General features: G+C 42.6%; 2 protein-coding genes across 2 annotated transcripts; one reads left to right on the forward strand and one right to left on the reverse strand.

Moving 5' to 3' along the window:
- Positions 1 to 49,579: 49,579 nt before the first annotated feature.
- MREG (melanoregulin) lies at positions 49,580 to 120,467 on the reverse strand. Its single transcript, XM_057551280.1, has 5 exons — positions 120,043 to 120,467; positions 92,162 to 92,321; positions 53,521 to 53,611; positions 52,153 to 52,316; positions 49,580 to 51,590 (listed from the first exon to the last, which is right to left on the reverse strand). Exons 1-5 carry the CDS (start codon positions 120,138 to 120,140, stop codon positions 51,456 to 51,458), a joined length of 648 nt encoding a protein of 215 aa, XP_057407263.1. The 5' UTR covers positions 120,141 to 120,467; the 3' UTR covers positions 49,580 to 51,455.
- LOC130708690 (BTB/POZ domain-containing protein KCTD20-like) lies at positions 106,172 to 111,010 on the forward strand. Its single transcript, XM_057551279.1, has one exon. The coding sequence runs from the start codon at positions 106,424 to 106,426 to the stop codon at positions 107,681 to 107,683; it is 1,260 nt and encodes a 419-aa protein (XP_057407262.1). The 5' UTR covers positions 106,172 to 106,423; the 3' UTR covers positions 107,684 to 111,010.
- Positions 120,468 to 121,896: the final 1,429 nt, after the last annotated feature.

Here is a 121,896-nt window from a genome sequence, read left to right on the forward strand (position 1 = left end):
ATCTTGGGAAAGAAAAGAAAAGAAAAGAAAAAGAAAGAAAGAAAGAGGAAAGAGAGAAGGAGAAAGAAAGAATGAAAGAAAGAAAGAGAAAGAAAGAGAGAGAGAAAGAAAGAAAGAAAGAGAGAGAAAGAAAAAGAGAAAGAGAAAGAAAGAAAGAAAGAGAAAGAGAGAGGAAGGAAGGAAGGAAAAGAGAGAGAGAGAGAGAAAGAAAGAAAAAGAAAGAAAGGAAGGAAGAAGGGAAGGAAGGAAGAAAGAAAGGGAGGGAGGAAGAGGGAGGGAGGGAAGAGAGGTTGATTTCTTATTTCAGTGGTATAAGAAAAAGCACTAAGTATTTTAAAGGTTACCCATAATGCTCCAAAGAGTCACATATGAAATTATTTCGGATACAGGAGGAAATTGTGATGATAAGTATTCAATTTACCTTTCTGACAGAGCAACAAAATTCCCTCCTACACTCCCTGTGCTCACTCTCTTACTCAGATCTAAGAGGAAAAAGGGCAGTTTTGATTTCTTGCTCCAAGAGGTATGGAAGAGAAACGTTACATGATTAGATAAAATTTTCCTTCACTGGGGAGTAAGACTCCTATGTCACTATAAAAATCAGAATGCCCTCTGTTAGCAGACTGTGTACTTAATTAGGGTCTGAACTGTCGCTGTTCAATATGCTAATTATATGCTTAAGAACACCCATTATAATTTTTAATCTATCACTCTGCTAGATATGGTACCTTCTGGATATATAATTACATAACCAAGGAATCTTAAAATACTCTCAGGTTACCTTTCCCCAGTCAAGTCACATCATTCATGTAGTGAACATAATTTGGGGTTGTATAACCACAAAAACATATTGGGACTTCTTCCCCATCTATGCCAGAAATTTTTAGACACATCCCTAATTCTTCATCTGAAATATTCATCTCTCTCTCTTTTTCTTTTTTTCTTTCATCTAAGGAATTCTTCTTTTCCATCAGGCAGAATAATGTCCCCAGAGACCTCAGAACTGTAAAAAGAGTCCCTCCCCTGATGGGGGGCGGGTGGAAGAGAAGAAGACTGGCCGGAGGGACTAGAGCATCTTATCTCTAGTCTAGACTGTGACTTCTGGAAATTGTAGGATGCCTGCTCTCACAGTCCCTGGGATTTAAAAACAAGTATAAATGTAAAAATGACACTTAGCAGTCTCCACACCTCCCCCTGCTCCCGGTAATATAAGACAAGCCAGGATCCCTGTATTCATATTAACCATTTCCTATCACCCTGCTTGTGGGGACCATCAATACAGCTTTCCACTGGACAGCAGACAATTCCCCAGCCCAAATCCACAGCACTGTGTGTCTGGGGCGAGAACAGAGTGTAGCGTGAACTGATAGTATAACATCATCCCCTCTGTCACTCCTGGAGCCTTCTAGCCCTGGGTGAACATTCTTCTGACTCAAAAAGTCACCGAGGGAAACCAGGCAGGAATCTGCACCTCAGCTGGCGGGGGCAGGGAGAGCAACAGAGCTCACCTCAGGCCTCCCTCATCCCTCCTCCCCACGGATGTGATGGCGGCCAACATCCAGGGGGGTTCAGACTGAAGCTTCAGAGGAAGAGGGAGTTAGTCAATCACCAGCTGCCTCACAGGCCACACAGCCAAAGGGAGCAAGGATTCAAGGACCCGGCTATGACCCTCCCCCCCCCCAACCCTGGAACTCCCAGAAATGCTTGGAGAAGAGAAGCCTATGAACAGGGAAGAGAGAAGAGCCCTTTGGATGGGGCACTGGTTGCATTTTTCCTCAGAGTGCTGAAGCCTGGAACACCTGGGCTCCAACAATGTGGAACTACAAAACAGTTTCGGGGCTGTAATTGGGATATGGCCCCCACAAACAAGCAATAGAATAAATAAATGAGGTGAGGAAAACAGGGGTTTGGGGACTCAGGGAAGAGGTGGTAAGGCTTCAACTAAGGCAAGAAAGGTAAGTAAGAGTAGCTCACCGGGCCGACTAGGGCAAGGGGATTCCAGGGAGAGAAAGCAGCTTCTGCAAAGGCCCAGAGGAACGCAACCACGGGTGAGTTTGGAGAATGGAAGGTGGGTCAGCATAGCTGGAGCAGTGATGGCAGAACGGCTGGGGAAGCCCGGAAAGCCATTTCATAAAAGGTGAGCTTTTCTGTAAAACTCAGGGAGGCACCATGAGGTTTAAGTAGCGACTCAGCCTCTCGAGATGTGCATTTGGGAAAGATTGCAACGGCAACTTTGTGGAGGAAGATGAGGCTAGAGTCTGTTCAACCAGCCAGGGCAGCGGGGAAAGTGGTCTTTGTCAAGGCAGAGACCGCAGGGTTGAGAAGAGAGGCTGTCGAAAACTTCCTCCAAGCAGAAGGAACCAGAACAGTATCTTACCTTGGTGTAGTCCTCGATGGTTTCTGAACTCACACCCAGCTCATTTATCCTCACACAAACTCAGCCAGGCAAGGATCGCCAATAGAGTTTTACTTCTCTAAAAAGAAATGGGCTCCAGGTGGTGAACTCAGGTAGGAAGTTGCCTCCCAGGGAGATGCCACATAATCAGGCCAGGCCTCTCTCCTCTGTACTCTAATGCCTGCAACCAGTGAGCTTATGTCTTCAAAGCGGCTAACTGAACTCCGAGAAAACACATGTGATTTGAGAGAAATCCCACTGGCAAGGAGACCAAGTTAAGGAAGAGAAATTCTCAGGGAAAAAAAAAGCAGTTCTTTCTGTTGTTCAGAAAACACTACCGCTCTGAGAGCCATTTTTAGAGCAGTTAAATGACCAAAGAATTACATGAGACATTTTTGCTTTGAGGGTTTTTCAATTTTTTAAATATTACATTATCTTATATTTTTTCTTTTCTATATTTCAATAGCTAGGCCCTATTTTTACCCAAGATGTGATTTGGAGAATTATATGTATATCGTACTGCCCCAAGAATATCTAGTAGATACATAAAAGGTGAATTACCCTCTCAAATTCTGAAGGGGAAAACTCCATAACTATATCTCTTTAGAACAAGCAATATTAAAATAGCTAAATAAATAAGTGGTACATCTACCTTAAACGTGCATGCACTGTAATGAAATAGTTCTCTGTTTCACCAGTTAACTGAGTGTTTTACTCAGAAAACATCCAGAGACAGCGTGCCAAAGAGGAGTAAACAGTAAAGATTTTATCTCAAACACATGACCTTTAAGAACAAAATCCCCTACTCCCTTGGCTGTGACCAAAAAGGAAAAGTGTAGGGGTATTTTCTTCAAAGGAGACCTTCAGGTGACTGCTCAAATATGGTTAGCACGGCTCATTTAATCCTACAGGGTTGTCCAGCTAGAGCTTTCCTTATCTGCAGTTTGAGATCCTCAAACATACGCTCATTAGCAGAAGAAAAGCATGGGAAGGTACCTAGATAATGGTTGATAAATGGTATCTGTAAGCAGCTGGTTGCTGGCAAAGCTAGAAATGGATATAAGACAAGTTATTTCCCAAGGAATGGCCATGTTCTTTTATCTTGCCCAAGCACTATGCAATTAAAGATCATAATATATAAAACTGAATTCTTAATACCCCAGCCAAATCTGTTCTTCCTCTAGTCTTTCCCGCCTTCATAAATGTCGCTTTGAGCGCCCTGCTGCGCATTTCTGCAAGCATTCCTTCATCTTCGCATTCAGTCCGTTACCAGGTCTCCAATCCTCAAATAATCTCTCTCGGAATCGCAAACCACTTGAATCACCCTAGTTCACTACACCATGTCATCATACCAACTGCAGAGCTGCAAGAGTCTCCCTGCTAGTACCCTGATCTCTACTCTTACCTTCTCTATCTTTCTCCAACATAGCAGCTAGAATGATCTTTCAATGCAAATCAGAAATTACAAGTCCCTTTGAGCTTTCCCTTTGCTCCTAAAATGAAACCCATACCTTGTAACATGTCCTAGGCTAAGTCACACATGTGATCTGGCCCCAGCCCCTTCTCCAGTTTCACCCCACACCTTTCTCCACTGCATGATTTACTCTCCAGAGACATTATCTTTGATTCCATCAATATACCAATCAATTTCCCACCTCAAGGTTTTAGCACATGTTGTTCCCTTTGCCTGAAATGCTCTGGTACCTGGTCTTCATCTGGCTAATTCCTACCTCTTTCAGGTCTCAAGTAAAATGTACAGTTTTTCCTGACCCATCAACCTAAATTATTTTAAATTATGGTATTCTTTCTCAAGGCATGTACATATTTCTTAGCACTCATGGCAGTTTGAATCTACCATATTCATTGTGTGTTTACCTTCTTAATGGCAATGTCTTCCATTATACTGTAATCTCCGTGACAGCAGGAAGCTGGTGTGTCACTCTGGTTCACCTCTGCTTCCCCAGCACTGACCCTTATACATAACAGGTGCTCAAGAGCTATTTGTTCAATGTGTAGATGAATAAATGAGCAGAAACCAAGTTTTAGTGATATTTTTGCTATTCAGAGAGTTTTCATTTAAAAGGTCCTAGTATTTATTTCCTTTATTAAGTTTTTAAAATTTTGATTTTATTGGAGTATAGTTGATTTACAGTGTTGTGTTAGTTTCAGGTGTACAGCAAAGTGATTCAGTTAAACATGTACATATATTCATTCTTTTTTAGATTTTTTTTGAAGATTAGCAGAATATAGAGAAATATACAGTGGAGTTAAACAGGCCTTGTCTTCAAATACTGCTCATTCCACTTAATAGCATATATAACTTGGGGGAGTTTCTTCCCTCTCTGCATCTTGGGTTTTTAAACTGTATAATTGGGATAATATATTCTGTTTCATAGTAGGTTGAAGGTGCTTTGTATTTTTTCTTACAATTTTATTGTACGTTTCAATTTTTTTAATCAGAGAAGAACAGTAAGTATTATTTTAGAAAATGACTATTTTGCAAAGATACTGTGAAAACTATTGTTTTCCACTAACTTATGATTCAGATCGTATATTAATTATCTAGTGCTGAGTAACAAACTACCTCCCAAAACTTAGTGACGTAAAACAGCAGCAGTATTGCTGATCTCTTTGTGGTTCTGGGATTCAGGAGGGGAACAGCTGGGCAGTTCTGACTCAGGTCTCTCACGGGGTTGCAGTCAAATACAGCCAGGACTGCATCATCTTCAGTCATCCGACTGGGGCTGGAGGATGCACTTCCACGGTGGCTCACTCACATGGCCGGCAAATGGATGTTGGCTATTGGTCATTTCCTCCTCTTCTGGATCTTTCCACAGAACTACTTGACTGTACTCCCAGGCTGGCTTCCCCCAAGGCAAGGAATCTAAGAGAACAAAACAGAAGTTGCAGTGCCTTTTATGATCCAGCCTCGGAAGTCACACACTGTCACGCCCACCATATTCAATTGGTCGCATGGAGTCAGCCCTGATTCAGTGTGAGAGGAGACCACACTGGGGCCAGAGTACTGAGAAGCATGGACCATTTGGGGCATTGAAGAAACTCTGGAACTTTAATTTTTCTCCCTACAAGATGCCCGTGAATTCTCACAACTATGTGTACTGTGTAATATTGGCAGTTGCTAATTGTGATATGACTGGATTTTTGCTTTTTAGTGTTACGCTCTTGTTACACTGCCTCTGGTAAAGCAAAATGTGTGTCTTTCGTATATTTTCAAAGATGTGTCTGGATCAATTTCATTTAGTTTAGAAAATGGCTAATTCTCGGCATGCCATCATCTCTGTCCATATTAGAACATAATAATTAGAGAAAATTCATCATTTGATAATGATGAGAGTGGTTACTCCTCTCAGTTCATTACTCCTTATTCCAATCCAGAGAAAGGTAATTTAATAAATTTGTAACTCTGCTATTTTGATGTGGAAGTTGGAAAGAGGAATGCAAATGCACATAATAGAAAAGCCAACTGCAATTGGAAACCTAATGCTTAGTCCCGTATCCAATGACATGTCATTGGCTGAAATTGATTGAAATATTTGAGCTCTCTCCTTCTTATTTATCCCCCTTACTAAATAAAATTGATAATAGCAGTCCTCATCTTGCAAGCACAAATAGGAGTATCTATAAGCTAAACACATATGAAACACCAGGTTGCCTCTAGAAATGGGAAATAGCCATCTGGGGGAAAGAAGTGAAAAGGTTATTTTCACTGCATACTCTTTTGTACCATCCAAATTTTAAATTATTGAATGTACTATCTAGCCCACATCAAAAGAAATTAAATTTTTTAAAATTATTGAAAGGAAGGAACTCAACTATTCATCAATAGGAAACTGATTAAATAAACCATGGTCCATTCAGAAAAGATGTCCTATTCAGCTGGAAAAGGAACAAGGTGTATCTCTACACACTGCTATGAAATGACCTCCAGGATATTTTGTGAAGTGAAAAACAGCAAGGTGTAGAAAACTGTGCTTAGATAAAAGTATCTAAGAAGGGGAATATGTGTGTGTGTGTGTGTGTGTGTGTGTGTGTGTGTATTATATATATATAATATATATATAAATAAATATACACATATGCATATTATTATATATAATATGCATGTATACATATACATATATGTATATATGTATTATATATAATTATATTTAAATATATATTAAGAAAGTGAATATATATTTATATATATAAACATATATAATAATACTTTAAAATAATTGGTTATCTATAGGGGAGGGAAGACATAGGGTGAAGGTGAGAGGAATGGAAGTTAGATTTGTTTGAATGTTTGTAGATTTGACTTTGAAACCATAAATATTTTGCATAATTATAAAACAAAATTTAAATTTAAAATGCAATTCCTAAAACCTTAACATGAAATGGGACAAATGAGCCTGTGTCCATTTGGTGGCACAACCATACAGTGAGGAGCCTTTCTGAGTGACTTCAAAGCAGAGGAATCCCCCGAGGGTGAGTGGGAGCCAGCCAGCACTGGTTCTCACAAGCTGTGTGCAGCTCTCCCCAGATCTGCATTCAGTGGCATCAAAGCAGCCACAGTGGATATATTTGCACCATGGAAATCAGCAAATGTTACGAATCAGGCTTTTGCTTATTCTGGCTTTGTTGTTGTTTCTTCTTTGTTTTCAGAATATGACTATTGAACATTTACCAGCATACCACTGAATTTAATGGTACCTACTTAGAGACAAAAATAATTCAAAACAAAATCATCACAAAATAGTTTCAGTAATCATGGTGTTTGTAATAGTGTTGGTATTGTTATTCTGAGATTGTCTTGTGTGTTGTACAGGATAAACAAATGAGTAATTCTGTTGCTACTGTTAAGAACTGGGATTTTGGAGAGTGAGAGAAAGAAGACACAAATATAAGAAGAGATTAAGTTAAAAACCCTTAGTACTAAATTTCAATTGGAAATATCTATGTGAACACATAATTTCATTTTTATCTAACATAATCATGGGAGTGGAATCAGCAAAATCCAAACTGTGGAAACTCTAGGGCAAACCACAATTTCTTCAACAAAAATAATAACAACAAAATCACAAGACCAATAAAAAGAAATGGAAGAGGGTATCTATTGATTAAAAGAGACGTAAAAGATATTTAACTAATCTCACTGTATGAACCTTTTTAGATTCTGATTCATACCAAAAAACAAAAAAAATGGAAAGAAAGAGAAGAGAATGCATTCCTAGGACAATTAAGGAAACAGATACTGACTGAATGTCAGATGTTATTAAGGAATTTCTATTCTGTGATTATTGTGTATTATTTTGTGTATTGTGATTATGTTTTAATAGTGTAGTCCTTGTCTTTTAGAAATACATTCTAAAATATTTACATATGAAATTATATTACTGATATGCCTAGGATTTGCTTCAAAATAATCAGGGGTAGGAGTAATAGGAGGAGCTATGGAAAAATAAGATTGATCATAAACTGACACTTGTTGAAGTTTAGTGATAGATACACAGGAGGTTAACATATTAATTGTCTACTTTTGTGTTTGTTAGAAATTTTTCTTCAAATGCTTTTTTAAAGATTAAGATTCCTACACTCCTATGTCTCCTAGATTTTGCCTTTCCCAAGTTTCTTTAAAAATATAAACATACTTTTATTGAGATAAGTTTCTGTGGGTGTGTTTTTACTGTTATCATTTACTAAAAAATTCTTTACTAAGTGCCTCATGTGTGGGTCTCAATTTAACAAAATTCACTTATCACCAAACACAGACGTAAAACCATACTGAATTAGTTAGGACAAACACTTCAACTCAATAGAGTCAATTTATAGACCAAAAGACCTTGGCAGCTATTAATGAAATGCTTAATTAAGAACCACAAACACTTTCCAAACAATCAGCAATCAAAACTTCTTACAAAGTCACATGCCTTTAATAGGGTGATTGCTGCTATATAACACTACATAGGCCCACACAGAAAGATTCTTAAAAACATCTGGGATCCAAGAACATCTGCTACAGGTGAGCAAACAGAGCCTCCATAAAGCCACAGAATAGACAAAACAAGGTGACTGACCTGAGGGGCACTTTTATGAATAGCCCTTTAGGAAGAGGCATAGACAACACTTCTACCCACTGTGCATTTCTCAAGAAAGTGAAATCACATAGAAGTACAAAGAGGCATCAGCCAAAACCATCCCCATTTGCTTTTGGTGTGAAATATCCTTTCCCAATTCAGACAGACAGCAAATATTTAACAAGGAAAGAAGAGAAGCAGGTGCAGAATTTGGGCCATCGGTAAGGACTTCTTGCACCATTTTGAGTCATCGGTGGGACATTTAGGTCAATGACCTTCAGACACAGGTAGTGCTTTTGATGATTATAAAAAGTAGAAGGCATTTTAAGAGGAGATCCAACCCTGGCCCTGGCCCCAGAGTTAAAACCAAATACAAAATCCACACACCACAGTAAGTTGGTGGTGAGAAACCTTGGCCACAGCCAAGGTAAAGTAACTCAAGTAAACCCTCAAAATGTCCTGAAGACAGACTTCCGGTGAGAATCCACAAGGTGTTGACTTTTGGAGTTCCTAGTCGGTATTTTGAAAGCCTCAAGTCATGCAAGGAGAACAGTTTTCTGAGTGACTCCAAACCAATGTCCCTGCATATATGTCTACTGGGCCACCTGCATCAAAACCACTTTGAGGTGATGTTAAATACAGACCGTCTAAATCAGAATGGCAAGCATGACTAAGGAAGCTGTACTTTTAATGAGCCCCGTGAGTGACTTTTCATGACCATTAAAATTTGAGAACCATTATATTAGACCAGGCTTGAACAGTAAGTGTTGTTACAGGTAGCAAAATGCACGACAGCAGAAGCAAAGGCTTATCATTTTTCCTTTATGTACAGTATGTGTAAAATCATTTTTAATCACATATCTCAGAGCTATAAAATTTGGTGGGAGGATGGGAGTTAGGTTTGGGGGTTATTTGGGGTCAGAGACTCTCCCAACTCCCTGTCTTCTAGATAGATTTCCTGTCATTCTACTCTTTGAGTCATCCAGGTTAAGAGTTCGTGTTCATAGAAGGACATTCTGACGCATCATTTTTATTGATTATCTATGGTATAGAGTATATTCAAACCAATATTTAAATATTCAAGAGTGCATTCTTGTTGCCTGCTATGGAGAGACTCAAACCCTCACCCAGATCAGTGAGGGCTAGCAAGAATCTAGAGCAGGACTCAAGTGCCACTCCTCAGCTCTATGGCTTTAGATGGGTCACCTCAACTTTCTGAGCATGTTCTCCATGTTTAAATTGGGAACAATGAAAATATCTACCAGGATGTTGTGAGGAGTAAGTGAAGCACTATATGAAAAAGACTTTTGAAATCTGCTGAATACCAATTGAGCATAAACTGTTATAATTATTCATTCATCCGATAGCATTCAGTCATGTTAACTAATACCAAGCATCTACTGCATGCAGATCCTGTGCTGGTAGGCACTGGGCTATTGCCATTCAAATAAATCAAATGTATACTTACATGACTATGACAGACATGGAGGGGTCCTCCATCCAGAAGGGGTTTTTGAAAAGAACAATAGAGAGAATTGTTGAGCTGGGAGAGGGGCACAATGAATGTTATGTTTGCTCTGTCCATCCCATGGGGAGGACAGTCAATACAACATAATCAGTCCCCCAAAATCATTTATCCTTAAGACGCAGAATCCTATGGCAGATTCTGGGTCAAGATCTCTACTTGTGGAAACTTGTAGGGATCCAGCTTTTAAATCAGCAAGTGACTAGAAGAGAGGATACTTCTTTCCCTGGTCTAGGGATTTAAAAGAAGGCACTCTCTCCTAATCAGTTCTCAATGGGCAGGTTTTCTTGACTTTTCAAAAACTGTCTTGTACAATTGACCCTTAAACAACACAGGGGTTGGGGTGCTACTCCTTTGCACCCCAAAAATTCAGAGTCAAAAATCTGAACTTATAGTCAGCCCTCCCTACACTTGGTTCCTCCGTATCCTTGGTTCTGCATCAGTGGATTCAAACAAGCCAAGGATTGTGTAGTACTACGGTACATATTTATTGAAAAAAGTCCATGTATAAGTGAACCCATGAAATTCAAACCCTTGCTCTTCAAAGGTCAACTGCATTTCTATTTATCAGGAGCCAGTCTGTGTTGGTGATGGGACTTTCCTCTTCTTCTCCATTGGAAAGTGGATATAACCGAGCAAGGTGGACTCAGAGAGGTCTGCTTGGTTTGCTGCAGTGCCCAGACCTCCCCTTTCCATATGCTTTGCCACCCCTCCTTCTCCCTATTCTCAAAGCCCTGTATCCTGAATCTGTCCTAGCAGAGGGAGAAAACTGATAAATCACTAACATGATTTTGATTTAGTTTACTGTGTTACCCCTCATAGTGCTGTGTGTGATTTAAAAGAGGAAACCAAAAGAATGTACAGGTCTTCCGCGACTTACGATAAACCCATCATAAATTGAAAAAATTGTAAATTGAAAGTGCTTTCAATACACCTAACCTACCATACATCATAGCCTAGCCTAGCTTAAACATGCTCAGAACACTTACATAAACCTACAGTTGGACAGAATCATCTAACACAAAGCCTATTTTATAATAAAGTGTTGAATATCTCATGTAATTTATTGAATACTGTACAGTACTTAAAGTGGAAAACAGTATGGTTGTACAGGTACAGAATGGTTGTAAGTGTATTGCTTGTTTACCCTGCTGATCACGTGGCTGACTGAGAGCTGTGACAGCTGCCCTGCCCAGCATCACGAGATGGTACCACATATGGCTAACCCTGGAAAAGATCAAAATTCAAAATTTGAAGTATGGTCTCTACTGAATGAGTTGTGCTTTCACACCACCATAAAATAGAAAAAGTCGAACCATCCTAAGTCAGAGACCATCTGTATTCCTCACAATGGAATTTCAGGAGGGAATTTCTGGGGTGGCGGTGGGGGAGAGATGATCCCCAATGGCAACAGTAAGTCACTATGCTCACACCCCCGGAACTCAGAGCCAAGCTGCTCGAGTCTCACGCCCTGGCCATGCTTGGTACTTAGTCTCCCTGAGGTGCTACGTAGCCAGGCATGACTATCATTGTTGACCCTCGGTCATTTCTTCCTTCAGGAAGAGTCAAAACTTGTCCTCTTCCCTGGAGCCCTCCCACCTCTGCCTGATGAAGAACTACTTTTGGCTTCCTAAAATCATTAAGAATGACATAAACACATTGGGCCTGGCACGGGAAAGGGAAACACTGAGAACATAAGCTGTTACCCAGGGACAATGGTGAAACTTTCTTACCCCACTGGGAATTTCCCTAATTCCCACACCTCTTTCAAGACTTGGCTCAAATCTCATCTTCTCATGGGGTCTGCCCAGAGCAATCCTATTGAAAACCACACCTGTTCCTCACCCCTTGCCCAAGCTCCCAATTTTTTTTTCTTTCTGCCATAACATTTATCAACATTCAAGATACAGTAAAATCTATGTGCTTATATTGTCTATTGTTTACGTCTTTCTTCTTCCGTGGGTTGTAAGCTTCATGAGGGCAGGAATATTTATTTTGTTCATCAATGTATGTCAAGTGTGCCTGACACATAGTAGGTGCTCAATAAATAGTTGCTATTAATACTAATCATATAATAGATATAATATAATTACATTAATAAGCAGATTGAATTACAGTTGACCCTAAAATAACACAGGTTTGTACTGTGTGGGTCTATGTATACACAGATTTTCTTCCATAGTGAATACTATAGTACTACACCACCCATGGTTGGATGAATCCATGGGTGTGGAGCCTTGGATATGGAGGGGTGACTATAAATTACACACGGATTTTTGACTGCGTGGAGGGACGGTGGCCCAACCACCACATTGTTCAAGGGTCAATTGTAATGATATAATTTAAATTCTTATAATAATAATAATAATGGTTGTGTGTTATTGATGGCTAATAAGTATATTTTAAAAGCACAGCTGTTAACTGGAGAGGTGAAGGGGCAGGGGGGACCCACCCTGTGCTGGGCACTGCACAGGCATCCACGTTTCTTAATATAGAGCTCCTCATCCCCACCGAATTTCTAGAACAAAGACCTTTAACTGACAAGACCCAACCTAACAGTCAGTCCTAAAGCTTGGCCTGGGTGGCAGCAAACAGAAGAGCTAAAACGTATTGATACCTCCTCCCTAAGCCTCCTGGAAGTTCCTACAGGGATAAAGAAATGCTGCCCCATTGGACTTACACCCTATGTGCCCCCCTCCACCATTCCATCCTTGGTTCATTAGAAAACCTTCAAGGCGTTCAGAAACTCCAAGTAGCTCTTGATCGGAAAGCCCTAGGGAGTTGTCGTCTGCTCACCAAGGGCCCTGCAGCAGGCCTGGATGCAGCTCATGAGTCCATCACCACCTGCCATAAAGTAGATAAATCCAACATGGTCTGGGCCATTAAAACTGCATTAAAAACAATATACATGAGCAAATGGAGCCCATGAGACAAAAGCAGGGTTGCTGGAAAAATCATCTGCTCAGAACAAGGGACTGGGTTGGGCCCCTGCGTCTCACCAGGCCTCAGTCGGCCCCAATCACTCAAATCCTACTTGTCTCCTAAAATCTAAAACAGTAGCCTCGGCACTTAGGATCCCCCCGCCTTCTGAGATGGAAGGCGGTCTCTCCTGAAAAAAGTCCAGAAGGGGACACACTCAGTCGTTAACAACGGTCACCTCTGAGACAAGAGCTCTAGGAGAAGCGGAGGGGCTGCTTTTAAACTCATGCACTCCTGAATTTTATAAATGTGTCAAAACAAGCATGTATTAGGGTGGAGGTGGTGAGGATGACGATAAATGGGCCAAGTTTGTATTACTTTTGTAGCTAAAAAAAAATCAATCGTGAGTCTCTTGTTTTAGGCGTTCTGTATTGGAGGATGAAAGTAGACAGACGTGCCGTGACGTATGTAAATTCTCAGGGAGAGACAGCTCCAGCCTGCTCCGGTGGGAAGCATGGAAAACACATACCTTATCCGCTCGGGACCCCCGAGCCGCGTCATCCCGGAAACCAGCGTCTCACCTCTCAGATGGGGTTCCACACCTGGGATTCTCCTGTGTGTCTTTAGCCTCTACGAGCCACGTTCATATTCGCTTTTCAAACAGTTCTACCCCAGAAGGCAGCCTGCTGTGTCCTCTGCAAGTCAGCCTGCCCGGGACCAGGGCTACTCCCAGTCGATCTCAAATGGTCCTTTGTTTGCAGGACACCCAGAGTTCTGCTGAACAGACTGGTTTAAACCCTCAAGCCTTGTTCCAACGGGATATAGCAAAGATATTTATGAGAAGTAGCGTCTGGAGGCAAGAGGAAAATGTGGGTAATAGGAGCAGCCTCCTCCAGAGGCTGCCTGTGGTGTGGAGCTAGACGTCTGCCGCAGGACCAGGCGGGGAGCTGCGCCGTGCTACCTGGGCTCCCCGGAGGCACGGTGGCCCCCACTCAAAAAGCCGCACCCCGTGGCCCAGAGGCTCCGTGCTGAGGGCACCTTTTCCAAAATGTGGCAACTCAGACGTGTAACCAGAAAGAGTCTGCATTTCCCTGTGGTCAGTGTCTGTGCCTGAGAAGGAGGCGAGACTGGCATTGCACAATGCCTTCCAGAGTTGGAAGTGACTATGGGGTGGATTCAAAGGGCGATTTAAAACTGGGCTTCCCAGAGTCCCAGAAGTCAGGGCCGGCATCTCAGGGGACAAGCGTGAGGCCAAGGGGGTATCTGAGCTGCCCGTTTCTGCCTTCTTCGAGTGGTTCAGTATTTACCTGTTTTCTATCTGACTTCTTCCCTGTGAATGCCAGACAGCCTTGTGGTCCACCCTCAGCATGGAGTCGCGTTCAAAGAAACAGCTGTCCATCAAAAATATATAATCCAAAGCAATACAAATCTCTACTCAGCCTCTAAAAAAAAGCCAAAGGGGTAAAATGCATTCTTAATGAGCACCAAGATATCTTTAAAATCCATTACTCCCCATCTCTGCTATTCTCAATATCCTCTACACAGATGGCAGCTGCTTCCTGAAATCTTACTCTCCTTCCTACTCCCAAAGCCAGACCGAAAACTTCCCATGACATGAAGCCTGTATGGGTCACCCACCCTCCCCCTCCCTTGTCTTCTCCATTCTGTATCTCAGCTTAGTCCCTCTGGCTCCACTGCCTGGGGTTTGGGGGTTTTCCCCCCTTGCCCCATACAGGAAAGCCCAGACATTAGTGCAGTGAGTATGAATCCTTCTTCCTTACAAGGCAGGGAAAATGGAGACAGACTATGAATTCTAATAGAGTGGGGTTTTTTTTTTTCTTTCTCGTTTCAAGATCCCGCAGAAAACTTCATTTTTAAAAGGATGCCACTGACCCAGTCCATTCTCAACGGAGCCTCTGTGAAAACTCTAACCGGTAATCATCCTGCCTCTGTACATTCAGCAGCAAGTTTCTTACTTCACAAAGCACTATGCATAATTTGGGGCCACTTTTTCTTTATGAAAGGTCTTCCTTAGCCAGATTTTTGGCGGGGTTTGTGGTCTGGCCGAAGGTCCTTCTGCTTGAAAATATTTCTCTCCATCAACCAGCAGAAATGTCTCAAGTCTAAAGTTCCCACACTGACTTCCCAAAGACTGGTTACATATAAATATATCCCCTAAAACAGGTAAACACTTCAGTCACTGACGCCAAACTCATTCTTTGAACTCAATTCTCAAATTCGCCAGTCAGGCAAGCAGCCATACCTTGAGGCGTTCTATGAGGCATGAAGAAGGAAAAGATTCCAAAGCGTGAGGTGACCAAGAGGCAAGGCCCGGAGAGAACACACAGCAAGGTGGAGGAGGAACTGAAGCAGCGAGAAGGGACAGATCCAGAGACGGGCCTGAGCCCCAGCCCCCCGAGTAACAGGCCCTGACCCACCAGACACGGTGTAATTTTTGTTTTAGTTTTTGTTTTAATTTTTAAATTTTTTATACAATTTTAAAGGTTACTTTCTATTTACAGTTATTATAAACTATTGTCTATATTCCTCATGTTGTCCGATACATCCTTGAGCCTATTTTACACTCAGTAGTTTGCCCCTCCTACGCCCCCTCTCCCCCACCACTGGTAACCACCAGTTTGTTCTCTCTATATCTGTGAGTCTGCTTCTTTTTTGTTATATTCACGTTTGTTGTATTTTTTTAGACTCCATATATAAGTGGTATCGTACAGTATTTGTCTTTGTCTGACTAATTTCACTTAGCATAATGCCCTCCAAGTCCATCCATGTTGCTGCAAATGGCAATATTTCATTCTTTTTTACGGCTGAGTAATATTCCATTGTGTATATATACCACATCTTCTTTATCCATTCATCTGTTGATGGACACTTAGGTTGCTTCCATGTCTTGGTAAATGTAAATCATGCTGCTATGAACATTGGGGTGCATGTATCTTTTTTAATTAATCTTTTTGTTTTCTTCAGGTATATATCCAAGAGTGGAATTGCTGAGTCATATGGTAGTTCTTTTTGTAGATTTTTGAGAAACCCCCATCCTGTTTCGCACAGTGGCTGCACCAGGTGTACTTTTGGAGCGAAGACACGTCCTCAGCAAACGCTTCAGCTAACTCACTAACTCTCCTCTCTTCTCTAACAACCCCACCTGCCAGCTTCCTCACCTGGTTCCAAACTCCACCCCCATCCTGTTATCCCTGCTCTGTCTCTGTTCCCACCTGCTGCACCTCTCATCTCCTGGTGGGCTCCAGGGCCTTGCCCTGACCCAGCCCAGACTGTGCCCAGAACCCAATAAGCTCTGGCTCTCCAGAGCCTCTCCCGTCCACCAGCCCTAGTCCTCTCCCACGTGTCTCTAATTGCTCCTCATCGCTAGACCTCATGTCCCCTGACTCTGATGAACTTTAGTTACTGAACAGTTTACCCAGGGATGCTTTCCCTGCCTAGCATCACAAAACCCCACTGCTGAATCCTTTCATTCCCAGGGCTCTCTAAATGTGTTCAGTACGTGAGTAAGTAAATGAATTCTGAGTAAATGAGAAAAAATAATGAGAATAAATGAGTGAATGAATAAATGAATGAATCGTTGAATGCTTTATAAGATCTGGCAGGGGATGTTGTGAAAACTACCAGATAGAGGTTCCCTTGAGTGACACAAGTGTTCAACAGTAACAACAATAGAAGCTATCTTATGAAGTTAATGCCCTTTATGTAGCTGTCCTTGGAGCCCTATCTGACTCCAGGATCTACGGACATTCATTGTTTTTGTCCAATCGGCATCCATTCCCTTTCTTCTGATTTTCCTTGGGGATGGGATATCAAGGCACCGTGACAAAGAGATGAGCTGATGGTCTGATGAGGCTGTGCAAGCCTCTCCCCTCCAGGGATTTGCCTCTTGCATTGAATGACCCAAGAATTGAAATAATTGGAGCAAATTCCTCCAGAAGGCTAAGTCTTGCAGAGACCGGCCAATGGTTTAAGAGGCAGGGTGGCAGCATGTGCCCTGGATCAAACAGGGATCTACCATTTATTATCCATGTGTCTTTGGATTAGAGTTACTTAACTCCTCACTGCCTCAGTTTCCTTTTCTGTGTAAAAACAATATGCAATGCCCATAGTGGTCTTCTTAGGTTCAGATAAAGATTCAGACTCACAAGACAGCAATAGGCTCTGCACTTAGCATCAGTCTCTTCAGAAGCATATCAGATGTTCTTCTTCAGCCCAAGAGCCCTTGCAATAGTCTACACAGTACATTTCAAGTACAAGGAGCCAGGATCCACACCAAACAGGAACAACTTTGGCTTAAGAAAAGTACAACCTCCCCTCCAGGAGCTAGTAGTTCCTGTAACAATTCCTTAGGCATAGCTTGCAAGTGTCTACATAAAAACATGCCAGTTGCAAGAGACATAGAAACCCAAAACGGTATGTATAGTTCTCCCTGTGTCGGAGTCAGTTACCAGTCAGGGGTCATTTTTACCATAATGAATGTTGCCTGGCATTAGGGTCGACACAAATCATTATATCTTGTCTCCAGAGTAGCAGTTAAGCAGTTAACCTAAGGTCAGATTTTCATGCTGCAGGAGCATTGAGTTTTGTGAACCCTTTTACCCACAGGATAATAATGGTACCCACCTCATAGCATTGTTGTGAGGGTCAGATGAATTATCACCTGTCCAGGGCTTAGAACAAGGGCTGGGGCATAGTAAGCCCTCCATAAGTGCTACTGTTACTGTAGATTTCAAGAGCTGCCTGGGTCTCTCCCCTTTCTAAAACATGATTCCAGTTTTTTTTTTTTTTTCTTCTCTTAGCCATCAGTAATCCTTCCAGTAAGCTGAACTTTTGCTTCAGTTAATCAGAGTACCTTTCTACTGTGAGTGATCAACTCTGGTTACCCCATAGTAACCAGACAAAAGGGAGCCTGTCTGACTCAGGTGGTCTAACACGACCTGCCTCTCACACCCTCTCCTAAGTGCCAGATTTCTAAAATGACCACATGAGAGCCTGAAACATCCAATGTCCTTCTGGCCCAGAGTGACCAGAGCCTAAGGTGCTTTTGTCGTCAAGGATGAAAAAGGAAGAAGTGTGTTAGTGGGCTCCCCTCCCTCTGAGATTTCAGGTCACCGTGTTTACTAGTGGCTTGAAGGCAGAATGTTGTCAGAGAGCACAGGTCTCAGGAGAGAGCTGCTCAGGAAGGGTGAGTTGTTGGAGCAGCTCATTAGGGAGCAGGAAGTGAAAACTCAGGTAAACAAGACCAGGATGCTTCCCCTGGTTGACCCTCGGCCAAGCACAGACCTCAGTCCAGGGAGAAGTCAGTTACAATAAATCCGTCCATAGAGGAGACGCACCACAAATGCCATGTTCGTTTCTTTCTCCTGCCATTCAGTGCACAGGAATGAAGGCATCAGCAGATCTGTGTCCCTCCATTTCACTGAGGTAACTGTCTAGTGCAGAAGCAGGGTGACTCACTTGAAGGCACTTCTCCTCCCGTCTCCTTTTCATCGTCATGGTGTCTGGGTTTTGAATTGATAATTCCTCCCCTGGTCCCAGTTTCCCCAAGTCCCTTACCTCCAACATCCTGTGTCAGGTCTGGCTTCCATCTTCCTGCTTCTGACACTCCAACTCAAACAAGCAGAGCGAGAAACCAATGCGGCTTTCCTGTCCTGGGTCTGGTTGGGTGACAGTAACTGTATTTCTTATTAAAGCAAGTTTTTATGCCTGCTCTCTGGGTCTAAGGAACATTGCCTGAGAAGATGACTTATTTAGAAAAGGTGAGAGGAGAAAAGGATACAGAAAACTAGCACGTGTCTTGATACAAGCTGAGACTCCACTGCCATCTTTACCTTCCGAAAGAAGTCAACCAGGTGAAGCCCACCTGTGCAGCCCACCCATTGGGCTCAAATTTCTTTGTGCCACTGTCCTTCCTGGTATAGATGAGTGCTTCACAAGTGCCAATCATTTTCTTTGTACAGTTGTCCTTCAGTATCCCCGGGGGATTGGCTCCGGGACCCCCAGGCAGGTACCAAAATCCATGGATGTTCAAGTCTTTTATGTAAAATGGCATAGTATTTGCATATAACCTATGCACATCCTCCTCTATACTTTAAATCATCTCTGGATTACTTATACTACCTAATACATTATAAATGTTATTTAGGGCTTCCCTGGTGGCGCAGTGGTTGAGAATCTGCCTGCCGATGCAGGGGACATGGGTTCGAGCCCTGGTCCGGGAAGATCCCATATGCCGCGGAGCAACTGGGCCCGTGAGCCACAACTACTGAGCCTGCGCGTCTGGACCCTGTGCTCTGCAACAAGAGAGGCCACGACAGTGAGAGGCCCGCGCACTGAGATGAAGAGTGGCCCCCGCTTGCCGCAACTGGAGAAAGCCCTCGCACAGAAACGAAGACCCAACACAGCCAAAAATTAAAAATAAACAAATAAATAAATAATAATTTTAAAAAAATAATAATGTTATTTAAATAGTTGTAAGTACAACCTAAATGCTATGTAAATAGTTGCAAGTGCATAGCAAATTCAAGTTTTACTTTTGGGAAATTTCTGGAATTTTTTTCCCGGATATTTTTGATCTGAGGTTGGTTGAATCTGTGGGTACAGAACCCCCGGATACAGACAGCTACCTGTTCTGTTAGTTATCTATTTTATTTCAACATTATTTCAAACATAAATTCCTACTTACCCTCTCCAAACTCAAAAGAGTCATGCAATCACAAGTTTAATGTGCTATTTGTATTATTTCCTTAACAAACACTTAGAGAATTCTTACAGTACCTCAGCTCCCACTCTAAGTGCTTTATAAATATCAGCCCATTGAATCCTCACAAAAACCCTACGAGGTAAGGGCTGCTATTATTCCCATTTTACAGATGAGGAAATTGAGGCTTAGATTGATGAGGAGGGAATCACACAGTAATTAGTAGAACTGGGATTGTTCACCAGATAGGAGGGCTCTAGAACTTGAGTTTCACCTGAGTTAAACTAAGTTAACCTCTATGCTATTTGGCTCTATCTATTTTTAAAACTATTAAAAAGTTTTCATTTTGATTCATATACTGCCTAAAATCATCTCATGGACCACCCAGTGTTATATACCACACTTGGAGAAGCATCAGCTGAGTGGAAAAGAACGCTGGACTCAGAGAAGAAGACTTAACTTCAATTCCTTCTTCACTACTTACTTGCTGTGTGGCCTTGAGCAAATTTTCTGACCAGTGTAAGCCTCAGTTTCCCCACATGGTGACTATAGACAGGAATCCCTACTTCTCTCACCAGTGGTTGTAGAGACTAAAGAAATCATACCATTGCAAGTGCTTTAGGAAACATTATGGCCACAAGTCAACGTCATCCCCTCTGATGATGAAGAAATATTTAAAATTAAGGAAATGGTGCCCCTACTTTTTCACTACAAGCAGCCCTCGCTGGTTGGAAAATCTTTCAAATAAAAAGTAGATCCTTATGTTCCTTTGTGCTGTAGAGGTTGTTGCTTCTGCTGCCAATCCAAAATAAATTACTTCATGAAGTAAGGTCTGTTTATATTATTCCACTACCTGATGACTTCCTGTGTATAACATTCAAATGTGAGCATCTCAGCCAAAGGCCCATAAAGCCATTTTCCCTCACACTTCACACTTCACCGTGCTAAACATCTGCTTTTCTTGGCCACCTGAGCTGATTAGTTTCACTTTGCACCACGGTGAGGTCCAGGTGTCAGGCGAGGGCCCAGACATTTTCTTCCCTCATTGCCTCAAGAGGGGTCTGGTTTATAGCCCCATTTCCCCCACAAGAGCTGGAGGGGGAGGGAAACACTGCAGCTGGGCGTCATTACCCTCAATCAACGGCCATGACGTTTTTTTTGAAGGTAGCAGGCAGGGCTGAAGAAGTTTGCATTCTCACATTTTCAGCCAGGTTGAAGCTGTGGCCATCTGGAGAGACGGATATGAGTATAAATCTCAATGAGGGAACTTTTATTTTTCCTTCTTTGGGAGCTCCTGCAACTTAAAAATTCCTTGAGTCCTCACCCTGGGAGGAGTGTGGTTTTTAGACAGAGCCTGTGAATGTGGACGAGGGTCTGCTCACTGTTCCTTTTTGCTCCTCCTCATTATCCATACGAAATGAGAATAAGGAAGGCAACACTCATGGAGTATTTTGATATCCTGGTAGGAACCATTATCTGTGATGAACCAGTGAAACCCCAATATCACAGATGCCCTTTGGGGGGATCTCCTACCTGATTCCAACAACCCTTAGGTATCAAAGGATTTCTTTTGAGTCCTGTGTCCATTTTCACTGTGGGGAACACATCTCAGTATAAGAGAGAACTTCACCTGATAACTGATCACCATGAAAGGAGAGGCAAGATACACACAGAGGAAACATCTCCTAAATCCTGCCTGACTTGTCCCTGTGCCTCCGTCAGCCAAATCAGAGCCTCGTAACATGGAAAGAAAGCAACTCTCTTATTGAAACAATCTGGATCGTCTTTTGAAGGCCAGAGCTTATTAAAGAAATGATTCAAAACATGCTGCAGCTACACCAATACACTGATATCCCAGGCACTTCCCTTCACAGCTTTTGTACTTAATAACATGGGGAACTTCACGGTTTGATAATACCTCAAAGGATGGTGGTACAAATGGAAAATGGACCAAGAGCACAAGCTTACATTCTCTCCTGAGAGGGATTTGCACACAGGGTACCCTCTGTCTAATGCAGTTCCCTGCTTACAGTCAGGTCCTGCCGGGAATTGTCCTCAGCCACCTCCATTGCCACAAGAACAGATCACTTTTTTTTTTTAATGGTCCAGGTTGACTGCTGTAAATAACTGTATTCATTTAATTGCTTGGGATTTTCTCTTCAACTGCCCCTTTATTGCAGGAATATATTAAAAATGTATTTTTAAAATTGGCTTCAAAATGTGACCTGTCCTTACATATATACAATGAAATGCTACTCAGCCATAAAAAAAAAGAAAGAATGCCATTTGCAGTAACATGGATGGACCTAGAGATTATCATACTAAGTGAAGTAAATGAGAAAGAGAAAGACAAATACCATATGAAATCACTTATATGTGGAATCTAAAATATGACACAAATGAACCTATCTACGAAACAGAAACAGACTCACAGACGTAGAGATCAGACTTGTGGTTACCAAGGGGGAGGGGAGGTGGGAGAGGGATGGACTGGGAGTTTGGGGTTAGTAGATGGAAACTATTACATATAGAATGGATAAACCACAAGGTCCTACTGTAGAGCACAGGGAACTATATCTGATCTCCTGGGATAAACCTTAATGGAAAAGAATACCAAGAAAAGAATGTATATATGTGTATAACTGAGTCACTTTGCTGTACAGCAGAAATTAACACATTGTAAATCAACTATACTTCAGTAAAAAATATCTTAAAAAAAAAAATGTGACCTGTCCTTCCTACATCTCCCAATATCACTTTATCACCCCACCCCAAAGCACCCTTTCCACTACTGTGTTTTATGTTCCCAGGCTATGGGCCCAGACAGCATCCTGTCCCTCAAACCTTCAGCCTTTAGATTCTATCCACCTTTCTTTTCTAGAGTTGCTGCTTCAGGCACTGTGTCAAACACCTTCCCACCCGCTCCTTCATTTGATCCCCAAAGCTTCATGATAAGCAGAATGCCCCCATTTCACAAGCAGCAAAACTCAGGCAGTGGGGGTAACAGAACTTGTAGTGGTTGACCCAGGGCTTACATCCGGGTCTTCTCCAAGTCTCACATGCTGCCTTTTAAATAGAGAAATTCAGCTCCTCTTGCCTCTGCTGTGAGCTATCTCAGCCAGCATCATGAGTTTACTTACTTTCCTCTCTGCAGGAAGTGTCCTCTCTGCTTTCCATCCATGCTTGGAAGTCCAGCCTCTCTGAGCTCCTCCCTCTGTCTCCTTTCCTATCACAGCCAGATTCCTGAAAAGCCAACCACACTCTTCCCATTGCTCAATTCCTATCTGCTGCTCACTCCCTTGAAATTGCCCACCAAAAAGACAGCCTCATTTCACTGTTGGTCTTTTCCTTTATTTTTACTATGCTCTGATTCTATCCAGATCTCAGCCAAACAAGCATATGCTGATTTGTATGCCAAGAGGAGATATACCCAGATACACATTCTTATCCACAAAGTATTTAAAGCAACTTACTAAATATGTTTCTGGGTCTTTTTTTTCCTTTTAATTGTTAAACAATTCAAGCTACCTAGAAGAAAGAACTATGTCCTCTTGTTTCCAGTAGTGGGCCTCAGGACATGCATGCAATCCAATTAGAATCAAATAGAATTCAAACCACTTCTACAAGACAAAATCAACTGCACTTAAACTGCACTTAGCATTTAAAAAACGAGGCAGCTTAATATCACAGGAAATGATCTCCAAGATATGATATGCAAAAAAAGGGATATGCAGAACAACGTGTATAATGTGCTAATGTTTGTGAAGGTAGGGCACACACACACACACACAAACTTGCATTTGAAAAGACTATAGACCTATAAACAGACACACATTTGGACTTGAAAAGACTGTCCCTGGCTGCTTGTACCAGAATATTCTCTTAGCGCTTGTTTTGGGGAGGGGACTGTAGACCTGCGGTGGGAAGAAAACTTTCTTTCCCTCTAGATTTCTATGTGCTGAGTTAAAATTTTTGTTTGTGCAAGCATTAAAGCAAGCATTAAACTGTTTTTTTAAATTTTTAAACAAAAAGAAATTTTTTAAAGCTTGGATTAATTTGAACATCTTTTTTCCCAATTAAGTGTTAAAAATGACTATAAATTAAACATTTTAAAATGTAATTTAGGGGACTTCCCTGGTGGTCCAGTGGGTAAGACTACGCACTCCCAATGCATGGGGCCTGGTTTCGATCCCTGGTCAGGGAATTACGTCCCGCATGCATGCCGCAACTTAGAGTCCTCAGGCTGCAACTAAAAAAGATCCCGCGTGCCACAGCTAAGACCTGGCGCAGCCAAACTAAATAAAAAATAATTTAAAAAAAATGTAATTTAGACATTTTCAGTTAAGTGTGAAGAGTTGCTGTAAGATTTGAAAGACATGCGTGGGCCAACTCTGAACTGAGGCGTATCAGCCACGGATCTAGGATGAAAGAGAATTTTCTGTTGCTTCCCACTGGTTTTGAGTTTCACTGTCTTCAGAACTTTTAAATGAAGTGTTCCTATAAAGAAGGCACAAATTAATCCAGACAAAGAGCCAGTCTCATTAGTTCATATTCGTGTCTCCTTGGTCATACAATGGTCATCAGCTATACGTGGGAGATGTTTCTAGGGACAATCTCATTGCTCCGTGAAATACGTTTCCATCTTCCAGGTTCTGGGTCTCGGAATGTAAGCAATAACTTTCACCAGCCACAGTCCAGTCTGTCTTTATAGCAGGTAGAAGGAGGCATCTTAAGGTCAATAACGCTCAAGTCAATATTACTCCATCATTTCAGCTATCCCCTCAAGCTCTCTATTCCCAACACTCAGTTGCTAGTTTACGGCACCAGGACAAGTCCAGACCTCCCATTTCTGTCTCAGAATAACTGCTATCTTCCCTCAGGAGTCCCCCTAATCTGACATCTTCTCAGCAGTCAACCTCACACCCCAGAAGAGAAGGGGAAATTCTGTAGACAGGATCCCCTGAGCCAGGGGTCCCCAACCCCCAACCTGTCCACGGCCTGTTAGGAACCGGGCTGCACAGCAGGAGGTGAGCGGTGGGCAAGCAAGCGAAGCTTCATCTGCCGCTCCCCATCACTCACATTACCGCCTAAGCCATCCCTCCCCCTGCCCCCCGGTCCGTGGAAAAATCGTCTTCCATGAAACTGGTCCCTTGTGCCAAAAATGTTGGGGACCAATGCCCTGAGCCATCTAGGAGGCACCAGAAGACAGCCATCAGCAGACATCCTGGGACCTCAGGCAGTTCTGAGGTCCTCTTAACAGCTATTCTTGGAAAGGTGATTTTACAGCAGCCACTGTTGTTGAGTGGAAATAAATTTTTCATCATAAGAATAGAGCAGTGGATTGATACTTTGGTTCTTCTGGAACAGCCATCCAGGGATATTCCAGCCTTAAAGTTTTATCAGTTCAAGCCAAAATTGATGTTTCCACCCCACCGGGGAACACTCCAGCCTTTCATCTCTTACAAGCAGCAGTGGACTTGAGAACAAGTGGCAGGTGAGGGCCTGGCCATTGCCAGGTAACCTGTGAGTGAGCGACCACTGAGCGATTGAGAACCTTCTCTGTGTCTCTGTCGCAGTCTTTCTTTACAACTAGTCTTTCTTTACAACAAAGACTCGTCTTTCTTTACAACTTTCCTGTAGGTGTGGTAAATCCAAATGCACAGTTCTCAGAAACTATAACTCACACTTTCTCTGGGCGCCAAGCAATCTTAGAATGCTAAGACGCTTTTAACAACCCACTCTTCCTTCTCAACTTGAGCTTCTGACATCGCTCAAGAAAAGGAGACAGCCTCATTTGCCCTCCTCAGTCTTGTTATGTGCCATCAAAATGCACCTATGGGAGCAGAAATACTTGCAAGCACACGATGTGAATTTATGTCTTTACACATCTGATATACTGACTATGCCTGAATCCTCGTGCAGTATGAAAGAGAGCATAATGCAAGTAAAACCTGAATTGATTTTAGCCTGATTTTTCCAGGAACAGAGACTTATAAATCACTATATGTGTCAAACTCTGCTCTTTTTCCCTGATTCGGTAATCATTCTCTCAGTAACTTGGGAGATCTAAACTAGACATTTGTAGCTACCATGGGCTCTGACTGGGTTATTTACTTAATTCAGCTGAGAATTTGGGGTGTTAGGTTCTATTAATTCACTGACAAACTGTTTTAAGTTAATGCTTCAGAGCCAACTTCTTTTTGAGATGTTGGATTTGATTCAGATACAATGCAGTAAGAAGATTCTCCACTCTGGCTTAACTTTCTTATTGTCCTAACTCTTCACATAAGGAAAAAAAAACCCTCAAATGCTCTCAGGTTTCACAAACACATTTTTGTCTGTTTGTTTACTCAGAAAGGAGACCAAGCCTACAGTTTCATCTTCATATTTTAAATTAACAGCAAGAGGAAGATTCCAAGCCAATCCAAAAATCTCAGTTATTCTGAATTAAAGCTAAAATTATAAAAACTAGTTATAACCACAAATTATATCTGGCTTTTAAACAATCTCTAATGCACAGATATAATTTAGCCACACTTTGTGCCAAAAGAGTTTTAATGGTTTTTAAAAGAAGGTTTGTTTCTTCTTCCTCCCTTTTCTTCAGACTGATGTGTTCAAGTTCCATGGTGCTAAGACCTCGAGTTAAGTGAACTATTGTTATTCATAATGGATTTTCAAAAATTCAAGGGCAAGAGAGAAGAAAAAGCTCTCCACCAATGTTTGCCTGTTGAAGGAAGAGGAGAAAAATGAGTAAGCAGACAGAGCTTTATGATTCAAAGCAATGGCTTGTGCTAAATTCTTCATAAACAGGTAAATTCTCAAGGGTCACCTTTCAACCCCAAGACTAGAGGTTGATCTTGTGTATGACTACTCATAGGATTCATGATTCCATGACTCAGAAATACCAGCCCATTTCGGGCGCATTGCTTCCCCCACCAATATCTATGTCTCCATCTTTAAAAAGCATAAATTTCTTTCCTATTTTTACCACTCAACCTCAAATGGCCTCGTCTGGTCTGAGCTATGAGATCAACAAAAACCAGTCAGAACTGAATTTTCAGACGTTGTATTTTTTTTTTTTTCTATCTTTGTGAGAATGCTCTGGTGAAAGTAAAGAACACGTAGCCTCAGAAAACCATTACTGTATCGGGTTTTCAGTGCACTACTCTCAGAGTGCTCCTTTCACAAAGACGGTCCTCCTCACCCCCCTCCACATATCCAAGTCCTTCCCACCCTCCAAATCACATTAAGGACTGTTCTAATGACACTTCTTGCCCTAAGACCCAGCAAAGAGCCAGCCCCACATGAGCACTCAAAGGACTGTGGAAGGGTGATGCCACGCTCTTCTGGTCTTGAGGGAGCTGTAAGTCATAACCTTTCAAGGCTTTCGTGTATCCACAGGATGTAGCTCAAGGTAAGGCAGAAGTTAAATAAGATGACACTTAGGTTAATAACATTTGGTCTAGGACTTCCCTGGTGGCGCAGTGCTTAAGAATCCACCTGCCATTGCAGGGGACACAGGTTCGAGCCCTGGTCCGGGAAAGATCCCACATGCCGCGGAGCAACTAAGCCCGTGCGCCACAACTACTGAGCCTGCACTCTAGAGCCTACGAGCCACAACTACTGAAGCCCGTGCACCTAGAGCCCGTGCTCCACAACATTCTGAAGCCACCGCGATGAGATGCCTGTGCACCACAACGAAGAGTAGCCCCCGCTCGCCGCAACTAGAGAAAAGCCTGTGCGCAGCAACAAAGATCCAACACAGCCAAAAATAAATAAATAAATAAAATTATTAAAAACAAAACAAAACAAACAAACAAAAAACACCTGGTCTAAAGCTTAGCTGTAACTCTCTTCTGAGGAGGTATGTCCACTCACACCCTGTGGTTAAACACCCTTTCCCGCTCATCCTAAAGGCTACCCACAGACGTTTCATCCTGGATTTTTGCAGTAGCTTGAAGAGGAAGTTACTGATCAGCTTCTTTTCCTGAAAGTACAGTCTGTTTCCCAAAACAAAATGTTATTATTAGATAATCAAACATATATGGGTGGAGAAAAAAATTGTAAAAGACTTTGAAATGGTCCCAAACCACTACGGGTTGCCTTCAGTGGAAAACTTGGCATTGTGGAAGTGTACACTTCCAGGTTATCTGACTTCACTAGGCCTCTGTGCCTTTCACTGACAGAGCTATTTTTATAACTCCATAAGCTGTGGATAACTGATGGTAATGCAAATGATTCTTGTCCATAGACATGCAAACGAATTTTACTCCCTGAAAATACAATTGATTATTCTCTCCTACTGTGGAATGAGCCGGTTTTGAATCTACTTGTAAATTCATTGCTGCATTATTGCCCGGTCTTTGAATTCTCCTTTGAACCAGTTGTAACATCTTACTGGTGCCCTCATTCATTATTTAAATAGCATCACTACCCCATGTTCATTTTGTATCTGAGATTCATGATGATATTCTATTTTGAAAACTATCCATTAACACAAGGAATCCAGAAGACAGTACAAAACTGTTCTTCACTTTCCTCACTGAGGAATCCAGAGTCCCCCTCAGGTGGGCATCAACGAGCCCCTCCTTCTCTGGTCTCTATCCTTGTTCTCTGCCACACTTACCTCTAAAAAGTCTCCTCATTATTTTTAGTCATTTACCCTTCACAATGGGCTCCCAGCCAGCCAGTTCCATCTAAAGGGAGGAGAGAAGAATGTTCTGATTCTTCAGTTTCCTCAGCATATAACAGCTACAGAAAAAATTAACTTTTCTATTGCTAGTGTTAATGAGACCCAAACTTCAGTGTGTTACACTAACTTCAGTTTTCAAAAATTACCTCCAAGAAAGAGGGTGGGAAGGAAGGGCCTAAAACTCTGTTCTGCCACTCTGTATTACCTTTCTTTTCCTGTTAAAAAGGTATATTGCTGTAATAACTTATAAGGGAAAAGAATCTGAAAAAGAATATATATATTTAGCTGAATCACTTTGCTGTACACCTGAAACTAACACAACATTGTAAATCAACTAGACCGCAATAAAAATGAGGAAAATAAAGAAATGTTGCTAATTTATCTTTCCACCAATGAAGATGGTTTCTGTGTATCCACTCTGCTCTTTCATCCTGTTTCTTTCATGGCTCTCAACCAGTTCTGGGAAACAGTCATTGAGCCTTCGCTCTAGGGCAGGCATCATTCTATTTGCTGGAGATTCACAGACCTCAAAGGGCTCACAGTTTTGAGAGAATCACCTCCACGTGAATGAAGAGTCATACAACAAGGCAGCCGTGTGGCATTTAATAAACCTGTACACTTTCAGGGTGTCTGTCATAAAGAAAACGACCAGCCTGTAGCAAATTCACACAACTAAAGGCTGAGTGGAGCACTCAAGCCTAAGGTCCTTGTTTTTTTCTTTAATTTTTATTTTATATTGAAGTATAGTTGATTTACAATGTTGTGTTAGTTTCAGGTGTACAGCAAAGCGATTCAGTTATACATATACATATATTTATTCTGTTTTAGATTCTTTTAAGCCTAAGGTCCTTTATTTCTTTGGCATAAATTTGAATAAACCCAACCATCTCAGACCAGCACCTATCTGAACACAGAGATCAGGTACTTCAGATGGCTAATTATCAAGTTACTACTCACAATCCAGAAAATGCCACTGCTGGGACTTCCCTGGTGGTCCAGTGGTTAAGAATCCACCTACAAATGCAGGGGACATGGGTTTGATCCCTGGTCGGGGAACTAAGATCCCACATGCTGCAGGGCAGCTAAGTCCACGCACCACAACTATTGAGCTCACACGCCTCAACGAGAGAGCCCATGTGCCACAAACTACAGTGCCCATGCACCCTGGAGCCCACGCACCACAACTAGAGAGAGAAAAACCTGCACACCACAACTAGAGAGAAGCCCACGCGCCACAACTAGAGGGAAGCCTGCACACTGCGACAGAAGATCCCGCATGCCTCAACGAAGATCCCATGAGCCACAGCTAAGACGACACAGCCAAATAAATAAATAAATATATATATATTTTTTAAAAACCAAAAAAACAGAAAATGCCACTGCTTAGTTTGCCTTTCAAGATGACAATTCATGAAATACAGGGTTAAGAAAGCTATCTCGCAGGGCACGTGAGTGATTGGGACACTCTGCATTGAGACTTCACATTTGGGGGGGGGGGTGTTCTGGTTGGGGATGCCTTTCTAAAGTGAGTGGGCAATTTATTCCCCCGACCTCCAAGAAGCTTCCAGAGTTTGTCATGCTTTATGAGTCATTTTCAAAGTACATTCTAGACCTCCCTTCCTTTCCAACCACTCAGGTTTCACTAGGCTTTTAAACTTTCTGTTTCATTACAGTACAAACAACTCTACCAGCCAGCCTACCACTTCTCCCCTCAGGCTATGCGGAATTATTCATACCCAAGGTCTAAAGAGGAACATCCGCACGAAGGGAAAACAGACTAAGGAGTGAAAACAAATTAGCAACCCAAACAGCCCTCTCCCTGCCTGTCACGAGAAGGTCTTTGGTGTCTCCTCCCAGAGTCAAGGGGTTTTCTGAGTTGAAGATTAAAGGATACATTTTCAGGGCTCAGAGAACAGACTCTGTGAAATGTATATTCACCTAAGGCAACCAGGACAAATTACGCATCTGCAGAACCAGGGCGTGTCTTCAGCTCTCCAGGGGTCTCCGTGTCGGATTAGCCTGGCGTGAAAGTAAAGTTTGGTATTCTGCACCCACCAGGAACAGGCCAAAAAGCACAGTTCATATTTTCCTTCATGCTTGGATAAGAAGAAAGGAAAAACAAGAAAAAAGCTAGATAAGCCAAAGAGAGATAACTCTCTTTGGATGAGTTGTAAAACCTTATCTTAAAGCAGTAATTCTCAACTGGGGTGATTTTGCCCCACAAGGAAACATTTGGCAATGTCTTAAGATATTTTTGATTGTCAAAACTGGGGGTGGGAGGTGCTACTGGCTTCTAGAGGGTAGACAACAGAGGATGCAGCTAAACACACTTAATGCACATGGCTGCCCCGCGAGCAGGAATGACCTCATCCGTGTGTCAGTAGTGCTGAGGTTGAGAAACTCTGCCTTAAAGAGACTAAGCAGTGAAAACAGAATTTTTAAAAAGCTTCTCCCTCTCTCTCTCCCTCTGTGTGTGTGCGCGTGCGTGCGCGCACACACACACACACGCCTGGCGTCACGCATGTGCAACCCGTGCAGGTTCTCAGACCCCCGTGCTCAGAAGAGTCCCCGCACTTGATAGAATCCTCTGCTGTTGCCGTCTTGAAATTATTAATAATTTTGAATAAGAGTCCCTGCATTTTCATTTTACCCTGAATCCACAAACTGTGCAGCTAGTACTGGTGCAGATGCACGCCACCTAGGAGAGTCAGTCCTTTACTGCAGCAGAAGCGTATGTTCTCCACAGCACCCCCTTTTCACCCCCCACGTTCCACTTCAACATAGCAGTGCACGTTATTGTTCTGTTTTTAAAACCCCTGTTTGGCATATGGCAGAGCTGAACCTGGAAAATATACCCATGTCATGGATTTCAAAATGCCTGCAGATTCCCCTCTTTCCCATCAAACTGTCCAGGAAATCCATACAAGGCACCAAGGGGCAGGCAGTGAATTGTGTGACATAAATAGACATTTTCTCAAGGAAAAGATGCTGTAAGGACTAGAGAGGGTGTTCTTTCCTGCAAGGGCAGTAGGGCTCTGCTCCAATAACCCTTGGAGAGAGGACAAAAACAATCCAAGGCAAGCATCTCAATACCTGTAATCAAAATCAGCTTTCACATCTATCTTCTTCTTGTGAGTCATATAACATATAATGTTCTCCATTTTTAACAAACCTTTGAATATGCTTAAAATGCCCTATTAAAAACCCCAGTGAGATAAGAACCATCACTTTGCTTCTTATTAATTGCCTTTAATCTACTCCCTTAGGTCCATCAGCAGCAAATTACTGAGCAGCTGTGAAGGGGATGGAAGATCCTGTCCACAAATAATCTTGTTCACTTTTCCAAATGGATCCTTTAAAATGTCCTGTTTGTGGGATTATCTGCAATGTTTACGTTTAAAAAAAAAAAAACCCACAAGAGCAACAACAAATTCAGTTTTTTTTTTTTTTTTTTTTTTTTTTTTTACAAATTCAGTTTTTGATACTGGACTAGTCTGAGGAACCCTGCCGAAGAAGTCTGGTTCCCTTCGTAGGGACCTGCACAATGTGTCTCTGCTGCCACCTTCTGATGACACGTCCAGCACAGGCGTCCATTAGCATCTGCTACTCAGGAATCTGCCTGAGCACTTTACAACTGCACTTGCAGAGTGAATGGGCTTTGAAAAAGATATTAAAGCACAAATCACAGTTGCTGCCACATTAGTAAACAGTCGAGACCATCAATAATGATTTCCAGGTTTGCAGGCAATCTGACTTAAAACCGTACAAACAGCATAATTCAGCTGCGTGGTCTGTGAGCAAGCAGCTTGGAGCGGTGGGACTCGGGAGGGACCCTCACAAGGACTGTGGGAAAGGCCAAGGGAGAGTCAATAGGCTCTGATCGTAACAGCCTGAAGTCTTTAGAGGTTTTTTTTTCTGTCTGCTCCTATGGAGGAGAAAAGACCAAGAGCCGTGAACCCACTCTTCCAGGTAAAGTAGAAATATAGTCCATCACCTGAGACACGCCTAGCTCTCCTTTCACCTTTGTACACAGCAACCCAGACCAGATTTGCAGTAATAGTAATGATAGTGATGAGGTAGATTCCACAAAGGCACAGACTTCATTCCACTCACTGCTATATTCCCACGACTAGAACAAAGTAATGGTCATAACTGTCATTTATTGATCATATATTTTATGCCAAGTCCTTTACCATTCTTATCTCATTTCGTCTTTGTAATAACCTATGAGATATATATTACTATCCCTGTATTATTGATGCAGAAAGTGATATTAAGCAGACTTGGTAATAGCCAGACCAAACAGGGGGAATATTCATATTATATTACTGGTGGCCCACTGAGAGGTGACTGCATGATAATAATAAAATCAGTTATGAGTAGTTACTTTGTGCCAGGACGGTGCTCAGCATTACCTTATTTACTCCTAACAACAGCTCAAAGAGACTCTGCACTTGCTGTTCCCTCTGACGGAACTAGTCGTCCTTCAAATCTTTGCATGACTGGCTGTCACTCAGCCTTTAGATCTCAAATGTCCTCTCAGACAAGACATCCCTGACTGCCTTATGTAGAGGGGTCTAGTTCCACTCTATCTCATCCCTGTTCATTTTTGCAGTTCTTATTGTAATTTGTAGTTACCTTGTTTATTTGTCTACTCTTGTCTTCCCTCTTAGAGACTAGGTTTAATGTTTTCTTTATAATATACTTATAATTAATTAAACATTTGTTTCTAATGAAAGAGTGAATGAACGCCCACAGAAATCCCAACATTTTGAGACTAGTTAGGAAGGGATCCAGCAAAGGAGACTGAAAAAGAGCTATATTCCTGAAAACATCTCCAGAAAAATAAATTGATGGGAGAAATAGGATTATAGGATCCCAGTGAAGCTGTGAAAAACCTGACAATGATTTTTTATATTTTACTGAACGAAAACAATAACAATAGCACACAAAGCAAAGAGCTTATCAATAACATTTTGCAGAACTGAAATTCATAATATTGGGTATGACGTAATTAATTTCCCCACTTGTTATTCTAGTTTGAATTCAACATTTGGGGATTTCCCTCACATAATTCTAAAGAGGTGCTTATAAATTTGTTCTGTCTGGTGTGAAGATAATATGAATTAAAGAAGCACTTTTCTTACGGGTGTGGTTCTCCATTACAAAGGTTGGATGGTTTTCTAATATTGACTATCTCAGAGTCACTGAGTCACTTTTCCCAAGTTATGACTCACAGAGGCTAGCAATTCACTTATATTCTTCCAAAATTCTTACTGTTGCAAAAAAAAGGATAGAGTATTGTATCATTGGTTGTTTGAGGATAGCAATGAGGAAGGTTGTCCATACTTCAATTAAATGAGAGGCAAGGAATGAACGATGGAGGAAAGGAAGTAGTTGGGCAGATGTCCTGGAAGATTCAGATCTACAACTGCCCAAGTACCTGTTTTTTATCCCTCCATCGTGCCAAACCATGCAGAACCATACTGTCTCAAGATTCTGACTCAGGAGGTCTTCAGGGAGCTTTAGAGATCTGTACATTTGTAACTCCAAAAACATTCTGACATGAAGTCAAGGTTGGAGAAAACCTTTGTAAGCCAGGCACTGTGAAAAAAATCGAGTCACAGAAGTGAAAAGATGACCAGGATTTGGTGCTATCCTAGAGGAATTCCCTTCTGGGAGCAACAGTTTTGTAAACAAGTATTTTGATGCAATACGGTAAACATTCTGAGCACGTTGCTATGAAAGTACAGAGGGAGAGCTGTCTCTGAGTCTGAGTCACATTTGTTCTGAAGAATGAGGGAATTTTGAGGACTAGTGTGGAGCAAGAGCTCTCCAATGTTGTTTGCAATTTTCTATGTTTCCAAATGACTTTTAGTAATCTGTCTTTTGAGAGAGAACCCTCTTTACCACCCGTCAACAGGTCATAGAGAGTTTGAAACTGGTCTCAACTGGCCCATGTACCTTTAGTGCTCAGTTTGCTAAAATTATAATAATAATGAAAGGAAGCTAAAATGACCTCGCAAGTTTTGTTAAATGGCATCCCAGACTATACACTATGTGAAGGGAAACCAACTTGCCATGGTTGGCGTGTGGGGTTGCCTGGGGTTGCTACAGGAGGGATCAGGGATTTTAATAAAAGTAAAGAGTGATAGGTAGTTTTGAAGATAGGAGACAATAAGAATTAGCACAGCTTTCATTTAAAAATATTTGGGTTCTGTGAATGTAGTGAGATCTCTAGGGAAATTCTTACAGGGGTATTTTCAGGTTGGAAATGCAAGCTGGAGAGGACCTTGAACTGTCCTTGACATTGGCAACCTCCAATTGTGTGCCAGTTTATAGCTTCCCAGGGATCGCAAGTCTATCCTGGTTGTTTTGAATTTTTTTATAGAATAAAATGCTTAAAAATATATACACATTTACAATACACACAGCTATTATAAATCTATCTTTAACTAAATTTAACAGTAAAGAGCTTTTGAAAATGTATATGCAGGGCTGGTCTTCAGAAGAGAATTAGCTATTCAGACATGCAAGCAGAAATCAAGTTGAAGAGTACTGTCATACAAATACGTTTGGGAAATAGAATTGGGTTTGAACCAGACTGTACCATCAATTAGCTGCATCAATTTGGGCAGTTCCCTAGCCTCTCTTATCCTCAATTTCACTATCTATAAAATGGAGATAGTAAAACCTGCCTAAGTGGAAGATTAAGGAGATAATTATGTAAAGTTTGGTAGTTTTTAAAGTGATGAGATCGTTCACGGGGTGTGCTTTACTAGTCTTTCTACTTTTGTGGTAAAACTTTTTTTAAAGTGAAGAGTTTTGGGTTTTTTAAGTGAAAAACAAGTAATGGAGACAAAACCATGGAGGCAGTAAAAAGATCAGTGGCTGGACTTCCCCGGTGGTTCAGTAGTTAAGAGTCCTGGCTTCCACTGCAGGCGGCACAAGTTCGATCCCTGGTTGGGGAATTAAGATCCTGCATACCTTGAAGGGTGGCAAAAAAGAAAAAAAACGCCTAGAAAACTTAAGCCTTCCATTAGCCTTCAGCCCCCAACATCCATGAAGCCTGCCATTGACCGATGGGCCTCAGCAAATTCAGCACATGAACATGCTTACAAAAAAAAAAAAAGGGGGGGGGCTTTCCTGGTGACGCAGTGGTTAAGAATCCACCTGCCAATGCAGGGAACATGGGTTCGAGCCCTGGTCCAGGAAGATCCCACATGCCGCGGAGCAACTAAGCCTGTGAGCCACAACTACTGAGCCTGTGCTCTAGAGCTCAAGAGCCACAACTCCTGAGCCTGTGTGCCACAACTACTGAAGCCCGCATGCCTAGAGCCCATGCTCCGCAACAAGAGAAGCCACCGCAGTGAGAAGCCAACACACCACAACGGAGTGGCTCCCGCTCGCCGCAACTAGAGAAAGCCCGCGCGCAGCAACGAAGACCCAATGCAGCCATAAATCAAGAAAGAAAAAATTAAAAAAAAAAAGATCAGTGGTCACCAGTCCTTAGGGAGGAGAGAGGGATGAATAGCACAGAGGATTTTTAGGGCAGTGAAAGTACTCTGTATGGTACTGCAATGGTGGATCCATGTCATTGTAAATTTGTCCAAACGCATAAACTGTACAACACCAAGAGTGAACCCTCATGTAAACTATGGACTTTGGGTGATAATGACATGTCAGTGTAGGTTCATCAGTGGTAACAAAGGTACCGCTCTGGTGGGAGCTATTGATAATGCGGGAGGTTGTGTGCGGTGGGGAGGAGGGATTGTACGGGAACTCTCTCTACACTCTGCTCTAATTTGCTGCTCTAAAAAATAAAGTCTATGAAGGGAAAAAAGTCCATAATGCCACCCACAACCTGGCCTACTGAGTAATAAAGGCAACCATTAGGCATATATCTGATTATAATATTCAAATAAATGCCAAAGGTGGAAACAATCTGGGATGTCACAGAAGTAGATAAAGAAACAAATAGGTTTGAGGGGAACTGGAGTCTCTTTTCCAGCAGAAACTGTTAGATACAAAAATGATCTTATTTACCAACCCCAAGTGTGAGTTAGTTGACATTCATATCTCTTCATCTTTCCATTTTCTGCCAATTGTCAAATGTTCTCTAGAAAAAGACAACCTCTGGAATTTATTAAAAAAACAACAACCTCTAAACCAGTCATTAAAAGAGAGGAAAATTAACAGAACTTTGCATATTTACTCAGGCTATTTTTTTTTTCTTTTTTCTTTAATTGCCTCTCCTCGCAGAGGCCAGGGGAAATCTTGATGGTAACAGACAGCAGAGTGAGTCAACAGTGGCATCTAGTGTTCAACCAGATTCTTTCTGCAAAGCCTCTGGACGGAGATAGGAGAATCCATGCGTTCATTTAAGACACAAATCTGTTACTTTTAACCAACTGAGATCATTGAGACCTGAGCATTTACAGTGCTGTTTCTACAGATGTTCACAGGGAAAGGACGCAGGTCGTCCTAATTCCAGAGACACTCAACATCTCGAAGCCTTGGAGCACACCTCAAGCTCTGGAGTTGGTCCATCCCTTCTGCCTCAGCCTCCCCTCTATCCCACATTCAAAGACCAGATGGTAAGTCTGAGAGTCCCAGGGGTGAGAACCAGGGGTGATTCGTTAACAGCCTTCTCTTGGAGTAAATTGAATAGACCTTGTTAACTTTGGGAAATAATCCTGGTTTTGCATTAACTTTTTCTTGACATCCTGAACTCCTCAATGACTAGCAAATTCTGGGGGGAATGATTTAACCTATTGCATTCTATAAATAAGGGGCTATTTTTTATCTATACGTGCCAGTGGTTTTCTTTGTTTTTCCAGGTTTATTGAGATATAATTGACATCCAGCACCATATAAGTTTAAGGTGTACCGCATAATGATTTGATTTACATACATCATGAAATGATTACCAGGATAGATTTAGTAAACATCTATCATCTCATATAGGTACAACGTTAAAGAAATAGAAAAAAAATATTTTTTTTCCTTGTGATGAGGCCAGTGATTTTCAACTTTTTTTTTTTTTTTTTTTTTTTTTACTAGCAGTGGGACCCTTTAGGGGAAAAAGTGAAATATTGTTTGGAATGACAATTTACAAAGCATAGATAAATTTAAATAAAACTAGATAAGATAGAGCTGCTCCATTTAAAGCAAGGCTAGGTGGAAGAACGGGATCCCCAGTTTTCAGGCTTCCTGAACCCTACCCTTCTCTCTGCCACTCCCTCCACATCCCCTTACTCCAGGCCTACCCCTACCCCAGCTTCTGGGGCTTTTCTGTGGAGCCCTAGATCCTCCCAACACAAGTCCTTTAAATTTGGATCTATTTTCCCTAGGTGACAATTGATAGAAAGTTACCTGCAGACCTACACAAAGGCTACAATGTACTTTAATATAGGTAAAGATGGAATTTACTTAACACAGAAAACTATGAAGGAGGCTGGGCAGCTTTTTTATCAGTTGGAAAGATAAGCTTCCCTTTCTTTCTACATCCATGAAGGTGCCCTACCCTCATCCTCACGCTTTTGCTGATGGCAACACATCTTTGGATGAGGATGCCATCAGATCCATCGAGAAACTCTCCTTTGCCAACCTTCTGGGACATTTTCATACCCTTCTGTTCTGCCCCACCCCAACCCCCCACCAGGGCTATCTGCCTGTCTTCTCACAGGAACCAGTAATTAGTGACAACGCAAGCAAATTTCTGAAAGTTTACTGGAAGGAGAGCCAATGGTCAGCGTCCCAAGGTCAGTTTCCCAGGAGTAACATCCCCCTAACAGACCCATGCTCCAGGCCTGTCTACGACATATTCCTAAAACTTTGTACCTTGGAGTACATAGTTTCTCTATAATTATCAATTCATTCACTTCTTCATTCACTAAGAAAGTATACTGGAGCATCTTCCAAACCATCCAAATCAAAAGATCAGCATTTTTTTATGGTTGGGAGTCATTTATTTTTCTTGATAATGAAATTTAAAACATCTTCTAAACAAGAAACTGACAGCCATATCTTACAACTGAAATGTCGTGTGTATGGGTTCATCAGAAAATAAAATGAGAAAAGTTCCTCTTGGTCCTTTTCACTTGGTCAAAACAAGCATGAGCACTTGGTAAGCTCTATGTGACAAATGCACTGTCATTTCTACTCAAAGTTTATTAATGAGCGTTGACACTGAGTAATTTCTACAAGACAGGATTTCTTCTCAATACCTTATCTTAGGATTTCTCAACCTCAGCACAATTGCCATTTTGGACAGTTCTTTGCTGTGCAGGTTGTCCTGTGCATTGCAGGAAGTTTAGCGGCATCCCTGGCGTCTTATCCATTAGATGTCAAATGCACATTCTCTAATTAGGACAACAAAAAATGTCTCCAGACATAGCCAAATATTCCCTGGGGGACAAAATTTCCCCTCTCCGCATTGAGAACCACTGCCTTATATGAATTAATTGTACAATTCTTGCAAAAAATCCCTATGAATTAGATAGTCTTACTTCTCCTATTTAACAGGTGAGGAAACCAAAATTTGCATAACTTCCCCAGCTTCACACACTTGGACTCAGTTTAGAGCCCAAGAATCCAACTCCAGAGTGCGTGCTCTCAACTACTCTGCTATATCCTCCTCAAAATTCCTAGTCTGCTTCCTGCCCAGGATCAACAAAAATCTTAGGAGAGTTGGTAATTTCCCTGCTGCTGCTGCAATCTTGTGAAGACTTGCTGGCCCTTCTAGAGACCTGTGCAGTGAAAAGAAAGACAAAATCTAAATTTGATCACTTTCAGGTTTGCCGTAATGTGTGAAACTATACTCCTCAGGCCTTGTCAGCTTAGAGGTTACTATAAAGTTACAAGAGCAGTCACAAAACAAAATTTCTCTACCTTCATTTCAACTCACTGTGGAATTCCACCATCACCTTTAAATGCCTTCCAGAACCTTCCGGTTCCCCATCCACAGCTAGAGCCACCACAAGTGGGACATTAGTAGATGTTGCCTGTGTTGATCACTTACCCTGCATGAGCTCACTGAAACTCCATAACAAGCATTTTACCCACTTTCTGTAGAGAAAATTGAGGATTAAAGCACTTCAGTAACTTGTCCAAGGTCATGTACCTTGTTAGTGACAGAGCTGAGATCTGAATGTCAAAGCCTGTGCTTTTAACCCTTAAGATGTGATTGTCCCCTTGGCCACCTATGGTGTCACCAATCTTTGTGGTGAAATTGAAGCTCTCCCCACCCCCTCCGCCTCTGCAGAAGCCACAACCGACAGGCTAAGACTATGGCCATTGCGGTAGAAGGCACCAACCTTGCATAGAGAGCTCGTTCTCATGAGCTGTCAATGCCACTGCTGCCAACACTGCAAGCATCTCCCAGTGTCTCACGGGGGACACAGAAAATAGCTTGTTTAGTCTTTTCCTCTTCTTTCTTTCTTTCTTTCTTTATTTATTTCGGCTGTGTTGGGTCTTCGTTTCTGTGTGAGGGCTTTCTCTAGTTGCGGTGAGCAGGGGCCACTCTTCATCGCGGTGCCCGGGCCTCTCACTATTGCAGCCTCTCTTGTTGCGGAGCACAGGCTCCAGACACGCAGGCTCAGTATTTGTGGCTCACGGGCCCAGCTGCTCCGCGGCATGTGGGATCTTCCCAGACCAGGGCTCGAACCCGTGTCCCCTGCATTGGCAGGCTGATTTTCAACCACTGCGCCACCAGGGAAGCCCTCCTATTCTTTTTGAATCTCCTCACTTTAAAATTCAAGTATGATCCCAGAGTGGGAAAGAAGAAGGAAAATGTCAGTGGCAAACAGAGCGAAGTTCAGAATGCCTCCCCTCCATCATTGGTCCTTTATCCTTGAAACAAAGTCTGCCTCTTGACTCTCCTCCCTCAGGATACAGCCTTGCTTCGTTCATTCTCTCAACCAATATTACTTCATATCTTCCATACACCAGCCACTCTACTAGGCACAGGAATAGAGCAATGAGCAAAGGTAGATGCGGTGCCTACCAGCTTCATGGAGTTAGCAGTTTATGGAGTAGGCAACCATTAATCTAATAATCACATAGCCAAATTCAAGATGATGGCTGTGTTAAGAACCATGGAATAGGGACTTCCCTGGCGGTCCAGTGGTTAAGACGTTGCCTTCCAATGCAAGGGGTGCTGATTCGATTCCTGGTGGTGGAGCTAAGAGCCCGCATGCCTCATGGCCAAAAAACCAAAAACATAAAACAGAAGCAATATTGTAACAAATTCAATAAAGACTTTAAAAATGGTCCACATCAAAAAAAGCTTAAAAAAACCCCAAAACCTATGGAAGAAAAGTGCATGCTGCTCTAAGATGATGTGTTTTACAGAGGGTCTAAGCTAATCTGTGGTCTTGGGGAAGGCTTCGTTGATGAAGTTGTATTGAACTGAAACATGAAGATCTGAAGAATGAATGGAAGGTAGGAGCAGACAAGCTAAGAGGGAGACAGAGTGCAGGCAGCTGGAGAGTGTTCCAAATAAAGAACACCACATGCGCAGACTGAGAAGTGGGAAGAGCGAGCAAAAGGGTTTACGCTACTAGAAGGAGGCCATTGCAGCCGGCTTGCAGAGTGAAGCTGCAGAGACAAGCATGTTTAAGATTTTGAACTTTTCCCAAAGGATATTGCTTTAAGCAGGAGAGGACATGAACCTATTTGCATTTTTAGAAGATCACTTTGCTATGAAAGAATAGAAAGGAAGGATGAAGAAAAGGCATGAACTATTTGCAGAATATAAACACATTTTTGGTGGCAGCTTTCCTGAAACAGGTACTGCTGATCGCCCAGTTAATAGCCGTACTCCCCTTCTTGCTAACTCACAGGATTCTACTTTTGTTCAAGGTGCCCAGTTAAAATTACTCGCCTCCTCAGACCCCCTTGTATTCATGGCTGACCCAGTGACCCAGTTCTGGACAATCGTATTTTATAAGCAGAACTCTTTTTCAGAGTGACAGGTACAGCTAACATGCCCTTTGTTCCTTTGTTCTTGTACCTTCTCCTTCCCTGGATATAGATGTTAAGTCTGGAGGTAGCAGCCCTCTTGGAGCCATGAGGATTAAAGTCACAAGTTAAGGATGAGGAGCAGGAAGTAAGCCACAGACTACACAGTTGATCCACGGACTGCCCCTCCCCAGACTTCTTGTTGAGTAAGACAAATAAGACCTTATGTGTGGGGTTCTCTATGACTCACAGCTGGAGCATTAGGTAAAAATAAAGGAAATGTGAATAAAGTATGGACTTTAGTTGATAACAATGTATCAGTATTGATTCACTAGATGTGACAAATGTACCATACTCATGTCAGATGTTAACAAAATAGGAAACTGGGAGTGGGGTATATGGAAACTTTCTGCACTATCTTTACAATTTTTCTATAAATCTGAAACAATTCTAAAATTAAAATTCTATTAAAATGAATATTCCTAGTTTCCATGTTAATCCTACAGAATCATACTATCATGAGTGGAACTCAGGTACCTTCGTACCCTCAAGTGTGAAAACTACTAGTTTAGGCCTAATCTAAGATCCCTGCTACATTTGAAAGGCAAGACCCTTTAGGCCACCTTCTTGGCTGCCATAAAGAAAGATGCAGACTCTTCAACAGACAGGGATATTCAGGATATCCAAGAGTAAATGTTCAGCTTCTAGAACAAAGCAGGTAATTCCTTTGTTGTGTGTATTTTATTAACACCAAATGCCTTTGGATAGAAATCACTAGTTCAGTGTTTTGCCCCCAAATTGAATCTGAACCTCTGCAATAATGATGCTAATAGTGTTACCTCTAATAAAATATCTGGACTGCATTTTTGTGCTTCTATCATTAATAAAGGAAAACATTTGGTGACTTAATTTTTCTTACTTCTTTACAAATGACCCAATTTCATTCCTTTTTATGGCTGAGTAATATTCCATTGTATATATGTACCACATCTTTATCCATTCATCTATCATTGGACATTTAGGTTGTTTCCATGTCCTGGCTATTGTAAATAGTGCTGCAATGAACACTGTGGTACATGTGTCCTTTTGAATTATGGTTTTCTCAGGGTATACGCCCAGTAGTGGGATTGCTGGGTCATATGATAGTTCTATGTTTAGTTTTTGAAGGAACCTCTGGACTGTTTTCCACAGTGGCTGTATCAATTTACATTCCCACCAACAGTGCAAGAGGGTTCCCTTTTTTCCACACCCTCTCCAACATTTATTGTTTGTAGATTTTTTGATGATGGCCATTCTGACCGGTGTGAGGTGATACTTCATTGTAGTTTTGATTTGCATTTCTCTAATAATTGGTGATGTTGAGCATCTTTTCATGTGCCTTTGGCCTTCTGTATGTCTTCTTTTGTAAAGCAATTTTACTCCAATAAAAAAAAAAGAAAAAGAAATAATTTTTCTTACTTCTTGGCTCCTACTGTTACCACCATAATCTCTTGGAGTAAACGAGTAACAAAACCAATATTTATAAAGGTTTTCCATGGCTCTATGAAAATTTTTCATCAGGCTTGAAAGAGCAAAATATTTTCTGTAATGGATTTCTGATGTGAATATACAGAAATGCAGTCATTCATTAGTTGAATTCAGATATATCAGGATCAAATTATATTGCAAAATGTAGCAATACACGCAGCAGGAGAGGAAGGCAGCATGGTGAAACAGAAAGAAAATTAAACCAGAGATCAGAGGCCCAGGTGGTAGATGGTGGTGCGGTTACTTGCTAGCTGTGTGGCTTTGGAGAAGTAATCTGGACTCAATTTCACATTAGCAAAATTAGCAGTTTGGAATGGATGACTTTAAAGACCCCTCTGAGCTCTGGAATTTTGAGTATGGAATCTCAAAGCCAGGAGTTAGTCTTACACCTAATAACACAACATTAAGATTGTATTTATAAATTCAAAATAATTTGTAACTAATAATTCAGAAAAAAATCATAAAATATAGGTGTAAAACTTCAGCAATCTTAATCCTTGAGAATTATATCCCACAAAATGAATTAAAGAGAGCCAGTATCAAAGCCAGTATCAAAGCCTATTTAAAGATGCCTTTCAATTCATTTTGCCACTATTGTGGATGCTGCCATGTGAGACAGTGAAAGCCCCCAGAATGAAAGCTGACAAGTAGAGAAAAGAAAAGCCCCATGAAACAAATGTTTTAAACATGAAGCAGGTGTTGATGTTTATTTATACCTGGTTGCTTTATAGATTGACATAGTTACAATTTCAAAGTAAGAGTTCTCCCCATAGACAAAGGACAAAGGAAACAAATAGACCAGTCACAAAAGAAATAAAAGTGGTAAACAAGCATACGGAATAATGCTCACCCTAACTAATAAACAGACATGCAAATTAACTCAACAAGGAGGTACCATTTTTCTTTCTTTGCCAATTTTTTCCTGGTATATCCCTGAATGATGACAAAGATATGGTGAAACTATATTCTCATACATCATTGCTAGAAAGAGCATAAATTGGTACAAACCTTTTGGAAATATTTCATGATGTACATAAAGTATGATTTAGATATTCATGTTTTGATTCTGTAATTCCACTAAGAACACAGGACAAAGCAATGTGCATGAAGATGTTCATTGCAGAGAAAAATTGGAAACAACCCCTAAATGTCCAAAAATAGATGAAAGATTGTAAAAGTTGTTACATCTACTCGATTTAACATGCAGCTTTGTAAAAATGATGCTTCCAGAGGGTACTTACTAACAGAAAATGTTTATGATCTGTGAAATGTGGTAAACTGTCCTTTCATATATGTATATATACCTTTGGCTAACACAATTATTTTTACATTTTAAATTTAGCAACCAGTATTTTTAAATGGATAAAATTTACATAAAAATCCTGTTTGTTTGGCTCTTGCCAAAAAATCAGAATAACTGGCAGAACTGAGCCCTTTTGCATGACAACAATCATTTGGAGCTAAGTAATAATTGTTCCCTTTTTTTTTTTTTTTTAGGTAAGAAGTGGATTTATTCAGAGAAACACACTGCACAGAGTGTGGGCCATCTCAGAAGGCGAGAGGCTGTAACTGTTCCCTTTAGAGTAAGGGACACAACTCTCTTTGGTCCACAGTCCCTACCCAGTTACTCTTGGAGGCATTTGAGCTCATGAACCCTGACCTAAATTTAATAATCAGGATAGAAAATTGTACATAGAAATAGCAAATAGGCACATAAAAAGTGAACCCTCCCAAAATGTTATGATTATAATACAATTCTAGTATTATGGTTGTTTTTTTACTATTTTAAAATTTTCTGCATTACTTTTATATTTTTAAAAGAGGTAGTAGTTGACCTAAGTCACTGCGACCTTTCAGCAGATGCCCAGGCTTTTAGTAAATATCAGTGATCTCCAGCAATTACAAGAAGAAGGTGAAGGCCATAGGTCTCGTCTCCCACAATCTTGCAACCAAGTGAAAGCAAATCTTAGCCCAAATTCTTCTAAACATACAACACTCATTAACCAGGAATTATGCATCTGCTTCCTGTAATCCCAAAGAAGTCCCCCTCTTTCTTTTCTCAGGACCCACAATTTGAAATAAACGTTTGAAAGAAACGAGTCAAAGTTTCATTCTTAGGCAGACACAACAGTGTTTTTTGACAACCAAATCAGACAACTTGGTGTCAGGTCTTTGAAGCAGGCAGGCAAAGGTGCTCTAGCCCTTCAGCACGGCTGGTTATAAGAGATTCTTAACACCTTCATCCTGCAAAGATGATGGAGGCAAGTCATTCTTTCTAGCTAACCACTTACCCTGACTACTACTCATTTCATAAATGGAAAATCATTCCTAACACACTTTACGCAACTTAATGAATTTTCTGGTGTACATTTTGATAAAGATGATTGAAATGATTAAACAACCATCTTGGAAAGTAGGTTCCTGATTAGGATACTTCAAATGCTAAATACACGTCTCTAGGATATATGATCAACTTTACTTATACATTTCACACTACTAATGCGGAAGAATTTTTAAAGTAAATTGCTACCTAAAAACTACAGCTGCTGGTTTTTGAAAGAGCACTGATTGATTGGTCTGTGCTTTATTTAGCTCTTATAAATCTCATAATTTTACTTTTGTTCTTTTTATAATATATAATATAGAAATATATATACATATATACAAAATACTGTTCTTTCTAAATTTAATCTCACTAAACACTTAGAATATAGACGAGTAGCAAAATCAGATAGATCCCATTTAGTTACTAAATGATTAAAGGATGAGAATCAGTTAAGACTTGGTTCCCTGACTCAGTTCTCCACAGCCCAGGTTTCTAAACCCATAAGCTAAGGGAGATGAAAATTGAAATGCCATATGTCCATTTGTAGTCTGTCAAAGCAAAATATAGACTAATACTCTGGAAGCTAATAATAACACTCTTTGAAACATTGTAAAAGAAAAGTTCAAAGTGGCTGGCCCTTTTCACTCTGTACACAGTAGTGATTTGGAGATTATGAGTATACTCCTTTCAATGCAACTTAATCAAATTCAAACAGATTTCTTGTGATGTTAGTAATAGAAAGTGATCTGAGAGAATGGATAAATGCATTACTCCAACGGAAAACAAGTCATCTTTGTGCCACGATCCCTCTTTGATCATTGGCGAGTAACCACAGAAACTAGTTTCTGCTGCTGTCAATGCGGTCCTCTTCCAGAAGTTACTGACTTTAATTTCTTAGCTAAAGGAAAGTTAACTTTCCTGATGATCTTTAAAAACGATTTAACCACTTATGTTAAACGAATTTACAAATAACAACAACTACCTAATTAACATTTTTAAAAATAATGCCCAAATACCCAAGATAAATACATATTTAATATATTTTAATGACTCATGATGAAATAATATGTATTTCAATAGATAAATGCTCCAGCCTAGTTATACTAAAGCTAATGGAGAATCACTATGAATGTGTTAGCTACAATTGCAGACTTGTGTATTTTACTGTTGACTCAAGATACTGTCACGATGGGGTCCCCTGAAAAAAAGACTCTGACATGGAGATTGGCGTGCAAGAAGTTTATGAGTAAATACCTACGGAGGAGAGAGGAAAGGCAGGGTTGGGACAATTGTACTGAGATGTCGTCACAATAAAGGCCTCAGTCAATCTAATGGGGAGCTCTAGAGCTAGGATAGCTCTTCCTAGCCCTGCAGCGACTAACTAGTCAGTAGAGGCAGGATGCACCTAACAGGGGAGCGGCCTTGGACAAGGCAGCTCTCACTGGTTGATGTCAATTCCTACAGAGAGACCCGGCTGAGATCTCAGACACCAAGCTTGGATCCACTTGCTTTTTATGGCATGTCCTGGGAGAGGATCCTCCGGGAGTCTGGGGCATTTCTTTTCCTGAGGAAAGGCTAACTGAACAACTTGCAGCCCCACTGCTACAGCTGGTCTCAAGGCCACAGTAATACTTGTCATCTCTCTTCTAGATTCCCTAACAGTACTCCTCGAAACTGTCAAGGTCCTCAAAAGCAAGGAAAGTCTGAGAAACTATCACAGCCAAGAGGAGCCTAAGAGAACATGATGACTATATGCAATACAGTGACCCGGACGGGATCCTGCAACAGAAGAAGACATTAGGTAAAAACTAAGGTATTGGAATAAACTATGGACTTTAGTTAATAATAATGCATCAATAGTGGTTCATTAGATGTGACAAATGTACCATTCTACGGTTTGATGTTAATAATAGAAACTTGATATGAGGCATATGGGAATGCTCTGTACAACCTTTGGAACTTTTCTGTAAATCTAAAGCTATTCTAAAATTAATAGTTTATATTAAAAATAACAGGGAAAAAGTAGATTGTTGCTAGACTTTGCACTCATGCCTTCGTGAGTCTGACAAAAACCCAACTCACGATAAGCAGTTTTTCAAGTAATGTGTAATTATCCCTTGCAAATGGCATGGCCTTACTCCAGAACCCAAGGAGTCTGTGCTGTCATTCTCCTATTGAGTTTTCCATAAATTCCACTTGCAGCTTTTCTTATCACTGACTTTTAATACTAAGGGGTCTGCAGGGTCCTATGATACAAGTGTCAAGCCACTTAGCCATAGCCTGGACCTGCTTTGGAGCCCTTTCCTGCCCTGGACCTCATTCAGAGCTGGCAGCTTTTCATGTCACCCAGTTAAATGGGATGGAGCAGTATTTCTAGGTGACAACATAAAGAAGCCTACCAAGCATTCTGCTGGCTCCGTAGAGGTGGGAGGCGTAAGATGAAATAAGTCAACCTTTCCTTTGAGGGGATGTTTCAGCATGCCACAGACCAATGGACCCCTGAAAACTTCACCGAAGTGACAGGCCCCTGAGACTCTGTAGAATTTCTCTCATCCTTTGAAGTGCATGTCTTTCCTTAAGGTCTCCAATGCATTTGCCACTTGGTACTCATCGGATCTAATGTTACCGATATAGTAACCAATGTGATATTCTGCAGAGCCCAGATGGTCCAGATCCTTTGGGGCTATATTATAACAGACGGCAGGAGAATTTAGATAGCTCTGGAGCAATACCATAAATGTATACTGTTGTCCATCTCAAGTGAATGCAAACACTTTCTGACCTACCTTTCTGATGGGTATGGAAAGAAGCATTTGCCAGATCAATAGCCACATTGTAGCTGAGACTTGTTACTTTATTCTCACAAAGATCCCACCTCTAGCTCAGCAGCTGCAATTAGGGCTACTGCTTGGTTGAATTTTCAATAATTCACTTTCATTCTCCAGTGTCCATCTAGTCTTAGGGCCAGAGTGGCGAATTAAATGGAATTATAATCAGGACCAACACTCCTGCATCCTTTAGGTCTTTAAGGGTACTAATCTCTGTCATCTTTCTGGAATGCAATATTGATTTTGGTTTACTATCTTGACCAGGGGGTGATGCAGTTTCAGAGCCTTTCACTTAGCTTTCTCATTAAGATGGTTTTTAACCCACAGGCCAAAAAAATGAATGTTGGTTCTGCCAAGTCCCAAGTATGCTCAGCCCAATAATCTATTCCGTAACTGGGAAGGTGACCACTGGGTAGATCCATGAACTCAATGGACCTACTGTGAGTTAGAACGGGGGTAGGACTCCATTTATTATTTGAATTCCATGTACCCTCCTTCTTAATGGCACACTGTAATGATACTCTTGTCCTTGGCTATCAATGTCAACTTGGATCTCGTGTCCCATGTCCTCAGAGTGTTTGTGTATACTCCCTTCCCCAGTGTACAGTTATCTCAGTAAATGACCATAGGTCCTTCAGAGGCAGGACTAGGGGAAGCAGTGCCATATACACTTGCAGTGGTGTTTCAAAGTCTTCTTTCTTGGGGATCTAGTCTTTCCTTTAGTCAGTAGTGTCTGGGTCTAGAAAACAGCCAAGGTCTGGAAACTTGGCAAGAGATCGTAACTATTTATTATGTGGCTGTGGCTGTGTCCTACCTATCTCCTGATCATCCATCCTTGAGATCTTTCAATGGTACAGCTTGAGTAATACTCTTATTGGCTACCCATCTATTTTGCCCCTAGGGATGCCATGATCCATCAACCATCTCCAAATCTCTCTGCAGGTACCTCTCAGATCTGGCCATTCGTTATGATAATTGTGTCCACTTGTCTTCTGACAGTGAAGCATTGCCACTGGGCCCCTATTCTTCCATCCCCATTGCTACCCGTGAGCCCACTTCTGGAACAGCCTCTGGCCTACAGGGATACTACTGAGTTTTCAGTGATGCTGGTGACTCCTCACCAAAGCATTCTTCATCACTTTGGTCAGTGTGTCCACTGTGCCTTCCTGGGGCCTCCTTTAAGAAAACATAAATACTTTATTATTTGTTGTAATTATATTCATGGAATAGGAAATCAGGTGTTTTATCTGCTAACTATAGGGTTTTCCCCCTGGTGCACATTAAAATAAGTAACTATTAATATAAAAATTTTCATCCATCTACCACCTGAAACTGCCCTGCATACACACATGAACCTTTGGATCCTGGTTGTGCTGAGTACCTTGTGACTTCTGAAGTGGTCATTTCAGTCACCCTCAAGCCCCTCTCATGTACTCCTCAATGGACTTGAGCACAGATCTGCCCCTTGACTGGCTTTAGAATAATGGGAGGTCCTTAAGCCCATCTGTCTCTCAGCCTCTTTACCCTTTAATTTAAAGGAATTATGGAAAGAATATCTGTTCCTTCTTAATTCTCAGAAATATGACACACATTCAGCTGAAAAGTAAATACAGAAACCTTTTAATTCTTTGCAAGGAAAATTTCCTGGATAATTCCATGAGTTTTTATAATCATAGAGACAATTTTATCCTTACTTATTCATTACCAAAAATAGACTATGGTTACAATGTATTCTCCATAGATGCAAACAATCTCATCTATTTTGACACCAAAAAAAGGCAGAAAGACAAAATACAAATTCCAAGGACAAAGATGAAAACAATATGATTTTCAAAGTTTTTTTTTTTTTTGGTTTAATTTATTGTTTGTTTTTGTTTGTCTCACTCTTTGTATGTTTATCTTGCAAGAGCCTATAGAGGTGAGGGAAAATATTTGCAGGCTAATTTTAAACAACATGAGAGAGGTATTAAGTACTAAATACAACAAAATAAAAATGTATTTTTTATTTTAAAAAATAAAACTTTTAGTTTACTTATTAAACTAGGAAGAATATTCCTGAAACATGTGAGTTAAATTGGTCTGCAAAGCATTCATAAACGGAGAACATGTATCTCCTCTAACAAATATTTTAAACATTGTGTTCACTACCAAAAGAGCTAATCAGGGTAGGGAAATTTTCAAGTCACAATCCCCTGCACAGACTAAATACAAGTTAGTTTTTAACTTGAAGTCAGAAAAGTAAAATCTGTAAAAGTAAAAATATTGCCATTGTTCTCAGCAGTCTACTGATAAATCCGACACGCTCTGAAAGTCTTTTCAATAAAATGAACCCTGATTTCATGGCAAGCTCCTTGCTTAGGTGGCAATTAACTTTTGAAACTGGACTGCTCAATCTGTGGGTAGAAGCAAACTGTATTGACAGAATTGCTCCACTTTGAAAATCATCTTCAGGATGGAAGAACGTCCAGTGATGACCTTCTTCAATGCAACACTGCCTGCAGAGTTGCTACTGCTGCTGCTGGTGGCTCGCGGGGCTCAGCCCCAGGCTGGCAGGGTGAGCACTGACCCCCGTGCACTGTGACCACAGGCTCTCCGCGCCCACTCTGGGTCCTGGAGCTGAGGCCGCGCTGCATGAGAGGTCCCTGGGCAGGTGCAACTCTCAGTCAATAAGCCGGAAACAGGTTAAAGAGAAGACAAGACAGTAAAGGTCAAATAGATGCTATCCCAGATAAAATATCCAGGGCTTGTGGACTTGAGCTGGACACTATGTAAAAATGAGGTAACCAGATATCAATAACGTTGAGAATTCAAGATGCTTGTAGCACAGCTGAAGACGCAGCTTTTCACATGTAGCTGCAGGAAGTTCTGCTTGCGAGCATTCTATTTAGGATTCACTTCTGATCAGCACTCCTAGATAGTTCTCTTATTTGGTACATCTAAACTTCTGAATAATCTCAAAACGATGCCTCAAACACCTCCAAGGTTCTGTAGGTGCTTCCAAATCAAAGAAAGGTCTTGTCACGCCTGGTATTATTTTGGTGTTAGCCTATATTATATAACAATTATTTAAAAATTGGTAATCCATATTTGGGCTCAATGATAGCTCTATTAATCTTATTTTATTAACTAGAACATCCTATTCTCCCAATAGGATTAGTGGCTAGAGCTTATTGTACAACCAAAACCAAAATGGGGGCAATGGGTTCTTGGAATCTAATCAATCACCCATGATGAAATATCCCACTGGCCAACTCTCTGATGCAAGATCACCAGGGCGTTTCAACGCAGCCTCAACTATCATATAGTCAAGTCCTCATGATGGCCAGATATCCAAACGCTTAGATTTTTGTAGGACTCAGAATCCTTTTTCTCTTAGCTAGCCCTCTTCTTGCTCATTCTCTTTTACACGCATCTGTCCAACTTTGGTAGGCTGTTGAGTTCCAGTGGAAGAAATCCCATTCTGCCTCGTAGCCTCTCCCTTAGGGACTCGGAAAGGGAAGGTAGTGCAGTTCTTTCTGGCCATCTGCCTGGCATGGGACCCCAGGCTTCTTGGGGTAAGTTTGACTGGCAATTTTAAAGAATTCTTCCGCAGCATCGAGTGCAATGAGACGGTCCTGCCAAGAAATTAAGAATACAAATGTTGTCAAGATGGGAACCAAGCCATGTTGGTGGGAAAACCAATCTAAAAACCACAATATCCACCCTAGAAATAATGATGAGTGAGTAAAACATTTATTAAATTTTTCCCAACAAATTGAGAGACACTCCTTAGCCCTTACTTACATTATCCAAGAAACATTCCACTGTTCTTAGAGTCCTTTCAAATCATTTTTCAATCTTAGGTTATATAAAAAATATTTCTCACATCTCTTTGACCTAAAAATGGTTCAAAGAGCTGACTGCACAGCAAAATTGGCTGAAAAATACAGATAGATTCTTGAGTCACAATGCAAGTCTCAGCTGGTCTAAGTGCAATCCAGAAACCTGAATTTTTAAAGCCCTCCAAGTGATTATGATGTGCTGGCCACTGGGTACCAATGCATAAGATGCCAGCATCATCTGCCATATCTCACACCATGGTGGAGCTGGTGGTGTGAGAATGCTGAGAATATGGACTAATAGAGAAGAAAAACTTTAAAGCAAAATCAGAGCAGGTGGACCAAGACATCCACTTACCACAACAAAGAGATATCTCTCCGAAAGCTCCCAACTGGTTGGGAAAATATTGGTCTCTTCAGCCAGTCTCAACAATATCTCCCGAGCTTTCCTTGTGTTTTTAGAATCACTGATGGTGCTGAGTTTTGTCACTGACAACAAAGAGTCTGCTTCCTTTTGAAAACCTAAGGTAAAGAGATTGAACCCTCACGTAAAGTAGTCACAAGGAAATGATGGTCCTGCAGGAGATTAAGGGACCCAACAGTGGATTAGGAACAAATATGAGGAAACTGAAGCCCAAGGCACCACTCGCTGTGCTGCTTCCCAGCACAGTGAGCTGGGTGGGGTCTTTAATTAAAATTCTGTTGCGATTTCTTCTTACCAGATTTTCTCTGTTAACTTTTTCCTCCGAGTTAAGCCTCAGATACTCATCCACTGACTGCCTGCTGCCCCTTTTTTTGGTTTGGAAACCCTCCTCCCACTCCCTACTCTTCACCTCCTCCCCTGTCTCCTGAATTCCTACTTCCCCTGCAACCTGCACAATGGTCACCTTCAGGCCCCTACTTCTCCAAGCCCAGATTCCCTTCCCCGGGGCAATATGGCTGACTGGTTAAATTACTTACCCAAAGGTCTAAAAGACCCACAGATTTACCCTTCCTGGGATAATTTACATCATAAAGAGGAGACTATTAACTCAGAACAATACTGGGTGAGTAAAGAGGGCAGAGGTCCACCCCACCCCATCATATCCCAACTAAAGCAACAGCGGCTAGCAACTTGGTACCCCACTTTTGAAAGGTTATGATGCCAAGGTGTCATGTTCTCTTTCAAAGCAGAAGGACTGAGGACTTCAAAATTGATAAATTCATTATTTTAAAACATGAAAACAAGCTTACTTTATAATGTGAGGACCATGTTTATTGTATCACAACCCTGGCAGATTTAAGAAAAATCAATACCCAATATCTACTCTAATACCACAGGTATTTTGCTGTCTCTCTTACAAATAATATTTCTCCCAATCTGCCTTATCTTATAAAGCTATGATTAACTGGCCAATCACTCCCATCTAATGCAATCAATGTACAATGCCCAAAAAGTCAATGGTGGTGCCCATATGATTCCACTGCCCTGTGCTACTTGATACTGAGGACAGATGGAGTAACACATGGCAAAATATGTCCTCAAGACAGGGTCTGGTGATAACAGAAACATCAGATGTTTATGCCTGAGGATACAGGGAGAACGGGATTGGGAAAATAATTAGTACACAGTAGCCTTAATCAGTCAGTTACTGACATTCCTTTCATAAAAACCATGCTGGAGAAAGTGAAGAAGAACGATCACAACTGGTTATTTTTACCATTTCATAATCACTTTCAGACTCACCTAAATCTTCTAAAATGTGTTTCCATCTATTTCTCACTTCCCTTCGAATCTGTCGCAGGGTGTAGATATCATAGTTGAGTTTTTGCCACTCCTGTAGGAAAATAAAAATTCAGTTTTATTTTTACATTTTGGCCTAAATCCCTAATTCCCAAAGTTAAGCTGTTTAAGCCTGTGGTTCTCCTCTTCACTAATCTTCAAAACAAATCCCAAAAGCAGAGAAGAAGATGGGAAGATGAAGTCAACAGGAATACATCAGCTCCATGTCTGGAGAATCTGCTGTATACCAGGTGATATGACACATTACATAAATTATCCTAATTAAACTCTTCACGTTACCTATTCTTTCAACTGCAGTGATAACACCTGTAAAGTAGGGATAACAAGAGTGAACATTCCATTTAAGATAGTTATAAAGATAAAAGGTATTAAAAAAACCTTTATATATAAAATACCTGCACATAGTGAGCACCTAATAAAATCTATGTATTACTGAGCCATTTTATAGATAATGAAACTGAAGCCTGGAAAGGTTAACTGGCTAATCCAGTATCATCCAGCTAACAGGTATCAGAATTGGTGTTTGAATTCAGATCTCACTCCAAAGTTCATGAGAAAAATGACACACAGGGACTTCCCTGGTGGTCCAGTGGTTTAAAAATGGTCCACATCAAAAAAAAAAAATCTTTAAAAAAAAAGAAAAATGACACACAAAGAATTTGTGTCTTTCTTTGTTATCAGAATAAAGCAGACCTGAAGTAGATCCCAAGTTTCTTGATTTCCAGCCAATGTTTCTTTCATCGTATCTCAGCATTGCTCTCATTCATTTATGTTCCCATGATAGGATGAATCTTTCAAGCATTCATCAGAACTATTAAAAGATTATCATTCTGAAAACTTCAATCTTATGAGTAGTAGGCCATCATGTTGGTCCCCAAACAGAACTTGAATCTTTCAGGAGCATTAGAATCTTTACTGAGCTAGGCATTTGTTTTAAATGCCATGGAAATTTGTTTTCAAGGAGCCTTCTCTATATAGAAGGGTCATTTTATAGACTATACCTTTTCCTCTTGGCAAGAACATTAACCACACAACTATCCTAAAGCACAGCTTAAAAGAACATCATTCTAAATGCTCAATTTAAGACTCAAGTTATATGATATTTTGACTCCACTAACCAGAAATGTTTCAATGATGCCATTATTTCCCTACCAACTTCCTTTCAAGGCTTGCCTTGCTCATCCCTAATCAACTTTCATGATGGGTTAAGAGAAATCAACTTAGCTGCCATGCCCAAACATTTATAGATACCACTTTGAGAAAGAAAAGCTAGCAAAATAAAGCACGTTTTGTTTTGATTGCATTTTAGATCTTGTATCTGAAGATACAAAGGCATCAAAAGGTCATGGATTTCACAAAACTATAATTCAAAAAGATACATGCACCCCTATGTTCATAGCAGCACTATACACAATAGCCAAGACATGGAAACAACCTAAACATCCATCAACAGATGACTGGATAAAGAGGATGTGGTACATATATACAATGGAATACTCCTCGGCCATAAAAAGAATGAAATAATGCCATTTGCAGCAACATGGATGGACCTAGAGATTATCACACTAAGTGAAGTAAGTCAGAAACAGAAAGACAAATACCATATGATATCACTTATATGTGGAATCTAAAATATGACACAAATGAACTTATCTATGAAACAGAAACAGACTCACAGACAGAGAACAGACTTGTGGTTGCCAAGGGGGACGAGAGAAGGGGGAGGGAAGGATTGGGAGTTTGGGATTAGCAGATGCAAACTATTATATAGAGAATGGATAAACAACAAGGTCCTACTATATAGCACAGGGAACTATATTCAATATCCTGTGATAAACCAAAATGGTAAAGAATATGAAAAAGAATTTATATATATGTATAAATGAATCACTTTGCTGTACAGCAGAAATTAACACAACATTGTAAATCAACTATTCCTCAATAAAATAAATTTTTTATAAAAAGGTCATGGGTTTCAGCAATTTCCTAGAAATCAGGAAGTGGTGTATCTGAGTACTCTTTCCTGGTCCTCTGTTTTTGACCAAAGGTGTGTATACACATGTGTTTGCATAAGTGTGCAGTGACTGGGGTCAGGGATGAAGTCTGTGACACTGGAGGGCAAGGCTGACTGGGTCATCTCAGAAATATGCAATCCTGACCTCATCTTCAGCACCATGTTAAAGCACTCCTATCTAATGCCCCACAGACTGTGTAAGTATTCAATACAGTATTGCCATTTTCATTGGATGGGTCATTCAGTATATATAGCATTTTGGAAAAGAGCATGGGTGTTAGAGCCAGACTTCCCAGGTTTGAATCCCAGCTCCATTATTTATTAACAGCCTAACTTCGGGCAAGTTCATAACCTCACTGTGTGTCAGTGGCCTCATCTGTAATATGGAGATAGTAATACTACCTACCTCTCAGGATTATTGTGAGGATCAAATGCTTTAATGCAAGCCCTGAAAATGGAGTTTGGTGCACATTCTCCTCCAAAGCAGTGTAGGCACAGTTAAGAAACAATCTTCCAAGACTCAGGATGATTTCTATTATGAGGATTGAGGACATTATACATGACATTAGGTAGTACCGCATTTGTGAGGACCTCTAGAATAAAAATTTCTCTGCTCTTGACATTAGGTTAGGATTTCACTTTTCCTAAAAAATGTTTCACTGCTCTGAACATTGTGAATTTTATAACTGATCAGTTCTCATGCTTACCTGAAAATGTAGAGTCCTTTCATGGAAAACATATAGGATTTTGAAAGCATTTTTGAATTATCAAAAGTTTTTACTACTTTTTATATCTTTATGTTTTTTCTCTTTTCTCATCTTCTTCTAGTTTGTGCTCTCATATTTTCATGTAAGTTACCTTAAGTCCTTTATGATTAAAAAAAAGACTATAGGGGCTTCCCTGGTGGCGCAGTGGTTGAGAATCTGCCTGCCAATGCAGGGGAACGGGTTCGAGCCCTGGTCTGGGAAGATCCCACATGCCGCGGAGCAACTGGGCCCGTGAGTCACAACTACTGAGCCTGTGCATCTGGAGCCTGTGCTCCGCAACGGGAGAGGCCGCAACAGTGAGAGGCCCGTGCACCGCGATGAAGAGTGACCCCCGCTTGCCGCAACTGGAGAGAGCCCTCGCACAGAAACGAAGACCCAACACAGCCAAAAATAAAAATAAATAAATAAAAAAGTATCTGGTCAATTTGGTAATTATTATTAAAAAAAAAAAAAGACTATGAATAAACAAAAGATTACCCAGAGCAGCACTGTGCTTATTCTCAATGAAACGGACCCTCCTTGCTGGACTAAATGAAAAGTGATCAGGCTTCGACTCACACTTGATTAGACACCCACACAGTCAATCCACAGATGAGATGCTTTCCACATTCACACAACCTTAAATGATGTAACAAACCACTAGGTGGCTTCATTAACTTGCGGTTAAAGGTCTCTGCTAATTTTTCTTTTAGCTCCTTAGGCTGATGCCTCAGAACTTCTGTCCTGAAGGAAGTGTAGCCAAATCTCTATTTTTCAGAGACCCATTCATCACTGGGTAATCCGGGCTTCAGACTTTTTTTTAATCTTCCTTTTCTTACTGTCCATCTATCAGTTCTTTTACTATTCCAAAATACTAACACGGAATGTTGTACAAATCCATTCCGTTTCAGTGTCTGTTCCTCTGATAAACGGTTAGACGGTGAAGCAACGATGTAACATTTTAAAATCTGCGAAGGATGGATCCACACATGATGCACGGGATAAGTGCCTGTTAGGATTAACAGAATGAAACGCTGCGTTTCATAAATCCATATTATTACTGTCTTCTTTTGACAGAATAGTCATGGATAATCATATATGAAAGTATTTGAAAGTTCTGTGTAAAATTTAAAGCTCTAAAACCAGAAGAAGCTTGGGCAGAGTTTTAACTAAGTACTGGCTTTTGAAAAAATAAATAAGAGGGGAATTTGAATTCCTCTTTAACTTACGATCCCAAAAACCAGAAACTAAATGTAGCAAATGAGAAACGGTGATGAACAAAATCTTACCCACAACTAAAGAAACTCATTTTATTCCCTGGTATTAGAGAAAAACAAGTCTTATGATGTCCTACTACATTTTAAAAATTGTAACAATTTTCTTTAGACAAACAATTTGAAAATAACAAGTTAAATATTCTTCACAAGTGACTTGATGCTCAAATCTATTAGACATCAAAAGTTAAACTCTTATTTTAAAAAAGTCTTTGTTTACTCATAATTTCTGAAGTAATACATTGTGGTCTTTGTGATGCTGCGGCCCGAAACTTTAACAATGAGTACATTAGCAGAGGTGTAATAAAAGAAATCATGCAGATTTAATTTCATAAGGTACCTGGGAACCAAGTCAAACTGAAAAAATTTGATTGAAAACAAGTAACTGAAGATGCTTAGCTGCATTTTTGAGGTTTTTCTCCTCCCTAGTTGTTGGCCAAATCAGATCAGGGTGGCTAGATAAGAAGGATGAGGCCAAACATGAAAGGAGAACAAAGCTCAATCTCCTGCCACCATCAGGAGCTAGGTGTCCCGCAGCTTTCGATCCCATGAGCTCGCCTTGACCTTGAGTTCTGATTTAAGCTCCTGGGATCATTTTCTCATGCATAAAATTAAAACATTTTATTCATACCTATACTGTATTAGTGTGAGGTTGTGGGAACATAGCACCATTAAAAAGTACTCTTACTTCTTATTAAAAAGGTGATTTATACATTTAAAGAAATGTACTCTAACAATAGGTGACATATTTTAAAATAATCTTATACTCTTAGGAACAACTTCAAAAGAGATTAATTAATTTATTATTTTTTTTAAAAAGATCTTTTTTTTAAAATTTTTTAAAAAAAATTTTTATTTATTTATGACTGTGTTGGGTCTTCGTTTCTGTGCGAGGGCTTTCTCCAGTTGTGGCAAGTGGGGGCCACTCTTCATCGCGGTGCGCGGGCCTCTCACTATCGCGGCCTCTCTTGTTGCAGAGCACAGGCTCCAGACGCGCAGGCTCAGTAACTGTGGCTCACGGGCCCAGTTGCTCCGCGGCATGTGGGATCTTCCCAGACCAGGGCTCGAACCCGTGTGCCCTGCATTAGCAGGCAGATTCTCAACCACTGCGCCACCAGGGAAGCCCAATTTATTTTTAATTATAAAAATAATATAATCACATAGAAACTTCCTCCTCCCCTCCCTCTTTCTTCTTCCTCCTCCTTCTCCTTTCTTTTCTTCTTCTTCTCTGGTAGCTACTTCCATAACTCCTCCAAATATTAGGTTTACACTTCCAATCTCATATGCATTAACTTTAAAATTTCTTTGTGCTCTCTGCTATGGACAAAGAGAGCAATTTAGCTCTTCCCTCTCTCTCTCTCTCTCTCTCTCTCTCTCATTGCAAGGGAGACAGGACAAGTGGGGACGCAGATTCTCATTAGTATTTGGACAAATCACGATCTATCCCCCGGGGCTGGCACACTGTGGCCCCAAACAAAATCTGGGTTCTAGTAGCAAAAAAGAAAGATGTGATACAGACACTGGGGCAACTGATCTGTCTGCCACAAGCAGACATTTGACGTTTGCTTCTCCAAGATATATTTTCCCCTTCTCTCATCAGTCTGTCAAGTTTACCCCGATTTTCCTTTAGAGAACAGTTATATTCTCAGCTCTACGACTGGACACTGATTGGCTTAAGCTAACAAACTCAACCCTGGCCACACATTAGAACCAACAGGTAATATTTTAAAATACCAATGCATGGGATCCACCTCCCAGAGCAATGAAATCAGAATCCTTTGAAGGGGTGCCAGGCTTGAAATCCAATAACTTAAGCCAATCAGCATATCCCATTGGCTCAGGTATGGGCACAGTACCCAATTCAAGCCAAGGAGATGCAACAAAATCCATGGGGCTTCTGGGATGATCAGGAGTGGTGTTCTCTCTTCCCCTGGAGGATGGGGTGTGAGGGTACAAAACCTAGAAATGGTCCCATCACTTTTACTACACTGAGAAGAGCCAGCTTAAAGAAAAATCAATATTCAGAAGAGGACAAAGACGAAAGTATCACATAGAGGTAGAGCCTAAGGCCATCCTGGGCCTCAGGATCAAACTTCATCTGAAGTCAGTCCTGTTTCTGGAACTCTGTTACCTAAGCTAATTCCATTCTGGTTTAGACAACTGGAGTTCTCTTTCTGGTCCTTACATCTGAAAGATTCACGTTATAAAGCCCATTCATTGAGTACAAACACAAAAAGGTAATTGTAAATACAGCACAAAATATTAATCTCATATTTTCCTACCTCTAACCCCTAGGGAAAAATGTTCAGCATATCGAGCTGTTTAGCTGGGAATGTATATAGTTTACAGAGAATGCAGTATTAATGGTTCTACCTAGGGTTCAACCTTTCTGTCCCAGGAGTGACTTAGGCAATGACACAGATATAACAGCAGTCCTTTTCTGCATCCAGGGATTGCTTTATGGTGCCTCCCCTGAATTCTGTCCACCAGAGCAGAGCTTCTCAACTCTCACAAGACTGTTGCTGTAACAGGGGAAAGGAGATGGCTTATACCTCACTGGCTAATTTCTTCCAAAATTCCGGAGGAGAAGGGTCTAACTATCATTTGCTTAACCCCTCAATTTCCTTAATTGCAAAGACATGTTGAACCCTTTCGGCTGGATATAATGATCCATTCAAAGTTAACTTTTGATTCATAGTAACTTTCAGCCAAAATCTATTCACCACCTGAACCCAAGCATTAAGATGATCTTGTCTTTTGTCTTTCTTGGATAGTGAAAAGCCATCTTCAGAGGAAGATGCTCATATCCAGGCTTAAATCTGCTTCATCTCCTTCATCTCATACCCTCAAATCAGAACATCACAAACTGAAGTTTAAGAAATGGTCCTTATTATATTTGATCTGCATAAAAACCCAGCCAAGAAGGTCTTTCCCAAATTTTACATGAAGTGATGTAACTTTCCCTACGTTCAACTGCCAGCAGCAGCCAAGCCAGAATCCAAATCTAAGTGCATCTGATTCCAAAACCCATACACCCTTAATAAAAGGAAATAAAAAAGAATAACTACTTATTGTTGCTTCCCTGACCCAGCTTCTTTTTCCTTATGCATTTATTGTTTGTTTATTTAAGTTAGGTAATACAGTCACATGATTCACAACTCAGAATGCACTAAAGACTGTCCCTCAGCCACCAGTGTCCTCTCCACAAGTAATAAATGTTACCAATTTCTCCTGTACCCTTCCATTTTTTCTCATAAATGGTAGCAAACTATACCCTGTACTTTTCACTTAATAATATATTTTAGCAATCATTCTGTACCAGAATATAAGGTTCCAGATACTTCTTTAACTTGACTTTTTGACCGTCTGGTATAGACAGAAACAACATTATAATAAACATATATACTTGTTTTATAGAAAATGGTCTCCTAAAAAAATTACAATATTTTCCTAAATGTGCCTTAAAAGTAGAAAATGCCTTAAGACGTTTTACTTCCTAGTCATTATTTTTAACATCACCATCAAAAAGTACCAAGTAGGGACTTCCCTGGCAGCCCGGTGGTTAAGACTCTGTACTTCCACTGCAGGGGGCACGGGTTCAGTCCCTGGCTGGGGAACTAAGATCCTGCATGCCATGTGGCACAGCCAAAAAAAAAAAAAAAAGTACCAAGTACCCACATGTATCATACACTGTATACATCCCTTTGGGAATTTCCACTTCAACTCAACACTGACATTAAAAGAAGACTCCATACAATTGTGGCTATAATAACACTGTATTGCAAAAATTAAACATCTAAATCAGGAAACTGAAAAATGAAGAGTAGCCAAATACTTTTACTTGAAAGTGATAGCTTTTTGGTAAAACGAATTCTTTGAACATTGTAACTGTTATCTCTTCCCTTTCAACTTTCACTAATTCATATCGTCTTATGCTACTTTCTATTTAAAATGAAGAGAGAGTCTCTAAAAGATAGAAAAATCATATTGACTTCTCCCATTTTGCTTTCTGCTTTCCATTCTGCCTTCAGCTTTCTTTCATTTTGTAGGTAGTGGGAAATTTCAGATAAGTAAGAGAAAGACATGTACTACATGGGAGGGTGCGAAGTATATCTGGATTTTAACAGGCCCCTAACAGGTTCTCTCATGTTTGCTTTTCACAGAGAAATGTGAAATGGATAACGCAGGCTCGGGTAGTTTTGCAGCTACTGAAGAGTACTCAAAACTGTTGATGTCAGCCTGGAGGAAGGTTTTTAATAATGCAGGAAAGGGCTCGGCTTCCGTTTCAGGGCCTAGTCATTTTTATCAGTGACTTCGTGAGGTCAAAGGTCACAAAAGTAGCAGAGATAACTAACACACGGAATGTGAGAATCAAGGTTTGAAACATATAACAAATAAGGCCTATGACATAAAAACTGTAGGTCGAAATTTATTAGCAGCAGTTCATGTGAAAGACACATCCTTGCATCTGGTCCTTTGGCTATGTTGACATTTTTCAACCTAAGAATCGGATGTATTTTTATTTGCTCCTAATAACAAGAACTAATAACTTTATTTATTCCTTAGTCTGCTAAGCCTTGTGTTAGTAGAGCCACAGAAAGAAGATCAATGTTAGAAGGAACGTTCTATCCAGAATGAAGGTTTTGTAAGATGATGAGCTCTCCATCACTGGGACTCTAAGCTATAATTTCTATACTTTGGTAGAAATGTATAATTTATATTTCATAACTTCTAGAAATTTATAATTTATATTTTATAACTATATAATTTATAACTTCTAGAAATATAATTTCTATAGGCTCCTTCAACATAATATATTCTTTCTGTGTCACCTGGAAAAATCCAAAAAGGATCTGAAGGCATTTACAAAACAAGAGAGAGAGAGACAGAGAGCAAAACAGACAGACAGTAGACAGACAGACAGATAGATAATATTTACAGAGGACTTACTACTTCCCAGATACTGCTCTAAGCTCTTTATATGTATTTACTTAGTTAATTCTCATAATATGACATGTTACTCTGTGAGATGAATATGATTATAACATCTGAAAAACAAGGAAACTGAGGCTCAGGGAGGTGAAGTACATGCTCAGGTGTGCACTCCAGTAAGTGAGGAGCTGGGATTTCAGACCCAGGCAGTCTGGTTGTAGGGCCAACACACTTAGCCACTGTCCACACTGCCTCTTCAAACTGGAAGCGAGGGGGTGTGTGAGCAAGGTAGGAAGCGAGGGAAGGATGAAAGAGCAGATGCTTAGAACAGAGACCGACCTGAAGGAGGAACTAAGAAAACACCATCGAAATCTTTGAAGAAAAACAAGCTTTTCTAGAAGCAAAGTATTCCCAGGCTTTAGCCAATACTGCAGCCAGATCTAAGAATGTCCTTATCGACGGTTGACTCCCTGGAAGGTTGTGCTCCGGTCCTTTCTTTGCGGACTTCGGTTCTGCTTCCCCTCCTCAGAACGGGTGGAAGGACCTCACCCACCTCCCACTTTCCCCACTCCCCCGTCCACATGCCCTCCGTCCACCTGGCTCCAAGTCGTCCCTGAGGAGTGAGACAAAGGCAAAACCATTCCCTTCGAGATGCAGACAGGGTGGGCAGCTCACTGCCAAGGTCTGAGATTATGAAGACAGAGCTGAAAAGGTGAATGTTTGGAACCGGGTTGTGCTTGTCTGCAACAGAGAGAGCTGTGAAACTGCTCATACTTTTCTGAAACTAAGCTTCAGGCTTCAGGACTGAGGAAAACCCTGGGTTTCTTAGACTCACCTACCTACTACTGGGTACTTCCCCTGCTCCTCCCCTTGATGCCCCATCGCTCATTTCAGAAGGAGATCAGCCACACTATCTCCCTTCCCTGGAAAAGTCCCCAGAGAGCTGGCGGCCCTCTCCTCCCAGGCTTACAAGATGACAGGGTCACAGGACGCCTAATTCAGAAACCCAGCCAAGGGCCCGACGGCCGATGGGCTCAGGCGACCAGCCGCAGTTTCCCTGGCTCACGTGACGGGCTTCTACCTTCCAGAGTTAATCAGCTGGCACCTTTGAACAAACACCCGAAAGCTTGAACCTCAGATGCCAAACCCAAGAAAAAGAATTCTGCAAGAAACTAGCTCCCTCTTCCTGAGAGGACAGCTGGTTTCACTGACGCACTAGCCAGGACGCCCTTCCCTTTACCCCGAGGCTTCCTCAAATGCCACGGCGTTCTCCGCCCTCCCTTCTTTGCCACGTGGCTTCAAAGAGAGCCCCCATAGCTGTTCTCACTTCCTCCTCATCTCCTTACTCACCAGTCCCTGGCAATCGGCCTTTCAGATCTGCAGCCCATGGCAAGTGCCAGAGTACTGTCCCCACCTTCTCAGCTCACTAGTGACTGAACAGGGATGCCCTTTCCTAAAGTACTGAATGCTGATGGCCTCCCCTTCACCCCGTGCCTCCCCAGGTTTCTGCGGGAAAGGTGAAAAGGAATGAGCGTCTACTAAGTACCCCTCAGGACACTTAGTGGGGTGGACGTTAGTCCCCCCATACTTCAGAGGAAAGGTCTGGTGGCTTGCCTGGAGTCAGCCAGCAGGAGGTCTGAGATAGAAAATGGTCAGAAAATGGTCATCTCCCTCACCCTTCTTCTTCCCTTTGCAGGATCCTCTTCTTCCTCTGCCTCTTCTTTTCATACAGTCCTTTCCCAAGGCTCTGTCTTGGATCTTCTCATCTCCACCTGCCTGGGTAATTTCCCCTAACTCCCTAGCTCCTGTTGTCACTACTTCCCTGCCGGTGACTCCCAAGTCTCCTTCTGCTGCCCTGATCCCAAGCCTCAGCTCCAGGTCTCCAATGCCCCGCTTCTGCCAGACACCTCCACGTGGATGGGAGGCTGACCAGGCCACTCGACAGAGCCCAATCTGACTCCCCACTGGCCTCCACCAAGCCAGCGCCCACCCTCTGACATTCCCGACATGGTCATCTGCCGCTCACTCCCCTTCCATCCCACCTTCCACATCCAAATCAGTCAACGCATCCTGTTGCTTTGGCCTCTATCACAAGATTCCCCTCTTTTCTCTCCCCACTGCCGCAGCCTTCATTGGACTGAACAGCTCCAGTAAAGCTCCCTCTGCTTCCAGAAGCTAACTCCTCCGGTCTCCTCCCAACCAGCTATCTTCCCAAAGGTCAGATTGGGTCATTTCCCTCCCAGAGAACTCCAGTGGTTCCCCACCACTTACTGAAAAGTTTCAATCCTGGACAGGCCCCTCTATCTTGACCCTGTGTGCCTCTGACCACGTTCACTCCCGCCCGCGTTTCACTGCCGTCTAACTCTTACTCACTCCTCCAGGCTCAGCTCAAATGCCACCACCTTGAGAAGCCTTCGCCTTTCTTACCAGTTGAAAGTAACTGTCGCTTCTTTTGAAATTCCTTGGCCCCTTTATGGGAACTGCTGTAGAGTTATTTACTGTCGAGATAGTTATATAGGCATTTGTAATGTCTCTTTTACTACTAGATTGTGGGCTCCATGGATACAAGAACCTGGATTTCTCCATGTTGTATACAGTCCTCTGTACACAGCCAGCGTCCCAATGGGTTGGCTGAACGCAAATGAATATGACAATTCACAGAAAGGCCACCTTGTGCTGGCGACTGAGTGCCTGTTTTGAATCTAGAAAGCAGCACTAAATTTTATCAGGAAAAGCCACGTGGGTTCTAATCCATGTGTATTCTGAACAAGGCAGGTTTATATAATCAAGATATTTTGATCCCCGTATTTTTGGGAAACAGAATAAATTCAAGAAAGATGAAATAAAACAAAATAATCCATTCACCTCTCCTGCTCTGTGCTGATCGAGCATCTGATATTTGAAGAGTACTCTTCACATGTCTCCTTAAATAATCATAGACATGGAGGCTGCACTGTGGGGCAGTCCCGGCCGCTCTACATGGGTCCTTCCTTTCCTTAGAAAATCCGACGACATGGGTTTATGGATCCCTTTCTAGAGACGTGTTAAGTGAGACCCCAGGAGGCTAAACAACTCAGCTGCGACCTCACAGCTATTAAGTGGGGAACCTAAAATTTAAACTCAAGTCTGTCTGACTCCATAGCCTGTGCTCCTCCCAGTACCCTAAGCTGCACCAATTAGGCCCAAATTTAGCCCATTCCATTGTCCTTCCCTGTCACCAATGTGGAAACTGGGACACAAAGAAAGAAATGGAACATAACGTGCAGGGACTTTCATTCCAAAAGCAGCTCTGGCACAGCCACTTGGGTCCAGAGGACGGACAGGCCCGCCCTGCTCTCCAGCTGCCCCTGGCCACACACCACTCACTGCCCAGCAACCAGATCCCAGTGCGAGGGGCCGGCGGGGAAGGGAGGAGAGAGGAGATCGCGCAGAGGAAGCTCAGGGCTGGTCTGGACAGTGTCAAGGCCACCCACCCGGGAGAGGCATCCTCTGTCAGGACTAGCAAAGCCCATTCTCCCCGTCCTCCACGCATGGTGCATGAGCAGGGAAGACGGGACTGTATCTCACTGTTCCTACACAGCCGCTCCGCTCATTCGCCTTCTGTTCCCACCTCGGCCCAAACGGCACAGATCAGATGACAGAAAGAGAAACTCAGCGTACTAGAGGATAAATCACAGACCAGATGAACCCTGCAGGAGCGGGTGGTAGGGAGTGGAGGCCAAGGAGGGGCCAGTGCCCGGGGGTCTGGCACTTGGTCCTCGGGGGCTCCAGAATTTGGAGGACCCTCCAACTGCTCTCAACAAGACTTGGCCTTATTGAGACAGGAGGGAAGGGGAGAGGGCACGACCTTTAAAAGAAGGACACAGCTGTTGAGGAGACAACACAAACTGGTTAGAACCTACTAGGCCCAAGACGGTGGAAGATTCCACTTCCAGTAGACCTTGAGCCTCATCATACGCTCATTGTAATACGTCGGCATATGCTAAATGACACACCCACCGGCACCATGACAGTTCTGAGGTGGACCATAAAAGGCCAAAGAGTGGGTGGTGGCCCAATTCCTGGAAATCTCCACCCCTGCTCCAAAATAGTTGGAATAATCCACCCACTCATTAGCCTATGAAATTACCCAGCCCATAAAAACTAACCACCACCACCCCCCCACCCCGCACCCCAGGGCCTCTAGCCTTCTGAGACGGCCCACACTCTGTCTACGGAGCGCGTATCTCCCTAAATAAACCCGCTTTCCCACTTAGTTCTCGGAGCAGAGCTCTCTTGCTTGCCCGCGTGTAGCCTTCACGAGTGTCCTCTATTAATAAATCTACTTCTTGCCTATCACTTTGCCTCTTGCTGAATTCCTTCTGTGCTGAGACATAAAGAGCCTGATCTCCATTAAGTCCCATGACCAGATGTGCGGTTTCAGCTGGGAGATTGTGGGTTCGAGTCCCCTCCTAAAGCAGAGATTGTGGGTTCAAGTCCCATACAAAGGAGTGCGGTTAGAAGATTGTGGCTTTGAGTCCCAAATGAGATGTAATTGGGTTCGAGTCCCAATCTGAGGTGTGTAGTTTCATTATTGCTTCTGCCTGGACATCTCACTACTCTGGAACACTCGCACTACGAAAGGCCTGTCTGTTGATAACTAGGGCCTATGGAAAGGAGCATTTTCAGCTGGGAAGGTCAAACTCTGACGTGGTTCTCTCTCCTAGCCTCCTCAGACCCACCAATCCAGTGAGATAAGAACAAGCCTCTGGCTTACATGTTTGCATCTGGGTCTCCTCCTTACTGACCTTCCAGAGCTATTTACTTGCCTTCTCTCTGAATCCCAGGGAAAGCTGGGCCTTAGTGGGGTGAGCTTGCTTCACTGACCACTAGGCCCTAAGAACCCCACCCCAGATGCTCTAATACTTAAAAGATAATAAAGCGAAACTTGACTAAGGTCTAGCAGTTTGGGCAGTTTGACTCAATATACCCTGCAGAGCCTCAAACCCCAAATACCATCCTGCAGCTCCTGCTTGAGGCACCTTGGAAAGGCACATCCTCCCCTGGTTGCTAATGCAGTCCCACTGCCCTTTGTGAGCTCCTGTGTTATGACCTAGAACCAGAGCTAGAAGTCTGACCTAGAACAAGTCAAATGTAAATACCAAGTAATGCTTTTCCAACTCTCCCTGCTTATTTTTATTCCACAGCTCTGCTGGAGTTCTGGAAACAGAGTGTTTTGCAGCCAGAGGCCCCTGACCTAATTCTTATCTGGTTTTAACCAGATTAAGCCAAGGGATAGCTCGCAGCTCCGGCTGGGGAACTGTGCCAGCAAAGCCACGGAATGGGGCTGTTAAGCAAAGAGATTTCAAGTCTGTTTTGCCAAATTTGGGGGGTTCCAGCCCACGTACAGCTTTAGCGATGGGAGAAGGGCCAAACTCAGGATGTGATTTGGCTAACGCTGCCCGTGGGAAGAACTGGGCCTTGATGTTTTCCTGTGATATCGTTATTCCTAATCAACTCGCTGGAACCCATACCCAGTTCTGCTGCTCAGGCCACTGCAGGCAAGAGAGACAATTAGTTGCTGTCACTAAAGGCAAAGGATAATAAGATTAAATTCCTGTTCATGGAGAGGAAAGGGGGACTTGAATTTCTGGCAAGACAGAAACAGCCAATTATTTTAAGTGTGTACCGTCAAGGAAGGCTGCTTCTTCAAAGTACGGAGCCAAGTTTGGACGTAACAATGGATTGTCTGAATGCAGAGTCTAGAGGACATCTCAAAGGTCTGTCTACCTCTCAGCATCCAGCCCTGGGCTGTGCAATACGGCAGCCGCTGGCCACACGTGGCAAGTCAGCAACTCAAGTGTGGCTCGTCCAAACCGAAAAGTGCTGTACAAATGTCAATACACACTGTGGCAAAGTTTGCAAAGGGCTGCCTCTTTACCCAGACCTACGAGGAAACACTCTTGCGTGTGTCCTTAAGGACTACAGGTTCTTTCCAGGTGACAGTGGGGCGGGGAGGAGTCACTGCTCCTATTACAGGTAGTGTGTCTTTCACTGTCTAAAATGCTTTCGTACCCATAATCTCATTGAACTGATAGCTACACCAAGACAAATGTATTACTTTTAAAAGACCTCCAAGACAACAGAAAAATATATAATTTGACCAAATAAAAACCTGAAACTTTTAGTCATGAAGAAAAAATAATAATAATAAAGAGGTAAGCAAAATACTGGAAAAAGTGTTTGATACAAATATAGCCAGGGGTGAATACAGAAAGAAAAATCATATTAAAGAACAGAACCCATCAAGAGATAATTCACAAAAGGATCAGTTAAGAAATAATACCCACCCTTCAAGAATTCTCAGTGAAACAATGAATATTTTCTTGCTGTCCAGCCAAATTATCTATTAAAAATAAAAGAAAATGAGAACGTCCAGTGCTGGGAAGGGTGTGGTGAAAGGGACTCTTTTGTATTAAGACTGAGAGTTACAAAATTGGTGTTACTTTTCTTCCTCAAAGACAGTGAAAACTATTTGGCGGTATGTATCAGAATATATAAAAATGGGTAAAATCTTTAATCCATGAATTCCAGTTCTAAGAATCTCTCCTAAGGAAATAATCTCAAATGCAAAAAAGTGAATGCAAATAACGTGCTTTAAAGCATGGATTATAAGCACAAAAAGGTGATGAAAAAAGACTTAAATGATATATTAGTGATCAGTATTAAAGCAGACTATATTTATTACAGCATATATATTTTTGAAACAATAGTGTGTATATTCACAATGATATATATATACATAATATATACATACACATAATATATGTAATATATAATAGTGTATATACGTAATATATGTATAGTATACATATGTATATATATTTCGTCTCAAAAAAAGCAGAAGAAAAATTCAATAAAACAGTATAATAGTGGTTTTTTTCTCCTATACTTTCCAAATTTTCCACAATGGTCATGTACTTCTTTTATAATCAGAACAGAAACTTTAAAATCCCCAAGAAGGATTATTTTTAAGGGCTTCCTTTGTTAACCTGACCGAGTATCTTAATTACCTCAAAAATAGAAAAGTCTATTATGGCTATTACTGTCATTTGAATTTATTTTAAAAAGTATTTACTGTGGCTGGATGGCAATGCACAGACCTTAGCTCATCTGATTTCAATGAATTCTGTTAAACTGAAAAGCCTGTCAATAAATCTGCAAGTTCCTGTGTATGTCGCAATATTTAGCTGAAAACACTGTTGCTTCTGTGAGGCATTTACTCTGTATTCAGGATCTCTGCCAGCTTCAAAGAGGAGGAGGACCAGGGGGACAGAGCAAGGACAGATGATAACCAGGAAGGGGGTGTGGTGCCCTCGATATTCAGCAGAGCCAAGCGGAGACACAGGAGAGAGGAAGGAAGGAAAGAAAGTAGGAAGTTATCATTTGCTTTTCAAACTAACCACCCCCCAAATCTGAAAGTTTCCTGTTTTTTTAACCAAAATACTTCTCATTATAGTGATAACCCTTTTTGTAATTACCCTTCCTCCATACTTTATCACCAGGGACCCAAATTATAATTGTTCTTCCTTTATTCGAAAGCTGTCAAGTTGTTTATTTCTGCCTGACCCCGACCAGTCCTTTTCACCTTCACCCCCCCCCCCCCCAGTAGGAAGGACTTAAACAGCTGGCCTGTGGTCCATTTACTGACTCTGTGCAGGTGTGTGTGTGTGTGTTGGGGGGTACGGGTAGATAAGCCCCCACCCAAAAAAAAAGGAAAGAAGTCAGGTGACCCTATCTAATTTCTTTATCAAGTGAACCTCCAGGTAACTAGACTAACGATATTTGCTAGGAAGAAGCCTTGACTACAGAATGCCCTTAGCAGGATGTCTCTGGCCAAAGGATGACGTGGACTCAAGACACCCAACATCTTTGGGGTCTGGCCCCCTGCAGAATGCCACATATTCGACAAAATAATGAGAAGTATACAACAGAGCTCTTTCATAATTTGAGTGCTTTGCACTGTGTGAGGTAACCCAGTGAACCTCACTGAGACTCATCTAGTATTCTGAGTCAGAGGTGCATGCCCTGTGGGGACAGGGGCCCTAGGGAGACATTCTCAAGGTCCCAGACCTCTCTCTGCTTCTCCTAAGCCTCTTGATCGTCTGTGTCTTTGAAAGTATTAGTAAAGCTTGATACTGGGTACAATCTGTGATCCATGTGCATCTGATTTGACAGTCTGTGTTCTGCTCACTCCACCTCTCCCCCATCACTTGATTCCTACTTTCTAATTTTTCGATATTTTCACTGTCTACTCCAGACCTTCTCTAAACTATCTATATCCTTTTTAAGACATGTACCTGGAAACTAAACCACTTCCCTAATCACTCCAAGCACATCTCCAGCATATTATACCCCTGCGAACACAACCCAGAGTCACTCTGACCCTTTCTAAAGAGGCACAAGGGACTTCCCTGGTGGCGCAGTGGTTAAGAATCTGCCTGCCAATGCAGGGGACACGGGTTCGAGCCCTGGTCTGGGGAGATCCCACATGCCGCGGAGCAACTAAGCCTGTGCGCCACAACTACTGAGCCTGCACTCTAGAGCCCGCGAGCCACAACTACTGAGCCCACGTGCTGCAACGACTGAAGCCCGCGCGCCTAGAGCCTGTGCTCCGCAACAAAGGGTAGCCCCCGCTCGCCACAACTAGAGAAAGCCTGTGTGCAGCAACAAAGACCCAACGCAGCCAAAAAAAAAAAAGGCACAAAATGCTTACTCTCTCTGTCACCTGTCAATGACAATAGGGTTCCTGTAATAGTTGGAAGTTATTATTTAGATTCAAGCCTTGTAAAACATTTTCCTTAAAATTTCAGCATCTCATTTGCTGTCCACGTTTTACTCCCCTACAATCTTCAGTGGAGCCCCCAGATTCCGCCTCCCCCATTCAAGTGTTTGGAGGTTACGCTGACAAAGCCTCAAGCATGATGTAATGCTGCAGCCTCAAGGCAAAATAATTGCTTAAGTGGAAGCAGTCCTGTAATTGCCTGGAAACTCACTGGTTAACACATGGGTTATAATTACTCCAGTCTTTACTGGCTATTATAGACACATGGATGACCCTTTGCCAAGCCAATTAGGAAGCTGCCTCATGAGTCCTAAATTCAGCAGCCATTTCCAGTTTTCAAGACCTTTACCTTGTCAGTCATCTGCCTTCTTCCTTCTTCAACATGGCAGGCTTTAATTAATTCAAACAAAGCCCCTAAAACAATTCCTCTGCATTTAAAATCCCCGAATGTGAAGGGAAAACAGTGCCGTGGCACCAGTGCATGGTACAGTTAACAAGCTTAGAAACTGCCGTTATTTTTTAAAATTTTGACTAATCTCACATGATACATAATTGTATAGGCATTTTTCAAAAGAAAAAAATCATCAGTAATTGAAAGATGCTTTGCACCCGTAAATGAAAAGGCTAGAAGAGTCTCTCAGTTTCCAAAGAGGATGTCTTCTTCCAGAGTATCATAAAGCAGTGGCTATGGGATGCCCCCCTTAAGGGGGTTGGTTGTGTATCCTTGTTGTATGAAAAATTAAATTCACACAAGCATTTGAGCCAAGTCTACTGAGTGCCAAACCAAAGGCAAAGCATGGCCTCAAGCCAGATACTAAATATTTTAGGGTTTACAAGACATAAGGTCTCTGTCACAACTACCCAACTTTGTCACTGTAGTACCAAAGCATCCAGAAAATACACATAAACAAGTGGGCGTGTCTGTTCCAATAAACCTGGATTTGGCCCCTGGGCCACAGCTTGTCTAGACTGTGGAGGGAAATGTGGCGTGGAGGAATCAAAGCCACCTGGTTTACTCTCAGAAATGACCCCATCCCCATTCCCATAGTGAGTGCATCTCACTCAACGGGCGTGAATGTGGTCTGGATCCTTAAAATGCAGACACCCAGGACTACAGCACAATGTTTCTTGGGTTAAAAGCCACATTACTGCTCCATAGTTCACAAGCCTTTAAGTACAGAGACTTTTGAGACCATGTCCTCCACATGTCCCTCTGTCAGATGAGAAAACAGGCCCAGAGAAGTTGCGTGGCCTGCCGAAGGTCACACAGCACATTAGCGGGAGAGTTAGGAGACAGTAGTAGAGCTGGGCCTGAACCCCAGGAATCCTTTCTGCTGTGCCCCATTCCTCCTTGGACTCCATGAAATAAGCATCTGCTTTTGTGTTGAATACCCACTGCCAGAGCTCCTGGTAACAGAGTAAAGAAGATGAGCTTTCAAACTTGTTTCTGTGGGAGAGTCATTTTTCCAAATGATACCTCACACAGAACCCCACCATAAAAGATATGTGAAAAGGAACGGCGCCCCTCTCTCTCTGCCAGATCCCACTCAAAGCTTCTGAGGCAACTCGAAGGGATAAGGATCAAGGAAATCAAGTAGTTCCAATGTGATGTGATTTATCATCTACTATCTTCTCAGCACCTCTGGTTTATAGCGTTCTCCCTTACAGCCCTGCCCAAATGCCCAGGGCCCACCACTGCAGTGCCCCCCTCTCCCAACCTCCCCCTCCATATCCTGTAACCGAAACTTATTAAACCTGGAACTCATTCCTTAAAAAAACGAATTTGTGCTGACCTATTTATGACTGGGAAATTAATTTTTTGCTAAGACATAACTGATCTGTCTCTGATAAGAATTAATGTATTATTGCTATCAGATATCAAATTTGAGTTTTAAAGGGGCCTTTACTAGGTCAACACAGTGTTTTTGAAATTATGTTGGGTGGCTTTTCCAAAGATGCCTGGGGGACTTCCTGAGATGGGGAATCTAGGTTCTTGCCTTTACTTAGACCAAGGCGGCTTTAATTTGATCAGTTTTCTGGTAGATTTCATTCGGGGTGGGGTCAGGGTCCCAAAAGTAACAGAAAAAAGTTTAAAAACCACACACATACACCAAAGCACTGACCCAGGTCAAGCTCTCAGTCATGATGCCAACATGAAAGCTATTTTAAGGGTGTCAAGAATTGTGAAGCATAGGAGATTTGACTAACAAGCTAACAAGCTAATACGGTCTGGTCTCCTGTCACAATTTCATGGGTGCTGGCAAAAGACATGAGACTCCAGGGTCAGAGACAAAGGACTCGGCAATAGCAGATCAGCATTCTTTTTATTTTTTATTTTTAAATTTATTTATTTATTTATTTATTTATTTACATTTTGGCTGCGTTGGGTCTTCGTTGCTGTGTGCAGGCTTTCTCTAGCTGTGGCAAGCAGGGGCTACTCTTCATTGTGGTGCGCGGGCTTCTCATTGCAGTGGCTTCTCTTGTTCCGGAGCACGGGCTCTAGGCGCACAGGCTCAGTAGTTGTGGCTCGCGGGCTCTAGAGCACAGGCTCAGTAGTTGTGGTGCATGGACTTAGTTGCTCCACGGCATGTGGGATCTTCCCAGACCAGGGCTCGAACCCGTGTCCCATGCATTGGCAGGCGGGTTCTTAACCACTGTGCCACCAGGGAAGTCCCCAGATCAGCATTCTTCATGCCAGATCCCACACAGTAACGGGAAGAGGGCCAAATGATGCCTGCGTGTGCATCATTTGCACATGGAACCCTAAACTCAGGGAACCTGACCTTTTATAATGGGATAGGCCTGCCTGCCCTTTGTTCCAGAGGGAGAACTAGCTATACGTCCCAAGGCTGTTCACTGTGAAAACACCCTTGAAAAGACAGTCCAGACAAAGGGCAGACAGTACCTCTGCTCACAATGTGTGCAGAGACCAAGAGACCCCTGGAGATGTATCTCCCGACAGGGAGGCGGAGGCATGGTGTAAGGCCAGGCCTGCTCAGGACTCCCAGGGAATGTGAGCTGCCCAGATTAGAAGTAACCGGGGCCAGAGGAGAAGAACAGATCTTGCAAAGGGACAAATAAGCATTTTCTACTTGATTAGTTCGAAAGAACTCTCCACCCCTCTTACGACAAAATCCAAAACCCTCACTGTGCCTACTGGGCCTTCGTGGTCCGGTCCTCGCCCGTTTGCTCAGGGCCACACACCACAGCTCCTTCCCTTGCTCCCTCTGCGGCAGCCACTCTGGCCTCCTTGCTGTCCCCGGCACATACCACACTGGTCCCTGCCTCAGAGCCTCCACACGTGCTGCTTCCTCTGCTTGGGATGCCCTTCATAAGGCTCATTTCCCACCTCATTCAGGTCTCTGCTCCCCAGCCCAAAGTCACTTTCTGTCCCCTCATATTATCTTATTTTTCTTCAAAGTGCTTATCACAGCCAAAAGGGAGCAGGTTTTGTTACCCCAAAATACGTATCTTCGGCATAAGGATTATTTTGAGCTAAAGGCAATCAAAACCCAGCAGATTCAGGAAAAGCTCTTTTTTTTTTTAGGTTTGACAGTGGCTTATGTGGACTTTTTTTTTTTTAAAACATATTTATTGGAGTATAATTGCTTTACAATGGTGTGTTAGTTTCTGCTTTATAACAAAGTGAATCAGTTATACATATACATATGTTCCCATATCTCTTCCCTCTTGCGTCTCCCTCCCTCCCACCCTCCCTATCCCACCCCTCTAGGTGGTCACAAAGCACCGAGCTGATCTCCCTATGCTATGCGGCTGCTTCCTACTAGCTATCTATTTTACGTTTGGTAGTGTATATATGTCCATGCCACTCTCTCACTTTGTCACAGCTTACCCTTCCCCCTCCCCATATCTTCAAGTCCATTCTCTAATAAGTCTGTGTCTTTACTCCCATCTTGCCCCTAGGTTCTTCAGGACCTTTTTTTTTTTTTTTCTTAGATTCCATATATATGTGTTAGCATACGGTATTTGTTTTTCTCTTTCTGACTTACTTCACTCTGTATGACAGACTCTAGGTCCATCCACCTCACTACAAATAACTCAATTTCGTTTCTTTTTATGGCTGAGTAATATTCCATTGTATATATGTGCCACATCTTCTTTATCCATTCATCTGTTGATGGACACTTAGGTTGCTTCCATGTCCTGACTATTGTAAATAGAGCTGCAATGAACATTTACCTCCCCCTCAACTGCCTAAATTTATATTGGAAAGGGGGCCTGTATCCATAATCATTTTTTATCTAGGAAACTTACCTGCATAACAGGGAAACTTTTGTTTTTCAAACATCTCCTCTACCTTCCCATGAATGGCTTTCCTCCCCTTTGTACCCCTGGACGCCTACCCCTTTCCTCAGCTCAGGATGTTACATAAGCCTCAATTATGTCTTCACATCTTTATGGGAATCCTGTATATACATAATTAAGTTTGTTTTTCTCCTGTTAATCTGTCTTATATCAATTTAATTATTAGACCAGCCAAAGAACCTAGAAGGAAGGGAAAATTTTTCTGCCCCTACACAACCTACATTATAGTTATTTGTTGTCCGTCTCCCTTCAATAGAATGTAAGCTCCCTGAGGGCAGACTCTTTAAACACACTACACCCACAGGGTCTACATCTGACCACCAAAGTAAGTATTTTTAATCCTATCAATGGCGTGCCTACAATTACGGGTTGACTTGTGTCCCCCCAAAATGTATATGCTGATGTCCGGTGCCTCAGAATGGGACCTTATTGGAAGACAGTGTCTTTACAGAAGTAACCAAGATCATTAGTAATGATCACTAGGGTGAGCCCTAATCCAATATGACTGGTGACCTTTTAAGAAGAGGATGTTAAGACAGGAATAAAGACGCAGACCTACTAGAGAATGGACTTGAGGACATGGGGAGGGGGAAGGGTAAGCTGGGACAAAGTGAGAGAGTGGTAGTGTATATATGAACATATATACACTACCAAATGTAAAATAGATAGCTAGTGGGAAGCAGTCGCATAGCACAGGGAGATCAGCTCAGTGCTTTGTGACCAGCTAGAAGGGTGGGATAGGGAGGGAGACGCAAGAGGAAAGAGATATGGTGATATATGTATATGTATAACTGATTCACTTTGTTATAAAGCAGAAACTAACACACCATTGTAAAGCAATTATACTCCAATAAAAATGCTAAAAACAAAAAAAATAAAAGAAACCCCAATGCAGCCTAAATAAATAAATAAATAAATTTATTTTTTTAAAAAAAAGAAGAGGATGTTTGCCAGAAGCACAGTGTCAGCTGCCATGATTGGTTGAAAAAGCAGTAGTGCCAACTGCACTCCACACAATAGAAAACCATCACTCTGAAACATTTCAGTACGTGCCTTTTGCTATATAGTCAAAGGTGCTTTCTATCCCCCAAACATCACTTTAAAGCAGGCAAAAGATACATGCCATGTCATGGATTAAAATACGAAGGCAAGGACTGAAGCATCAATGAAATGCTGTGTTTTTGAACATTCAGCAATCAAAAGCCTAGATACATTTGGACCTGACCGAGTTCCTCTCAATGACTAAATCTTACCCAGCATCGGCTGAGACGTTCACTTTAAAGACAAACACAGACAGAGGTGAAAATATGAGCAAGCAAAATGGAGGAAAGGATGGATGAAAAAGCAGGTTCTGCTTGTTTCCCCACCTGGGTGTTTTACAAAGCCCTGCCCTCGGCTGGAAGAAGAGCCAGGAACAGGAGAAACAGGAGAGGAAGGAAAGACCTTTCCAAACTAGGGCAGAGGAACAGGCAGAGTGAGTGGTAAGAACGGCAGCCAGTGTTTCAACATCAGCAGAGGATCTGCCAGCTCGAAGGGGGATTGTGTCTCAAATGCCACCCCCTTACCTGCCCTGAGTCAGACTGCTAAGCCGTCCAGGCACCTCCGGCTCATTGACCACATTCGTGTGCAACTCAAGGGTGTGCTTGTTGTGCTTGATGCTGACTGCCAGCTCATGCCCAGGTCTACCCCTTTCAACAATTCAGGCCTTGGGCCCCACAAAATCCTCCGGGACAAGAAGCAGTCTGGCTCATCCAGTGCCTTGGCCTCCACCCTCAGGGCCCTCACACGCAGGACGCTGTCCCCATCCCAGGAATCTCACAGGGCAAGTTTCTGGCAGTGTTTCCAACGTGACGAGGCTGCTCCAACCCCAATTCAGGAAAGACCGGAAATCACAGTGACAATAGGCATGAATACATCTGGAAACCCGGCAGGAGACCACTGAGCTGAGCTGCCCTCTCTGCTCAGAAAAACCTCTCCTCTTCCTCAGATTTCCCCAGGGATGATGAGTTTGGGTTCCCAAATGCCTCCTTAAATCATTCATACCCTTCACTGAATTCCTCTGGTTTTGAACTAACACCTGCTTCTTTTTAACTTCCAGTTAAGCTGAGCCTACACAGAGTAAATGGACATTTAATTGGGTGGAAAGATGGGAGAGAAAATGTTAGTGATGGGATCCTTGGAGAGGGCTGGGGCAGGCTTGATGAGGAGCCAACAAAGGGGACATAGCCATAGGGTAACATGAGACGAACCCTGGTGGGGGGGCCCTCCAGAAGTCAATGGGGGCCCCGGAAAGGCAGGGAGGAGGGTTCTGCAGACTTCCGCCCATCTTGCGGGTGACAATACATCCTTGGGTAGCTCAGTCCTACCCCAGACGGTCCACCGCATCCTGACACATTACCCCTTCCCTCCAGACGTCTGCCTAGAGAAGCAAATGGGTGATGGCTTAAAAGCATGGCCTACAGTCATTTCCCAGTAGAAAAAATACGGAAACCTCTCTGACTTTAGACAGATGACAGTCTACACAGTACAAGACGACAGAGGGCATTTTGAAACATAATTTCGCCGATTGTCAAGACTGGGCTGGAAGAGCAGGCACCCTGACCAGTCCTTGGTCAGAAGGTCTCTCTTCTTACAAGCTGCTGCCATTCCCACTCATAGCTTTCCTCGGAGTCCTTTTGTGCTGGCAAAGAGACAGGGACCAACGGGTAAAAGCTCATGTCCCTGAGCATGTCCTGTGTTTAACAACAAACTCAACAGCAGGGGGGGGGGTTTATCTCCACCCCTTGTACCTGGTTTCAAAACTTCATGGTAAACTCGCCAAGGCTGGCAAAAAAAGTAAGAATAAAAATCAGTGCCAAGAGACAAGTACACTCGGCTGCACAATGAAACAAAAAGTATCTATGAGGACTTCCTCCTGCTTGCCCCTCCCTGCTGACTGCCCAGCATCTGGACCTGGGGAAGCAGCAGAAGCACGTAGATCTTCCGGTTCTTGAAGCCACAGCCAGGACTGACAACATGGGGTCCGAACACACCCTGCCCACCTGTGTGTGGTCTCCTACCGCAGACTGCGTCCGTGTGGAAGGAACGAGGTGAACTGTGGCTCAGGTCCACTGAACCTGGCTCCAAGTTGTTTACGTTTTTAAGCTCTGTCTATGCTTACTTTATTTATTTATTTATTTTTTATTAATTAATTAATTTATTTTATTTTTTTTAATTTATTTATTTTTGGCTGTGCTGGGTCTTCGATTCGCGCGAGGGCTTTCTCTAGTTGCGGCAAGTGGGGGCCACTCTTCATCGCGGTGCGGGGACCGCTCTTCATCGCGGTGCGCGGGCCTTTCACTATCGCGGCCCCTCCCGTTGCGGGGCACAGGCTCCAGACGCGCAGGCTCAGCAGCTGTGGCTCACGGGCCCAGCTGCTCCGTGGCATGTGGGATCTTCCCAGACCAGGGCTCGAACCCGTGTCTCCTGCATTAGCAGGCAGATTCTCAACCACTGCGCCACCAGGGAAGCCCTATTTTTTTAAATATTTTAATTTTATTGGAGTATAATTGATTTACAATGTTCTGTTAGTTTCAGGTGTACAGAGAAGTGATTCAGTTATACGTATCCATATATTCATTCTTTTTTAGATTCCTTTCTCATATAGGTTATCACAGAATATTGGGTAGAGTTCCCTGTGCTACACAGTAGGTCCCCGTCAGTCATCTATCTTACATATAGCAGTGTGTGCGTGTTCCTCCCAAGCTCCTGATTTATTCCCCCCACCCCGCATTTCCCCTTTGGTACCCATAAGTTTGTTTTCGATATCCATAAGTCTGATTCTGTTTTATAAATAAGTTCATTTGTATCATTTTTAAAATTAGATTCCACATATGAGTGATATCATATGATAACTTGTCTTTCTCTGTCTGACTTACTTCCCTTAGTATGATAATCATTAGGTCCGGGCTCCAAATTACTTAATAATAACAATGACAACAGCAACGTGGTAAACAAGCTTGGATGTGACTTTACCTCACCTCATTTCTAGTTAAACAGGACGATCATTTCAAGAGGGTAGACTCAGTTTGTATTCATAAGCCACCTGACCTGCCTCTCCTATTGCAAAACCATCAAAGGGCACAGCTCCCTCCAGGGCGGTATACAGCATGGTGTAATGATTATGTGACAACAGGTACCCAGGGACTGGGTACCTAAATGGAAGGGTGGTTTCATATCAAGAAAAATACGGTCTCCTTCCAGAACACTTCGGCGATTTTAGGACTGAAAAGCCACAGATCTGGGCCCCCATCAGAACCGGGCAGGTGCTGCCATTCCCCCTCGGCATCCACTCAAAACCAAAAAGCTGTACTTATGGAGGACTCCTCGTAAGCCTTCAGAGATTCCCCAGCTGAGCACATTCACACCGTGGAGACCCAGCGCGCCAGTATCCAGGGCTCTCGCGGGCTCTGTGCAATTAAGAGCCATTTTCAGTTATTCTAAGATGAACAAGACCAATCAAAGGAAGAGGCGGGGGCAGGGTGGTGGGGCGGGTGGGGAAGTATAGTACAAATACGTCTCTGTTAATTACCATGTGAATTCACAGGCAGCTGGAGGGGAGGCGAGCTTCAGAGAAAGAGCCTGATTTATTAGATGAATCTTATAATGTTAAAAAGATAAATACCAGCTGACTGCTTCACGCACATTCTGCCATTCAGTCCATTCTGGCAGGATTCCTCAAAGTGTGCTCCAGTCCTCCGAAACTAACTCTCATTTTCTCTCTCTTAATCTCTCTTTTTCTCTCTCTCTTCCTCCCTCCCTCCTTCTTCCCACCCCTTCCCCTTTCTCCAACATACCCACACTAAAAGAAGACAGATTAGAAAGACCTAAGGAAATAGCCACCACAAAGTGTGCTGTGAAATGGTTATTTTATACTAAGTATATGTATACAGAAGCAACACACACCTATAGTCTAAAATTGCTTTCAAACAGTACAGAAGACCATAAAGTTAAAAGAAAGTAAAAGTATCCCTTTCTCCATCCACTTCTACTCCCCAGTGGTCACCAAGGCTATAAAAAAGTTCATAGGTAACCTTCCTATGAAGAAATTTTATTGCTATATATTAGCATACATATGCTTTTATACAAATGGGATCTCTTTCTACACAAATGGGATAATATTATACATGCTCACTTAGCAATAGATCATAATTATCTTTCCAAGCCAGTATCTATAAATCCTACCCTGTTACTTTCAACCAGTACCTTCATCAAATATTTTTATTTCCAGATTTTGACTTTTCAAAACACTACTGCAGAGAATGCATATCTTTGTTTGGATTGGGGAAATAGTCAAGAGGTTCCACGGGAGAAAATGGGATAGTAGGACTTGCCGAGCCTTGGCAATGCATTAAAAATTCTACTGCAATAATCTACACAGATTATTTCACTCGGACTTCGATGTCTAGAGATCCCTATCTTCCACTGCTAATCTGCGGGCTCTGTTTGGGTAACTGCCTAGTCCCTTCAATTTGAGCCTTTATTCGAAATATCTCCCTTGGTCTCAGTCGCAGATTCGTCTAATATTACACGGTTCTGGATTTCCCTTGATTCCATATTCTGCTGCCTGCCCTCCCGAATCCCTGCCTGTGTCCAGTTCCTGAAGCTACAGTTCACCTGGGGGTGATGTTCAGAAACCTCTATCTCCACCATCAAGGGGCAGGGTGCCCTAACCAAATCACAGGAGTAGCTTTATACTGGAGATGAAAGCACCAGGTTATCACATCTGGAGGCCAACAGCAGTAAACACTGTATACGTAACATACTTAGAGCAGCATCAGGTATACAGTAAGTGTTCCACAGATGGCAGTTGCCATCGATCTCTGATCCCTCTTTCCCAGTCACCTTCCAGTGTGGTCACTAGTGTCCTTTACATATTTCATTATAGGGGAGAGGCTGGACAGACCAGTCACGTTTATGGTCCATCAAATGGTTATGTGCACTTGGGTTTATATGGCAGTCTCTTGCGAATTTGATTAGCATTAGCAAAATCCACTATGATGGTTCATTTTATGTTCCAACTTGGCTGGGCCACAGTGCCCAGATATTTGGTCAGTCATTATTCTGGATGTTTCTGTGAAGGTGTTGTGTGGATGAGATTAATATTTAAATTAGTATACTCCAAGTAAAGCAGATTACTCTCTATAATGTGGGTGGGCCCTACCTAATCACTAGAAGGCTCTAATAAAACAAAGATTGACCTCCTCTCTGCAGGAAGGAATTCTGCCTTTGAACTTGAATTGCAACTATTCCCTAAGTCTCCAGCCTGCTGGCCTCCCCCATCAGATTCTGGATTCACCAAGCCTCCACAATTGTGTGAGCCAATTCCTTTAAAAAAATGTAAATAGACAGATGATAGATAGATAGATAGGGATGACAGAATGATAGAGATAGATAAGATAGAGAAATAGAGAGAGACAGGTATAGGTATAAGTATACAGATAAAGAGCTATAGAGATAGATACACACACACAGCCCAGCCTGTTGGATCTGTCTCTCTAATACACTCCCTAAGTTCAAGTAGCTCTATGTGCCCTGAGAAAATCAAGTTCAGAGACCTGTAAAGCCGATTACTAGATCTGGGGCAGAAGTGACACACCCATAGTATCACAAGCCTGTGAGATTTGCATGAACAGCCAACCAGGCTCCCTCATGAACATGCCCATTGTGTTGACCTAAGAATAGTTGTGAAACTCAAAGTGGGTCCTTACTTTGATGAAACCAGAAATTCTAACTTAATGGCAATAGAAATCAGTTCATCCTCCTATTGAGTTGAGAGGCAGGGGATGTAGGAAGGACAGAAAAGAGTTTTCTACATTGTTGACCCTAAATTAACATCAAGACTAAAAAATATTAGACTCTCAGGGATACAGAGAACTGAAAACACTCATTTCAAACCAAGCCTGCCTAACTGAACATTAGACACATTGTTTTTAATAAAATTAACCAATAAATAGACACATCAGGCAGAATTTGAACTTGTGTTGAAACAAATCCTGTATATAAAATAGCACAGATACATTTGAAAAATCAATCACACATCGGTGTTTTCTAAAGAGGGAAATAAGTTGGAAAGTGCCTTTTTTTTTTTCTATAGAGTTCTAGGCCTATAAGCTTCTTTTTACCACATGATTATTCCTGCTCACATTTAAAATAAAGGACAAAGAAAAGCATTCAGCTATCTGCTCTAAATCCTCAGATCCTTCTAGCTTTCCTTCTCCACCCCAAAGGGAAGGCATCGAACCCTGAGTCAGAGGCCCATTTCTGGACACTATCAAGAAGACGAAACCTCTTCGGGTCTCTCTCTCACTCTCTTTTTAATAAATAACTCATCTACATCGAAAGACTGCTGTGGAAATCCAGGCCATGCATGGAGGAGGCACCCTGACTCTATGACAGGCAGGCATTTCTGCTGATCTCACTTGTTCTAGAAAAAGCCAAAGCCATCACTGAGGTAGGTCACTGGAGGCTTAACTTGGTATTAATCCCTGTGTTTCAAATTTACAACTAGTCAACTATAAGTTAAAAAAAATACAACTCTTGAGGCAGCTTTATGGTTTCTGTTTCTTCTCAGGCCCAACTGGTTTATGCAAGTTGTAAAAAAAACTAATGGAGAGACAGAATTCTTTATCAGTGAATTATTGGCACTGCATATGCGTGCCAATAAACATGTGGTCTGCCTTCTGGAAATTCACCATCACAAGCACAATAACTCAGAAAACCCAGAGGTGCAGCAACCTGTTACTGCAACAGTGAAGTTCTAGCAATGGAAAGAGATGGCCAGCTCCCTGCCCTTCTCCTACAGGCACTGCATCTTCCTGGAGGTCCCCAATGTGTTGTCCACCCTCTCTGTCACTGACCTGTCAGTACTCCCAAGGTGTATTATCTACTATCTTTCTGGGGCTCCAGGGGAAGGGGGCCAATGAGGACAGAACCTAAAGGGCAGTAAAAGAACCAGGGCCTGGCCATTGCATTTTAGTATATGGATGCTTGCAAAAAAACCAGAATAGAATTCAGGTACAAAGAGCTCCCCCAGTCTTCTGACCTGTCTATTTCCCTTCCACGGACAGGCAGCTCAGAGAGAGGCTCTGTCAAGATACCAGCCTCTTCCGGGTTTACATCCCTAATGCTGATATTCAGTGGCGGTGACTGGCCCACAGTTTCAACTGTCTCTACTCTATGTGGATGTGAAAACTGATCAATATGAAGTCATCAGCTGTTTTATTGATCAGTTTAGAGGTTAAGAAAGGTGATCTTAATAACAAGTGTTGGTGAGGATGTGGATAAATTGGAACTCTCATGCCTTGCTGTTGGGAATGTAAAATGGTGCAGACATTGTGGAAAACAGTATGGCGGTTCCTCAAAAAATTAAACATAGAATTACCATATGATCCAGCAATGCCACTTCTGGGTATATACCCAAAAGAATTTAAATCAGGGACTCAAACAAATATTTGTACACCCACGTTCATAGCAGCGTTGCTCACATTGGCCAAAAGTTGGAAGCAACCCAAGTGCCTGGTGACAGAAGAATGAATAAACAAAATGTGGTTTATACATACAATAGAATATTATTCAGCTTTAAAAAGGAAGGAAATTCTAACACATGCTACAACATGGATGAACCTTGAGGACATTTTGCTAAGTGAAGTGAGCCAGTCACAAAAAAGACAAATATTGTATGATTCCACTAATATGAGGTACCTAAAGTAGTCTAACTCAGAGAAAGAAAGTAGAAAGGTGGTTTCCAGGGAGTGGGGGAAGGGGTTACAGGGAGTTATCGTTTAATGGGTATGAAGTTTTAGTTTGGGAAGATGAAAAGTCCTGGAGATGGATGGTGGTGATGGCTGCCCAACAATGTGAATGTACTTAATGCCACTGAACTGACACTAAAACATGGTTAAAATGCCAAATTTTATGTTATTTATATTTTACCACAATTTTTTAAAAAGGTGATCATATATCCCAGCTTGTCTAGGGCAGCCCCAATTTATATCTTTGGCCTGGCATACTCAATATTAGCACCCCCCTTTCTTCTTAGTTAAGACCTTGTGACTGTGTCCCAAACTGGACAATAAATAGTATGATCTCCCCAAGTTTAAATAACTATTCAGTGTCATCTTAGGACACGGCAGAGGTATGACTCTCATCCCCAACTGTCTAATTCCAAAAGGTATGTTTTTCAGCACCTTACATGCTACTGAATATCTAGTGATTTTCCCCTTGCCTGCATCGTTTTCTAATATTTGTTGTCTCAACTTTGTTGGCTTACACAGAGCTTTGATGTGCTACCTACTCGGTAAGAAACATGGATTACCTTAATGTTAATATCCAAAATGCTTAGATATTTTTTTAAAGTTGGGGGCAGGCAAAGAATAGAAAAGAACCTCACAGACAGACAAGCGATGTCTTCCGGTGGAGTCCAATAGATTTTTGTACCCAGAATGGTGCCCAAGGCGTTACAAATTCCCAAGCAGCATCACCTAGAGGATGTTACATGCACTGCCCAATACAGGTTGATACTAAATAAATACTAAAGTCGTCCACTCGGTGACTCAGTTGGTGCAGGGTGAGTAATGGTTGACAAATACACAGACCAGAGCGGCTGCTCGGCAGGAAGTTAACACCCATTTGATAACTTTGTCTTTGATCAAAAAGATTGACCACTGAGACTCTTTCTAAGCTCAATAGAGAGACGGGGGCAGCGTTTCCCATCATACAGGCTTCCAGGTTATACAGACTGAACTACGATCCCAATTCCCCCACTCCAACACCTTGGACAGATGACCAAACGCCTCTGATCTTATGTGTCAAAATCCCTCTTTCACAGGGGTACTGTGAGGCTTCGGTTCTTGCCTGGAACACACGCATTAAGCAGCATGCTACTGCTCAGCACCCAACATAATCCTCCATAAATATTATTACCTAGAACACAGAGGGTATGAAGGCTTGACTCTCAGATCCTAATGAGTGTTTTTATTCCTTCCTCCTCTAACCCAAACAGTCACTAGCAAAGTCAAATAAAGAATGGTTGCATTCAACAGTCCGGATCATCTGGACCCCAAACAAAAAGGCCTTTTGAGAAGCCCAGAATGATCTAGAGAATTGCTTCAATTTTCCACTGTTATTTTGCTTCTTCACACTTGGCGTAAAACTTGCAGTTCTATCGCCAACCACAGCCAGTGTTCACCCACTTATAGAGAAGTCAGATGGCCTGACCAGAGCGAGCCTCGTCCAGTGAGTGGAGACTTGCTAAGACGGAGTCGTGCAGAGCCTAACTGGAATATCCCACCTCCAAGCGCTTCAGAGCGATGCGCTGGTACCCAATCAATCCAACCCTCTCTCCCACCGCTTCACATCCTCCAACCAAACATTCCCGTTAACTCTGTTTTACCCTTTCTTTTAGTATCAGGGATATGACAGGCTAAGCCTATAATCCAGACATTGCAAACAAACCCCTGGGAACTTCTGTTGCTACCTTAAACATTTTATAGGAACTGTTTACAATGCCTGGCAACACTACGCCAGCAGGGAGTCCTGACACACAGGAAGAGCAAACAAATTGTAAACCAGGAACATTTTATGTTTTTGCCTCTATAGTTTTAAAAAATAATAACATGTAGCTGTTCCCAGGGGTTCAGCAGAGGGAGGTTTTCAGGTTTTCACAGGATGGCTTGAGCCACACAAGCATCTGGTGTTCACATGGTTCCTGCCAGTGTATAAACACTGCTTTGCTCAGTGACAGGCACTCATCATCAGAACGACGTACATTTCCGAGAATGTAATTACTTAATAGCTTTAAAAATAAGCCTAGAATTTCTATCACCGATTATGTCAAACAAACATCACCTATTTTGAACCAGCATAGTCCTTAAAAGTGTTTATGAAAACGATTTGATTTTCAGCACTTACATTCTTAATTTTATTTATTTTTTATTTTTGGCTGCGTTGGGTCTTCACTTCTGCGGGCGGGCTTTCTCTAGTTGCAGCCAGCGGGGGACTACTCTTCGTTGCGGTGCACGGGCTTCTCATCGCTGTGGCTTCTCTTGTTGTGGAGCACGGGCTTTAGGCACGTGGGCTCTAGAGCACAGGCTCAGTAGTTGTGGCTCATGGGCTTAGTTGCTCCGCGGCACGTGGGATCTCCCCGGACCAGGGCTCGAACCCGTGTCCCCTGCATTGGCAGGCGGATTCTTAACCACTGTGCCACCAGGGAAGCCCAGTACTTACATTCTTAATCAAAAATGTAAAAGCCTTCTTCAACAGAGTAAAAATCTTGAAGCCATTCACGAACTCCTAAAAGAACTATTACTGAACCTTCAGAAGAGGCACCAAATAACACGTCAGAGAACACTAAACAAAGAGACGAAGGGATGGAAAGAAACATGATGAAATATCTTGACGCTAATAAAACTGAAATCATGGGTTGCAGTCTTAACCAGCTGTACTCACTGTGTAAATGCATAATTTGGGAAAAGTGTATTATGACTGGGACCGCTTCCTGAACTGCAGTCACGATCCCCAAACCAAACCGAGTTCTCATCCCACTGATGTGAGGGTCCCTTTCATATCATTGGTTTCAAAAAGTCACAGAAATAGGCTTTGGACAGATTCTGTTCATGCATTTTGAAATCTACATGGAATCACAGACAATATCTAGTCCCCTCTAACAACTTCAATCGTGGTGCTCATTATATATTTTGTCTCTGGATTCATAAAGCCCAGATTCAAATCCTGACTCCATACCTTCAACTGTGTGGCCTTGGACAAGTTGCTTCAAATAGAAATAATAACGGCACCCACCTCACAGTTGTTGTGTAGAGGACTTAATTAATCTATGTCAAGTGGTTGAACAGTGCTTGGCACTGTTTTCATTATTATCTTGGAGGACAAGATTGTTCAGTGTGATTAAAATTATTTATACAAAATAAGTAAATAAGGTACAGTGATATTTCATTAACCATTATTAAGCTCCCTAGAACAGAGTGTTATATGAAGTACAACTAGGTTAATGAAAATGAACATAAGGATAATGATTTAGTGACATGATTTTGAGGTTGTTTACTATTTCTTAAACATAAAGTATTTTACAAAGTCAAAGACAAGAGCAAAATTTTTCCACTACTTGGAGATCTGTAAATGCATCAGTTATTCTGCTGACAGTCTTCAAGCTTTTGAAGGCTTGTGTAAATGAAAGTGGGTTATATTAGAATTAAATAATGTTACTGTTTTATTTTCTGACGCTGGAAGTAATTTTAAGTTCATGCCTTTGCTTCATTATTTGCTCTCCTATATATCTTCTTTTCTGATTTTTTTTCCAATTTGGGGCAACACAGCAAATGTAGCTTTAACTATATTTGCAGCCTTCCTCCACCAGCTCCAGATTCAGAAAGGGAATGTAGGCGGTGTAGTGTAGACTGTTTTGAAATTACTCTTCATTTTTCAGAGAATTCCAAATATGGACATTCCTGGGTCTTTCACACTATTGCTACTCAAGGAAAAACATAATGTTCAGTTTTCCTTAACGTCTTGCTTGAGCTTCTAAATTGTATCATGCAAAAATATCTAGGGTTTCTTGTTCCTTAGTAGGTGGAATTTGTTTTTCCCTCAAAACTAAAATCCTCCGTTTCATTAAAATTTGTACCAATTTTACCCTGCATGAAAAAGAAAATAAGCAATATGAATGTTCAAACTTAAAACAACCCCAGCTTCCCACTTCTACCTTCTAAATCAATGGTGAGTTCATTTTTCAATCATACTGAACAAAATAACAATAATATTAAGTAGTAGTAGTCCTTATTGTAAATGTTCCTTATATATCAGTAGCCCATAAACGTTATTTTGTTTAGCTGACACATTTTTTGAATGTGAACTATCATTTAAAAATCTGGACATTTTTTATGCAAGTTTGGATTTTTAGCTTCTCTTAAAAATCCAAAGTTCTGGCAATTCCATCCTAAGCATGGCGAACAGCTATCTGGAGCTCAGCAGCTGCTCCTCTTAAACACTGTATGAATTCCCAACGCTAGTCAGTTTTGCACCCTGAAGTGTTTTTCCTAGGTTCTCCCAAGAAGGAAGCACTGTGACAATTCCAGCATTTTAAATACACACATACTCTTTGATCCAGCAATTCTACCCCTGAAAAAATGATGGCAGGGTATACAAGTATATATGGATACCCACTGTAGCATTGCTTCTGCTCCTAATAGCAAAAAACGTGAATCAACCTAAATATTTATAGGGACTGGCTGAATAAATGATAGTGAATTCATGCAAGAGAATACAAGAGAGCCCCCAAAACCACTAAGGTAAATCTACACATGTTGAAGTGAAAATATGTCCAAAATATATTATTAAGTGGAAAAAAAGGGTGCAGAATGATATGTAATATATGATCCAATCTGTGGGAAAATGAATAGATATATTAATATATTAATATATGCTTTTATATGCATTTCAAATTTTTGGAAGAAAACATAAGAAACATTTTTTAACCATGTATATATATTATGTATGTATGTATACATACATACCTTAAAATGTATATTTTATATATATCTTGTGTATGTATATGTATTTTTTTTACACCTGAAAAAAAAAGGAAGCACCATGAACAGAGACATTTCACATCATTTCATGTAAAATCGTCATCATCACATCTTCATGTTATTGACCTGACGGCCTGTCCTGGTTGCAGAGTTCCTCTAGAGTTAAACTTGACTTCATTTCTTAGGCAAGGAGAAGAAAAAGCCTTTGGGGCGGGGGAGGTGGGATGAATTGGGAGATTGGGATTGACATATATACACTAATACGTATAAAATAGATAACTAATAAGAACCTGCTGTATAAAAAAATAAAATAAAATTCAAAAAAAAAATCTCTGGGGATGGGGTCCAGGAAACTTATTTTCAAAGTAATTCTTACATACACTCAAGTTTGAGAATCACTGTTATAAAAAGTTCCCAAAAATGGGACCTGTGGGGCTTCCCTGGTGGCGCAGTGGTTGAGAATCTGCCTGCCAATGCAAGGGACACGGGTTCGAGCCCTGGTCTGGGAGGATCCCACATGCCGCGGAGCAACTGGGCCCGTGAGCCACAACTACTGAGCCTGCGCATCTGGAGCCTATGCTCTGCAACAAGAGAGGCCGCGATAGTGAGAGGCCCGCGCATCGCGATGAAGAGTGGCCCCCGCTCGCCGCAACTAAAGAAAGCCCTCGCACAGAAATGAAGACCCAACACAGCCAAAAATAAATAAATAAAAATAAAGAATTATTAAAAAAAAAATGGGACCTGTAGCCATTTAAAGTATAGGTAAAGTGTAAGACAGAGACATGATCCGTGCCACTGAGAAGTTTACCAGTCAAACTACGTACAGAACATTTCTACATCTGGAACTCACTCATTGTACACTACTCCATTAAGTATGAATGTGAGATGCTGTATATATACATGTTACACAACATTAAGTGGCCTAGATGACAAAGTAGTGGTGTACTTGTATTCAAATCAAGAAGAGGTTTTTTCCAACATACTGAGGAAAATATGGGAGAAAAGACATTGCTTCTATTCTTACTTATTTCTTCTGTACCGGAATAATACAGGATTGAATTTCAGCTAATAAGAAAAAAAAAGAAAAAAAGAAAAAGCCTTCTGGAAGGCCCTTCACACAGGTCCAAGAGCAGCACAGAAATGACACGGTGGCCGCTTTGGAAGCTGCGCTTATTCAGAGCGCTTTGCAGCTCACGTTGCCTCCTCTACTGCTTTTTCAAAAGTAAAGACCAACAGGGCAGAGAGACAGGAGCTCCTCCAGAGAGAGCGGCCAGGCTCAGTGCAAACACCCTTCAAGCCCCTTTCACATCTGGCATGAGGCCCTGGGGAGACAGAGAAAGGTGTCCTATATATATTACTTCCCTATTGTTGTCACAGCTTTGCACAGAGTGGAGAAAGAAAAGGAAGAAAAGAGAAGAACTAGTTCCATTCTCACCAGCAGAAACCCTAACTGGTCAGCCCAGTACAGCAGGGTAAGGATTAATGCTTCCCATTAAAGGGAAAACAAGGTTATGCAAGCATTCCTGTCCATATGCTCAGGAAGGGCAGCCAGGATGGTTATTCCTGGCCTGAGCAGCATTTATGATGTCCTTTAAATGTTACCAGTGGAGGAGGGGATAGCAGGGGGGAAGCCAGGGGTAGCACAGTGCATGGCCACTAATATGCTATGCCTCTGAGTTAAGCGCTGTGATGGATATCTAGCAGAAGTTGTCCCTACCAGCACTCCACACCCAAGAAAGGATGCTCATCAAAGCCACTGCGGGACTCTCCAGCCTACTCTTCCCCCAGGCCTCAAGAATCAGAGGCAACTGTCATTCCCCACCTCTCAGCCCACCTCCAACCCCCCAAAGGCATCCCAAGTCACACCAGAATTAAAGGACCGGGACACATGACTCTTCTAAAGTTATCATCTCCTGCTAAAGCATGTTTTCGGGGGGAAAAACAATTAGTTAACAATTAATTAGCAGAAATAAAGAAACCTAGATAAGGAACAGGCACACCCCCTGCCATAACCCTGCTCCCATACATACACACTCTGGTGCTTTTCTTCATAGCCTAAGCCTGAGGTTTTAAATGTCTCTGTTCTTCTCAATTACTACATGATACAAAGGAAAACATAAAGTCATATCTAATATAGGCATCTACTCAGAACTAACAGATGAACACAGAAGTTAGAAAACTTAGGTTGTATTACTTGGAAAATGATACACATAACATTATATTGTATTATGTATAGTACTATAATACTACTTTTGGAATAAAGGAGAAAATAAAACATCATCCCTTTTGCTGTTTTCTCTTCATTTATGAAGTTGTCTCCTTTTCAATATTCTGGTGTTCCCATACCAATGACTTTGATTAAAAGCCCATTAAGAGTGGTTTCAAGCCTTATCACAAAAATCACCTCACATATGGCAGATACACTGTTTGATCCATAAGCACAATTTAAGAAGATACAAACAGAAAAAAAAACCAATTCAGGCTCCATTAATTCAGAAGTAGTGATGATGCAAAGTACCTCCCAACCTTCAGTCTGAATCTTTAATGGTGTCTCGCTAAACAACTGGAAAGATTAGAGATGGACTGGTTAAGCCATTTAAGACCATAAAGTATCTTCACGATCTGAAAAGCACTGCCTTGCTGTTTCCGTACTGCTATAACTTGTATCATTAAAGTAACAATTAGAAATCAGTCTCATCTGTGTATTAAACAGGTGTACCAAGACCAGCTAAAATTAGCAACTAGATGCTGCTAAAAGACCTGCCCTATGTTTCACGCATCTCATCCTTCATTCTTTTCTCTGTTCTAAGCTGGTCTTCTCCATTATTGCTGTTTTTCACTGGACATTATCACCTGCACACAGCACGATCTCAAAAGGTGCTTACCTCTGAATCTTTGGCCTGTTGATTACGAACAACGATCAAATTGTAGAGGATCCTGTCGTCGTCTGCCTCTGTGTGGGACACATCGCGAGGCACGCTCCACAGATTCTTTTCATCTTCCCTCACCAGCGTGGCTCCGAAGGAAGAATATGGATTGTTACCACTATGGGATAAAAAAGGGGATATCAGGGCTTTGTAGTATATATTACATATGATATATACATCATATGTAGCTAATATATAATATAAATAAAAATGTATATTATATAACATATAAATATATATATATTCCTAACAAAAGAATCTAAATTGTCTTTAATAATTAAGCATAACACAATAGAACAACAAAGAAATCACTTTAAAAACAACAGAGGGAGGGGCTTCCCTGGTGGCGCAGTGGTTGAGAATCTGCCTGCCAATGCAGGGGACACGGGTTCGAGCCCTGGTCTGGGAAGATCCCACATGCCACGGAGCAACTGGGCTCGTGAGCCACAATTACTGAGCCTGCGCGTCTGGAGCCTGTGCTCCGCAACAAGAGAGGCCGCGATGGTGAGAGGCCCGCGCACCGCGATGAAGAGTGGTCCCCACTTGCCACAACTAGAGAAAGCCCTCGCACAGAAATGAAGACGCAACACAGTCATACATAAATAAATAAATAAATGAACGTGAATTTCTTTAAAAAAAAAAAAAAAAAAAACAACAGAGGGACTTCCCTGGTGGCGTAGTGGTTAAGAATCTGCCTGCCAATGCAGGGGACACAGGTTCGAGCCCTGGTCCAGGAAGATCCCGCATGCCGCGGAGCAACTAAGCCCGTGCGCCACAACTACTCAGCCTGTGCTCTAGAGCCACAACTACTGAAGCCTACGCGCCTAGAGTTCATGCTCCGCAACAAGAGAAGCCACCACAATGAGAAGCCCATGTACCGCAATGAAGAGTAGCCCCCGCTCGCCGCAACTAGAGAAAGCCCACGCACAGCAATGAAGACCCAAAGCAGACAAAAATAAATAAATAAATAATAAAAACAACAGAGGACAGATATAACAGGATACCTGGGCAGAGGTAATTTTACTCTGTTAAGCATGAAATTTAGCACAGAGTACCCCAGCAGCTAAGAAAAAAAAAAAAGAAAAGAAAAAAAGAAATCCAATGGGGAGTAGAATTCTCATGTGATTAAAAGAAGGAAACAATTAACATGAAGAGATGAACTTTTTACTGGCTCTGAACTCAAGGAAATGCAGTAAATGTAGAGTGCAATGGTATGTAGTATCTATCAAATTCCCTACAACAAGAAAACTAAGTAATAAATATGCACATCCTAATACTTTCAATAAACAATATGGGAGGTTGAGTAAGGACTTCAGGAGCCCCATGTTGTACATTTGTTTCATGGTTTACCCTCTGTGAGGCAGTATCCGTGCTCGGGCTTATGAGGAGCTGGGTGGCAGAGCATTGTCCCTAGGACATGCTTATACACAGACCTGGTTAACTTCTGTGGGACTGGTCAGGTAGGATCATGCTGGTGTTATCCCCGTCATCTAATAATGTGTATGAGGCACTGACCCCATGTTAATCACAGGGCTCAATAAAATTGTAAGCCACACGGACATGGTCCCTGTCCTTGGACCTCACTAGAGGGAAACACAGTAATGAATGATCACGTGACCATATAATTAAAAACTGTGATAAGTGCTATAAAGGAGGAGTTCAGGGAGCTGGTGAGAGCTAGCGAGGGTAGCAACAGGTAGGCATTGTGGAAAAGGGGTGCTTGAGCTTTAAGCTGAAAGATAAGAACAGAGTTCCAAACAAAGGAAATGGCATGTTCAAAGGCCCTGGGGTGGGAGGAAGCAGGATGTATGCATGAGAAGAAGGGGGATGTTGGCTAGTGAGTGAAAAAGAAGCTGAGGAGGCCGTTGGGGCCAGATACCCCTGGCTTTGTAGGGCTGTGTTTTCTAACATTCTTCAGAAATGTGGTCTTTATTCCTAAGAACGAGGTAAGATGAGGAAGGGTTTTAAGCAGGACTGTGATGTGACATGAACAGTATTACATCTTGAAAGATCTTTCTGGCTGAAGTGTGGAGCATGCTACAGAGGGGTGAAGAGTGGACCTGGGGGATTCATTAAGATGCAGCTGAGGTAACTCGGGTGAGACAGGTTCAGTATCAAGATCAGAATGACAGTGTGCAGCTAAAGAAAAGTGCATTATCCGGGAGCAGGAGAGGGTAGAAGCTCTCTGGCTTTTCGCCTGTATGGTGAGTGATGCCCTTGTCTGAGGCAGAGCTAGGATGCCCCACGGCCAAGGGGTGGCAAACACATCTGCAGGTGTGACCTGAGTGAACAGCAAATGAGGACAGACAGTGGACACCAGATAAGCAGACAGCACCTGGGAAGGAGGGATGAGAGTAACTGACAGCTGGACTGAAGGGAAATGTTAAGGTTTAAACAAACACGAAATACTCAGAAGTTGGCACTAAGGAGATCTTGCCACGAAAAGCAAAGTCCTGGTCACGAAATTGGGGCTCAGCACAGGAACCCTCCCATTAAGGGAAGGGCTCCAGCGCTTGAGTGATGGGGTACAGGTCAGGCTTGAGAGAGCCAACCACGGCCCACCTGTGAAAACGGGGGAAAAGAGGGGATGGGATCTTGGAACCAAGGCCGGCAGGAGGCCGGCTACCTAAATGGAGGCTGGAAAGTGCTCTTCAAATCCCTCTAGCTGAGGTTCAGAAGTGTAGGGTCTGAGACTGGGCAGAGTGACCAGAATTATGGAGAAGGAGTGACTTACAGGGAACCAGGCGCAGCTCAGCCACCGTGTTCTCAGAACTGCCCTGTCTTCCCTTAGCTGCCTGACGCCGCAAAGGCTGAAGTACAGAGGGGCCCGTTCCTCTTAAGAATGACGAGCCAATGAAAGAGGAGGCAAATGATTCCTTGGTGTCCATATGGGCTTTAACGAGCATGTCAAACTCATTCATTCATTCATTCAGTTGTTTGTTTATTCAACAAGTGTATACTGGTGCCGGGCTGGGTGCTCTGCGGACTCGAAAATAAAGTGGACATTGTCCCTGCTGCTGGTGTGACTAGAATGCAAGGAGGTAAGTAATATTTTTTTTTTTAAGTGCAAACAGAAAATTGTAGGAACAGGGAAGAAGTGACACATTATGCTTGATGAGAAGGAAGTTCGAGAAAGGTTTCGTGGAGGCGACGACATCTAACCCAGACCTGAGGAGTACACAGCCTTTCCTCAGGAAGAGAAGCAAGGGGAAAGGTGTTCCTGGCAGAGGGAACAGCACCAGCAGCGTACGGAGGCTTAAAGTGCCTGCAGGGCTGGGGAGTTCCAAGTGTTCACGCAGGGCTAACCACACAGGCCCAGAGGGAGGGAAGAAAAGGTGATGTGGGGTCAGACTGAGGACCTGCTGGAGTTCAGGCTTTTTTCTGTGAATGGTGACCAGTTATCAAGGCGGTTTTGAGCCTCGTCAGGTCTGGGTTTTACAGAAACAACCCTGGACGAAGAGGGAACAGAGAGATGGCTTAGGAGGCTGTCACAATCAACTGTCACAAGAGGGTAGGTGTGGCTTTCCTGCCATGTTCTTTGAGTTTCTAGTGTCAGGGGGCCTCGGGGCCACTGTTGGGGAGGAGATGGGCAGGGCTGCCCGGGCAGAGAGAGAAAGAAGCCGCTCTGTTTAAACCTCATTTGTTAAGAGTTACAAGGAAGATTTTTTGGGGGCATAGGAAAGGTGGAGTTCTATCGCTAAATAAGTACATGTTTAATTCTAAACATTTCGAAATACTGGTTGGGGTGAGAGTGAATGAGGGTGTGGGCTCGAGAACGAGAGGGAGGAATAGCTGCGAGAGGATGGGTTCCAGCAGCATCAGAGGCTCTCAGACGTGGCCGCCCTGGTGACTGGTGACGGGCGGCACAGAGGTGGGAGGAGACGAGTCAGTGCTGACCATGTGAGGGCGATGCCTTTACCTGGGACGGCTCGGAGGAAGCCAAGGCCGACCTGCACGCCTGCAGGACGTGCAGACAGCGATCAAGATCTGGGCTTAGGAGTGAGGACAGGGCGGGAGATCTAGACTTGGGAGAAATGCTCGTGCATCTCCATCACTGCAGAAGCCGGGGGATCAGAGGAAGCGTCTGGGAACAAGCAGGGAGTGACGAAAGACCACAGGGGAACGGCTGACCTAAGGAGCAGGGGTGGCAGGCAGACTGGAGAGAGCAGGGGAGCCCAGAGAGAGAGAGAAAACACTGGGACAAAGCGGAATTCCCAAGAGCAGGCAGCACTGCAGTGTCAGAGCGTGAAGAGTATTAACTCCAACTTCTTTTTGCCTAAATAGATTTTGCAGCCAGTGATAAACCACACGGTGCTCTACCCAAGGGCCTCCACGCTCCATCCCTCCTGTTGTACAACCATCTGAGGTCACAAGGATGGATGACGCTATCCCACTTTGTAGGCAGGGACAAGCCTAACGAGTTGTTTGACTTCTCCCCAGACAGGCAGCCAGCGGACAGTCCCCCCCAGCACGAGGTCCTCGATGGGGCGTCTCCAAGCAGCCTCGGTCATGAGACTGAATCCAAGTGCTGTGATGGGGACACACCCACAAACACAGCGGCTCAGATAACGAATACATGTGTGAAGCTAACGAATACATGTGTGAAGCGTTTCCCCCTGGCAAATTCCCCTGGGGCTTCTCCTCAAGGCATCCAGACCCCGGGGGCACAGCTTTCACCAGGAGCTGCAGCCACCCGCTGCTGACACCACAGCACACGTCCCTCCTGGGTCCTAAAACTCGAGTACGTTCCAAAACTGGTCTTTTATTTTTCCCTAAGTTTGTTTCATTTGTAAGAGTCTTGTCTCTTCATCAAGTTGATACGTTCCTCTAGGGCAGGGATTGTACCCAGTATTTCTTTCACATCCCACACCACCTGGCGGGGGTGGGCACAGAGCAGCTGCTTTAAAAGTATTAAGTATCCAATACTTAAATGGAACAAACTGAGCAGTGATCCCAACGTGCTAAAGGAAATCCCAGACATAGCTCAGTAAAACTTCCCTAGAGCAGGAAGTTGGCCGGTACCCACCTGAATAATCAGTCATAGACAACATTTGACAAAGAATCAGCTAGTCCCTATCTGCTTGATAACCCACAGTTTCTTTGCATGCTTTGAGAAGACAGCTGCCTCCCTGGTCAGTTGCTCCTACCCTCTCACAACCAATCAATCATCAATCAATCAATCAATCTGTCTTCTCTTTTTCTTCTCCCCCCACCACCCCCATACACGTGTGACTCCAGCCAATGTCAAACAGTCGCCTCTCAGCCTTAACTTACAATCCCTGTAGGCAGGTCAGCATCGGGCCTGTGTGGATGTCTCCAGACAGGTAGTGCCTCTCCAGCTCCCCCTAATTAGAAGCAGTGCTCCCCTGACGTCCCGTGAGCCTAGGACTCTGCCTAGTCGCTAATCCGCCCGCCCCCAGGGGACGATATAAAACAGGGAAGAGAACCAAGGGCTTCTGCCCCTGGGTGAGCAATGACTCTCACCCAGGGCGATGCTCTCAAGCTCGGGGTCTAGGCTGCTCTCCTCTGCAGTGCGGCCCCTACTCCGCTTGGCTGCCTACCTCCCCTGCACCTCGCTCCCACCACCTTCTTCTCATCCGTTAGAGTTACAAGTCACAGGGCTTCCCTGGTGGCGCAGTGGTTGAGAATCTGCCTGCCAATGCAGGGCACACGGGTTCGAGCCCTGGTCTGGGAGGATCCCACATGCCGCGGAGCGACTGGGCCCGTGAGCCACAACTACTGAGCCTGCGCGTCTGGAGCCTGTGCTCCGCAACAAGAGAGGCCGCGATAGTGAAAGGCCTGCGCACCGCGATGAAGAGTGGCCCCCGCTCGCCGCAACTAGAGAAAGCCCTCGCACAGAAACGAAGACCCAACACAGCCAAAAATGAATAAATAAATAATTCCCATTTAAAAAAAAAAAAAAAAAAAGAGTTACAAGTCAGGTTCCTTTGGGGGCACAGACATGGTGGGGTTCATTGCTAAATAAATAAATCATTAATAATTTCACCAAAACACCGGTCAAGGTGAAAGTGAATGAGGGAAGGACCTGTCAGACCAGCCTGGCTCCTGGGATCCCTGGTCCCCATTCCTTTCTTCCTGCCCCACCATCCAGTCAAGGCAGCATCCACTTTGTTGGGTTTTTTTTCTTTTTTTTTGAATTTTATTTTATTTATTTATTTTATACAGCAGGTTCTTACTAGTTATCTATTTTATACATATTGGTGTATATATGTCAATCCCAATCTCCCAATTCATCCCACCACCATCACTGCCCCCCCAACCCTGCTTTCCCCCATTGGTGTCCATACGTTTGTTCTCTACATGTGTGTCTCTATTTTGAACCTTTAGGATGAAGAGACCAGAGCAAAGAAAGGCCTAAAGTAAACAACTAAAGAAGCAGCTTGGGAACCTCTGTGCTCCTGAAACTGTGAAGGACTGTGGGACCTGTGTAAGGAGAGCTCCATGCAAAGGCCCTGGGGTCTGAGCCAGAAGCCCCAGGAGGACAGAGGCGGGGAAGAGGGCACTGAATCGGAGCTTCACTTTCCCTCCCTCCCCCATATAACGACCTCTAAAAGGTTCTGAGGAAAGTGAGAGTGGCTCTTTTGCCCCCGGCCACCATCTGCTGATGATAAATATTTTATTAACCTCGGGCATTTGAGAAGTGGCTCTGAAGTTACACACAAGCGAAGCAGAGGCTGCTTTTACTCCCAAAAGGTAGGATGAGCAAAGTCTCAGGTTCCATCCCCAATCCCACCTAGGGCGCTGAACCAAATCACTTGGGAATCTTTTCTTTCAATACCATCTAGGGCTAAAAGGAGACTCCAGGCTTAGAAACACTGGACTCCGTGCCCGGGGATTGCATGCTAAGTGTCACTCAGCATTACAGCTGCTCACAAGGGTTTCCCGTGAGTCCTCACTACCAGCAAAGGACCGTGTGTGAAAGCTTCTGGAAAGCCCCACAAAACACGCACACACAGGCCGGCTGCTGAGGCCAGTGGTTCCGGTGACTTTACTGCTCTCCCCACAGACAGGCTGGGCGTCAGCCCTCACTGGTCCAAGACTGAATGAAGCTCTGACTGTGAAGAGAGAACATCTCCAGTAAACAGCAAACAAAGGTCTCAAAAAACAGACTCCAAAAGGCTGTTTAGTGTGATCCACTTGACTACCTAAGGCCTCCTATCTGATTCCCCACTAGGAACTGGCCTGCCTCTTTGCCCCTGGCTTCCAGACTTTTCCCTTCCTCCTTCTGTGGTGACTTCCTGGTGAAGGAGCAGGAGAAGCGAAGGTCCTTACCCTCTCCTTCTTTTACTCCCTCCCTCCCTCCTCTATTCTCTGCCTCCTCTCTCTCCCTCCTTTCCTCCCTCCTTCCTTTCCTCCTTCCCTCTCTCCCTTCCTTCCTCCCTCCCTCCCTTGTTCTTTCCTTCCTTCCTTCACTGCTTCCAAGACAGATACTCTGACCAAGTTAATTCAATGTCTAAACATTATTTAACCCCAAGTCTAAACATCGGTCCATAGATTCTGGAGCTTTTCTCATTGTTTAACTACCAAGGCTCATGACTTCCTTCAACACCAGAGATATCAACCTTCTCAAAGTACAGGAAGAAAAACTCTGGGTACTTTTCTGGGCCCCGCTCCCTTACATGTTCCTACCCTTCATGCCTTCTCATCCCAAGGCTGAAACAGAGCACCGTGTGATCACACCTTTCATTCATTGCTTTAAGTGCTTTAAAGCCTTGAAGATGGTCCTGACAAGAAGTCTGTGAAATAGGAAGGGGCAACATGATTTTTATGTCTCCCAGCTGAGGAAATGCTGGGGCTCAGGAAGATTAGACTCAGCCCTTGGTCTCCTTCCTGTTTATATTCACTCCCGGTCATGTCATACCAGTCTCATGGTTTTAAATACCATCCTCTTGAGGAAGATTCTCAAACCCATACCTGTAGCCCCAGCTCAGACCTCGCCCCCAAATCCCAGACTCCTGCATCTACCTGCCTTCTTCCCATCTCCATATGGATGGCTAGTAGACAGCTCAAGCTCAACATGGTGGACCAAGCCCCTGACCTTCCCTCCAAACCTCCCCACCAGCAGCCTCCCCACCCAGATGATGGGAAATCCAACCTTCCGATAGCTCAGGCCCAAATCCTTCAAGTCATCCTTGGTTCTCTCATCCCCAACATCTAATCCAGCAGAAAATCCTATTAACAATACATTAAACAAATACCCACCTCTACCACTACCCCTTCCCAAGCCAAGGCACCTCTGTCTTGCAAAAGAATTCCTGGAATTTTTTTTCACTGATCTACCTCTTTCTACCATTGCCTCCACCAATTCTCAGTTCTTAACACAATCAAAGGGATCCTTTTAATATATAAATCAGATCATGTCACCCCCCTCCCTCAAAACCCTCCAGTGACTCCCATTTGACTTAGAATATAAGCCAAGGTCATACAATGGTCTATAATCCCCTCGTGACACACCAGCCACTCTGGCCTCTTCGCGGTTCCCTGAACCCACCAGTCACGCTGCCATTTCAGGGCCCTTGCACTGGCTGCTTCTTCTACCTGTAATATTTTCTCCCACAAATCCATATGCCTCACTCCCTCCCCTCCTTCAAATTGCCATTTAAACATCCCCTCCTCGATGAGGCCTACTCAGACCAACCTATTTAAAATAGCAAGCATGCTCCCCTGCCCCTGCTCTACCTCCACATCCATGAGTTCTGGATCCCTGGGTTGGGGGAGGTGGGGGGGATGAATCCCCTGCAGATACTGAGGGACAACTGGACTTATTTATCCTCTAATTTACTTATTATGTTTACTGTTTATTGTGCCACCCCCCCTACACAAACACACTACAATAAAAGCCCCCTGAGGACAGGATCTGTATCTCTTTTGCTCAGTGATGTATCCGGAGTACTTAGAATAGGACCTGGCGCTTAGTAGATGCTCAATTTGCTGAATGAATGAACTGCAATTTCCCAACTTCACAGGGCTCTGAATGGTAGAAATGAGGCTGGAATCCACTCTCCAGACAAGTTCTTAACATGCTTGAGCTGCTTAAATTCATGAAGGTGGGGCTTAGAGTCTTCCAGAGGAAGCAGACAGTAAGCACATATGTTTATGTCTGGTGGTGATCAGGGCTCTGAAGGAATACACGGTGACTAAGGGACAGAGCGAGGGCAAAGAGTACTGTTTTAAAGAGGATGGTCAGGGAAGAATTTTCTGATAAAATGACTTTGAGCAGAGACCTAAATCAAGTGAGGGAGTTTCCCAGACAGGTAAGTGGAGAAAGAACATTCTAGGCAGGGAGGGCTCTGAGACAGCACGTGCTTGGTGTATTTAAGGACCCAGGAGAAGGCCAGTATGGCTAAAGGATGAACAATTTCCCCTTATGTGCTGACTTTAAAATCGAAACCATGCATAATAGCCCCAAACTGGAAACCACCCAAAAGTCCACCAACAGAAGAATGGGTGAACCAAAGGAAATATACTGTAAAGCAGTGAGAACCACCAACTACATGCACCAACTTGGATGGCGAGAACATACACAGTCTGATCCTATGTATGTAAAGTTTAAAAGCAGGTAAAACTAAAGAACATTTTTAAGGTGCATACATAGGTGGTAAAGCTATAAAGAAAAGCAAGGAGATGACTATCACAAAAGTCTAGATACAATCAGGGGTGAGAGATGTGGGACCACTGATAGCTATCTCTTGCCTTGGGCGGTGGTTACAGGAATATCCACTTTATAGTTGTTCTTTACACTGTACATATGTTTGTATGTTTTTAGTCTCTGATATACAAACACAAAACTTTAAAAGTTAAGGACAAAAAATAAGTGAGAGACAATTCAGTAAACTCTTATTCCTTTCCAGGGAGTACAGGGGTTCTTTAGATACATACTGTCTCACCAAAATTATTTCGTAAAAAAGACACCAAAGAATAGAGTGCACAGTATATTATTGGCACAAAACAAACATGTATTAACCAGACTGAAAAGGACTTCCACTGCCAACATAACAAGCTATTTTACCCAACATTTAAGCAGAATTTGCTTTTTAAACAAAGGTGTAGTGGCAAGATCACTTCAAGATATCTAGGGAATAAAAAGTTCCAGGAAACCTAGATCAAAGGATATGTACGAGAAAGAAATATCTTCTCAGGAACTTCCAATGTCACCAAGACTGACTAACACAACAGAACTCACAAAAAGGGAAGAAGGATGCTGGGGGTTGCCTGGGAAGTAAATCTTTAAAAGTCATCCTCCAATGAATTCTGAGTGGCTGACTTCTTGGTAAAGCGTGTACCTCCTACTTCTTGGCCTGAGGCCCAGTTTCTGGGAACAGCATGCAGGACCCTCCCCCCTCTCTCCTCTGTCTTTCAAGAAAGTTAAAGTACAACTCTTGGAGTGGATTCTTCCAGCCAGGAGCACCTTCCTGCAACAGGAATCCTTGGTGCCTCTGCAGTCACTTCCTAAGAGTCACTGCCTGGCCCAGGACTACGGGCCTTGTAACTGTGGGCAGTGCAGAAAGACCTGGGTGAGTGAGTTGCATCAGCTCAGGTAACCCAACAGCAGATTACGGGAAAAGAGTCAGGCCATCTGGGCCCCAGTCTGAGAGATCCCACTGACACTAGCACATTAGCCAACATTTTTTAAATTGGAGGTCATGTGAGTCCACATGGTGAGATGAAAGAGTCTAGACATGCGAAAGATTACTGTCCTAGAGTTGGTGGTGATCACCTCTTAAATGTGTTCAAGCCACCACCCTTCTTTCCCACTGGCCCCTGGCTTCACAGCCTTAAGACAGAAAAATAAGCCAGTGTCTCTGGACCCCAAGCTATAACAATTCAGGGCAGGTCTCAGACTTCAAACACCATGTCTAGAACACACCACATAAGCAACTAGATACACACCTCCCTGCACCCTAGGAGGGCTCTACTCTTTCTGTGGAACTGAAGTAGAATAGGACTTGAATTCCAGCTCGGCCGTGAGTGCCCCTGAGCAAGCTACTGAAGTTCTTGGGCCTCAGTTTCTTCTGCTGTCAAGTAGGGACTACAGATGTAATTACAATCCAGCCTCACTATTCCCAGATTCCGTATTTGCAAACTGGCCCACTCACTAAAATGTATCTGTGATCCCCAAATCAATACTCGTGGTGCTTTTGCAGTATCCGAGGCACAGGTTCTCATGTTTCCATTCTTGTACTGGGAACAAGTGTCCTTTTTGTGGTCTATTAGTGCCACGTTTTTTTGCATTTTTGTGCTTTTTGTTGGTGATTTTGTTGTTTAGCTCCCAAGCATAGTGCTGAAGTGCTAAAAAACATGTGTTAGATAAGCTTCATTGAGGCATGAATTATAGAGCTATTGGCTGTCAGTTCAATGTTAATGAATCAACAATATATATTTAATAAGGTGTCTTTAAGCGGAAACACACATAAAACAAGGTTACATACTGACCAGTTGATGAACCGGCTCTCAGGAACCTAACCCTGGATTTTCCCCTTGGAGCCATGATTCTTTATTTCAGTATTCGCGGTGACCATAGGATGTAACTACTATGACTCACAAGAACTGACCATACCTCATAGGGTTATGTCGAGGATTTAATTAATAGATATAAAGCACTTATGACAATGACTGGTATGGCGTAAGTGCTACAGACAACCTATAAAGGATCAGCAGAGACTTTTCCATAAAGACATTCTGTTTGGCATTTCAGCTAATAAGGGTCTCGGTGCTCTGGCCGGGTGTCAGGCCTGAGCCTCTGAGTGGGAGAGCTGAGTTCAGGACATTGGACCACCAGAGACCTCCTGGCCTGACGTAATATCAATCGGCGAGAGCTCTCCCAGAAATCTCCATCTCAACGCTAAGACCCAGCTCCACTCAACGACCAGCAAGGTCCAGTGCTGGACACCCCATGCCAAACAACTAGCAAGACAGGAACACAACCTCACCCATTAGCAGAGAGGCTGCCTAAAATCATACTAAGTTCACAGACACCCCAAAACACACCACCAACGGACGCGGTCCTGCCCACCACAAAGAGAAGATCCAGCCTCATCCACCAGAACACAGGCACCAGCCCCCTCCAGGAAGCCTACACAAGCCACTGAACCAACCTTACCCACTGGGGTCAGACACCAAAAACAACGGGAACTACGAACCTGCAGCCTGTGAAAAGGAGACCCCAAACACAGTAAGTTGAGCAAAATGAGAAGACAGAGAAACACACAGCAGATGAAGGAGCAAGGTAAAAATCCACCAGACCAAACAAATGAAGAGGAAATAGGCAGTCTACCTGAAAAAGAATTCAGAGTAATGATAGTAAAGATGATCCCAAATCTTGGAAATAGAATGGAGAAAATACAAGAAACATTTAATAAGGACCTAGAAAAACTAAAGAGCAAACAAACAATGATGAGCAACATAATAAATGAAATTAAAAATTCTGTAGAAGGAATCAATAGCAGAATAACTGAGGCAGAAAAACGGATAAGTGACCTGGAAGATAAAATAGTGGAAATAACTACTGCAGAGCAGAATAAAGAAAAAGAAATGAAAAGAACTGAGGACAGTCTCAGAGACCTCTGGGACAACATTAAACACACCAACATTCCAATTATAGGGGTCCCAGAAGCAGAAGAGAAATAGAAAGGCTCTGACAAAATATTTGAAGAGATTATAGTTGAAAACTTCCCTAATATGGGAAAGGAAATAGTCAATCAAGTCCAGGAAGAGCAGAGAGTCCCATACAGGATAAATCCAAGAAGAAACATGACAAGACACATGTTAATCGAACTATCAAAAATTAAATACAAAGAAAAAATATTAAAAGCAGCAAGGGAGGGCTTCCCTGGTGGCGCAGTGGTTGAGAGTCTGCCTGCCAATGCAGGGGACACGGGTTCGAGCCCCGGTCTGGGAAGATCCCACATGCCGTGGAGCAACTGGGCCTGTGAGCCACAATTACTGAGCCTGCGCGTCTGGAGCCTGTGCTCTGCAACAAGAGAGGCCGCGATAGTGAGAGGCCCGCGCACCGCGATGAAGAGTGGCCCCCACTTGCCGCAACTAGAGAAAGCCCTCGCACAGAAACGAAGACCCAACACAGCCATAAATAAATAAAATAAATAAATAAAAAATTAAAAAAAAAAAAAGCAGCAAGGGAAAAGCGACAAATAACATACAAGGGAATCCCCATAAGGTTAAGAGCTGATCTTTCAGCATAAAATCTGCAAGCCAGAAGGGAGTGGCAGGACCTATTTAAAGTGATGAAAGGTAAAAACCTACAACCAAGATTACTCTACCCAGCAAGGATCTCATTCAGATTTGACGTAGAAATTAAAACCTTTACAGACAAGCAAAAGCTAAGAGAATTCAGCATAACCAAACCAGCTTTACAACAAATGCTAAAGGAACTGCTCTAGGCAGGAAACACAAGAGAAGGAAAAGACCTACCAAAAAAACCCCATAACAATTAAGAAAATGGTAATAGAAACATACATATTGATAATTACCTTAAATGTAAATGGATTAAATGCTCCAACCAAAAGACACAGACTGGCTGAATGGATACAAAAACAAGACCTGTATATATGCTGTCTACAAGAGACCCACTTCAGACCTAGGGACACATACAGACTGAAAGTGAGGGGATGGGAAAAGATATTCTATGGAAATGGAAATCAAAAGAAAGCTGAAGTAGCAATTCTCATATCAGACAAACAGACTTTAAAATAAAGACTATTACAAGAGACAAAGAAGGACACTACATAATGATCAAGGGATCAATGCAAGAGGAAGATATAACAATTGTAAATATTTATGTATCCAACATAGGAGCACCTCAATACATAAGGCAAAGGCTAACAGCCATAAAAGGGGAAATCGATAGTAACACAATAATATTAGGGGACTTTAACACCCCACTTTCACCAATGGACGGATCAACCTAAATGAAAATAAATAAGGAGCCGCGTGGCCGCGCGGGCCGGGGCCGGGGCTGGGGCTGGGGGGCGCGCGCCGCTGCGGACCGGGCGGTCCCAGCGGCGGCTGCTCGCGGCGCCGTGTGCGCGCGCCTCCCGGGCGGATTCGGACCCCGAGTGCGAGAGCGCGGCAGGGAGCTTCAGATCTGTTCTGAGGACCAAGATTCAATTGGGGGATGGTTACAGAAATGAACCATGGATTTCTCCCTGATCAAGCAGACAGTTCAGGATACACAGTCCAAGGATGAATGTTCACCGTGGCACTGAGAGTGACAGGTTATTGCGGCAGGAGGCCAGCTGCCTGATGGATGAAGCCTCAGCTGCAGCCCAAGAAAAAGAAGCAAATAGCCTGGCTTCTTCTGGTCTTCAAAATCTTACTTATCCTCTAGGTCCCAGGAATGATGACTTTCCACTTGACTCTGCCTCTCAGCCAGCAAATCTTCAGTTCCCTCACATGATGCCACTTCCTGAAGACATCAAAGGCTCTTGCTTCCAAATTGGGAATAAACGGAACCATGAACCCTTCATCGCTCCAGAACGATTTGGAAACAGCACTGTGGGCTTTGGCAGTAACGTTCATTCTCAGGCACCAGAGAAAGTGACACTTCTCGTAGATGGCACACGTTTTGTTGTCAATCCACAAATTTTCACTGCTCATCCAGATACCATGTTGGGAAGGATGTTTGGACCAGGAAGAGAGTACAACTTCACACGGCCCAATGAGAAGGGCGAGTATGAGATTGCCGAAGGAATCAGTGCAACTGTATTTCGAACGGTGCTGGATTATTACAAAACTGGTATCATCAATTGTCCTGATGGCATCTCTATCCCAGACCTTAGAGATACGTGCGATTATCTCTGCATTAACTTTGACTTCAACACTATCCGATGTCAAGATCTGAGTGCTTTACTGCATGAACTGTCTAATGACGGCGCTCACAAGCAGTTTGATCACTACCTCGAAGAGCTGATCCTGCCCATCATGGTGGGCTGTGCCAAGAAAGGGGAGCGAGAATGCCACATCGTCGTGCTGACGGATGAGGATTCTGTGGACTGGGACGAAGACCACCCCCCACCCATGGGGGAGGAGTATTCCCAAATTCTTTATAGCTCTAAGCTCTATAGATTTTTCAAATATATTGAGAATCGGGATGTCGCTAAAACAGTGTTAAAGGAACGGGGCCTGAAAAACATTCGCATTGGAATTGAAGGTTATCCTACCTGTAAAGAAAAAATTAAGAGGAGACCTGGTGGCCGGTCTGAAGTGATCTATAATTACGTGCAGCGCCCCTTTATCCAGATGTCATGGGAAAAAGAAGAAGGAAAGAGTCGCCATGTGGATTTCCAGTGTGTTCGAAGCAAATCCCTCACTAATCTGGTAGCTGCTGGAGAAGATGTCTTGGAGGACCAAGAGATATTAATGCACCACCCGCCCCAAGTGGATGAACTTGACCGGCTAAACGCCCCACTTTCTCAGATGGCTTCTAACGACTTTCAGGATTAGGGGCAGCTGTGGGCCCCTCTGCCGGCCTTTTCTCTGTCTGGGATGCCCATAGCCAATCTTCCCCATGGTTTGTCTCACACTAAGTAGGAGACATGCTTCTCCCCCATCCTTTCCTTTTCGACCATAATTAATGTGTGTCCTTTTCAGTAAGTCTGTGCCTCCGGCAGGAGATGAAAAAGCACTTGCTGGTAATTAAGCTACCAGCTTTGCAGCAGCCCTGGTAACTTGAAAATTTTGGGTCTGGTGCTGTTCACCGAGTCTTTGTGTAACTGCAAAAGCAGGAAAGGAGGTGAAGACTCCTATTGCCTCATATTCAGCAAAGCAGTTCTCATCCTTTACACTCTGTTCTTGGCTTTTGTTTGTTTTATTTGGTTTTATACTAGGCAAATTACTTAGCAGCAAAGGGACCAAACTTAGAAGGAGACAATCTCTATCTTCTACAAGCAGGCACTAATTGGATGCCCATTAGAGGTTAGTGAAGATACCATCCTGGTGGCCTCTGTGCCGAGGTTGCATCTGGGAAGAAATAGGCTCTCATTCAAAATGTCCAAAAGGAAATTCTTAGGAGCCTCAGTTCGGTTTTTTTTTTTTTGTTTTTTTCATTATTGCAATGAACAATCCAAAACCTCACAGATTCTTTGACAGGAAGGATAATGTATAACAATGTTCATGAAACCTTTTTAGCTTCAAGGTTTTTGACCCTAAACAAATTGATTATTCATTTGGAGTGAAATTCACACTTTGATTATCCTGGCTTGGAATCTGGTGTGAAGCCATAGGTCTTCACCCTTGACCAGCATGTTGCTGTGGGTGTGGCTAGGAGACCTTAGATATGGCTTAAAAGGCTTTCAAGATGAGGGCAGTGATTTCTCAGAAGTGCTCAGTTTCTCAGTAGAAAGACTAATAAGAGCTCGGTGGGTAGGACTGGGGGTGAATGTGGGTGGGAAAATGTCACCTGCCTAGACTTTGTCTTAGTGCAGGGTTTTTCGTAGTATATTCTTTTCATACTATGGAATATTTTTAGGTATCAGGATATTTTAATTTTTGAAATAGCCTATCAGCTGCTCACACTGGGTAAGAAAACCATATTAATGTCATCTCCAAAGGAAGAATGAGTTGAAGGGAAATTAGGCCTAGTCATTTTGATTGATCTGTCAGCTCTGGGTTAACAGTACGTGGTGTGACGACCCAGATCACTCCTCTCGGTACTGTACCACCTACCCTGAGGTCTCCATGGCTGTTAACAGTAGAGCTAAATTTAGATTCTAGAGTCAGATGTGTCTTGAGATCTTTCCCATTTTATGGTAGAGGTTGGCCTTCCAGTCACCTACCCTGAGCATGTACAAAGAGACACACAGTTTCCTTCAAGTTCTCTGAGAACAGGACTGGTTTTCTTAAATTCCGTTTCCACAGGATACTGTAGGGCAAGCTACTTGATGCTATTTTATGACCGCCCTAGTCAGAATTCTCCAAAGGTAAAGTCAGATTGGGTGTTGACAGCTACTCTTTCCAGGCTTGAAGAACAAGAGTGTTCTTAAGGCGTGTATTCTCTGTGCATGTGACCAGGGCCAGTGTCACAGGGGACATCAATGCTCTGTTCCTTATTCAGAAAAATTAGTAGTAAGGGGTTAAACCGAGCCATCCCCCAGCTACAGAGTTATTCTGATTATCATTGGCATCCATTTGTAAGGCTGATGGCCAGGGTTAATGTTTAGGGTTAACGTTATTTTGTAGCCAGGGGTAGTTTTATTCCTGTGAAAAGAATTGGCTGTTTGAGGTCAGGTTTGGCTTTGACCTTACTGGTACTACATTTATACCCACGACCAGCCAGGATAATTGTTTAATGGTGCTTCCTTTACACTTTGTGGTTGACTTCCATGCCATCACAAAGTAAATTTAACTTTTGTGTAGACTATAATAAGTATGTATAATTTCTGTTTTATAGCTTAATATAACATTTAAGGGTAGACATGTCTCAGCTAACACTCTAAAACTTATTAGTCATTGCTTAGGTAAAAAGCTAGGTATGAAAGTGTGGCATGTACTTAACACTTTGTTCTACGTAAATGATGAATTTCCTCCGGCTTTCCAAAACTAGGTCTTTTTCTCCCCCAAAACTGGGTTAACGTGCTTTCGGCCCCAACCCTTAGGGTTCGAGTGAGCTGGAAATCTGTGGAGGTAAATCTGCCAGTGTTGCCAGATGGTGGTGACGGAGGGAAAAACTGGGCCCACAGGTTCCCTCTGGTGGAGAGGACATTTCTTCTGTACCCCACGCCCTTCCAGCCTGGAGCGCAGCATCACTGTAATGTGGTGGCTCCTTTCAGCCACAGCTGCTCTGTTCCCAGGGCCAGGACATCCCGTGGTGGCAGGACCTCGCAGTTCTCGCAGGAACAAGAGCTGGGTTGCAGTCATTCCCTTCAGAGTCATTTACTGGCCAGCTGGGCAACAGGTATTTCTAATTAAAAAGGTGAAACTCAGGTTTGGTGTTTTTTCCCTAAGTGCCTAAATAAGTAAGCCAGGCTGTTATACAGAAACATTTTCATAAGAAAATGTTTTTACCCAGACTGTCTTATTCAGAGGTATCTATCTTAGCAGGCCAAGATAAACCTGAATTTGAGGTTTAGGATCTGAGTTTGTGTCTGCATCATATCATGTATTGTTGATTAGGAAACATTTGCCATTAAGGAATTGGGAGCAGGCAAGGAGACAGTGTTAAAATGTGTCTGATGAGCTTACTTATTGGTTTCTCCAAAGTGGAGAAAAGGTATTAAAAGAATGACAGTAAGAAAAAGGTAAGGAAGCTAGAAAGTAGCTGGATTTATTGCATGATATGCAATAGCCAGTATTATTTTGAACTAAATTCCGTGTGAACCTAATGTATACAGGTCTATGAAAATACTGTGGCATAAGCCCAGAAAGGATGGATAGTGTTCCAGCAGGTCCTTCTGTTAAGTAAAAACAATCAGAGCACAGGCTTTAAATTGTCAAAGTGTGATGGGGAGCCTTTATCGAGTAATAGTCAATAGAAAGTTAAGAATCAGTTAGTGATTTATTCAATGCCACTTCTTGCCGTCATTTTGAAATTGTTAGACTGGGCACAGTTCAGAGAGCAAACCTGATGCCTTTATGCGAGATGGGGCCACCTCCGTGCTCTGGGTGGGGTCACCTCTGCAGGAGAACATTACCTTTTCTCTTAAAGGCAAAATGCTTGTAGGTTTTGCCTCTTTACTTTGTATTTACTTTTAAAGTTGCACTTGTTCACCTACCAGTGTTTACGAAATCCTACATTTGGGATGCTTTTTCTATAATAAAATGTTATCATTTGTGTCCAAAAAAAAAAAAAAAAAAAAAAAGAAAATAAATAAGGAAATTTAAGAAAATTGAAATTGTATCAAGTATCTTTTCCAACTACAATGCTATGAGACTAGATATCAATTACAGGAAACAAACTGTAAAAACTGCAAACACATGGAGGCTAAACAATACACTACTAAATAACCAAGAGATCACTGAAGAAATCAAAGAGGAAATCAAAAAATACCTAGAAACAAATGACAATGAAAACATGATGATCCAAAACCTATGGGATGCAGCAAAAGCAGTTCTAAGAGGGAAGTTTACAGCACAATCCTACCTCAAGAAACAAGAAACATCTCAAATAAACAACCTAACCTTACACCTAAAGCACTTAGAGAAAGAAGAACAAAAAAACCCCAAAGTAAGCAGAAGGAAAGAAATCATAAAGATCAGATCAGAAATAAATGAAAAAGAAATGAAGGAAATGATAGCAAAGATCAATAAAACTAAAAGCTGGTTCTTTGAGAAGATAAACAAAATTGATAAACCATTAGCCAAACTCATCAAGAAAAAAAGAGAGAACACTCAAATCAATAGAATTAGAAATGAAAAGGGAGAAGTAACAACTGACACTGCAGAAATACAAAGGATCATGAGGGATTACTACAAGCAACTATATGCCAATAAAATGGACAACCTAGAAGAAATGGACAAATTCTTAGAAAAGCACAACCTTCCAAGACTGAACCAGGAAGAAATAGAAGATACAAACAGACCAACCACAAGCACTGAAATTGAAACTGTGATTAAAAATCTTCCAACAAACAAAAGCCCAGGACCAGATGGCTTCACAGGCTAATTCCATCAAACATTTAGAGAAGAGCTAACACCTATCCTTCTCAAACTCTTCCAAAATATAGCAGAGGGAGGAACACTCCCAAACTCATTCTATGAGGCCACCATCACCCTGATACCAAAACCAGACAAAGATGTCACAAAAAAAGAAAACTACAGACCAATATCACTGATGAACAAAGATGCAAAAATCCTCAACAAAATACTAGCAAACAGAATCCAACAGCACATTAGAAGGATCATACACCATGATCAAGTGGGGTTTATCCCAGGAATGCAAGGATTCTTCAGTATATGCCAATCAATCAATGTGATACACCATATTAACAAATAGAAGGATAAAAACCATATGATCATCTCAACAGATGCAGAAAAAGCTTTTGACAAAATTCAACACCCATTTATGATAAAAACTCTGCAGAAAGTAGGCATAGAGGGAGCTTACCTCAACATAATAAAGGTCATATATGACAAACCCACAGCAAACATCATTCTCAAAGGTGAAAAACTGAAACCATTTCCACTAAGATCAGGAACAAGAAAAGGTTGCCCACTCTCACCACTATGATTCAACATAGTTTTGGAAGTTTTAGCCACAGCAATCAGAGACGAAAAAGAAAGAAAAAGAATCCAGATCGGAAAAGTAAAACTGTCATTGTTTGCAGATGACATGATACTATACATAAAGAATCCTAAAGATGCTACCAGAAAACTACTAGAGCTAATCAATGAATTTGGTAAAGTAGTAGGATACAAAATTAATGCACAGAAATCTCTTGCATTCCTATACACTAATGATGAAAAATCTGAAAGAGAAATTAAGGAAACACTCCCATTTACCATTTTTGCAACAAAAAGAATAAAATACCTAGGAATAAACCTACCTAAGGAGACAAAAGACCTGTATGCAGAAAACTATGAGACACTGATGAAAGAAATTAAAGATGATACCAACAGATGGAGAGATATACCATGTTCTTGGATAGGAAGAATCAACATTGTGAAAATGACTACACTACACAAAGCAATCTACAGATTCAATGCAATCCCTATCAAACTACCAATGGCATTTTTCACAGAACTAGAACAAAAAATTTCACAATTTGTATGGAAACACAAAAGACCCCAAATAGCCAAAGCAGTCTTGAGAAAGAAAAACAGAGCCTGAGGAATCAGGCTCCAGGACTTCAGACTATACTACAAAGCTACAGTAATCAAGACAGTATGGTACTGGCACAAAAACAGAAATATAGATGAACGGAACAGGATAGAAAGCCCAGAGATAAACACACACACATATGGTCACATTATCTTTGATAAAGGAGGCAAGAATATACAATGGAGAAAAGACAGCCTCTTCAATAAGTGGTGCTGGGAAAACTGGACAGCTACATGTAAAAGAATGAAATTAGAACACTCCCTAACACCATACACAAAAATAAACTCAAAATGGATTAAAGACCTAAATATAAGACCAGACACTATAAAACTCTTAGAGGAAAACATAGGCAGAACACTCTATGACATAAATCACAGCAAGATCCTTTTTGACTCACCTCCTAAAGAAATGGAAATATAAACAAAAATAAACAAATGGGACCTAATGAAACTTCAAAGCTTTTGCACAGCAAAGGAGACCATAAACAAGACGAAAAGACAACCCTCAGAATGGGAGAAAATATTTGCAAATGAAGCAACTGACAAAGGATTAATCTCCAAAATATACAAGCAGCTCATGCAGCTCAATATCAAAAAAACAACCCAATCTAAAAATGGGCAGAAGATCTAAATAGACATTTCTCCAAAGAAGATAAACAGATTGCCAATAAACACATGAAAGGATGCTCAACATCACTAATCATCAGAGATATGCAAATCAAAACTACAATGAGGTATCACCTCACACCGGTCAGAATGGCCATCATCAAAAAATCTAGTCATTGCTGGAGAGGGTGTGGAGAAAAGGGAGTGGAGAAAAGGGTGTGGAGAAAAGTCATTGCACTGTTGGTAGGAATGTAAATGATACAGCCACTATGGAGAACAGTATGGAGGTTCCTTAAAAAACTAAAAATAGAACTACCATATGACCCGGCAATCCCACTACTGGGCATATACCCTGAGAAAACCATAATTCAAAAAGAGTCATGTACCACAATATTCATTGCAGCACTATTTACAATAGCCAGGACATGGAAGCAACCTAAGTGTCCACTGACAGATGAATGGATAAAGGTGATGTGGCACATATATACAATGGAATATTACTCAGCCATAAAAAGAAACAAAATTGAGTTATTTGTAGTGAGGTGGATGGACCTAGAGTCTGTCATACAGAGTGAAGTAAGTCAGAAAGAGAAAAACAAATACCGTATGCTAACACATATATATGGAGTCTTAAAAAAAAAAAAAGGTTCTGAAGAACCTAGGGGCAGGACAGGAATAAAGATGCAGACATAGAGAATGGACTTGAGGGCACAGGGAGGGGGAAGGGTAAGCTGGGACGAGGTGAGAGAGTGGCATGGACTTATACACACCACTCAATGTAAAATAGATAGTGGGAAGCAGCCGCATAGCACAAGGAGATCTGCTTGGTGTTTTGTGACCACCTAGAGGGGTGGGATAGGGAGGGTGGGAGGGAGATGCAAGAGGGAGGGGATATGGGGATATATGTATACGAATATCTGATTCACTTTGTTATACAGCAGCAACTAACAGAACAATGTAAAGCAATTATACTCCAATAAAGATGTTAAAAAAAAAAAAGGATCAGCAGAGCTTGATGGGAAGGCGCACATCACAACTTCAATCTCTCGCCCTCTTCAACATGCTGGAGCAGTATGACTCACGCGGAACCATTTCTTTTTTTTTTTTTTGGCTGCACGCACGGCATGTGGGATCTTAGTTCCCAGACCAGGGGTCCAGGGATCGAACCTGCGCCCCCTGCAGTGGAAGCGCGGAGTCTTAACCAGTGGACCGCCAGGGAAGTCCCGACTGAACCATTTCTTTATCATCAGGAAAATTCAATTCTGTTGCCGACACTCACAGGCCCCGATCAGTTCCTCCTCTGAACAGCCCCTCTTTATGGGCATAAAACAACCATCAAGAGCAAACTGAGGGTTTATTTTCTTTTCCCCTAATGGGAATTCCAGGCACTGTAGAAAAATAAAACACTGACATCTGTTCTCCGTTCACTGCCCACAAATGTGTGCATAAATTCTGTTATTAGGAATGGAAGCTGCAGGTGGGCATTGAGAGGAGCAGGGAGCAAAACAGATTTGGAAGATTGTTAGGTTCACTTAGGCAGCTGAAGAGAGAGCCACGAATAAAAACTCAACCATGGTTTGCTCATTCTTTCCCTTTCTTCTTCTGCTTTTGAACAACTGGACATGTGATGCTTATCAGTTATTAATAGCCAATAAATCAGAGAGTAAGAATTAGACTTCCCTGAAAAGTTCCAAGTAAGCCTCGTGGAAGATGCTTTAGCGAGTGACATTGACACTGCACTTCTTTTCATTTTAGACTTCTCCAGGCCTCTGATGTCCATACTGGATGGCATCTGGTGATAGACTTTCTAGTGGACAGAGGATTTGGGCGTCTCTCTGCTTAAAGGTGACTGCAGTTGTGCCTCCAGAATCACATAAATTCAAGGGGCACAACTCATGCTTAGGTGTGGATTTTTATAAGACAAGAGAATGCTTTCATCACTGATGGAAGAAAGCTCTGCTACAAAAGTGAAATAAAAACCAATGCTTTGAGCTCAAACATTTTCCCAAAAGTACCCTGCAGTGGTTGACTAGTGTCCCCCCAAAAGACATCTTTCAGTCCTAATCCCCAGTTCCTATGAATGTGACCTTATTTGGAAATAGAGGCTTTACAGATGTATCAATAGTTAGTTAAGCATCTTGATACGAGATCATCCTGGGTTTAGGGTGGACCCTAAATCCAACGGCTGGTATCCTTATAAGAGAAAAGTAAAGGAGATTTGAGACCAAGAGGAGGACAGAAACATGGAGGACGACGGAGGTAAGGACTGGAGTTGTGCTGCCACAAGCCAAGGACACCAGGAGCCACCCAAAGCTAGAATCAGTAAGGAAGGATTCTCCCGAGAGTCTTCGGAGGGAACATGGCCCTGCCAATCCCCTGATTTCAGATTTCTTGCTTCCAGAACTGAAAGAATACACTTCTGTTGTTTTTAAGCTACCAAATTTGTGGTGATCTGTTGCAGCAGCCCTAGAACCTAATAACACATACCCCAATGTTTCTTTTAATTAGTAACATGAAACCTTGAGCCAAAAGGTCACTCACTATTTTACAGGCAAATAAGCAATAATCTAGACATTCCAAAACAATCCATATGCATAATTAGCCTGTCCTCAGAGCATAATGATATTTTGTTGTCATATTGATCACTATTTTCTCTACTTTAGGAATATAGTCAGGGCAGGGAAGAATGGCGTTCAGAACCTCAAACCTTACATAGATGATGGACAGGATGAACGTTATATGACTCAGTCCTAAAATTGGGGTGAAGGTGAGATCGAATGAAACCTTTGGCTTTCTTTGTGGCCGAAGCCTGGTGTCAAGCCCATGTCAGGCCATGGGTCATTTCTCCAGGCCCAGACTTGTGCTAAGCTTCCTGGCGTTAGAAATGACTACTCACCTATTTGCTGGTGAAGCAAACCTTGGCAGCTAAAGAGTTTGACAAACAGTCATGATTCGCACGTCCTGGGCCTTCAGGCTCCTTCCTACGTCTACAGACAGCCTCACTGCCCCTGTATTCCATGTCAAATAGAATTTCAGCTGACACAGGTCCACAGAAAGAGGACAGTCTGCATCAAGCCTGCAACGGCCCTTCAAGGCTGTATCTTAAAGTTGGATCTCTCCATTGGACAGAAGAAATTAAGGTTCAAGGAAGCTAAGAGAGTTCCCCAAAATTCCACAGCCCGTTAATAGGTGGGGCGAGGACTCGGGTCTCCGAACTCCCCCCGGGCTTGGCTCTCAGGGCCAGGTTGCTCCTACAACCAGGTAGAAGAATTATACTAACGAAGGACACGGAAGAAGGGCAGGAGGAAGGGGCCACAATGGGCAGGAGCTAAGGCTAGTGATATCCACCAGTGTCTAATATATAAATATTATCAGTTAATGTTGGACACTGGTAGTTTTCTGAATTTTCTGCAATGCAAGGCATGGACTCTGAAGTCACACAGACATGGATTCAAATTCTGGCTCTCCGACTTATCAGTTGTGACTTTGAATTAATTATCTGAACTCTAAGCCCTGAGTTCTTTATCTATAAAATGGGGATAAATAACACCTATCTCATTTGCTCATAGTAACAATTAAATGACAGACTGTATGTAAAAAAAAAAAAACAACATACAGTACGCACCATTTATATAAAGTTAAGAAGGTCAAACACAGATTCAATTTAGAGCTCACCTATGCGGGGGACGGGGTGGGGGGAGCATGCAGTCACGGAGGGACAATTGATAAATAAAATGTAATATATCCATACAATGGAATATTATCCAATGACAAAAAAAGAATGAAATGCGGATACACCCTACAACATGGATGAAACTCGAAAACCTTACGCTAAGTGAAAGAAGTCAGATGTAAAAGGTCACATAATGAATGATTCCATTTGTACAAAACATCCAGAATAGTCAAATCTCTAAAAACAGAAGGTAGATTAGTGGTTGACTGCGGGGAGTTGGGGGATGGGGGTGAGTGGGCAGGGAGGGGAGGGCAGCAAGTGACTGCCAGTGGATATAGTGTTTCTCTTTGGACTGATGAAAATGTTCTGAGTTAGATAGTGGTTATGATTGCACAGCTTTGTGAATGTATTAAAAAGCACTGAACTTCACACTTAAAAAAAATTTCAAACTAGACCTTCCAATGACTTGGGCAGGAAAGAACATGCAGGTACACACACACACACACACACACACACACACGTCACTGCTCCACACACCCATTAATAGGCTGCTCTTCCCGAATATTATATTGAAATGATGCCAGAATGACACTAAACCACAAAAGACCAGTCCACTCATATGCATATGCTCAGAAGAATCGCAATGATACTTAATAATAACTAAAATTCATTGACTGTTTACTATGTGTCAGGCACTATACTGAGCACTTCACATGGATTAGCTCATTTTGTTTCTCACTTCATCCCTTTGAGGTATTACCATCCCCATTTTACAGATGAGGAAATTAAGGCACAAAGAAAGTTTCATAACTTGTGCCAGGTCACCCAGTTGGAACTTAACCCCAGCCAATCTGATTCATGAGCACTAAGCTATTCTACTCCAACTGACTCTGTCTTCTTAAAATCACTTGCAAAATTCACTGACTTACAGTGTAAACCAAGGCAAGGGAGGGTTGAGGTTTTAAAACAACCAAAACTATCATTTTAAATAGCAATTCCGGAAAGAGTATTGGAAAGACCCAAGGCTCTGAGAATGAGACCAAGCTGAGAGCTGTATTTCATGTTACTATGAATATTGGTAAGTTGACTGTAAAACCCAAGCATGAAATTCCAGATAGTTACCCACTACTTTTAAGACTCGTGGTAGATTACTGGGTTTCTCCCTGCCCACAACAATCTAATAATCTAAGTGGGAACACCATTGCAAGAGCAAACAAAAACATTGGGTATTGTGTGTATGACTTTATACATAAAATACAAACACGACATGTTTACATACATGTGTGCTCACTAAACAGTGAGGGGCAGATGGCAAGTTCTAAACCCTATGTTATAGGAGAGAAAGATGAATAAGGGCAAAAAAAAATCAAAGAAGACTGCTTGAGGAGACCTTGAGAACTAGCATTTAGGAAGGGGCAGAAAGAATAAAGGTCACTACTTGAAGCAAGCTGGGAGGGAATAAGAAGGTTGGATTGTTCCTAGAGCAGTAAAGATGCCTGTCTGATTAAATCAAGGAGTGTACAGTGTGTAATGTATCAGAAAATAATAGTGGACAGGAGGGGAGGGGTTATGTAAGATCTCAAAAATCAAGGTAAAGTGTTTGGACTCGAAAGAGTAAGAAAAGGTAAATCATGCTTTAAAAAAGTTGTGAGGGACTTCCCTGGTGGTGCAGTGGTTAAGAATCCACCTGCCAATGCAGGGGACACGGGTTCGAGCCCTGGTCCAGGAAGATCCCACGTGCCACGGAGCAACTAAGCCCGTGTGCCACAACTACTGAGCTTGCACCACAACTACTGAGCCCGCGTGCCTGGAGCCCACGCTTTGCAACAAGAGAAGCCATCGCAATGAGAAGCCCGCGCACCGCAACGAAGAGCAGCCTCGTGGCAACTAAAGAAAGCCCTGAAGACCCAACACAGCCAAAAAAAAAAAAAAAAGTTGTGAAAGCTTTATCACATTAGTTGCATACTTCATAACAAACACTGGCTTCCACGTTTGCTTACCCAACCCTGGAGTTCTGCCTCATCTACTATTTCCTAATTTCATTTTAAATATTTTGTTTCTATCATATCTACCTCCAAGTCATGCCCTAGTGAAACCTTAATTTCATCAGAGTCAAGGTATAAAATAATTGCTTACAATCACAGCCCTGAACAAAGCTGTGTTGGATGGTGCCTTCACAAAGCCACTTAGCACATCGCTAATGTGCATTAAATTTCCTCACACTTCATAGCTTAATCTGTAATGAATCAACGTCCCAGTGAATAAGCTGTCCCTTGAGAAAAATATGTACTTTTTTTTAATGTGAAAAATATTTCCTCGCACTCAGTCACTGCGATTGTCTTCTTTCAGTAATAAAACTGAATGACAACGTATCCAACTTTTTTCCTGGGTAAAACAGAAATTCACAGTTGCCCATTTCACTGAAACAGAAATAGGCAGTCACAGTTGTATTTAATCGGACCCCTATGCAAACTTCTCTCCCATGCTTCTCTGCGGGGGGCACTGCACCCGAATTCTTGCCGTTCTCCACAGGCTTCCACTTGGGTCCCAGATGCCTCCGAGGATCTATGCTTTCAGGCAAACATTTTACCCTAGGAACAAACCCAAGGAGCAGGATCTCCTGTAAGGAACCCAAGGGCTTAGTCTGCGCCTCGGTGTGACCTTAAAGCAAGCGCACGTCCCCAGCTCCGACGAGCACGACAGTACCCGCACTCCGCGGCGCCCGGCAGCGGCCAGGGAGCCCCAGATCGCGGCCGGGGAGCGCACCCACCTGACCAGGGGCTCCTTCTCGGGCACGGCGGGCTCCTCCAGGCACCTGCACGGGCAGCAGCAGCAGCACACGGTCCTCAGCCAGGCCCTCAGCCCCATGGAGAGCGAGGTGCCCCGCCGGCGCCGGACAACTCCGAGGAAGCCGCGGCGGCGGCGAGCGAGCGCGGCTGCGGCGCGGCCACCGGACCGGCGTCCAGGTGCGGGGACAGTGGTGGCCGGGGCGTCGCGGGCCGGTCCGTGCGCATCACGCTGCGGCCGGGGACGCGGGCAAGGCGGGAGGCGCCTTCACGGCGCCGGGGCTGCAGGGCCGCGCGCTTTTCTCCACTTGGGTTTTGTTTAGGGCGCGGGTTTTGTTGGGGCTTTTCTTCTCTCGCTTTAATTCCCCGGGCGCAAATTGGGGCGCATGCGTTCCCGAGACGCTTCGCTGCTGCCCTCTAAGGAGGAAGCAGGGACTCCAGCCGCCAGACGGCAAAATCCGAGGGCACCGTGGGGGAGGGGGCTGGGGGAAGGAGGGGCAAGCCCTCGAGTCACGGAGCACGAGGTTGGGCTGGATCTATTCATACGTTTTATTGGCGTCACTCCCCGAGGAAATAAAAGGTCCTCCTTCCCAGCCCCACCCTTGCCTTCAAAGCGGAGGTTAGGGCATATTTTTAACATGTCAGTCCCACAAAGAGTAAAAGTTAGCGAAAGAATAAGGGTTGACGCATTACAGAAGTGAGTTTTTTTAAGTACTATGTTCGCAACGAATTTTTTTTTAATCGTTTTCAAGTCTCCCAGTCCTTGAATAATTCCCTCAAAAAAGGCAACCTCTATCATCAGTATTTTGCGACTTTCCAGAGCTATTTATGTGTGCGTGTGTGTGTATATTTACTTACGCTTCTGCACACTTGTAAGTAGAAGCACCCATAGTCCTCTCCCTTTTTACCCCAACAGTGGCGTACTCCACACATTTCTGTCCCTGGCTTGTTTCACTCCATTTACCACGGAGACTGTTCCACCCACTACATGTATAACTTCCTCTATCGTTCTTTGCATTCATGTAGTTGATGCCCTTATGTTATTTTAACCAGATCCTTATGAATAGACATTTAAGTTCATTCCAGCCTTTTGATATTAAAATAATGCTGCAGTGAATATCCTTGCACTATGTGTTTGGACATGTGTATCCCTTGAATAAATATTTGGCAGCTGACGTTCTGGGTCATAGGTAAGATGCCTTTTTAAATTTTGATGGATCTTGCCAAATTGCCCTCCAAAGAGGTAATTCCAGTTTACACTCTGACCGGCAACATATGAAAGGATGTTTCCCTAAATCCCCACCAATACTATGGAATTTTCATCTTTGTCAATCTGATTTATTCAACAAATATTTACTGAACATCTGTTATGTGCCAGGCATGTTCTAGGCTCTGGGAATACAGCAATGAACAAAAGAAACAAAAATCCCTACTTTCTTGGAGCAAACATCCTAGTAGGGAAGTTCCACAAATGAAACAATACATTATTGAGTGCGTTAGAAAGTGGTATGTACTATGGAGAAAAATAAGGCAGGGAAGGGGATAAGAAGTGCCAGGAAGTTGTATATGTGTGTGTGTGTGTGTGTGTGTGTGTGTGTGTGTGTGTATGCGCGTGTGCTGGGGAGAGGGGTGGTGGCTGCAGTTTTAAATGGGGTGATCAGGGAAGACCTCCCTATATGGTGACACTTAAGCAAAGACTTAAAGATGATGAGCAAGCTAGCCCTGATTCCAAGGGGAAGAGCATTTCAGGAAGAGTGAAAGCCGTGTGCAAAACCCCAAAGAAGAGAGAATAAACAGTAGGGTGCCTGAGAAAGAGCAGGGATTCCAGGGGCCCTAGA

This window comes from Balaenoptera acutorostrata, chromosome 8 (genome assembly GCF_949987535.1).
Source record: "Balaenoptera acutorostrata chromosome 8, mBalAcu1.1, whole genome shotgun sequence".
Lineage (NCBI taxonomy): Eukaryota > Metazoa > Chordata > Mammalia > Artiodactyla > Balaenopteridae > Balaenoptera > Balaenoptera acutorostrata.

What these genes read in the sequence shown, in the direction of transcription:
- LOC130708690 (XM_057551279.1), top strand. Translation starts at nt 106,424, where the DNA reads ATGAATGTTCACCGTGGCACTGAGAGTGACAGGTTATTGCGGCAGGAG.
- MREG (XM_057551280.1), bottom strand. Translation starts at nt 120,140, where the DNA reads ATGGGGCTGAGGGCCTGGCTGAGGACCGTGTGCTGCTGCTGCTGCCCG. An exon ending in AACAGGCCAAAGATTCAGAG is followed by an intron (nt 53,612 to 92,161) that starts GTAAGCACCTTT and finishes ATTTTCCTACAG; the next exon opens with GAGTGGCAAAAACTCAACTA. An exon ending in ACACATTTTAGAAGATTTAG is followed by an intron (nt 52,317 to 53,520) that starts GTGAGTCTGAAA and finishes TCTTTACCTTAG; the next exon opens with GTTTTCAAAAGGAAGCAGAC.